At 45.5% G+C, this 132,563-nt stretch overlaps 2 protein-coding genes across 4 annotated transcripts; both read right to left on the bottom strand.

The window, feature by feature from the left end:
* Window positions 1-47,557: 47,557 nt before the first annotated feature.
* On the bottom strand, window positions 47,558-94,131 carry LOC141192468 (uncharacterized). Of its 3 annotated transcripts, none has more exons than XM_073662009.1 (7): window positions 94,058-94,131; window positions 67,363-67,512; window positions 67,054-67,233; window positions 66,851-66,974; window positions 66,670-66,767; window positions 66,382-66,472; window positions 47,558-49,438 (listed from the first exon to the last, which is right to left on the bottom strand). In XM_073662009.1, the coding sequence occupies exons 2-7, from the start codon at window positions 67,438-67,440 to the stop codon at window positions 48,228-48,230; spliced, it is 1,782 nt and encodes a 593-aa protein (XP_073518110.1). In that variant the 5' UTR covers window positions 67,441-67,512; window positions 94,058-94,131; the 3' UTR covers window positions 47,558-48,227. The 3 variants fall into 3 exon arrangements, with proteins under 3 accessions (XP_073518110.1, XP_073518108.1, XP_073518109.1); XM_073662007.1 differs by lacking the exon at window positions 94,058-94,131 and adding an exon at window positions 68,553-68,667; XM_073662008.1 differs by lacking the exon at window positions 94,058-94,131 and adding an exon at window positions 68,553-68,667 and having other exon boundaries at window positions 47,558-49,435.
* Window positions 94,132-117,387: 23,256 nt separating this feature from the next.
* Window positions 117,388-118,444, bottom strand: LOC141192456 (uncharacterized). The gene has a single exon (XM_073661989.1). It carries the CDS (start codon window positions 117,991-117,993, stop codon window positions 117,388-117,390), a length of 606 nt encoding a protein of 201 aa, XP_073518090.1. The 5' UTR covers window positions 117,994-118,444.
* Window positions 118,445-132,563: the final 14,119 nt, after the last annotated feature.

The raw sequence follows: 132,563 nt of genomic DNA, 5'->3' as shown, positions 1-132,563 counted from the left end.
TACATTTCCTGCTGCCATTTTTTCTGAAGACTGTGACCAACTTGTTACTGATCTTCCTAGATTTCTCCACCAAGATGAGGCTGACATACTTGTCCATTCATGTTCAATATCATTTAAATGGCCTTGTTCATGTCTGAATACAATTTCAGCTTCTTTTAGTTGTTTTCTTAACAAACCTTTGTCTTTCTTTATCTCATTTGTCCACATATTCCAAGGGAAATTATATATTTGTGACAAACTGAACTGTATCGGAAGGATTTCAGATTTCTTGTCCCTATTGATGTAATATTAATACTTCCTTCCTTCCTTCTTGGAGATAGTTTTTACACTTCCCTCCATACAATATAAACCTATGGTCAGATTTTCAGCATGTACACAAGATGAGAAGAATGCAGAAACAACTTCTTTTTCGGACATAACTTGGAAACAAATTTTGTTCGAGCTTATTGGAGTCACCAAGTCATGTATCGTGTGCACAGTCTCAACTCTGGCATGACATGAGGTATGATTATGGAAACACGAGTTATAAATGACTTTATCCTGTCCAGGTAGACACATTACCTTACAAACAAAATGTAAGCATGAAGAAATGTCTAATTGTTTAGTGTTGGTACCATCAAATGCAAAATCTGTGTACTGTAATAGATAATATAGTAATTGTGTATTACTAACAGGAATGCCCAGAACAGTTATAGGAACCATGGTTTCTTCTCTTCCTGATATTGGGATTAGCCATGTTCCTATACAAATGTTCTGTTCCCATCCTAACTAGTGTTGATCGAGCACTAAAATGCTCGGGTGCTCGAAGCTCGGGCCGAGCTCGCCGTGATACTCGGGTGCTCGACCCGAGCAACGAGCCCAATGTTAGTCTATGGGAGACCCGAGCATTTTTACGGCGGCTCCCCCGGCAGTCTTTTAAAAGCCTAACAAGTGCCCAAAACGATAGTGACAGTGCTCAAATGACATGGGGACTGCATGGGGATCACCCCAGGAAGCATTTCTGACCCCCAGGTCACTGCTGTCAACAACGTGGTCAGAGGTATTAAGCCACTTTTATGGGCTCAGAATAAAACGTTCAAAAACGAAACTGAAACTTTCTTCCTTGAAATATGTTAAGGAATTTATTTTCCAGGGTAAAGACTTGTGTATAAGGTAAAATAAATAACCAAAAACAAAAATACTCCTCCACACCTTGGGCTATGTTCACAAGTAGCATTTTTTATGCGTTTTTGTACTTTTGTATTGCTTTCAACTGTGACAAATGCATTCACCGGAAAATGTCATTTTAACATTTTACAACCTTATCTGGCCATGTGCTGTGTGACACATGCATAAAGTGCTGAAAAGACATGGGGACAGCATGGGGAAGACCCCTGAAAGCATCTCTGACTCCCAGGTCACTGTCTAAAAGTGTGCCCATCATAAGTGATCCTTACTGCATCAGAAGATGCAGACTTGCAACTATCCCCGTGCAAGTTCTAGTCCCAGGGCAGTGTTCAATTGTACCTCCCCTATTCCTTGCAATACAAGTGCAAGTATGCAACCTGCCACCCACCCACCCCCAGGCTGCAATACTATACTGCTTGCTTGCTTGCACTTGAAATTTGGCCTTTTAGGCATGTGGAGGCGGAATCTGGCCACCACGTCATGGCTGCGTTGGCGGCCTGGAATCCATACTCAGTCCCCAGCCGCCCTGCCGCCGGGTGTCCATGCTCGGTCCCCAGCAGCCCCGCGGCCGGGTGTCCACACACGGTTCCCAGCCGCCTGGGGGCAGCCGGGTGTCCATAAACGGTCCCCGGCCGCCCCTATTTCTCCTTGGAACATCCCCCCCCACACAGTTTTCTTAGCCCGGCCTGCTTTAGGGCAGCATTGGACGAGCCCACCAGAGAACCAGACTCCTCCGGTGGGCCCTGGCTTCTCCATCAGGGGAGTTGAGAGTGCCAAGGTGAGGAGCATGATGATGATGACAGAAGTTAGCATCTGCTTTGTTTTCTTTTAATGCAAGTGTAAGTGTGCAGCCTGCCACCCACCCACCCCCAGACAGCAATGCCATACTGCTAGCTTGCACTTGAAATGGGGCCTTTTCGTTTGGAGGAGGCCGAAGCTGGCCACTACCTCATGGCTGCTTCGGCAGCGAGGTATCCAGACTCAGTACCCAGCCGCCCCTATTTGTCCTGGTGTGCCTTATACATAAGATTAAGCGCGTATACCAAAACATTACCTGTGCCCTCTCCAGTGCATTTAGTGGGAAGGAGAGCCTATTCCGCTGTAGTGTGTGCATGCCAAACCCCTGTTCATGGTACATGTGAAGATGCCTCCCACCCTGCACCTGTCGTTGCAGACTTGCAACTATCCCCGTTCAAGTCCTTGTCCCAGGGCAGTGTTCAAATGTACCTCTCCCATTCCTTGCAATGCAAGCGCAAGTATGCAGCCTGCCACCCACCCACCCCCAGGCTGCAATACCATACTGCTTGCTTGCTTGCACTTTAAATTGGGCCTTTTAGGCATGTGGAGGTGGAATCTGGCCACCACGCCATGGCTGCGTCGGCGGCCTGGTATCCATACTCAGTCCCCAGCCGCCCGGTGGCCGGATGTCCCCGCTTGCTCCCCAGCCTCCAGGGGGCGGCCGGATGGCCATACTCGGTCCCCAGCCACCCCTATTTGTCCCGGTAACCTTTCCCACACTTTTCTTAGCCTGGCCTGCTTTAGGGCAGCATTGGCCGAGCCCACCAGACAACCAGACTCCTCCGGTGGGCCCTGGCTTTTCCATCAGGGGAGTTGAGAGTGCCAAGGTGAGGAGCATGATGAGGATGATAGAAGTTAGCATCTGCTTTGTTTTGTTGGAATGCAAGCGCATGTATGTAGTAGCGGCTAGGCCTGAGGTTGTCAGCGTTTTGGCGTATATCCTACCTCCTCCGAGGATTGCTGGATGTTTTCCTGCTACTATCCAAGTTCTATGACTCCTGTTAAAACAAAGCTTCAGGTGATAAATGATGGATGAGGTAGTGGCAAAGGAGAAAGAGCAGGAGAAACAGGGACCATTCACATCAATATCAGGCCAGTAAACCACATATGTCTTGTAGGATATGTTTCTGTAACAAAAGGAGCGGTTCGGCTACACAGTTATAGGGCATACAGTGAGTGCAATGCCTACCAAAAATTTCGAGGCACTCCAATTCCCCTTGGAAATGACATGGAGGTCAGAGGGCCTTAACTAAACCTTTTTTTCCATTTATAACAACTGGGTCTCCTGTGCACTGTTGGCCTAAGCAGTGAATGGAAGGCTTTCCAAAAATTATGAGGAACTGCAATGCCCCTTACAAGAGCCATGCAGTACAGCATATTACAAACATAAGTCACATTATTGGGGAGTGAGTCTCCCATAGTATTAGTTAGTAAAGCCGAATAAAGACTTGCATCCATCAAGTTCGACCTGTAAGTTCTGTAATTGCTAAAGTTGATCCAGAGGAGGGCAAAAACCCCAAATGATTTGGCCAATCTTCACCTGAGGAAAAATTCCCTCCCGACTCTGAAACCAGCAGTCAGAATAAATCCCTGTATCAACCTACTATTTTATTTTATTTTTAAGTATAAGCTGAAATCTGCTTGGTATCTAGAAAAGCATCCAGTCCCCGCTTGAACTGGTTTAGTGAATCCGACATTACCGTCTCCTCACTCAGTGAATTCCATATTCTCACTGCTCTTACCGTAAAGAACCCCTTCCTATGCTGGTGCTGAAACCTTTTCTCTTCCAGTCTTAGTGAATGCCCTCTTGTTACCGTAATATCCCTCCTTTTGAACAAATCCCGGGCAAGGTCTCTATACTGTCCCCTAACATATTTGTACACATTTATTATGTCCCCCCTCAACCTTCTCTTTTCCAGGCTGAATAGTCCTAGTTTTGCCAACCTCTCTGGGTATTGCAGTCCCTCCATTCCCCTTATTAATTTTGTTGCCCTCCTTTGTACCTTTTCAAGCTCATTTATATCCTTTCTATATATTGGGGCCCATAACTGAGCACAGTATTCCAAGTGTGGTCTGACCAGTGCTTTGTACAGTGGAAGAACAATGTTCTCATCCTTTGCAGCTATACCTCTTCTGATACATCCCATTACCCTGTTTGCCCTTACAGCAGCGGCCTGACTTTGGGCACTCTAATTTAGTTTGCTATCAATCAAGATGCCCAAGTCCTTCTCCATCTCTGAATTCCCCAATGATTTCCCATTCAGTGAGTACTGGTGACTTCCATTTTTCCTTCCCATATGTATGACCTTACATTTCTCCTCGTTAAACCTCATTTGCCATTTAATGCTCTACCTACCCAGCTTATCCAAATCCCTCTGTAGGTCTTCACTATCCTCTTTTGTATTAATTGTTTTACATAACTTTGTCATCTGCAAATATTGATATTTTACTATTTATCCCGTTGACTATGTCGTTAATAAAGATATTAAATAACATTGGGCCTAGTACAGACCCCTGTGGTACCCCACTAGTGACGCTTACCCAATCTGAGTATATTCCATTTATAACCACCCTCTGCCTTCTATCCTTTAGCCAGTTAGCTACCCACTTGCAGACATTTTCCCCCAGCCCCATCATTCTCATTTTGTATACCAACCTATTATGTGGCACGCTATCGAACGCTTTTGAGAAGTCGAGATACACGACATCCACTGGTTCCCCCTGATCTACTCGAGAGCTAACCTCCTCGTAGAAGTCAATCAGGTTAGTTTGGCAGGAGCGATTCCTCATGAATCCATGTTGGTTCGGGGTTAATAGATTATTAGCATCAAGATGCTCCATAATTGCCTCATTAATAAAGCTTTCAAAAATTTTGCCCACAACGGACGTCAGACTCACCGGCCGATAGTTTCCGGCGTCACTTTTCGCTCCCTTTTTGAATATTGGCACTACATTCGCCTGTCGCCAATCAAGTGGTACAGACCCAGTCTCAACAGAGTCCTTAAATATAAGATATAACGGTCTGTCTAACATATTACTTAGTTCCCTTAGTACCCGTGGGTGTATGCCATCAGGTCCTGGTGATTTGTTTATTTTAATGTTACTGAGGCGTTTCTGTACCCCAGCTTGGGTTAGATTTGTCATACTTAGTGGAGGATTAAGCTTGTCACTTCTCATTTCGCCTGTTAGTTCTTTTTCCTTTGTGAAAGTTGCCGAAAAAAATTTTATTTAATAGATTAGCTTTATCCTCATCTTTCTCTATGATTTTGCCTTCATCACTTTTTATCGGTCCAATATTATCCGATTTAATCCTTTTACTATTTATATATGTAAAGAACAGTTTGGGATTTGATCTACTTTCCCTAGCAATACGTCTCTCTGTTTCCTCCTTTGCTATTTTTATTTGTTTTTTGCAGGTTCTCGTTTTTTCCTTGTAACACATTAGTGCCTCCTTACTGTTTTCCTGTTTTAATCTCTTGAATGCCTCTTTTTTGCTATTTAACGCCCCTTTTACGTTCTTGTTCAACCATATTGGTTTCCTCATATTTCTGGCCCTTTTATTCCCATATGGTATATACCTCTCGCACTGAGTATTCAGAATTCTTTTGAAGGTTTCCCATTTACTATTCGTATTCCTATGATTAAGAACTTTGTCCCAGTCAATAAGTTGAAGGTTTTCTTTCAGCTGATCAAACTTCGCCCTCCTAAAGTTTAATGTTTTTGTTGTTCCCTTATTGATAACCCTACTGAAGGGCATTTTGAAATCGATAATATTATGATCGCTATTACCTAGGTGCCCCTCTATCTGTACCTCAGTTATCCTATCAGGCCTATTAGTCAATATTAAGTCCAACACAGCCTTCCCTCTCGTTGGTTCCTGCACTAGTTGGGAGAGATAATTATCCTTGATATTTGTCAAGAACCTTTTTCCTTTCTGCAATCTACAGGTTTCTGTTTCCCAGTCAATATCCGGGTAGTTGAAGTCCCCCATTACAATCACCTCATTATGTTTTGCTACTTTGTCTATTTGTCCTAATAGCAGTTTCTCATTCTCCTCTGTTATATTGGGTGGCTTATAGCAGACCCCCAGTAATATTTTATTATTATTTTTTGCCCCCTCTATCTCTACCCACATGGACTCGACCCCCTCTTCTCCCTCTCCTATATATTCCCTTAGTCTGGGCTTTAGACGTGACTTTACATATAAGCAGACTCCTCCGCCCTTCCCCTGTTTCCGGTCCCTTCTAAATAAACTATAATCTATTAAATTTACCGCCCAGTCGTAGCTATCGTCTAGCCAAGTCTCTGTTATACCTACGATGTCATACCTCTCCTCCGATATAAGCGCCCGCAGCTCATCCGCCTTATTGGTCAGGCTTCTTGCGTTGGTCAGCATGCAAGATAAAACTTTGGGGTTATTTAGCATCCTATTCTTCTCTAACGATCTAACTGTACTATCCCCACCCTCCTCTCCACCCTCATTATATTCACTTCTCCCCTTCCCCCTTGCTTGCCTCACATCCCACCTATTTCCTTGGTTTCCACCCCCCGTCTCTAGTTTAAAAACTCCTCCAACCTATTAGCCATCTTCTTCCCCAGCACCGCTGCACCCTCCCCATTGAGGTGCAGCCCGTCCCTACGGTAGAGCCTGTAGCCGACAGCGAAGTCGGCCCAGTTCTCCATGAACCCAAACCCTTCTGCCTTGCACCAACTCTTTAGCCACTTATTCACCTCCCTAACCTCCCGTTGGCGCTCCTGTGTGGCTCGCGGGATTGGTAGTATTTCTGAGAAAACTACCTTGGAGGTCCTTGCCCTAAGCTTCCTACCTAGATCCCTGAAATCATTTTTAAGGACCCACCATCTACCACTCACTTTGTCATTGGTGCCAATGTGGACCATGACCGCTGGGTCTTCGCCAGCCCCACCCAGTAACCTGTCAACCCGATCCGCGATGTGCCGGACTCGAGCGCCAGGGAGGCAGCACACCGTTCGGCGATCCCGGTCTTTGTGACAGATTGCCCTGTCTGTCCCCCTAATAATAGAGTCACCCACTACCAGGACCTGTCTAGCCTGCCCGACACTTCCCCCCTCCCCCTCATTACTGGAGCATACACTCCCCCGGCGGTCAGAGGATCTGTCGTGCTTCAATAATGCCGGTTCTGAACCAGCCTTCCTATACTTCTTCCCTCTATCCCTTCTAACTGTTATCCAGCTCCCTGCCTGTTCAGCCTGCGCTTCCCCACTAAGCTCCACCCCCAGTGTTGACCCATTGAGTGTCTGCTTGGTGAGCAGCAAACTCCGTTCCATGTTGTCGATGCTCCTCAGTACCGCTATCTGAGCACTTAGATCCAGGATTTGGGCTTCCAAGTGCACGATATGCTCACATCTCTCGCAGCAGTATGGATCCTTGAGCGGTAGCTCATGGAATGCATACATTGCGCAAGATGTACACTGTACGGCTACGGCCAACATGGACGTCATTCTAAATATGGGGATACAGTCAATATATATGTACAAGTACAAAACACAATTATTTATATATAGGTGTATGGACGGGGATCAATTAGGGATGTGCAAGTGTATCGATTAGATATCGTCGCGGGATCAGTTAAGTATGGACGGGGGATCAATTAAGTATCAATTAAGTATGGACGGGGGATCAGCTGAGTGGGTTAGGTGGATTAATTAAGTATGGACGGTGTGTCAATTAACTATGGACTGGGATCAATAAGTATGGACTGGGGAAATAATTAATTGTGGACTAGGGAATCAATCAATTAATTATGGACAGGGGGTTTAATTAAATAGGATGGGGTAAAGCAAATAAATAGGTATGGACGGTGGGTCAATTAACTAAGGACTGGGGATCAATAAGTATCAATAATATCAATAAATATGGACTGGGGAAATTAATTGTGGGCTGGGGAATCAATCAATTAATTATGGACAGGGGTTAATTAAATATGGTGGGGGATAAGGCAAATAGATAGGGACTGGGGATGAGTAAAAGTGGACAAGGGGAATCTATTAAATAGGACAAGGGGGATCAATCAATTATGGGCTGGGGGGGTCAATCATTTAAATGTGGTCAGGGGGATCACTTTAATATGGACGGGGGGTGGTCGGGGATCAATTAAATGAGGACGGGGGGGTCAATTTAATGTGGTCAGAGGGATCAGTTAAATATGGACGGGGGTGTTCAGGGGAATCAATTTAAATATGGACGGGGGGTGATCAATTAAATATGGACTAGGGAATACAATACAATTACAATACAGATACAAATACAATACAGTACAGTACACACTTGGGTTCAGTAGGGCCGCTTATCGCGGCCTCCTGCCCCTCACTCACCTCCTCTAGGGACGCTGCTCGCTATCACAGCGCACTCGTCCCTCCAGTCGCCTCTTACCGGTCCTCCTGATCACCTCCTGGTCACCACCACCTGGCACCCTCCGCCGGCCGGCACTGCACGCTGCCACAGCGCTCTCTTGCGCTCGTCCCTCCGGTCGCCTCCTACCGGTCCTCCCGGTCCGCTCGGTCACCTCCGCCTGGCTCTCCTCCCTTCCCAGGAGCTCTCTCCACACACAGCACAACTCTTTGCTTATGCCTTCCAAGCAAAAGCTTCCAAAAATTAGGACGGAGAAACTTGCAATCCCCTTACAAGAGCCATGCAGTACAGCATATTACAAACATAAGTCCCATTATTGGGGAGTGGGTCTCCCATACTATTTGCTTATGCCTTCCAAGCAAAAGCTTCCAAAAATTAGGACGGAGCAACTTGCAATGCCCCTTACAAGAACCATGCAGTACAGCATATTACAAACATAAGTCCCATTATTGGGGAGTGGGTCTCCCATAGTATTTGCTTATGCCTTCCAAGCAAAAGCTTCCAAAAATTAGGATGGAGCAGCTTGCAATGCCCCTTACTAGAGCCATGCAGTACAGCATATTACAAACATAAGTCCCATTATTGGGGAGTGGATCTCCCATAGTATTTGCTTATGCCTTCCAAGCAAAAGCTTCCACAAATTAGGACGGAGCAACTTGTAATGCCCCTTACAAGAGCCATGCAGTACAGCATATTACAAACATAAGTCCCATTATTGGGGAGTGGGTCTCCCATAGAATTTGTCAGAATGGTACATATGTCAGACATCTAGGTCCACTCCTGAGGTCTTATGTGTGGAGTCTGACCTGAATATCGACGGCCTTGGGGACATCACACACCAGTCGGTGTGCCAGAAGCTGCAAATGCTGCTGCAACACAGCAAGGGCAGCGGAAGCTGTAGCCAACTTGCGAAAATGAGCTGACAGGCGGCGTACTTTCACGAGCAGATCTGGCAACTTGGGGTACGATTTAAGAAACCGCTGAACCACGAGGTTAAGCACATGAGCCAGGCATGGTACGTGTGTGATCTCACCTCGCCTCAGAGCCGCCACCAGGTTACGGCCATTGTCACACACGACCATGCCGGGATGTAGGTTCAGCGGTCTCAGCCACAGATCTGCCTGCTCTTTCACAGCTGTCCACAACTCACAAGCAGTGTGAGGTTTATCACCTAAGCTTATGAGTTTCAGCACAGCCTGTTGCCGCTTGGCGGAGGCAGTACTGCAGTGCTTCCAGCTTGTAACTTATGTGGTGATATCTGAGATGGAGGCTGAACATGAGGAGGAGGAGGAGGATGATGCGCAGGAGCTATACACTGTGGGGGCAACTATGACTGACATAGGGCCCGCAATCCTCGGTGTGGGGAGGACGTGTTCCGTCCCAAGGTCCGACTGGGTCCCGCCTTCCACTATGTTTACCCAGTGTGCCGTCAGAGAGATGTACCATCCCTGGCCACAAGCACTTGTCCACGTGTCCGTTGTCAGGTGGACTCTCCCAGTAACTGCGTTGTTGAGGGCATGCCAGATGCTTTGGGACACGTGCTTGTGTAGTGCGGGGATGGCACACCGGGCAAAATAGTGTCGGCTGGGGACAGAGTACCGAGGGACGGCCACCGCCATAAGATTGCAGAAGGATTCCATCTCCACCAGCCTAAAAGGCAGCATTTCCAACGCAAGGAGTCGTGAAATGTGTGAATTTAGGACTGTGGCCTGTGGGGCGTTAGCTGCGAATTTCCGCTTTCGTTCAAAGGTCTGGGATATGGACAATTGAATGCTGCGGTGGGACGTGGACGTGGACGATGATGCTGTTTCTTGAGAGACTGCCATAACAAGTGAAGACTGAGAGGAGGGGGCATCTTTACATGCAGTGTGGACAGGGGAGTGGCTTGCACACACAACAGGGGGTTCTATTGCACGCACAACAGTGGAAGAAGCAGTGGTGACACCCGCTGACACTGGTCGTGGACCCTGGGTTTCGCCCCACAAAGTCGGGTGCTTTGCTGCCATGTGCCTGATCATGCTGGTGGTGGTCAGGCTGGTAGTTTTGTCACCCCTGCTGATGCTGGCATGGCAGGTGGAACATATGGCCTTTTTGGGGTTATCAGCAGAGTCTTTAAAAAAATTCCAGACTCTGGAAGACCTACCGCTTGTACTGGCAACGTCCCTCGTGTTGGTGTTACGGGGAACGGTTGCCCGCCTTCTGTCTGCGGCCACCACACTGCTTCTTCCTGCCTGTTGGGGTACTCTGCCTCCCTCCCCCTGTGTGCTGCTGGCCTCACTCTGTGTGTCCTCCTGCCACGTTGGGTCAGTTACTAGATCATCCACCACCTCCTCTTCCTCTTCCACTTGCGCACCACGATGCTCCTCCTCACTTCCTGGCAATTGTGTCTCGTCATCGTCCACCTCTTGTGACAAATTGCCAGCGTCGACTTCCTGTGCCGTGGCTGTTCAAATATTTGGGCATCGCTACATGGGATCTCCTCTTCCACCACTTCAAGCGTATCAGGCGAGGGGCACAAATATGGAAATGGACCAGTGAACAGCTCTTCAGAGTGTCCAAGTGTGGGATCAATTGCTGTCTGACGACACTCGGCATGGTGGGAGGAAGGAGCATCAGGGTGAGGAGGAGTATGCGGTCGAGACTCACGGCTACTAACATTTGACCGTGTGGAAGACAGACCGGAGGTGGTGGTTCCCAGGTAACTGGAAGTATTATCAGCTATCCAATTAATAACCTGTTCACACTGATCAGTTCTCAATACTGGTGTTGTTCTGTGCTTCGCTAGTAATTCGGTCAAGAAGTGGGAGCGAGAAGATGTGGCTGTTGGTTGTGGCACATTTTCACCTTGACCGCGGCCCCGTCCTCTGCACGAACCATTACCAGAACGTCCACTTCCACGTCCCTTGCCACGCGCCTTGCCCATTGTAAAGGAAGTAAAATAGCTTACACTTGCACTATCAATGGAAAAAGGGTAATAAAAAGTAGATTAGAACCGTGGAAGAGGAAAACCACAGTTCTATTTCTCTGGCCTACACCCGACTCTTTTAAACAATCTGAACAATCAGGGAGAAACTATTACTGTTTTTCTTTACGTAAAAAATACCAAAACCTGAATAATAGAGATTTTTTACCGTGGGATGGCAAAACCACAGTTATTGTTTACTGGGGTATACCAGACTTTTTTAAATATATAGATTTGCGGCTGAACAGTGAGAGACACACTCAAACTGTGTTTTTTTAGATACCAAAGGCCCAAAACTGGATAGTACAGAGATTTGACCTGTGGAACTGTAAAACCACACTGGGATTTGTCGGGCCTACACTAGACTATTTTCAACAGATATATTTTTGCGTCACAGCAGTCAGGAGACACTACTGTTTTTCTTTACGTAAAAAATACCAAAACCTGAATAATAGAGATTTTTTACCGTAGGATGGCAAAACCACAGTTATTGTTTACTGGGGTATACCAGACTTTTTTAAATATATAGATTTGCGGCTGAACAATGAGCGACACACTCAAACTGTGTTTTTTTAGATACCAAAGGCCCAAAACTGGATAGTACAGAGATTTGACCCGTGGAACTGCAAAACCACACTGGGATTTGTCAGGCCTACACCAAGACTATTTTCAACAGATATATTTTTGTGTCACAACAGTCAGGAGACACTACTGTTTTTCTTTACGTAAAAAATACCAAAATCTGAATAATAGAGATTTTTTACCGTGGGATGGCAAAACCACAGTTATTGTTTACTGGGGTATACCAGACTTTTTTAAATAGAGATATTTGCGGCTGAACAGTGAGCGACACACTCAAACTGTTTTTTTTTTTTACATACAAATGGCTCAAAAGTGGATAATACAGAGATTTGAACCGTGGAAGTGCAAAACAACACTTCTGTTTCTCTAGCCTACGCCTGACTATTTTCAACAGATATATTTGTGTCTGAAAAATCAGAGACACGCTTTTTTTGGGGGGGGGGGGGACGACACCAAAAGGTTAATAAGACGGGTATTTGTACAGTGTGAAGGAGGAAAAAAAAAAGAGGATTTAGATGAAAAAAAAAGGATTTTTCCTGTCTCCTGAGACCTGGAGCTAAGTCCAGCAATTTCAGCAACAGGAGCACACAGGACTGTAATGCAGCGTTTGCTGGTATAACCACTGCGTCTCCTATACAGCCTGCCTGCCTGCCTGCCTGATATACCTGGGATGGATATTAGTCCCGAGAAGGACTGTTTGTTTGATCTGGCAGCCTTTACAGACCCTACACTAACTATTTCGCAGTTTATATCTCTCACTAAATCAGCAGCGCTGTCCCTACACTGTCTAATCCGGAGCAACTGTGTCCAAGATGGCGGCGACTGGTTTTAAATAATCGAGGTGACGCTGTGCGGCCAGCCAATCACTGTAATGCCCACAACCAACATGGCTGCGACATTACAGTGACTGGCTGGCAATCCCTGCATGTTCATTGGCTCTGTAAAGAGCGCCAAACATGCAGGGCGGAGACCCGAGCTCCCGCCCGAGTAACCCGGAAATGCTCGGTGCTCGCCGAACATCCCGAGTAGCGTGATGCTCGGGCGAGTACCGAGCAGTGTCGAGCATGTTCGCTCAACACTAATCTTAACCACTTATTTACCCACAAATCTGTGTGATCTAAAATTATCTTCTGCAGGCAAATTTCTCATTATTCCTAAAGGTGTAATTCCACTCTGCAATGCCTGTGCAATCATTTTCAGATTGGTGGAGTATTCAATCTGAATTATGCTCTGGCCACTTGGGATTCCTGTTCACTTTCTATTAGAGCTAAAGTAGCATCTTGTAGATGTGACACCGAAGATCCCAACACAGCAGCAGTGTTCAAAACCATCTTCTCAAGGAGTTGATGCAAACTTTTCTGAATTTTTACTCCTTTACCTCCAATATACCCAATATTTTCCAAATCTGATTTAAGTGTATGAATGTCCATAGTATTAATTAAACTTCCCACTGTTCCTAATCCCCCCCAAAATACCTTATAATATCCCTCTCTTACTTCTAACATGTGTTGACGTTCTTTTCCCAAACCATTGTTCTATTCCCATCTCCATGTTGATGAGATGTGATTGACATTGGGGAGATCTGGATGAGATTTTCCAACTAGACATGTTAAAAGTCCAGACCATAGTCATCAACACTCCATCCCTTAATAAAGGTTTAGATTGAAATTGATTGATTTGGAAAGGAGTAGATGGTTGAAACCTTGTCTGCGTACATACATAATCTACTGCTGACCAAACATTTACATTGTTTGTAATTATTTTTAGTTAAAATGCAACACTGGTAAAGTCCAGAATCCTTAGGAGATGGATTATCTAGAGAAAAATCAAAATTCTTATCCAACCATCTCACATTCCCGTATTGACTTCTATGTATAACATTTGTTGGACCATTTGAAAAACTTCCCAAAAATAATTTGTTTCTGGTCCATGTTAACAAAGACTCGGGAGGTAACTCTAACCTTGTGTTGCATTTCAATAAAAGAGGAGACATATTTTCTTGACTATGTACTGCTTGTGGTGCGACCCTTACTTCTGGAGTGATAGTATTTGTTACTGTAAAAACTACATATACCTGTACTTGTACTGGTTCTCTGGAAGTTCCATGTTTTTACACAATCTTCATCTCCTTCTGTAATAGAAAGTAATGAAGGATCCAAAATTTTCCCAAAAAGTTGTGTCTTTAACACAATCTCTGTTTCGGATGTTCTAACTGTCCCTTTTGTGATCATATCATTAGTAATATCACCCGACCACACAGCTTTCTCTTCACCTCTTATCTCTATATTCCAGTATAACACATCTGTAGGATTACATTCCCATGTGCCTGTCTTATTATCATGTATATAATCTGCTTGTAACTGTGTAAATTTAGACTTAGGTCCTGTGGCAGAATGTAATATTATGTCAGTGTCGTGTATGAAGTGTAGCTCAATACAGCATTTTACACCATAACCCATGCAAATGTTTCCAGTAATATCTACTGAATCATCCAGTATGATGACAACAAAAGAAAGAATTTTCCTGACAGGCCAATACATAACTGACCCCTCCGACTCACAATACATGAACACCTACAAAGAACCACTAAGAGTCATAGGAGGTCAACAACACATATTTAGACAAAATATGATTTTATTAGTAGACAAACACAAACATTTTAAAATACATCATATAGAACCCTGCCCAGTGGCATGAGCTCAGAACAAGGGAAAAAATTTTCACACAATAATACAGAGGTATCAGTAAGGCTCGCAGAAAGGCTAATTGGAAGACTCACTTGTAATGCATTAATGTAACATGGTAGCAAAAATGGAGGAAAGCAGCCTTCACTTCCCTTGAGAAAGGTGCCTGCTGGCACCGAAACGTGCGTTGGGACAGGAAAAGATCTCTGGCGTGGCCAAGGAACCATACAGGGTGATTACACACAGCCCAGCCTCATCTCATTCCAATGTGGATTGAGTGACAATGAGGAAGAGGAGGAGGAGGAAGAACAGGAGCTAGTTTCATGCGCTATAGATGGTACTACCTGCACAACTGTCATACCGTCTGTTCAGCGTGCATAGCCTGAGGACAGGGAGGAGGAGAAGGAGAGCATGGTCAGTCGTCCTCTTGGTGAGGACACGGAAGTCTTGCCTGTTAGCAGTCTGGCACACATGGCTGAGTTTATGTTACGCTGCCTTTCCCGTGACCCTCATGTTCTCAAAATTTTGGGTGACAGTCATTACTAGTTGGTGACACTTCTAGACCCACACTACAAGGAGAACTTTATATCTGACACATACCAAAGCTCGCACAATCAACAGACAACCCTGGCACACCAGCCTAACTAAGGAACTGCGACGGGCCTCCAGGGTTGCTGAGCGTAGATGGAAAAGGTCCCACTCCAATGAGCACTTCATCGCATTCAAACAGACCCTCACTACCTTCAAGTCCACACTCACTGCAGCAAAACAAACATACTTCTCATCTCTCATTTCCTCCCTGTCTCACAACCCCAAACAACTATTCAACACCTTAAATTCTCTCCTCCGTCCCCCAGTGCCTCCTTCCTCTCCTCTTATTTCAGCCGAAGACTTTGCCTCATTCTTCAAACAGAAGATTGACACCATCAGACAAAGCTTTTGCCTAAAATCCCCACAGCCCCTCCTCACAGCTACTCAACCCTGTTCCTCCAAAACCACCTTCTCCACCATTTCTGAAGATCAACTTTCCTCTTTACTCTCCAAATCACACCTCACCACCTGCAAACTTGACCCAATCCCGTCCCACCTCATCCCAAACCTTACCACTATGTTCATCCCAGCCCTAGCCCACCTCTTCAACCTGTCACTAACAACTGGTGTCTTCCCCTCATGCTTCAAACATGCCTCAATCACACCCATCCTCAAAAAGCCCTCCCTTGACCCATCCTCTCTGATTAGCTATCGCCCCATATCACTTCTCCCCTATGCCTCCAAACTACTGGAACAACATGTCCATTCTGAGCTGTCCTCCCACCTCTCCTCCTGCTCCCTCTTCGACCGCCTACAATCTGGTTTCCGACCGCACCATTCTACTGAAACTGCACTGACCAAAGTTACCAACGACCTACTACCCGCCAAATCTAAGCGACACTATTCTGTCCTCCTCCTCCTAGACCTGTCATCTGCCTTCGACACAGTGGACCATTCCCTCTTACTACTGACTCTCTCATCTCTCGGCATCACAGACTTGGCCCTATCCTGGATCTCCTCATATCTAACAGACAGGACATTCAGTGTCTCTCACTCACAGACCACCTCCTCATCTCATCCCCTAATTGTCGGTGTCCCCCAAGGTTGAGTTCTAGGACCCCTGCTCTTCTCCATCTACACCTTAGGCCTGGGACAGCTCATAGAGTCCCATGGCTTTCATTATCACCTCTATGCTGACGACACACAGATCTACCTCTCTGGACCTGATATCACCTCCTTACTAACCAAATTCCCACAATGTCTGTCTGCTATTTCATCCTTCTTCTCTGCTAGATTTATAAAACTTAACATGGACAAAACAGAATTCATCATCTTTCCGCCATCTCATTCAACCCCCCCAACTGACCTATCCATCATAGTCAATGGCTGCCCACTCTCCCCAGTCCATCAAGCTCGCTGCCTTGGGGTAACCCTGGACTCTGAACTCTCCTTCAAACCACACATCCAAGCCCTTTTCACTTCCTGCCGACTCCAACTCAAAAATATCTCCCAGATCCGCACATTCCTCAACCATGAATCTGCAAAAACTAGTGCACGCCCTCATCTCCCGCCTTGACTACTGCAACCTCCTGCTCTGTTGCCTCCCTTCCAACACTCTTGCACCCCTCCAATCGATCCTAAACTCTGCTGCCCGACTAATCCACCTGTCCCCCCTATATTCCCCTGCCTCTCCTCTCTGTCAATCTCTTCACTGACTCCCCATTGCCCAGAGACTCCAGTTCAAAACCCTAACCATGACAAACAAAGCCATTCACAACCTGTCTCCTCCATATATCTCTGACCTAGTCTCCCGCTACATACCCGCACGCAACCTCCGATCCTCACAAGATCTTCTTCTCTACTCCCCTCTAATCTCCTCCTCCCACAATCGCATACAAGATTTTTCCCATGCTTCCCCTCTTCTCTGGAACTCTCTACCCCAACACATCAGACTCTCGTCAACCGTGGAAACCTTCAAAAAGAGCCTGAAGACCCACCTCTTCCGACAAGCCTACAACCTGCAGTAACCACCGCTGCACGACCAGCTCTACCCTCACCTACTGTATCCTCACCCATCCCTTGTAGATTGTGAGCCCTCGCGGGCAGGGTCCTCGCTCCTCCTGTACCAGTCGCTGTCACATTGTGTTCAAGATTATTGTAATTGTTCTTGTATGTATACCCCTTTTTCACATGTAAAGTGCCATGGAATAAATGGCGCTATAATAATAAATAATAATAATAATAAATAATAATAATATCTCTTATTCCTGAGGCGGACTGGTCTAAAAATGGGGCAGTACACGAAGTCACTTGTTGCGCAACTATTAAAAAAATTCCCATCTGAAAACGCTGGTGGCAGAGGTCACAGTTCGTTGGACAACCAAGGAGTACAGTCGAGAGAGACACAACTCCAATCCAGCAGAGGCAGGGGAACACTGTCAAAGTTCTGGGAGAGTTTTCTCAGCCCCTCCCATCGCACAGGCCCTGAGGCGTGGGGTACTCTCACAAGGAGTGCAAAGTTTGGGAAGATGCTGAGGGAGTACCTTGCCGACCGTACCAACGTCCTCTGTGATTCCTCTGTGCCTTATAATTATTGGGTATCCAAGCTGGACACATGGAATGAATTGGCTCTCTACGCCTTGGAGGTCCTGGCCTGCCCTGCCGCTAGCGTTTTATCAGAGCGGGTTTTTAGGGCCGCTGTTGGAATTATAACAGTAAGCGCATCCGCCTGTCAACTGAAAATGCTGACAGGCTGACTCTTATAAAAATGAACAAGGGCTGGATTGGGCCAGACTTCTCAACACCACCGAATGATAGCAGCGTAACAAACTCAAATCCAGTGTCTTTTTTTGGGAGGTGTATTCCCATGCACCTTTTCACACAAACACATGGGTATACGCTTCCTGATTTTGGCTATTTGCTCTTGTCCTCCTCGTTCTCCTCATCCTCATCCTCCACCACCATATCATCAGGGTGACCATGGTCCGTGATGCAACACCCACATAATTTTTTAAAGTGTTTTTATAATGCCCGTAAAAAAATTTTTTAGACAGTATGTTCATGTATACCCCCCAGGGGTAAATGTTTGTCAGCCCATACACTTAGTGCATGAGCATTACAAGTATAGGAGACCCGCTCCTTTCTAATGGGAACATTTTTTTATGAGGCCCTCCTCCATGTCTTTTCCAAGGTGCATTGGAGTGCCTACCAATTTTTGGCAGCCCTTGCATTCACTGCATAGGCCAACACTATGGGAGACCTATTTCCTAATAATGGGAACATTGTTTTCAGGAGACCCTCCTCCAAGTCTCTTCAAAGGGGTATTGGGGTGCATCCAAATTTTCAAAGGGGTATTGGGGTACGTCCAAATTTTGGCCATCCCTGCCACTCACTGCATACGCAATAACAGTATAGGAGACCCACTCTTTAGTAATGGGAACAACAAAGCACAGCCGGCTGATGGCTCTCTAACAATAGTGAGGGCCGACTGCTGGTCCTTTAAGAATAGTAAAGGCCACCTGATGGCCCTATAAAAATAGGCTTTGTGACTTTCAGAGTCCCTCCTTCATAAATGAAACAGGATGTGTCTGATCATGTCTCACACACCACATGTGGCCAGATAAGGTTGTAAAATGTTAAATTGACATTTCCCGGTGAATGCATTTGTCACGGTTGAAAGCAATGCAAAAGTGCAAAAACGCATAAAAAACGCTACGTGTGAACATAGCCCAAGGTGTGGAGGAGTATTTTTGGTTTTGGTTATTTACTTTGCCTTATATACAAGTCATTACTCTGGAAAGGATGTTCCTTAACATATTTCCCAGGAAAATCCATTTTGGTCTCGTTTTTGTATGTTTTATTGTGAGTCCATAAAAGTGGCGTAATACCTCTGACAACGTTGTTGACAGCAGTGACCTGGGAGTCAGAAATGCTTCCAGGGGTCTTCCCCATGCTTTTCCCATGTCATTTGAGCACTGTTCCCATCGATTTGGGCAATTTTTACGCCCTCCGCAGACAGTCCGGGGGAGCCACCTAAAAAATGCTCAAATTTCCCATAGACTTACATTGGGCTCGTTGCTCGGGTCGAGCACCCGAGCATTCCAATTTGCTTGACCCGAGCATCGAGCACCCGAGCATTTTAGTGCTCACCCATCACTAGCTCTAAGCCATAATCATCAACATTAACAGAAATAACCACTTGAAATAGATCACTCTGTGTGTAATGGCTCTATATAATATTTGAGTTTCACTTTTTGTATTGAAGAACTGAAATAAATTAACTTTTTGATGATATTCTAATTTAGTGAGATGCACCTGTATTTCTTATCTAAAAGAGAAAAAACATACAAATACTTCAGGTGCAACAAACCACTTCACAGAGTTTCATGTAGGAAGCTTGAACACTTTTTCCTTCTATGAATTTGTTAGGGTTAATAGACCTAGACAAGGAGAGAATTGGAGGAAAACACTGCTTAAAAATGAAGAGCTATGGATCGTGAAATTCAACGCAAGATCACCACAAGGATTACATTTTTGCAGAGATCTAATGTATATCTGTTTAATATAATTATTTCTATTGTCTATACAGCCTTTTCATGCATTCTCCAATAAGGTTTATATGTTTAATATTCACATATCTTTGCATATTTTTAATTAAGTGATGTCCTGGGAGGGTGGAGATTAGTGGTTTTATATCTGTATGGCAAACTGTGATAAGGTACAATTAAGACCAGTTGGTCGAAACGCGTCAACGATATTTCACCCTCCTGCCGTGGAGATATTTTAAATGGATTTCAAATGAAAAGGAATGATTTTACTGGAGACTTCAGGACTTTTTTAATGGTATTATAGTATGAGCCCTAGCTGACGGGGTTTCGGAAAATTCGGAATCTCATGCGACGGTGGATATATAATAGTGGTGAGCCAAATCTGTTCTTTCCTTTTGATATATAGGCAGTGATTGGCTACAGCAATGATGCAAACTGTCGATGTGACGTCCACACTGCAACCAAAATACTTAGAGCTGGTGCTTGAATTGAGGAGGGTGAGTATCTGCTTTGTTAGTTATTGTAGGTATTTTAGAGCACTTTGGGTCCACATTCCTAACAGTGGAAAATGTCTTTAATGAATAATTCCAGTATGTACTGTATACTGAATGTAAATGCCCTGTAACCTGCATCTCCCGAGCTATTACACAACTTTCACCACCAACATTCCCTAACAATAGACATAATACCATAAATAAAGGAGCAAATTTTCTAATCTCAGGTAACTCATCGAAATATTACATGGAAGAAGCCAGTGTGTAATGTAGACAATATTAATAAGTAAGAAAATTAATCGCAAACTACATTACAGGTTGTATCCTGTGACGTGATATCTACTGGCTGTATAGGTCTGTGCACCAAATCCCAGATGGCAACTTTTATCTCCTTCTGGTTTACTTTAGAAGATACAAAGTGGTATCATTGGATGCAATGGGAGGCAGCATGTATGTGTAAAGACCACCAAAGACATAGCTAATATACAATAATGCATATAATACATATACTATATTCAAAAATGACACCATGTAAGACCCTCCAGACATCCAGCCCAGCCATGTTCATGCATACTACTTCTCTTATACTGTGTTATAAAAGTAAATTCTATGCCTAGAAATATAAGGTTCTCATTCATTATGCATATATTACATGTTTACATCATAATGGTTCAGTGGTCACAATAGTCATGATGGGCTCCCACCAGAGCTTTGTGACATCATAATGCTTTCTATGACATCACATGGTTCTAAAATAGAGTTCAGCCAACATTTGGGTCACTGTTCAACTAGCGATTGTTGGGAACGGTTGCGCGTCTATTGACACTGCGATATTCTTGAAATGGGGTCCTCTAAAAAAAACAAAGAAGGCCCCAAATCAGAAGGAGAGAGGAAAAGACATAGAGATGGGTCAATGTCAATTGGCCCTGAAAAAAAAAGACCATGTCCCGAGGAAATACATGGGGATATGAAGGAAAATGAGAATGGGTCTAAATCACCAAGACTCTCAAATAAAAGACCATGTTCTGAAGAGCATCATGGAGACCAAAAGATGCACAGAGATGGGTGTAAATCACCAGAGCCCAAACGCAAAAGACCATGTCCTGAAAAGGTACATGGTAAAGACCTCAGTAAAGGAGGTGAAAAGAGAAAGAGGGGAGAAGATGATGGCTCGTGTGGGTCCGTAAAAAGGCCTAAAAATAGCGGTTCAAAGGCCAGGGAGGAAGAGGAACCAAGGCCAGGTAGGACGAAAAGTCTTTCTAAAAAGGCACTTATAAATCATAGATACATTTATTATAGAGCTGTAATTGGAGATGGTAGAAATAGAGAAATCAGCAAACCTTTTTTTTTCAATTCATTCATCTTTAGTTGCAATTCCTATTAATATGAAAGCCACCATCTTCAAAACCTTTCTTAATATCAACGTCTGCAGTTTATTATTACATATGCACACATTCAGGAGTTTCAACTGAAAATTCTGCTGCAAATCCAGATGTGTTCCCAGGAAAAACGCTGCGTAAAATACACATGTTTTTGCCAGGTTTCTCTTGAGCTTTTGTCAAGATTTTTATGTTTTTTTATTGTGGATTTTTCCCCTCTCATTATTGTGATAAGATGAGTCTAAGTCATTAATTGGCATGTTCTTCTTAATAAATTAGGCGCATCTTACTCCATCTCGCCCCTTCAGTAAGACTTTTGTGAACTACGCGTTAATGATTAGGCCCATAGTCGTTTGCAGTTATGACTCATGTAAAATGTTTAAATGTTGGGCAGCAACAGAAACCATTCTGATATATGATATTTTCCATCTACAGCCATCAGAACAGAAGCCTGTACTCCAGACCCCTCAGAACTAGTTATGCTGGCAGCCAGGGAAAGCCAAGTTCTGCCCCAGGAACTCCATAGACCATTTATGAGATTACAGCACAGTTCTCAATGATTCATTCCCTGCAATACTAAAATGACTTTCCACAGCGTCCCTATCTCGTGTTCCTATGAAGAACACCTTCACAGGACTCATGCAACCTGTAATACGAGGAATAGTGGACTTAATACCGGATGTGACTTGAAGCCTTTGAAAAACCATGATGGTCCCTGAGCAGAAAAAAGGGAAGCTTGCTCAAACCTCTATTAGGAGTATTCAAGGCTAAACCTGGATGTGACTTATCTCTATGGGTTAATAACTTTCTGTAAGAAAAAAGTCAATCTTCAGGTTCTCCTCCAAATATGACAGTTGGCACACTTTAGAGATCTTCATAGACAGGACATGGATAAATCCAGGGAGTAATTCCGATTGCCAAATTTGGAGTCAGGAAGGAATTTTTTTCCCCTATATGAGGACAATTACCTCACACATAATTTATAGGGGTTTTTCTTTCGCCTTCCTCTGGATCAATAATGGGTTGAATTTAAAAAACTTTATTCACCCTCAATACCCATTTACCTAAGTGTGCAGAAGAGCTGTGAACTGAAGAGAAAGCTTGGAAAGTTAACCTGAAGACTACTCACCCAACTTATGACAAACTTTACCGGATTTGACTTCACAAATTGTGGTGACCCTTCACCATGCTGCTGGTGAACATCCTGGCATTTTCTGCTATCAACATCAATACCACCGAATGCCCCTATAAAACATCTACAAGTAGCCACAATAAAAATGCTACTATCAAACTACATGTCTTAAAGTTCTTTATTAATGTTTGACATAGAGAAATATTTCTCCCAGATTAAAACAAAACTAGAAGTGACAGCTCTTTCCTATCAAACAGTACATTGGGCTGACACAACCGATCATTTAAGTAAGTTATCCAAACTTTTTTTTCTCTATTGGGCTAAGCACTTATCTGTGGAGAGTTGCGAACCACCCGCCTGTTCTGCCATACAACGCTCTATCCCGGCACGTGGCAGTAATTCTCCTGCTTTTTCTGATTTCACCTTGACACAACAATTCTTTGTCGTCTGCTCTGCTTTTTCCAGGGGGCGTCACTACCGGTGTCATGTTGATTGACAGCTGGATCCCGCCTGCCCAACATTGGGGGAGCTGGTGTCAATCAACATGATATCAGCAGGGGGCTAAATTATATGAATTATGATACAACTTACATATAATATAAGTTATATATTACACTATTTTTGGTATTTGTATCTGATAACAAGACCAAACAATTTACTAATAGTCTTTAAGGTGTAGGCGGCCGACAGGGAAGATATTGGACGGAGTGAACATCTGTCCCTGAAAGTTAAGCTGGGCAAAATATTAAAAGCCGAGTAGTGCTGGTTGGTGCAGCAGCTTAGTTGCTGAGCCGTTTTATTTATGGTAGCTCCAGGCCGGTTTTTATTGGAGTGATGAGTAGGATTTGATAGTAGGACTCATCACTCCCACTTCCGCTCCAGTACAGGTAGTGCTGGAGGCTTATGCAGCTCAGCTGAGAGAGGTTGTCTTATTACAGACACAGAAAAGGAAAAACTTTCATTGGGGTCACAGCCTCCAGACTGACAGGAGGTGTTCCTGAGGAGGAAATGCATGGCGGTTAAATGTGCTAAACCGGAGTTGCTGAAAAGCCAGGTCCGCATACAGTCAGAGGTATGGTAAGTTAGTTAGCGCCTAGCCGGGCAACACTTTGTTGTTTTTTGGTTGCTTTATTGTTTTGCTGCATTTTGGCTGAAAATAAAAGCCCCACGTTTTCTTTATATGGAGTGTTGCTGACTATGTCACTGCCAAGCCGCCCTGCAATGCCCTTAGGTCGTTACAAAGGGTTTAGATTAGATATGAGCTAATCAAATTGCTGCAAATCACATCCATGTCAAATTTTATGGAATTTGCAGGTCCCAGCGATTCAGTTTGTTCAAATCACTTAAAATATTCCCTTCATCATTTTACACAAAGCAGATAATTGCTTCAGTCAGTAAAGGCCCACATTATCTCAGGTGCGGGTACGCAGGCTTCCCCATAATGATTTGCAGCAATCACGTCAAATGGTATAGTGCAGCTAGTCAGGAGGGATTTTCGTATCCTGTAAAAAGACGAGGCTGGAAATGCAGCGGACATTTTATGGTAAGTCAGGATAGAGAGAGGGTGGCTCACAGCTCTGCAAAGGAGATGTCACGGGTGTGTCAGAAGTGACAAACAGTCTCCCTGCAGTTGGTTGTAGGAGATCACTTTGTTTGGCATTACAGACAACTTCTTAGAAGCTGTATCTCTAGGACCCAGCGGCTACCTTCCCCTTCCTAATTAACACCCTGGCCTGGGTGTATAAATACCTGCTGTGTGCCAGAGGGATGTGCCGGCGATATTCTTTACCCCTTGCGAAGGCTTGAGCAAGAGCAGTGCTTCTTCCTCTCTTGTGCTAAAGGATGTGTGTGCATTTGTCTGGAGTCGACTAAAGCTAAGCGATTTTCCCTTGTTTGTCCCCCCTTGTTGTCTTTAGTGTTCAGTGGGGATCGACTAGTGCTCATCCTCTCCCTTCCCTAGCCTAAGCCTAACGCTAGGGAAAGACAGGGTGAGGTACGCGTGCGGCGATTGGTGAAGAACCAATATAGGGACATTAGTGGAGACAGGGTGACACTAGATCAGCCTAGGAGGTCTCCACTCCCCCCTTTCCCTAGAGTCCAGGCTCCCTTTTCCTCTTCCCTTTGTGTTGCACTTAGTCTTTCCCACATCTTGCGTGACATTATCGCCGGCCGAGCACATTTTGAAAAGGAAAAAAAAACAAACTGAGACTTTGTTGTTTTTTTTTCTCTGTGTGTTTTTGGGTGTGGACCTTTTTTTTTTCCTTTCTCCCTTGGTATGGGTTCAGTTGTAGAGCTCGCAGAGTGGCTGCACAGTCTGTCTCTGGAGGTGAATGACCTCCACTGTGAGGTTCAGCAGCAGCATCAGCGACTACAGATCGCCAATGTCGGGGTCTCTGCAGGTAGGCCTGTCTAGCCTGAACCCGAGGTTGCCCTCGCGGAGATGTTTTCAGGAGTTATGGACAAGTTTTTTGGTTTCAAGGAGACCTGCAAACTGTATTTTAAACTTGGTCCTTACTCTTCCATAAATGAGGAGCAACGGGTTGGAATTGTGATCTCTCTACTGCAGGCAGATCCTCAGCCATGGGCGTTTTCTTTACCGCAGGACTCAGTTTGTCTCCAATCAGTGGAGGGGTTTTTCATGGCTCTGGCCCTCAACTATGATGACCCTTACCAAGTCGCCTTGGCTGAGTCTAGGCTACACCACCTTCAGCATGGAAGCGGTCAATGGAGACATACAGACTCAGCCTTTAGAAGTCAATTTTGTGAGGGTCTTACTGAAAGGTTGAAAGATGCCTTGGCAGTATATGAAACCACTCAGTCCTTGGAGCCTGCCATGTCGTTGGCCATACGTCTTGATAAATGCCTTTGGGATAGACGGGTGAGACCACCTTCTCTGGCGCCTTCTTGTCAGGGTTGTGTACCTCTTCCGGGGGAGCGGTCTGGGGGTGAACCAGTACTTGGGGAGGTGAAGGAACCCATGCAATTAGGGGGTGTCTCTGCATCATACATCTCCCCGGAGATTCTCAAGAAAAAAAGCGTATGAATCAGACAGTGTAGGGAGAGCTGATGCTGAGCTAGGGAGAGATTTGCTTGTTTCTAGTTAGTGTAGGTATACCAGACTATATTAGAGAAACATATTCATCTCATCTCAACTAACAGTCCTTCTGAGGATTAATCCAGCTGCAGAGATATCAGTGCTAGGCAGGCAGGCAAGGTGCAGTGCACATAGCAAGAGGGTCCATTTCAGTTCTGTCTGCAGCTTTTACAGATATTTGTAGAAATAGCATCAGGTATCAGGGGCCAGGAATAATTTTCTCTTAATTTTAATCCTGATTATTTGCTTAAAAAGCAATCCAGAGAAAACGTTTTTCTGCGCCATTTGCTTATTGGCACTGCAGAATACAGCCAGGTCCTTTCCATATTACAGAGCTAAGAATCCAGATATTTAAAACTGTGGCTCGTCCGTCACACAGATCACATATAATTGCGCTGAAAATATTGCCATTTCTGGCTTCCATTGAAATTTTGTTGCAGTGTGTCAGCAAACTTATTGACAAGAGGTCGGCGCTGTTAAAAAAGAAGTTACCTACAGGCCAGTTATTTAAAACTGTGGTTTGTCCGTCACACGGATCATATATAATTGCTCTGAAAATATTGCCATTTCTGGCCTCCATTAAATTTTGTTTCAGTCTGTCAGTGAAGTTATTGACACCAGTTTGCTATTAAAAATAGTTACCTACAGGCCAGCTATTTAAAACTGTGATTTGTCCGTCACACGGATCACATATAAGTTCGCTTCGAATTCAGCAATTTGTAGTGAGCATGGAAGATATTGTTCTCCATTCAAAATGGGCAAGGCATGTGGCAAGGGACAGGGAACTGGACGTGATGGTGATGGTGCATTCAGAGGCCGAGGCTGTGGGCAAGCTGAAATTGTGCCACAACAAACACCCACATCTTCTCGCTCGACCTTCCTGTCCCAATTAATAGGGAACCGCAGAACACCACTATTTAACACAGAGCAGTGTGAAAAGGTTATTGGTTGGATAGCAGATAATGCTTCCATCTTCCACACGGTCAAGTCTCAGTAGCCGTGAGTCTGGACCCTGATCCGCCTTCCTCCCACTATGCCGAGTGCCCAGAGACAACTGATCCTACACTTGGACACTCCGAAGAGCTGTTCACTTTTCCATTTATAGATTCGGGCCTCTCGCCCGGTCAACTTGAAGTGGGGCAAGAGGAGATCGCATGTAGCGATGCCCAAATATTTGAGCAGCCACAGTCACACGAAGGCGATGGTGGGAAAGTGTCACAAGAGGTGGACGATGATGAGACACAATTGCCAGAAAGTCAGGAGGAGTATCAGGGTGCAGAAGTGGAAGAGGAGGTGGTGGATGATATAGTAACTGACCCAACCTGGCAGGAGGACATGCAGAGCGAGGACAGCAGCACACGGGGGGGGGGGGGACAGAGCACCCCAACAGGCAGGAAGAAGCAGTGTGGCAGGCAACCGTTCCCAATAACACCAACACGAAGGTATATGCCAGTACAACTGTTAGGTCTTCCCGGGTCTGGTTCTTTTTTAAAGGTTCTGCCGATAACCCCAAAAAGGCCATTTGCACCACCTGCCAGGCCAGCATCAGCAGGGGTGGCAAAACTACCAGCCTGACCATCACCAGCATGATCAGGCACATGGCAGCAAAGCACCCATTTTTGTGGGCCGAATTCCAGGGTCCAGGAACAGTGTCTGCGGGTAACACTACTGCTTCTTCCCCTGTTGTGCGTGCAAGCCAATCCCCTGTCCATAGTGCATGCAAAGATGCCTCCTGCCCTGCACCTGTTGTTGCACACTCTCAACTAGCACCATCAGCAAGCACGTCCTTGTCCCAGCCCAGCGTTCAGTTGTCCATACCCCAGTCCTTGGAACGCAAGCGCAAATATGCAGCCAACGCCCCAGAAGCCACACTAGTAAATTCCCACATTTCGCGACTCCTTGCGCTCGAAATGTTGCCTTTTAGGCTCATGGAGACGAAAGCTTTCTGCAATCTGATGGCGGTGGCCATCCCTCAGTACTCGGTCCCCAGCCGCCATTATTTCTCCCGGTGTGCCGTCCCCGCATTACATGACCACGTGTCCCAGAACATTAGCCATTACCTCAACAATGCAGTTACAGCGAAAGTCCATTTAACCACGGACACGTGGACAAGTGCTTGTGGGCAGGGACGGTACATCTCGCTGACGGCATACTGGGTTAACATAGTGGAAGCTGGGACCCAGTCGGACCTTGGAACGGAACGCATCCTCCTGATGCCGACGACTGAGGGCCCTAGGACAATCAGGGTTGCCCCCACAGTCTACAGCTCGTGCACCTCATCCTCTTCAGCCTCCATCTCCGAAATGACCACATCAGTCACAAGCTGGAAGCACTGCAGCACTGCCTCAGTCAAGCGGCAACAGGCTTTGCTGAAACTAATATGCTTAGGTGCAAACCGCACAATGCTGAAGAGTTGTGGACAGCTCTGAAAGAGCAAGCAGATCTGTGGCTGACACCGCTGAGCCTACAGCCAGGCATGGTCATGTGTGACAATCGCCGGAACTTGGTAGCGGCTCTGAGGCGAGGCGAGCTCACACATGTACCATGCCTAGCCCTTGTGGTTCAGCGGTTTCTCAAAACCTACCCGGAGCTGCAGGATCTGCTTGTCAAAGTACGCCTGTGTGCCCATTTTAGAAAGTCAGCTACAGCTTCCGCCGCCCTTGCCGTGCTTCAGCAGCGTTTGCAGCTGCTGGCTCACTGACTGAGCAGAAGAGGGCAGTTGTTGACTACCAGCATCAGTAAGGCCGTCGAAATTCAGTTCACTCTCCACACATAAGACCTGAGGAGTGGACATGGATGTCAGACACCTGTACCATCCCCAAAAGCTTTGAGGACTCCACCAAGATGGTGAGCGGCAATGACGCCATAATTAGCGTCACCATCCCGCTTATCAGTCATCTGAAATGCTCTCTGCTCACAATCAAAGAGGATGCATTGCAGGCAGAGCATGATAAGATGGAGCAAGGAACCATACAGGGTGATTACACACAGCCAGCCTCATCTCATCCCAATGTGGATTGGGTGACAATGAGGAAGAGGAGGAGGAGGAAGAACAGGAGCTAGTTTCATGCGCTATAGACGGTACTACCTGCACAACTGTCATACCGTCTGTTCAGCGTGGATGGCCTGAGGACAGGGAAGACGGGGAGGAGAGCATAGTCAGTCGTCCTCAGTGGGGACATGGAAGTTTTGCCTGTTAGCAGTCTGGCACGCATGACTGAGTTTATGTTACACTGCCTCGCGTTCTCAAAATTTTGGGTGACAGTCATTACTGGTAGGTGACACTTCGAGACCCAAGCTACAAGGAGAACTTTATATCTCTTATTCCTGAGGCGGACAGGTCTACAAAATTGGGGCAGTACCAGAAGACCCTTGTTGCGGAACTATTAAAAAAATTCCCATCTGAAAACGCTGGTGGCAAAGGTCACAGTTCGTTGGACAACCAAGGAGTACACAACTCCAATCCAGCAGAGGCAGGGGAACACTGTCAAAGTTCTGGGAGAGTTTTCTCAGCCCCTCCCATCACAAAGGCCCTGAGGCGCGGGGTACTCTCACAAGGAGTGCAAAGTTTGGGAAGATGCTGAGGGAGTACCTTGCCGACCGTACCAATGTCCTCCGTGATTCTTCTGTGCCTTATAATTATTGGGTATCCAAGCTGGACACGTGGAATGAACTGGTTCTCTATGCCTTGGAGGTCCTGGCCTGCCACTATTGTTTTATCAGAGCGGGTTTTTAGTGCCGCTGGTGGAATTATAACTGATAAGCACATCCGCCTGTCAACTGAAAACGCTAACAGGCCGACTCTTATAAAAATGAACAAGGGCTGTATTGTGCCAGACTTCTCACCGAATGATAGGAGCGTAACATAAACTCAAATCCAGTGTCTTTTTTTGGGACATGTAATCCCATGCACCTTTTCACACCCACACATGGGTATACTCTTCCTGATTTGGGATATTTGCTCTTGTCCTCCTCCTTCTCCTCATCCTCCACCACCATATCACCAGGGTGACCATGCTCCGTGATGCAACACCCACATAATTTGTTTAAAGGTTGTTTGTCATGCCCTTAAAAAAAATTTTTATACAGTATGTTCGTGTATACCCCCACCAGGGGTAAATGTTTGTCAGCCCATACACTTAGCGCATGGGCGTTACAAGTATAGGAGACCCGCTCCTTTCTAATGGGAACAATTTTTTATGAGGCCCTCCTCCACATCTTTTCCAAGGTGCATTGGAGTGCCTCCAATTTTTGGCAGCCCTTGCATTCACTGCATGGGCCAACACAATGGGAGACCCACTTCCTAATAATGGGAAAAAATTTTCATGAGGCCCTCTACGTCTCTTCCAAGGGGCATTAGAGTGTCTCTAAATTTTTGGCAACCCTTGCATTCACTGCATAGGCAAACACAATGGGAGACCCACTTCCTAATAATGGGAACAATTTTTCATGAGGCCCTCTATGTCTCTTCAAAGGAGCATTGGAGTGCCTCCAAATTTTTGGCAACCCTTGCATTCACTGCATAGTCCAACACTATGGGAGACCCACTTCCTAATAATGGGAACATTTTTTTTCACGAGGTCCTCCTCCACGTCTCTTCCAAGGGGCATTGGAGTGCCTCTAAGTTTTTGGCAACCCTTGCATTCACTGCATAGGCAAACACAATGGGAGACCCACTTCCCAATAATGGGAACATTGTTTTCAGGAGGCCCTCTGACCTCCACGTCTCTTCCAAGGGGCATTGGAGTGCCTCCAAATTTTTGGCAACCCTTGCATTCACTGCATAGACCAACACAATGGGAGACCCACTTCCTAATAATGGGAACATTGTTTCCATGAGGCCCTCTATGTCTCTTCCAAGGGGCATTGGAGTGTCCCCAAATTTTAGGCAACCCTTGCATTCACTGCATAGGCAAACACAATGGGAGACCCACTTCCTAATAATGGGAACATTTTTTTTCAGGAGGCCCTCTACGTCTCTTCCAAAGGGCATTGGAGTGCCTACCAATTTTTTTTTTCAGCTGTTGCATTCACTGCATAGGCCAACACTATGGGAGACCCACTTCCTAATAATAGGAACATTTTTTCATGAGGCCCTTTATGTCTCTTCCAAGGGGCATTGGAGTGCCTCCAAATTTTTGGCAACCCTTGCATTCACTGCATAGGTAAACACAATGGGAGACCCACTTCCTAATAATGGAAACTTTTTTCTGGAGACCCTCTACGTTTCTTCCAAGGGGCATTGGAGTGGGTCCAAATTTTTGGCAGCCCTAGCATTCAAGGCTTAGGCAAACAGTATAGGAGACCCACTTCCTAATAAAGGAAACATTGTTTTCAGAAGGCCCTCCTCTAAATCTCTTCAAAGGGGTATTGGGGTGCGTCCAAATTTTCAAAGGGGTATTGGGGTGCGTCCAAATTTTGGACAGCCCTGCCACTCACTGCATACGCAATAACAGTATAGGAGACCCACTCTTTAGTAATGGGAACATTAAAGCATAGCCGGCTGATGGCTCTCTAAGAATAGTGAGGGCCGACTGCTGGCCCTTTAAGAATAGTAAAGGCCGTCTGATGGCTCTATAAAAATAGGCTTTGTGACTTTCAGAGTCCCTCCTTCATAAATGAAGCAGGATGTGTCTGATGATGTCTGACACACCACATGGCCAGAAAAGGTTGTAAAATGTTAAAATGACATCTCGCAGTGAATGCATTTGTCACAGTTGAAAGCAATGCAAAAGTGCAAAAATGCTTCAAAAACGCTACGTGTGAACATAGCCCAAGGTGTGGAGAAGTATTTTTGCCTTTGGTTATTTATTTTGCCTTATATACAAGTCATTACCCTGGAAAGGATGTTCATTAAGTTATTTCCCAGGAAAATCCATTTTGGTTTAGTTTTTGTATGATTTAATGTGAGTCCGTAAAAGTGGCGTAATACCTCTGACAACGTTGTTCACAGCAGTGACCTGGGAGTCAGAAATGCTTCCATGGGTCTTCCCCATCCTGTTCACATGTCATTTGAGCACTGTTGCCATCGATTCGGGCAATTTTTAGGCCTCTGCAGACCGCCGGGGGGAGCCGCTTAAAAAATGCTCGCGTTTCCTACAGACCTACAGTACAGACCAAAAGTTTGGACACACCTTCTCATTTAAAGATTTTTCTATATTTTCATAACTATGAAAATTGTACATTCACACTGAAGGCATCAAAACTATGAATTAACATGTGGAATTATATACTTAACAAAAAAGTGTGAAATAACTGAAAATGTCTTATATTCTAGGTTCTTCAAAGTAGCCACCTTTTGCTTTGATGACTGCTTTGCACATTCTTGGCATTCTCTTGATGAGCTTCAAGAGGTAGTCACCGGAAATGGTCTTCCAACAATCTTGAAGGCGTTCCCAGAGATGCTTAGCACTTGTTGGCACTTTTGCCTTCACTCTACGGTCCAGCTCACCCCAAACCATCTCGATTGGGTTCAGGTCTGGTGACTGTGGAGGCCAGGTCATCTGACTAGCACCCCATCACTCTCCTTCTTGGTCAAATAGCCCTTACACAGCCTGGAGGTGTGTTTGGGGTCATTGTCCTGTTGAAAAATAAATGATGGTCCAACTAAACGCAAACCGGATGGAATAGCATGCTGCTGCAAGATGCTGTGGTAGCCATGCCGGTTCAGTATGCCTTCAATTTTGAATAAATCCCCAACAGTGTCACCAGCAAAGCACCCCCACACCATCACACCTCCTCCTTCATGCTTCACGGTGGGAACCAGGCATGTAGAGTTCATCCGTTCACCTTTTCTGCGTTGCACAAAGACATGGTGGTTGGAACCAAAGATCTCAAATTTGGACTCATCAGACCAAAGCACAGATTTCCACTGGTCTAATGTCCATTCCTTGTGTTCTTTAGCCCAAACAAGTCTCTTCTTCTTGTTGCCTGTCCTTAGCAGTGGTTTCCTAGCAGCTATTTTACCATGAAGGCTTGCTGCACAAAGTCTCCTCTTAACAGTTGTTGAACAGATATGTCTGCTGCTAGTACTCTGTGTGGCATTGGCCTGGTCTCTAATCTGAGCTGCTGTTAACCTGCGATTTCTAAGGCTGGTGACTCGGATAAACTTATCCTCAGAAGCAGAGTTGACTCTTGGTTTTCCTTTCCCGGGGCGGTCCTCATGTGAGCCAGTTTCTTTGTAGCGCTTGATGGTTTTTGCAACTGCACTTGGGGACACTTTCAAAGTTATCCCAATTTTTCGCACTGACTGACCTTCATTTCTTAAAGTAATGATGGCCACTCGTTTTTCTTTACTTAGCTGCTTTTTCTTGCCATAATACAAATTCTAACAGTCTATTCAGTAGGACTATCAGCTGTGTATCCACCAGACTTCTGCACAACACAACTGATGGTCCCAACCCCATTTATAAGGCAAGAAATCCCACTTATTAAACCTGACAGGGCTCACCTGTGAAGTGAAAACAATTTCCGGTGACTACCTCTTGAAGCTCATCAAGAGAATGCCAAGAGTGTGCAAAGCATTCATCAAAGCAAAAGGTGGCTACTTTGAAGAACCTAGAATATAAGACATATTTTCAGTTGTTTCACATTTTTTTGTTAACTATATAATTCCACATGTGTTAAATCATAGTTGTGATGCCTTCAGTGTGAATGTACAATTTTCATGGTCATGAAAATACAGAAAAATCTTTAAATAAGAAGGTGTGTCCAAAGTTTTGGTCTGTACTGTACGTTGGGCTTGTTGCTCGAGTCGAGCTCCCGAGTATTCCAATTTGCTCGACCTGAGCATCGAGTACCCGGGCATTTTAGTGCTCGTCCATCACTATTCCTAAAGAAAAGGAGACTCGATTAACTCTTGGTAGTCTGTAGTTGGATAATCAAGGGGTGCAATTGTTGGCAACCTGCAGTTCCCGCTTTGTCCTGACAGCAGAGGTGGTGCTAGGGAGCAAAAAACTGTTTGTTGACAGTGGAGCCGGAGTCAGCATGCTTGATGCTGAGTTTGTGAAAACTCACGGTGTTGCTTGCTGTACTTTAGCTAAACCTAATTCCATCTTCGTCATCGACTCAGCGCCACTTGCACAGAAAGCATTTACTCAGATTGTACATAATGTAAAACTGAGGATGGGGTCAGTTTATTGTGAAATAATCCCTTGCTATTTCCTGAACAATCTTCCCACACCTATTGTTTTGGGTATTCCTTGGCTTGTTAAACATAATCCGTTGGTGGATTGGCAAACCAGGGAGAATATTGAATGGGGAGATGACTGCCATGAGAACTGTTTAGATATTTCCCTTGCTACTGTCTCTACGGAAATATTACTTGCTTTTCTGTCTGGTTTTTCCATACTTGCTAATGTCCAGTCAGTCACCTCCTTTATAGGAGCTATAAGGGATAAGAAGGGATTAATAGTTATCAGATACAAAAAACCTTTTTAAAATTCTACCCAGATCTCTACAAATCTACGATGAACTTTAATAAAGATCAAATCCTAGCATATATGGATGAAATAGAACTCACTGAATTCTTGGAAAGGGATCAAAAGTATTTGAATAGCCCACTCCAAATTGAAGAAATACAGCTAGCGGTAGCCTCTATGAATAACAGCAAGTCACCAGGATCAGATGGGTTAGTCATAGAGATTTATAAAAAATTTGGAGACATTTTGCTTCCACATCTATTAAGTACTTTTCAGGAAGCTTTTAAAGATGGAGCATTACCTAATTCTATACAAGAGGCCATTATAGTAGTCATACCCAAACCAGGCAAAAACCCACTTATTCCTGACTCCTATAGACCCCTATCATTGCTCACCACAGATATCAAGATCTAGTCAAACTATTAGCCAATAGACTTAATAAGGTGATCTCCAAGGTGATAAACACTGATCAATCTGGTTTTATGCCTGATAGATGTACAGCCAAAAACAGCTGTAAGCTATACCTTAACCTCCAAATTCCAGTAGACAACGCAGGAGACAGGATAATATGCTCATTGAAGGCCGCAAAGGCATTTGACTCCATTTTGTGTGAATTTTTATGGGGAGTACTTGAAAAATTGGGTATGGGATCCATTTTTACCGCATGGATAAAATTTCTATAGGGAAACCAGTGGCTAGATTAAGGATAAATGGACAACTTACATCAGTCTTCAAACTTGGCAGGGGTACTAGACAGGGTTGCCTCTTCTCCTCTTTGCACTGGCTATTGAACTCTTGCAGCAATTATTAGGAGACATTCGGCAGAGTGGGTTTCCGTAGAGGTGTAATGGAAGAGAAGGTGGCCCTTTATGCTGACGACACTTTTCTGTTTTTGACGCTTTACTAATTATTGAGAGATTTGAGGAATAATTAGAACTAATCAGTCTTACTCCCACTAGATAATAATGATAATACACCTTTCTATGTTAGTTCTGGCCTGCAAGTAGCTTCTGAATTTAAAAATCTAGGTATCAATATAATAGCACAAATGTAAGACTATGACAGATTACATCTCACTCCAATTCTTGTGAAATTTAAGCATAAAAGGGAAACTTGGTCCTAATTACCTGTGCCTCAGCTAATATATGCACTTCATAGCTCCCCTATTTGGATACCCCAAAAATACTTTTTCCAAATTAATCGCATGTTCCGGGAATTAATTGTGGGTAGGCAAACTCCCAGGGCCGGCCCGAGAGATTATGGCGCCCTAGGCGAAACTATTTTGTTGCGCCCCTACTATTCTTGGCAGTAGATGAAAACTTGGGATATAAATTTAGGAGCAAAATAAACCACAACAACAATGATTAATTAACTCTCTCCTAACTCTTTAATCTTCTGAGAAGTTGTATAGAACAAATATATACAAAGTAATCAATAACACAAAACAAAAATGACCATAGGTAATTACAATTTTTGTTTCCTTGCCTTTTTTTTTGAAAAGGATGACACTAAGTCACCGAGATTAATTTGTTTAGCAACTTCAGATTGTATCGAAATTGTTGCCAATCCAACCAACCTCTCTTGCGTCATATTTGCCCTTAAATATGTTTTAATTAGCTTTAGTTTTGAGAAGCTTCTCTCTCCTGAGGCCACGGACACAGGCAGAGTCAAAAGAATTCTTAGAGCCACCACCAGGTTGGGGACACTTTCTTTCAAGTCAGATTTAAGCAAAAGTTCAAGAACGTCTTTTGGTGATGAATCTTCTGGAACACGTCTTGACATTGCCTGCAGTTCACCACATAGCTATATGGCAACGATGTCTTTTACTTCGTTGTGTGTAAGAGACTTTTCCAGAGCTTTACACTTATCCAGAACAAATTTGCTTGGTTTTCCCTCAAGTGAACGGATGTGGTACAAAATTCCAAATTTCAATTCCATTTCTTTCAGCTGAGTGAACCGCTCATCAACTGAATTTATAGCAGTATCTAAGATCGCAAAGTAAAAGTTAATTTTGAAACTCTGTTTCTCATCTCTTATGGGCTCATCTTTCCCTTCATAAGAGAACTGTCTGTTTTTTTTCTTTAAACGTTTTGGCGCAGAACTTGACTTAAAATTAGCTGGTATGCCAAGCTCTTCTGCGATTTCCCTCGCATCAACTAACAGCTTCTCAAACTCTTCATCGCTTCTTAATGATTGCAGATATTTCTTTGTTTTGTCAAGGTGTTAAGAAGCAGCAGCTAAATCGAATTCTTGTGACTGAAGTAACTTACTTGTCAAATTGATTTCGTACAAAATGTTGAACCATACTAGAACAGATGTAACAAAAGAAAAGGTTCCAACTTCTTTAGCAAGACCTTGAGCTTCTAGCCGGGAGACATTTCCAGAGCTTCCTGTGAGACTAATATTTTCTGCTATGTCCATTAGGGCATCATGGACTTCGCTCAATTGGTAACGGAGGGGGGCCAGAGCATCAATTCTACTTTCCCACCTTGTTTCGCTTAGAGGTTTTAGAGTCAGAGATGGCAAATGACGCACGAGTACTTTCCAACGCTGAGTTGACGAAGAGAAAAATAAGTAGAGATTTTGAACTAACAGGAAAAAAGTTGTCGCTCCAAAACAACATTTAGCGGCATCGTTGACGACTAAGTTTAGAGAATGGGAGCTGCAAGGCACAAAGAATGCACGTGGGTTTATGTCCAAAATTCGTCTTTGTAGTCCAATGTTTTTTCCCTTCATGTTGCTCCCATTGTCGTAGCCTTGCCCTCGTAAGTTGTCCACAGAGAGCGACAGTTCTTCAAATTTGTTCAAGACAGCGGCTGTCAAACCACCTCCAGTTGTATCAGAAACAGGAATGAATCCCAAGAAGTGCTCTTTAATTTCAAACTTTTTGTCTTCTGATGTGGAAACAAATCGAACAATGATAGTCATTTGTTCAACATGAGACACGTCAGAAGTACAATCCAGCACTACAGAAAAGTATTTTGCAGTTTTGACATCGTCAAGAATCTTTTCCTGAATACCATTAGCAGTTGAACCATCTCATTCTGTATTGTTTTTCCCAAATAATGTGCATGAATCTCTTTGTCCCGTATTTTCCGAATGTGCTCACACATGACGGGATCGAACATAGCCAAATACTCCACAAATTTCAAAAAGTTCCCATTATTAGATGCAAACAATGCATCATTTGATCCACGGAACGCTAAGTTTTGCGTACCTAGTACCCTCACTAGAGCTATCAACCTTTCTAAAATTTGATGCCAGTATTTTTCTTGCTCTTCAATTTTGCGTAAGTGTTCTTCGTCAATGGTCTTGTTCATCTTAAGTCTATTTTCGAGTTCCTTCCATTTTTGAAAGCTAATCATGTGATCTTTGCTTTTTTCGCGGCTGGCTAAAATAGCAGATATGTTTTTCCAGTCATTTACACCATCAGTACCTAAGGCTGAGCGTTTGATGATTCCTAGTTGAAGTGATGAGTCTGGAAACAACGTGCAGCAAAAACAAAAAACTGAATTTTTCTGAATAGAATACGTTAGCCAATTGCGTTCAAGACTTTCACCATTGACAAGACGACGTTTATAGTGAACACAAGAAAATTTTCTACGATTAGTGTCCAAAGGAAAATCGAAATCTTTAACTTGTGTGGGGCCGAGTTTTACTACATCTAGGCGTAAGTCATCATTGATTACGGTCCACGTAGCGGGATCATCCGAATAGTCTTTGCGTAGTATTTCTATAGATGTACCAGCCTCCATGTCAGTACTGGTACTTTGATCAGATCTACCACCAGATATTGATGGTTGTAGTTCACTATTTTCAGCATGAGAAAAAAATTCTATTTCCACATTCGATATTTCCGAGGCAACAGAAGCCTGTTGTTCCAACGTTTGGAATTCCGCGTCTTCATTTCTATTGCTTAGATATTTTAAAAATGACCCACTGATTTTTGAAAGTGATTTCTCCTCCTCAGCTTTTCTTTTACGGTTCTGAAACTCCGAAAGTTTTTTCTTCTTATCAGCCATGACTCGTTACAACACACAGCATTTACCTAAAAGTTAACGCGCCAATTAAAATTGTTATCTGAACATTATATAATACGATTTTACTTTTAAGACAAAAACCACAAATTTCTTTAACAATTTCCAATGTTTCCAATATTTTTGAAAATCAAAACAATATACCTACCTCGCAGCGCCTAACACTTTAGAACCTAGGCCAAAAATTTACTAAAAACCTCCTATTTTCTATTTGCATTCATGAAACCTCATGGAACAATGAATCTAATGAATATACAAAATAACAGCAATGGCTCACATGATAAAGCATGCAAACAGTAGAGACATACCTCGAAAATATTATAATCGCGCGCGCCGATATGCAAAAAACGTAGATACTATCTCCCTTGCCTTAGCTGGCCTGACTGGCAGTCCAGGCTGTCTACGCCAATGCGTCAAAACAGACTCCTCCCACTAGCCACATCGACTGCTGATGACATCTATCAATATAATCGCCAACTAGTACCTAGTACCTAAAGTCCAAACTACGTATAAATAGGCCATATGGTACACCTACCTTTTAAGTATACGTATTTTTTTCTCTCGGGCGCCCCCTTAGTGTAGTGTGTGCATTTTTGGTTGTTTGCTTTGCCAACATTTGAAAACTTAGGAGCAAAATAAACGCGCGGGATCAAACACCTGTCAGCAGACGATGCAAACTACTCACGTCCGTAGTTTAGCGCCTCCTTTCTGTGCGTAAATTGAAGCTCAACGGTTTTTCTTTTAAATTTATGATAAAAAAATTTATGTACACTTTTCTTTCCATCCCTAAAACTTTTTGCCTTTTGAAAAGATTTTTTATAATTTTTTCTATTTTTTCTCTGGTGCCCCCTTAGGGTCAGCGCCCTAGGCGGCCGCCTAGTTCGCCTATACGTTCGGGCCGGCCCTGCTGTCTATCACATTACTTAATTCTTTTAGTACCCGGGAGTGTATGCCATCTGAGCCTGGTGACTTGTCTATTTTGATATTATTTAGGCGTTTCTGAACTTCCTCCTGGGTTAGGTGGGTGATATTTAGCGGACGGTTTACTTTATCACTCTGCATTTCCTCCGATAAATTGTTTTCTTTTGTGAAAACAGTGGAGAAGAAGCTATTGAGTAAGTTTGCTTTACCCTCATCGCCCTCTATGATTTTACCCAGGTCATTTTTCAATGGGCCAACTCCATCAGTTTTAATCCTTTTACTGTTTATATAGTTAAAGAACAGTTTGGGATTCGTTTTACTTTCCTTGGCAATTAGTCTCTCTGTCTCCTCTTTTGCTATTCTTATTTGTTTCTTACAGATTTTGTTTTTTTCCCTATAAGATATTAGCGCTTCCTCGCTGCCTTCTTGTTTAAATTTACCGAAAGCCCTTTTTTTGTTTTTCATTCCCTCTTGACTTCCTTATTTAGCCACATTGGCTTCCTCCTATTCCTAGCCCTTTTATTCCCATAAGGTATGTACCTTCTACAGTGACTATGTGGGACTGTTTTGAAAATTTCCCATTTTCTATCCATGCTCCTATTACTGAAGATACTATCCCAGTCTATAAGGTGAAGGGCATCTCTTAGCTGATCAAACTTTGCCCTCCTGAAGTTCAGTGTTTTTGTGACTCCCTTGCTGGGCACCCTACTGAAGCACACGTGGAATTGTATAATGTTGTGGTCACTATTTTCCAGGTGCCCCCCGACCTGCACCTCAGATATTCTGTCTGGCCTGTTAGTTAATATTAAGTCAAAAAGGGCCGTCCCTCTAGTTGGTTCCTGCACAAGTTGTTACAAATAATTGTCTTTGATAATTGACAGAAAAGTGTTTCCTTTCTGAGATCTACAGCTTTCGGTTTCCCAGTCTATATCGGGGCAGCTGAAGTCCCACATAATAATCACCTCGTTATTTTTTGCTACTTCGTCTATTTGTCTCATTAATAGACTTTCCGTGGCTTCTGCTATATTTGGTGGTTTATAACAGACTCCAATGATAATTTTATTATTGTTTTTTGCCCCATGTATCTCCACCATCTGGTCATCTGGCGTAGCACCCCATCACTCTCGTTCTTGGTCAAATAGCCCTTACACAGCCTGGAGGTGTGTTTGGGGTCATTGTCCTGTCGAAAAATAAATAATGGTCCAACTAAACGCAAAACGGATGGAATAGCATGCCGCTGCAAGATGCTGTGGTAGCCATGCTGGTTCATTATGCCTTCAATTTTGAATAAATCCCCAACAGTGTCACCAGCAAAGCACCCTCACACCTCCTCCTCCATGCTTCATGGTGGGAACCAGGCATGTAGAGTCCATCCGTTCACCTTTTCTGCGTCACACAAAAACACGGTGGTTAGAACCAAAGATCTCAAATTTGGACTCATCAGACCAAAGCACAGATTTCCACTGGTCTAATGTCCATTCCTTGTGTTATTTAGCCCAAACAGGTCTCTTCTGCTTGTTGCCTGTCCTTAGCAGTGGTTTCCTAGCAGCTATTTTACCATGAAGGCCTGCTGCACAAAGTCTCCTCTTAACAGTTGTTGAAGAGATGTGTCTGCTGCTAGAACTCTGTGTGGCATTGACCTGGTCTCTAATCTGAGCTGCTGTTAACCTGCGATTTCTGACGCTGGTGACTCGGATAAACTTATCCTCAGAAGCAGAGGTGACTCTAGGTTTTCCTTTCCCCTCGGCGGTCCTCATGTGAGCCAGTTTCTTTGTAGCACTTGATGGTTTTTGCAACTGCACTTGGGGACACTTTCAAAGTTTTCCCAATTTTTTGCACTGACTGACCTTCATTTCTTAAAGTAATGATGGCCACTCGTTTTTCTTTACTTAGCTGCTTTTTTCTTGCCATAATACAAATTCTAACAGTCTATTCAGTAGGACTATCAGCTGTGTATCTACCTGACTTCTGCACAACACAACTGATGGTCCCAACCCCATTTATAAGGCAAGAAATCCCACTTATTAAACCTGACAGGGCACACCTGTGAAGTGAAAACCATTTCCGGTGATGCAAAGAGTGTGCAAAGCAGGTGGCTACTTTGAAGAACCTAGAATATAAGACATATTTTCAGTTGTTTCACACTTTTTTGTTAACTATATAATTCCACATGTGTTAATTCATAGTTTTAATGCCTTCAGTGTGAATGTACAATTTTCATTGTCATGAAAATTCTGAAAATTCTTTAAATGAGAAGGTGTGTCCAAACTTTTGGTCTGTACTGTAGAAGCTCAGATATCTTCATGAAGTAAAACAATATGTGAACCTCATTCACAGGGAACTGAGTAGCAATGGGTAGAGTATAAAATCCAAAACTGTAATCCATAATGGGGCTGTATTCACACAAAACAGGCATAGGAAATTTGCTCATTGAGTCCCTTAGGGGTTTATGAATCCAGTCTGGAAATCCACTTACTTTCCTTTTTGAGGAACCTCCTATCACATTGGGTTTAACCACCTCAATGATGCAAAAGGAGATGTCTCCGGTTTCACCTCAATGTACACTGTTCATGTGTCTCACTAATGGGGTGTCTGGACCATGGTGTATATCGCCCAAATGCTCCCCACACTCCTCTAGATTACCTCTTGGTCATGCATACATAATCTAGGGGGCAGGGGCATGTGGCCATATATACAAGTCCCTCTGAAATAATCCCTCTTGCTCTGGAAAAAGGTTTTACCTGTAGAGGAACTCAAGATGTAATTGGATGAGACCATGTAAATATATGTACAACATTCTCCACATCTAAAGAAACAGCAGATTCTTCTATCCAACCAAGTCCCCTTGCACTAAACGGTCCCTAATTGACCGACCCTTTCTGAAAGTTATTGTGGGAGTAGATCACACAGCACCCCCAGGTCCGCGTTGACTACAAGTACACGCTAATGTTTTCTGAGGATATTAAAGATATGGTCACTCTGATTGTCCCAAGTTCCTACTACTCGTGTTATCCCATCTTTTTCTTGGTCTCTTGGTTAGGTATGAAGGAGTGTCTGTACCCTTTTTCTTTTTCCATGAATCTGGTGTTCAGGTCTACTGTCTGTATATTAAAAGACATTGGAGCAGTTTCTTCTCAACCATAAAAATTGGCCAGTGGATATTGGGTTGTTTTTTTTTAGGGGGATGGGGTGGTGGCTATCCCACTTCAATAGTTTATCAGGGCTTGTAGGTTTTTTGTAGATGAGTGTTCCTAGGGTACCATCCCGCTCTTTCTTAATTAGAACATCCAGGAAAGGCAACTGGTAATAATTAAACTCTGATATAAATCTCAGGCCCACTCTATTGATGTTGAGTTCCCTGACAAATTCAAGAAACTTTTCATTCGTCGCCGAGCAGATAATAAGAATGTCGTCAATATATCTATACTATGTCCCAGTATATGGATGCCACCACTTATGATCATCCCTGAATATTGTGGTTTCCTCCCACCAGCCCAGGAATAGTTTAGCATATGAGGGGGCACAGGGGCTCCCCATTGCAGTACCCCTGAACTGGTGGAAGTACTTCCTGTCAAAAAGAAAGAAGTTATGAGGAAGAGTGAGTTTTAGAAGATCCTCCATGAAGTCATTATGTCTGCTACACTATTGATCTCGATTTCAAGAAATGTCTTACTCCTCTGATACCGTCCTCATGAAGTATATTACTGTACAAAGCCTCGATATCTAGTAAGGACTGCTCCCCTACATGCATGTATACATGCTCGAGGGTCTACATGGAGGGGAGCAGGCAAAGGGAAAAACATTTTCCAGAGGGATTATTCCAACTGCAAGACCTCAGGTGGTACTGGGGGAACATTATACCGTGTGGGGACATCATACATACTGTATAAGGGGCATAATGGGGGCATTACACTGTGTGGGGGGCATCATACATCCCACATAAGGGGCATAATGGGGGCATTACACTGTGTGGGGGCATCATACATCCTGCATAAGGGGCATAATGGGGGCATTACACTGTGGGGGAGCATCATACATACTGCATAAGGGACATAATGGGGGCATTACACTGTGGGGGCATCATACATCCTATATAAGGGGCATAATGGGGGCATTACACTGTGGGGGCATCATACATCCCGCATAAGGGGTATAATGGGGGCATTACACTGTGTGGGGGCATCATACATACTACATAATGGGGGCATTACACTGTGTGGGGGCATCATACATCCTGCATAAGGGGTATAATGGGGGCATTACACTGTGGGGCAGTAAAGGGGTCCTGTACTATGAGAACAATACGATTCCTCCTTTCCTCTCTCCATAGTTGGGTCGTATGTATCTATTACAGGAAACAGAACAAAAACCTTATGATTCTTATAAAGGGGCAACACAAGACCCCAAAAGAGCCTCCGTGCTGAATGGGTTAATGCCCCCTGCGCCCAGTAATGGGGGATCTCCACATACCTCCACCTGCAGAGCCGCCACCACATATATGGCTGTTCTGTGCGCACAGGAGCTGTGATGAGGTCACAGGAAGGGAGGAGTCATGGGGTCACATGATCAGGGGCCTCAGTGGATGCAGGACTCTGCTGTGCTGGTTGTCATGGTGCTGGATGAGCTGAAGTTTGTGTGTGGTGTCAGGAGGGGTTTACAATGTGGATGTAGCAGAGCCGTGTGTGTACGAGGTGTACGGAGCGGAGCCGTGTGTGTACGAGGTGAACGGGGCGGAGCCGCGCGTGTACGAGGCGCACGGAGGGGAGCCGCGCGTGTACAAGGCGTACGGAGGGGAGCCGCGCATGTACAAGGCGTACGGAGGGGAGCCGCGCGTGTACGAGGCTTACGGAGCGGAGCCAAGTGTGTACGAGGCGTACGGAGCGGAGCCAAGTGTGTACGAGGCGTACGGAGCGGAGCCAAGTGTGTACGAGGCGTACGGAGCGGAGCCATGCGTGTATGAGGTGTACAGAGCGGAGCCTTGCGTTGTGTACAAGGTGTACGGAGCGGGGCCACGTGTGTAAGAGGTGAGCGGAGCCGCATGTGTACGAGGTGTACGGAGCGGAGCCTTGTGTGTACGAGGTGTACGGAGCTGAGCCGCGTGTGTACGAGGCGTACGGAGCGGAGCCGCGTGTGTACGAGGTGTGCGGAGCGGAGCCGTGTGTACGAGGTGTACGGAGCTGAGCCATGGGTGTACGGAGCGGAGCCGCATGTGTACGGAGCAGAGACTTGTGTGCACGAGGTGTACGGAGCTGAGTCGTGTGTGTACAAGGTGTACGGAGTGGAGCCGCGTGTGTACGGAGCAGAGCCTTGTGTGTACGAGGTGTACGGAGCGGAGCTGTGTCTGTACGGAGCCGTGTGTGTACGGAGTGGAGCCGTGTGTGTACGAGGTGTTTGGAGCGCAGTCGTGTGTGTACGTCGTGTTTGGAGCGGAGCTGTATGTGTACGGAGCTGAGCCGTGTGTGTACGGAGCCGCGTGTGTAGTTAGCAGTGCAGTTCTGGTCCAGGGATGGCTTTTTAAGTAAAGGGGTTAGGATGGCATGTTTAAATGAGGAGGGAAAGATACCAGAAGAAAGAGAGAGGTTAAATATTTTAGTCAGGTGAGTGGTGACCACTGGTGAGAGAGACTGCAGGAGATGTGAAGGAATGGGGTCACTGTTGCAGGTTGTAGGCCGAGAAGAAGCGAGGAGCTGGGAAACAACTTCTTCTGTGACAAGCTCAAAGAATGCAAGTGAGCTTGAAGTGCGGCAGGGAAGGGGATCCAGGCACTGAGAAGATTGGGCTGAGATGTCTTGCTGGATGTGGTTGATTTTTTATAGGAAATAAGTGGCCAGATCGTCCCCACTGAGGTTGGTGGTGGGGGTCTGTGCTTTAGGGCTCTGGAGGGAGTTTAAGGTTTCAAAAAGTCGATTTGGATTGTTGGATAGTGAAGTGATGATGGTAGTGAAGTAGGATTGTTTGGCCAGATGAAGGGCAGAGTTATAAGTTTTGAGCATGAATTTATAGTGAGTGAAGTCCTCTGCTAAAAGTGATTTTCTCCATTGATGCTCAGTACACCTTGAGCAACGCTGAAGAAAATGCGTTTGCATCGTGTGCCAGGGCTGCCGTTGTCTGTGTTGGGTCTTTCTGCGTGTAGAAGGTGCTGCTTCATCTAGGGCGCTCTTCAGTGTATTATTGTAGTGTGACAATGCTAAGTCTGGACAGGAGATTGAGGAGATGAGAGCTAGAGATGTGTGTAAATTGTCCATAAGCTGCTGGGTATTAATGGTACGTGTATGTGTATTCCTATAAGTGTGGGTGTCTCGGGTGAAGAGACGGTTCTTGACAGAGAAGGAAAGAAGGTTGTGGTCCGAGAGCGGGAGAGGGGAGTTAGTAAAGTCATGCAGCTAGCAGAGACGGGAGAAGACCAAGTCCAGAGCATTCCCATCTTCATGCGTAGAAGAGTTAGTAAGCTGTGAGAGGCCGAATGAGTTTAGAGAGAGTAGATGAGAGGCAGATTGGGACAGGAGATCATCGATGGGGATGTTAAAGTCTCCCATGATGAGGGTGGGCATGTCACAGGATAGAAAGTGAGGAAGCCAGGTGGCAAAGTGATCCAGGAACTGGCGGGAGAAGCCTGGAGGGCGATACACAACCGCCACTCCACTTGCAGGGAGAAGGGTTTGAAGAGTCTGACGGTGTGGACTTCAAAGGAAGGAAACATAAGTGAGCAAACCAGGGGGATGACCTGGAAAGCACATTGTGATGAAAGGAGCAAACCAACACCTCCACCCTGTCTGTTCTCAGGTCTGGCGGTATGTGAAAATTTCAGCCCACCAAATGAGAGTGCAGCAGCGGCGGTGGTGCCTTACTGCTGGATCCAGGTTTCTGTAATAGCCAGAAGGTTAAGAGAATTAGAGAGGAAAAAATCGTGAATGTAAGTTAGTTACACACAGAACGTGCGTTCCAGAGAGCACAATGGAAAGCGATAGGTATTAATTGGTATTCCACCTGTCACCAGTTTTGGCCCATAAAAACTACGGCCAGCACCTGTAGGTCCTTATATCCAACATTTTGGAATGCGGTAAACACTGTCTGAAAAAAACACCTTTTATTATAGTCATCTATACCAGGCTCCAAGCAGACGTGTATCACAGCTCTTGATCCGGCGACTCCTCTTTGATTGTCATGTCCGTCCTCCTTCATGTGGATGATAGAGAATCTGTCAGAGTCTGATCCCAGTGTCATCTTAGTGTGATCCGATTGTCTCGCATGGGAGAATCACAGCACAGGTGCGGAGGAGACGGAGAACATAGTGCAGACCGATGTTTCACAAGCACCCACTGATTTATATGTGTGCGAGTGATCCGAATATCTGAGCCACCTGCAGCATGCTGCCAAACCGGCATGAGAAAATAATCACAGACCGGAGCTGCCCCATAGTATGACATGGTTTCGCACTCGGCCGTGTTACACGCTCGTGTGAGCGAGACCTAAGGCTGGATACTATTATTATTTATTATTATAGCATCATTTATTCCATGGCGCTTTACATGTGAAAAGGGGTCTATATAATAAAAATAGGTACAATAATCGTGAACAAAAGGAGTCACCGACTGGTACAAGAGGAGAGAGGAACATGCCTGAGAGGGCTCACTGTCTACAAGGGATGGGATATGCACCATATTTCTAAATGTAGTCAGGTCAAATGGTTGTCAGTGATAAAAAATGCAAATTATGTCTGACATTGCTTTATCCCTTTATGTGTAAGTTTTCAACATTTGCTTGGCCAAATGTTTTGCATATTTTGCCATGGGTAGTCAAATGTTGCCTACATTTTTTTTGTGTATATGTTTTTAGGTTAAAACATGGCAAAGACAAAGCCAAATTTATCACCAGATTTCAGGAAGCTTATTACTCCGAGAGTGAAGTCAAGCAAAAGCCAAAAAGAGTTAGCTATGGAATGTAACTGTTCTCAGAGTCAAGTGTCATGTATATTAAGTAAAGAAAAAGGTTATGGAACAGCTGACAAACCTAGAAGTGGACAACCACAGAAAACTTCCTTCAGAGTTGATCACATTATTAAGTAAAAGTCAGTTTCTGATGTCCATAAAAGTGCTGTACAGATTGCACACCAAATGAACAAAGTATTTTTACACAATGGGCCAACACCATCAAGAGCTCTCCCTACATAAAATCAGCAAAACCAAAACTTCATACAGGGATGAGAGCCAAATTTGGAAATAAAAAAATATTCTTTATTAACATATATCAACAAATTCATAAAAACGATTAAAAGGAAAGTATCACAATTAAGCAAACCATACCAGTAGGTCATATAATATACAGCAATATTTGGTCACCATCTCCCAAACGCATATAAGAGAGCAAATTTTTACACCAGAACAGTAATAAAGATATGGGAAAAATAATTATGGTGCGTCCCAAAAATAATTAAAATCCTCAATTTATTGCAAACTAATTAAAAGATCATACAGGTTGGGAATACATCTCAACGCGTTTCTGGCAAAAAGCCCTTATTCACTGAGATCTCATATAAATAGGACACGTTGAGGCAGCTTTTTTGTTTATTTACCTAATAAAGATATGGTGGAATGAAATCCTACCTGAGAATGCAATAAAGACTGAGCTGGAAAGGGAAACAATGTCCCCAGAACACACATCTACTAGAGATACATGCACATACAAAAAACATGCAAAATCCAGAACTGGAAAAAGGACTTTTGCTGAACACAAAGGGATAAAGGTAATATACCCCTCTTTTTGTAAGTTTCACCACAAAGGTGAAACTATCCTCTGGGTCTATTTGCTTTCCCTCCCAGTACCTTTTCCTTTTACCACTGTTAGGTTTCTGCAAGGTTATACTTGTTCCTTTTATTTTTGATTCTCCTTAGCTAACCTTCTTTGCCCTATATTAATGTGATTTAGTTTCTCACCCAGGGTTTTCGTATCTTACTTCACAATTTCCTTTCCCCTAATTGACAGAGTGTTGGGGCCTCCTCTCTGGTTCCTCAGGAGGTATGAGAAACCCCTCAATGGCTTATTAATGATGTAGGTCCAATGTGAATTTAGTTGTGCAGCTAGGGCCTTTCTAGTCTGCACAAAGACTAGTTGGGTGTTGTTGCAGCGTTCTCCCCTGTGTGGGTTCTCCGGTGGCTACCAAAATGCGTTTTCTGATTAAAACATTTCCCACATTTTGAACATGAAAAGGCTTCTCCCCTGTGTGACTTTTCTGATGTCCATTAAGAGTTGATTTCCGTGTAAAATATTTTCCACATTCTGAACATGAAAAAGACTTCTCTCCTGTGTGAGATCTCTGATGTTCTTTAAGAGTTGATTTCCATGTAAAATATTTCCCACATTCTGAACATGAAAAAGGCTTCTCTCCTGTGTGAGATCTCTGATGTTTATTAAGAGTTGATTTCTGTACAAAACATTTCCCACATTCTGAACATGAAAAAGGTTTCTCTCCTGTGTGAGTTCTCTGATGTGCATTAAGATGTGGTTTCTGTACAAAACATTTCCCACATTCTGAACATGAAAAAGGCTTCTCTCCTGTGTGAGTTCTCTGATGTTTATGAAGAGTTGATTTCTGTACAAAACATTTCCCACATTCTGAACATGAAAAAGGTTTCTCTCCTGTGTGAGTTCTCTGATGTTTATTAAGAGTTGATTTCTGTACAAAACATTTCCCACATTCTGAACAGGAAAAAGGCTTCTCCCCTGTGTGGGTTCTCTGGTGCTTTACAAAGTTTGATTTAAGGTTAAAACATTTTCCACATTCTAAACATGAAAATGGCTTCTCCCATGAGTGGGTTCTTTGGTGTATAACAACATCTGATTTATGGTTAAAATGTTTTCCATATTCTGAACATGAAAATGGCTTCTCCCCTGTGTGATTTCTCTGGTGCCTAACAAGATCTGATTTCTGGTTAAAACATGTCCCACACTTGGAACAAGAAAATCTATTCTCTACCGTGTGAATTCTTTGATGTTTAAGAAAAGACTTTTTGAGGGGAAAACCATTTCCATATTCTGAACTTGAAAATGGCTTCTTTGCATTAGAAGCAGTTCGTTTTTTAATGCTTATTTTGTGACCTTGATTTTCCTTAGTAGTCGGTAATGAATCAGAAGAAAGGACCTGTATCAAAGGCTCAGATGACAAATCTTTGCTGTGAAGGGATGATGGTATATCTGGAGTAATGCCATTCACTTCAATTGTATCCTGTGGGATTTCAAGGTCATCTGATTTAAAAATTGAAGAGGTCAGCTGTCCCTCTGATCTCTTGGTACAGTCTTCTGCTAAACAATAAAACAAATTAATATTTTTGAATAAATATAGTTGAATTTTATATTTTTGAACATTTCTACTTAAAATGTCTGTTAAAATGGCAAGTTATGTAAAAAAAATATTAATTATTCACCAAGACAATGACAGATTACAGTCCAATAGAATACTTCATAGGATGAACTAGTAGAGCGTGGTGTTCAACTGTGTGTTCATTGTGTCTCCCAAATATGGAATAAAAAGGCACCAAATAATGTAATGTGGGCAAAAATGATACCAATAAAAACTTCTACTCATCTCACAAAAAAAACAAGCCCTCAACCAGGTCCATCATCTGTCAGTGGAAAAACATAGGTTTCCACATTATTAGTGGCTCATAGGCTCTTGGGAATCAACATGGCTTCCATAAACCAATCCAGCAATATCAGCTCTCCCAAAGTGAAATTTCCCCCTCGCTTCTGAGCCTTGCAGTGCGCCCAAACCGCATTTAGCATCCATGTAGTTGGCATAACTATTAGACATTCAAAGAGAACTTTTTTATAATAGAGCAGAGCTAAGGTGTCTTTAATTTAGACTTCGGGCATTTGGAAGAGGCAATGGACACCTTTTTTTAAAGACTACCAGGGAGCTACAGACTCAAAAAAGTGAGGCAGGCCGATCCCACCACAATCAAACTATCATGAATGAACCTGTAAAAGAAGACAGAGTAAAAAAAAAAAAATTTACCTCCCCAATGTCATAGAAAATATTAAAAATCTCTTTCCCCAAGCCCCCCCCCCCTCTCTTATCGACCATCTATCAGAGTAAAAGAAGCTTGCCATCTAAGGAGCTGTTGCTATGCAAATAGCAGCAGCCACCAAGTGTCCATTCTAGTTAACATATCAAATGGAGAGACAGGGGTGGTGAATATACACCTGGGTGAGGAGGATGCAGCTCCTAAGTTTCAAAGGCGTCCTACCTCACACCAAGACATCTTCATTTGCATATGTGTCCAATCTGCAGTCTCGCTGGCACCTACACGAAATATGTAATATCGGAAGTTCCATACTTCCGATAACAATGGGACACATTTTTAGCGGCAGGGTCAGCTAAGGAACAATACGTATATTTTTCCGGATCTGTACGTCCTTCCGGTGAGCTATAATTCAAAAGTACAACAATAACAGACCGCAGCTATGCCATTTGTAGTCTCTAAAGAAAGGTAAATTCGTAATAAAAAATATGGTATAACTTGCGAGCTTCTGCAACCAGCAAGGAGTTATCGCAGAAGTTAGAGTTTTTAATAAAAACATGAAGGGTGGAGCCCCGCCCACGCGAGGTCATCACAAGGGGGGGTGTGGGCAGGACCCCCCTTCGGCATAAAAGACCCAGCTGAAGATGGGTCCATACTCATGCAAGGAGGTATACATTATATATATATATATATATATATATATATATATATATATATATATATATATATATATATATATATATATATATATATATATATATATATATATATATATACACATATACATACATACATACATACATATATATATAATCACCCAAAACGTAAAGTGCTCACCAGGGTGTGAGAAAGAAACGGGGGGAAAACGGCGGGTGCTGTCATGGGTTCAGGAAAAACCGGCTACCGGTAAGTAACCATGGTGTTTTCCCCTCACCCATGACAGCACACCTTGAGAGAATTTTGGAGAATATGAGCACCCTATGGAGGGACCACCGCCTGAAGTACCCTTCTCCCAAAGGTGAGGTCAGAGGAGGATAGAACCAACCTATAGTGCTTGTAGAAGGTGGATGGTGCAGACCAAGTAGCAGGTTTACATATCTGGTCAATAGAGACGTTTGCTCTCTCTGTCCAGGAGGTTGCGACAGCTCTGGTGGAATGAGCTTAAACACCGTCCGGTGCCGGAACACCTGTAGATATGTAAGCTAGACAATAGTTCCTTTTGACACCCCATGACCCTTCTAACTCCCCTCAATGGCCAGAAACAAGGAGCGATCCTTCCTCCACTGACTAGTCATGTCTATGTACTGTAGTAAAGCCCTTCTAACATCTAGATTGTGGAATCTAACCTCCCCGGGGTTTTTTGGGTTACTGCAGAATGAGGGAAGCACAATTTCTTGATTACAGTGGAATCTGGAAACTACTTTTGGAAGGTATGCTGGATCTGTACGTAGGACGACCCGGTCATCATTAATTTGAGTGTATGGGGGATGAACAGAAAGGGCCTGCAGGTCACTCACCCTACGGGCCGATGTTAGAGCCACCAGGAGAATGGTTTTGAGGGTGAGGAACTTTGGAGAGATAACCTGCAGGGGTTCAAATGGGTCGCCAGAGAGTGCGTTTAAAACCAAATTCAGGTCCCAGGAAGGGACTCTGAGGCCCGAACTGGCTTAGCTCTGGAACAGAGACCCACATGTTCCCTGTCAGGTTGCAATTATAGAGCGCCCCTAGGGCGGACACCTGACCTTTAAGTGTTCCCATAGCTAACCCCAGGTCACGTCCCTTCTGTAAAAACTCTAGGACATCTTTAATTGGAGGTTTATCCGACAACGGGAGTCTATAAAAACCAGGAATTTTCCCCAGATTCTGCTATAGATCTTAGTTGTTATGGGCTTCCTACTACCCAATAGGGTGGAAACTAGGCCTGGAGAAAACCCCCTATTTCTCAGTAACATCCTCTCAAATTCTAAGACACCAGATGGAAAAACCTTTGGCTTGTGCATGGAACATTAGCCCCTGGATGAGAAGGTCCGGCCTGTCCGGCAGAACCCAGGGATTTGAGACCGACATTTGGCGAAGCAGGCAGAACCAGGGTCTTTTTGGCCAAAAGGGGGCTATCATAATTATCCTTGCCCCCTCCTCCTGAATTTTCCTCACAACTGCAGGGATCATTACCATCGGTGGAAAAGCGTAGGCCTTCGTGAACTTCCAGGGTATGTGGAGAGCGTCTACAGCATAGGGATTCTCTGTCGGATCTAGTGAACAGAATCTCTCCACCTTCCTGTTTGCCCTGGTGGCGAACAAATCTATGTCCGGTGACCCCCATAGCTGGATAACTTGTTGGAAGACTATCGGGTTTAGAGTCCACTCTCCCTGTCTTAAAGTGTGGCGACTGAGGAAATCCGCTTTTGAATTTTCTACCCCCCGGATGTAAAGAGCACTGAGGGATGGGGGATGCTGTTCTGCTAGTTGCAGGATTCTGTTTGCCACTACCATCAGGGAACGTGATCTTGTTCCTCCCTGGTGATTTATATAAGCTACTGTCGTCCGATTGTCAGACCTGATCTGGACATGGCGACCCTGTATGTGGGGAAGGAAGTGTATCAGGGATTTCTCCAATGCCAACAGCTCTTTTAGGTTCGATGATGCCCCTATCTCGTGATGTAGCCAGAGCCGCTGAACCGAGAGATCTGCTAGATGACCCCTCCAGCTGGAGCCACTTGCATCTGTTGTAATTGTATGGTCGACTGGTCTGGACCACTGCAAGCCTGAGATCAGATCCTCCCTGTTTGTCCACCATGAGAGGGAGTCTACACCGCCTGCAAGGAAAGAGACAGACAGTCTTTTTTCGAAATGTCCGTTGAAGGATTTTTGGGCTGACAGGACCTCCCACTGAAGAAGCCTCATATGACCTTGGGCCCATTTGACAGCCGGGAGACAGGACGTCAAGGAGCCCAGTAGGGACATCACTCCTCTCAGGGACATGACAGGAGACTTTATGGCCCTTGAGACCAAGCTGATTATTTTGCAAACCTTGTCTTCCGGGAGGAAGCAGACTTGGAGTTGGGAGTTTAGGTTCAAGCCCAGAAAGATCTGAGTCCTTGAGTGGGATAGTTTTGATTTTTGAATATTTATCAACCATCCTAGCTGGTGTAAGGCTGTCCTGACCTCTAAAGGTTGAGAGGAACAGTGGTCCTCCGATTTCCCTATTACCGAAAAGTCGTCCAAGTAGGGAACAATCATCACGTTTTTTGATTTGGAAAAAGGCTGTCACCTAAGCTATAACCTTTGTACACACTCTCGGTGCTATTGAGAGTCCAAAAGGTAGGGCAGTAAATTGGAAATGTCTCAATTCCCCTTGGATGAATAGGGCTACCCTTAGGTACTTCTGGTAGTCTGGATGGATTGGGACGTGATAAGTAGGCATCTTTTAGGTTGATAACTGCCATGAAACAATTGTGGTGTAGGAGTTTTACTGCTGAGTTCACTGATTCCATCTTGAAAGTCTGGTTCTCTATCAGCTGAATTAGACTTTTGAGGTTGATAATGGTCCTTAAAGGCCCCGTCACACTTAGCGACGCTGCAGCGATCCCGACAACGATACGACCTGTCAGGGATCGTTGCTGCGTCGCTATGTGGTCGCTGGTGAGCTGTCAAACAGGCAGGCTCACCAACGATCAGGGGAGCAGTGACATCGTGGAAAGAATCTTTCCACGATGTCCTGCTCCTGGTTACCAGCCTGCTGAAGCAGGAGCAGGCTGGTAACCATGGTAAACATCGGGTTACTAGAAGCACACGCGCACCTAGTAACCCGCGTTACTATTAAGTGACATTCACAAAGATCACTCACCCCTGAAGTCACAAAAGGGTACCGGATTTGGAGGCTGTGGCGGGACATAAGATGAATCCCTTCTGGATGGCCCTGAAGTGTCCAACACCTTACTTCTGCTGAAGCTACGGTTGCTGGAGCGGCTGTCCGCGTGAGAGGCGTCCGACTGCTTCTTCCGCTGGCGTTGTTGAGATGGAGGGGTCAGCTGCTGCTGTTCCTGGCTGTCCTGGTCTGCCATAGCTGCTATACCACAAGGCAGCATTTGACCAGGACAACCCCTCCAAAATAGAGCACATCCGGAACCTCCGGCCGGCAAACGCTTACAGGGCGCTGCCATGTTGGATCCGGGTGCCGCCCTCCGACGTCATCGGGCACGCCTCTCCAAGCGTGCGCCGCGCCTGACGTCACACCCGGAAGACGCCGCTCCCGGCGTGCGGCCAGCCAGGAGCTTGCGGCAGGGTGAGGACAGCGCAGCGGTCTGCGGGGAGCCGGAGCCCTCCTCACCGCCTGCGCACGCTCGGACACGGCTCCAGGGAACCGCGGATGGTGCTTCTGGAACCTGGAACCCGGTGCACAGGCTGCTGCCCGCTCTTCCACACCAGAACAGGCCCAGGTAAGTATGGACATCTTCAACAGGTTCCCATTAAGGACAGGAAACCAACTGAAGCGAGGGAGAGGTACCGCCCTTTTATTTCAGACGTTTTCCTGTCCTTGGTGGGGTGGATCCCTCTCTCAAGGTGTGCTGTCATGGGTGAGGGGAAAACATAATGGAATTTATTAAGTGGAGTGATTAAATGAAACCAGAGCTCGAGCCATGCCAACACATCTTCTGCAGGCGTGAATAAACGTATATTACAGCCATCAGCCATGCACAGCTTAGAGATATATCATGGCACAGGTGTAATGTTTTCTGTATAGTTTATCGCAATCTTGTTTGAAGAGGCTGCTGAGCGACAGGCCCAAGCTGACAGAGTGGCTGCTGAGCGAAAGTAGCAAGATGAGCAGTGGTACCAGCTGGAGTTAGCCCGAATCCAGCTGCTGAGATCTGCCCCATCGGGCTGTGAGCCAGGCAACACCAACAGCTTTAAACCCCGTCCTGAGAATTTTCCGGTAATGGAAAAGGATGGGGACTTGGAGCTATTTCTGCAGGGATTTGAAAAAGTCTGCAGGCAGTACCAGCTGCCTGAAGCCCAGTGGGCCAGGTATTTAACCCCAGGGCTCAGAGGAAAAGCTCTGGAGGTGTTTTCTTCTCTCCCTTGAGACCAAGATGGAGACTATGAGGCCGTCAAGCAGGCCCTGATAAAAAAAAGTACAAGCCGACTCCAGAGATTTACCAGCAAAAGTTCCGAGCCCTCCAGTGTGGACTACATGGTAGCTACGGTGACGTGGTTGATGGGCTCAGGACCAACTTTGAGCAGTACCTTCGAGGACCTGAAGGATCTGATGGTGAAGGACCAGTTTCTTCATCTTTGCCTTGCGGAAGTGAAACAGTTGTGATGGACCGGGAGCCAAAGGAAGCCGCCACAGCAGCCCAGATCGCAGATGCTTATGAGGCCAACCGCACACTAGAGGTGCGGAAGTCAGCCGCCGCCAGATGGAAAGGGAGTAAGCCGACAACCACAGCCAGTGTTCCAGCCAGCCGGCCCTCAGCGGGTACTGCCCCATCTTCCAGCACCTGGCCTGCATCTGACTCACGCCAGTGCTATACCTGTGACAGGACTGGTCACATCAGCCTCACCTGCTTGTAGAGGCAGAAGAAGAGCCCTACACCCAAGGACCAGGGGCCTACTGCAGCGGTTCTCTTTGTGGGTGGGGAAGCTAGGGGGTCTGTGACAACTTACAATCAGTCACTGTGGGTGATAAAGTCACTATGCGGCTCAAGGACACCGGAGCCGAATGGACCCTCATCCGCTCTGAGTTGGTGTCTCCTGAAGACCTTATCCCTGGGAAAACCCTGACTGTCACCGGGATTGGGTGTGCTCACCGTCCTTTGCCAATGGCCAGGGTTTTCCTAGACTTGGGTGCGGGGAGGAGGTTGCGGGAAAAAGGGGGTGTCTCCGAGAACCTCCCGACAAATGTGCTTATGGGGACTGATCTGGGACGGTTGATTGCCCAATATATTCCTGACAACCCTCCCTGATCTAATATCGTCTGTGAGGAAAATACTGCATTATATGGACGATAGATCCTAGTTACTTACCGGTAACGGGATTTTACAGAGCCCATGACAGCACCACCTGAGAGAGGGTATCCGCCCACCAAGGACAGGAACCTACTGAATAAAAAGGCGGTACCTCTCCTCCGCATCAGTTTTGTTTCAGAACATGAGAGGGCCTCCGAAGACAGGTTAATACATAACCACCACCTCAACATATGTACTAAACACCTTAAAAAAAGTGCACACCACAGTGATAAAGGGGAGGGAATTAATAGGGTGCTGTCATGGGCTCTGTAAAATCCCGTTACCGGTAAGTAACTAGGATCTTTTCCCCTTCTCCCATGACAGCACCACCTGAGAGATTTATAGAGATCAAATACCAGAGGGAGGGATCACCGCTTGCAACACCCTTCTACCAAAGGACAGATCAGTAGAAGAGGAAAGGTCAAGACGGTAATGTTTGTAAAATGTAGCAGGGGATGACCAAGTTGCCGCCTTACATATAATGTCGATGGGCACATCCGCCTTCTCAGCCCAGGAAGCAGCTACCGCTCTGGTGGAATGGGCCTTCAGGTTCTCAGGAACCGGCAGATTGCTTAGAAGAGTAGGCTAAGGTAATAGTATCCCTGACCCATCTAGCTATGGTCCCCCTTGTAACCTTAAGTCCTTTCCTAGCCCCCTGAAAGGATATAAATAAAGCGTCACTCTTTCTCCAGGCTTTTGTCACTTCCAAATACTGGACTAACACCCTCTTAACATCTAAGGTGTGAAGCTTATGTTCCTCAGAATCCCTAGGATTAGGATAGAAGGAAGGGAGAGTGATTACTTGCGTCCTATGGAACTTGGAGGCTACCTTTGGAAGATAGGCCGGGTCTGGTCTTAAGATTACTCTATCCATACATACTTGAGTGAATGGATGGTTAACGGATAGTGCGTGTAAGTCACTGACTCTACGAGCTGATGTCAGGACCACCAATAGCGCAGTCTTTAAAGTTAAGATTTTTTCTGAAACCTTCTCTAAGGGCTCGAAGGGAGGTTTGGTTAATGCTTCCAGAACTAAATTAAGGTCCCAAGGAGGCATTCTTGGAACAGGAATAGGTCTGGATCTATGACAGGCTTTAATAAATCTAATGATCCATCTATTTGCTGCCAAGTCATAATTATACAGTGCCCCCCTTTGCGTCAATAGCGACCTCTCAAAATCCAAGCCGTCAAATGCAGGCCCGCTCTTTGGGGATGACAGACTGGGCCCTGCCTGAGGAGATCCGGGATGTCCGGAAGAACCCATGGATCTGCTTGGGACATTCTCTTCATCCAAGTGAACCATGGTCTCTTGGGCCAGAACGGGGCGATCAATATAACCCTCGCCCGTTCCTCTCGGATCTTCCTCAGGATAGTAGGGATCAGTACTAAAGGGGGAAAGGCATAAGCTAGAGTGAAATACCACTGAATCTGCAGCGCGTCCACCGCAAACGCCCCCTCTTTTGGATTCAGGGAGCAAAAGGTTTCGGTCTTCCGATTGTGTCTGTTTGCAAACAGATCTATCTGGGGCTGTCCCCACCGATCCACAATCTGCTGAAAAACGGCTGGATTCAACTCCCACTCTCCTTGTTTCAAGATGTGACGACTCAAGAAATCGGCCTTTATGTTCTCTTCCCCTTTTATATGCAGTGCCGAGAGCGTAACCAGCCGACTCTCGGCAAACCTGAAGATCTGATCCGCTATTAACATCAGAGGGAGAGATCTGGTACCCCCCTGATGATTGATGTAGGCGACTGTTGATCTGTTGTCTGACATTATCCTGACGTGAGGACCCTGAAGAACTGAATTCTTTTAGCGCGTTTCTGGCTGCCAACAGCTCTTTCATGTTGGAAGAGAGACTTGTCTCGCTGTCCGACCAGAGGCCTTGTACAGAACGATCCCTTAGGTGAGCTCCCCAACCTTCCGCACTTGCGTCTGTTGTAATTGTATCCGACACCTGGAAGGTCCAAGGAACCCCCAAAGATAGGTTGACCGGAGATGTCCACCAGTCCAGGGAGTTGATCACAACATCTGGAAGAGATATTTTCCCATTCAGGCGACCTTTGAGCCGCCTGTCCGCTGCCAGAATCTCCTGTTGAAGACATCTGGAATGGTGCTGGGCCCACTTAACCGCCGGGATGCAAGACGTCATTGTACCCAACAGAGACATTGCACTCCTCAGGGTCATGGTCGGATTGCTGACAACCTGAGATGTTAGGGATCTGATCTTCAGTTTCTTTTCCTCTGGCAGAAGACAGGTTTGGTTTTCTGAGTCCAGAATGAGACCCAGGAAAGACTGAACCCTCTTTGGTTCCAGCCTTGACTTCTCCAGATTTAACAGCCAACCTAGGAGTCTTAGACTGGCCATGACGTCCGCCAGGGCTAGAGCACAGAGTTGACTTGATCTGCCCACTACTAAGAAGTCGTCCAGATAAGGGATGACCAAAATGTCTCTTTCCCTCAAGTGCGCTGTGACCTCCAGAATGATTTTTGTGAAGACTCTTGGCGCCATGGAAATGCCAAAGTGAAGAGCTGCGAACTGAAAATGCCTTACGTGCCTGCCGAATTGTACAGCTACTCTTAGAAACTGTTGATGATCTGGCAAAATCGGGACGTGGTAGTAGGCGTCCTTCAGATCGAGGACGCACATAAAACAGTCCGGAAATAACATCTTTATGGCTGATTTTATTGTTTCCATCTTGAAAGGCCTGTAGATTAAATGGTCGTTCAGTCTCTTTAAGTTCGCAATGGTCCTGAAGGAGCCGTCCGGCTTCTTTATTAGGAAGAGAGTCGAATAGAATCCTCTTCCTTGCTCGGGTGCAGGTGTTTCCACCAGAACTCCTTTCATGAGCAGAGAGAGAACTTCCTGCTGTAAGGCTATCTGTTCCGCTAAACCTCTGGGGCTGATATTTTGACAGTGTTCTTGGGCCTGCTTTTGAACTCTAATGTGAGCCCCCTCCTGATTATCCCTAAGATCCAAGAATTGGATGAAATTTCCTTCCAGGCAGGCAGGAAGTGGGACAATCTTCCTCCCACCCGGGGGAAACTGTCACTTAGGGGCTTTCTTATTCTCGGAGGAGGGACCCCCAAACATGAAGCCTCTGCTATACGGCTTTCGGTCTTTCCAGCTACCTTGGTCTCTGGGAGCTTTACTGCGGCTGTATTTTCTCTTCCGAAAGAAACTGTTAAATCGGGAACTTTATCTAGGATGTCATCTAGACCTTTGCCGAACAAGAAGTCCCCCTCACAAGGGATTGAGCACAGTTTAGACTTTGACTGCACATCTTCTGGCCAGCTCTTGAGCCATAGCGCCCTACGGGCTGCATTAGAGAGGTTTGCAGACCGGGCAGCCAGCCTAACTGAATCTGCCGATGCATCTGCCAGGAATGCAGCCGCTCCCTGCACAAGAGGAAGGTCTGATAGAATTTTCTCCCTGGACACATTCCCCCTGATCTGGTCTTCCAATTGTTGAAGCCAGATCATCATAGATCTAGCAGTGCAGGTCGCTGCTACTGCCGGTTTAAGGGCCCCTGCTGACGACTCCCAGGTTTGCTTAAGGAAGGACTCCGCTTTTTTATCCAGTGGGTCTTTTAAGGCTCCTAAATCCTCAAAGGGCAGAGTGGATTTTTTTTTTTTTGAAGATTTTGAAATGGCCACGTCAATCTTAGGGGTTTTGTCCCATTTAGCCGCATCCTCATCCTCAAAGGGGTACCTCCGCTTGGAGGATGACGGCAGCTGACCCTTCCTCTCCGGTTTCTTCCATTCCCTTTCTATCAGAGATTTAATCCTGTCATTGACCGGGAATGAGCGTCTCCTCCTTTGGTCTAAGCCCCTGAACATAACATCCTGGACTGTTCTGGGCACTTTGGTATCGGTAATACCCATAGTCCCTCTGACGGCTTTAACTAGTCTCTCAGTATTCTCAACCGAAAAACAAGGTCTGCCCCCCCCATCATCATCCGAAGACTCCGATGACGATGAGGAGTGATTAGAGGAGGAAGGCAGTTCTCTCGTAAAACGGGACTCCACTGATTCCTCTGATTCTGAAGAAACTAGTTTTCGCTTCTTCTTTTTGAGTGAGGTTAAGCCTCTTAAGGACTCTCTGACCTCTGTCTGGATTAGATCCTTTAATTCTAAAGAAAACCTGGGGGACTCCTCTGCAATGGTTTTCTGAATACAGTCCGAGCATAGGTTTTTGGCATAGGACGTGGGAAGACCGATTTTGCATAAAGCACACTCCCTGTTTTTACTTTTAGCACTACACTTCTTCGCCTCCTGCCTCAAGAAATAAAAGGAGAAGAAGGAGGAAAAGAGAGAGAGAGAAGAGCACATTATTCAAGGTGAGACTTTCACGAAGATCACTCACCACACTGCCGTTCAGACTAGGGTACCAGAGGCGGTGGTTGCCGTTCACATGAGGGCTCCCATCTGGCGGAGGTGGACTGACGAAGTCTTTTCTGACCAGTCTTGTCGGAACTCGTACGCCCCTCACTGCTGTGACTTTGTCGATGGGAAGATTCCCGTTCCATTTGTTTGAGCTGCTTGCGCTGCTTTGATGGCTGTGGCTGCTGATGTACTTCCTGTGGCGGTGACAGCTGCTGCCCAGGTGACTGCGGTTCCTCATCCATCATGGCGGGGATGCAGACACCGCCATCCTGATTGCTCCCCATCCTTAAAAGCAGTAGGGCTCCACCTCCTTTAGGCTCCTCCCTTTCCGGCAGTGTGCTCATCTCTCTTTTTTTTTTTTTTTTTTTTTTTTAATTTTAGCCAGCTGGCGCGCTACCCGCAGATCCACCTGCCTCTGCGCGTGCGCAGCCCAGCGGCACCCGGCGCGCTTGCAGCGGGATGACAGCTTCCCACCCGCGCATGCGCAGACCCGGTTTCCGGCGCACTCCGTGATAGGGCGCGTCAGCACCCCGCGCGTGCGCAGCCCGGACTTCCGGCGCGCTCCGCCACAGGGTGCGACGCGACCCCCACGTGCGCAGCCCGGAAGACCTGCCGGCCGGCGCGCTCAGTTCATCTTTGCGAGGCGCAGACCCGGCCGCAGGCCCCGGCGCACGCGGGGAGGAATCCAAAAACAGCACCTCCTCCCCACACGCAGACCCGGGCAGCAGCCAGACGGGCTGGGAACAGGGACCATCTGCTGCTTCCACGGCCTCCAGGCCGCACCGTCCATAATCCAGGTACGTGAGGTACCACCTGGTGAGGCTCCCATCAGGGACAGGAACCAAAACTGATGCGGAGGAGAGGTACCGCCTTTTTATTCAGTAGGTTCCTGTCCTTGGTGGGCGGATACCCTCTCTCAGGTGGTGCTGTCATGGGAGAAGGGGAAAAATATGATGCATAATGATAATATGTCTTGTAGTAAAGGAGTGCTCAACCATGTCGCCCTGTGGGGTGATGTTGCTGAGGACCCCCAAAACGAAGCCAGCGTGAGTGCTAAGGGTGACAAAGGGAGCAGGCAAGGAGACTTTGAAGCCAGCGGTCCCGTGCCGCCGACCAGTGTCACGACGGACTGTGACTTGGCAGGTCGTAACTGTCCCATTATTGGCACGGCTCCTGAGGTATTGGGGGTTGATGGGGAGATGGTGCCCCCAGCCTGTCAGGCTGATGGTAAAGGGTTGTTGTCCTCCGGGGAGACGGCCTACATAGCCGCTGTCACTCAAAGTATGAGTGCCCAGAACGCACGCGATGCGCTGCCTTCTGGGCCCTCATCACCTGGTGGGACAACAGAACTGGCTGTGGACCCAGAGCCGGTACTAGACGGTTCCAATGAGGTTGGGGCCTTAACGTCGCTTCTGGTTACCTCCAGCCAGGTGTTCCAGGCAACTCTGTGCACAGATGCCAGTCTAGAGACGTTAAGGGACCTTGCAGAGAAGCCCATCTCCGAATCCAATAAGTAGAGGGTATTCTGGGATCAGGGGAGGTTGTACTGGGAAACGGTCCCATGTAACCCCCAACAGGAGTGGATGAGAGAAAGACAGCTGGTCGTGTCCTATCAATTTAGGGAGTAGTTGTTGTGGGTTCCCCATGAGATTTCACTAGCTGGACACTTGGGGGTCTGCAAAACCAAGGCCTGGCTATCACACCACTTCTATTGCCCCAAATGGGGACAGATGTTGCCAACTACTGCCACTCCTGTATCACGTGTCAAAGGGTGGGGAAGTCGGGGCGAGCACCCAAGGCTCCCCTGATCCCTTTGCCAGTGATAGAGGAGCCATTCCAGAGGATTGCTGTGGACATCATTGGACCACTGGCCATCCCCAGAAGCTCTGGAAAACAGTTCATCCTTACTGTGGTAGATTATGCTACCCGGTAACCAGAGGCAGTAGCTCTGTCCTCCATTCGGGCTGATAAGGTGGCAGATGCACTACTGGCCATTTTTTCGAGAGTAGGATTTCCCAGAGAGATGCTTATAGACCAGGGGACTCAGTTCATGTCTCGTCTAAAGGAATTTGTCTGTAAGAAAATGCAGGTGCAGCACCTGGTATCAAGTTCGTATCACCCACAGACTAATGGTTTGTGTGAACGATTCAACGGTACCCTTAAGCAGATGCTTAAGATGCTGGTTGAGTCCCATGGGCGTGACTGGGAGCGGTACCTCCCACACCTGCTCTTTGCTTACAGAGAGGTACCACAGGCCTCAATGGGGTTCTCCCCCTTCGAGCTCCTGTATGGCAGACGAGTCTGGGGGCCCCTTGGTCTGGTAAGAGAATCCTGGGAAGTGGAACTGAACTCACCCAAAATGTCCGTCATAGAGTAGGTCATGCGGTTCCATGACAAAATGCAGGCAATGACGCAGCTGGTGCATGAGAATATGGTGCAGGCCCAGGCCAGCCAGAAGCTGTGGTACGACCTGAAGTGGTCAGAAGGTGTGGGTCCTAGTCCCAAAACAAGCTTCAGGCGGCCTGGGAAGGCCCATACCCCATATGCCAGCGCCTCAATGATGTAAACTACGTGGTCACCATTGACCATGCCAGGAAGAGGCAGAAGGTCTTCCACGTCAAAATGATGAAAGCTCATCATGAAAGGGAAGCCTGTACCCTTCCTATGTGTATCGTCCCCGAAGAAGGCGAGTCAGAAGTCTCGGTGGACTTACTGGCCACAGCCCGAGACAAAGGGTCTATTGAGGACGGTGAATTCAACCTGCAGCTATCCACAGACCAGAAGTCCCAGCTGCGGGAGGTGTTCCTGACTTACCTGAGCCTCTTCACGGGTGTACAATGGAGGACGCAGCTAGCTGTCCATCAGGAGGACATAGGGAGCCACCCCCCAGTCCATCGATCCGCTTACCGTGTCTCTCTAGAGGTGCAGAAAGACATGAAGGCGGAGATAGGTGAGATGTTGCGACTGGGAGTGATCCAAAAGGTCAAAGATTGTGTGGGCCTCGCCTGTAGTCCTGGTTCCGAAAAAGGACCGGACCACCCGGTTCTCTGTGGACTAAAGGAGGCTAAATGCCATCACAGCTACTGATGCGTACCCAATGCCACGCATCAATGAGCTGCTGGATCGCTTAGCTGGGGCCCGGACAATTATGGACCCGAGTCGAGGATACTGGCAGATTCCTCTGTCACAGGAGGCCCAGGAGAGGTCCGCCTTCATTACACCATTTGGGCTGTATAAATCCCTCGTCATGCCCTCTGGCTTGAAGAATGCACCTGCCACTTTCCAGCGATTAGTCAACTGAGTGGGTGGCGGAACTCTGAAGCCAGAGCCCGGGAAGGTTGATACCATCATCTCCTGGCCTTCCCCCAAAACCAAGAAGCAGGTGATGTCCTTCTTGGATACAGCAGGGTACTATAGGAAGTTTGTTCCCAACTATTGTGCCCTTCTAAGCCTCTGATGGATCTCACGAAAAAGAAGCTACCGCTGACAGTCAGGTGGACAGCTGACTGTGGGCAGTCCTTCGCGGCGCTAAAAGCAGCCTTGGCCAGCTCCCCAGTTCTGCAGGCCCCGGACTTCACCCGGCCATTTGTAGTCCAAACGGATGCCAGTGTGTTTGGCCTGAGTGCTGTGCTCAGCCAGGTAAACGGACAGGGGGAAGAGCATCTGGTGATGTTTTCGGGACGTGGTATACGCCACTGTGGAGAAGGAATGCCTCGCTATAGTGTGGGCCCTGCGGAAGCTTCAGCCCTATCTATACGGTGCGCAACTTCACCATAGTAACTGACCACAACCCCCTCAGCTGGCTGCACCGGTTGTCTGGTAACAACGCTAAACTACTGCGGTGGAGCTTGGCTCTACAGCATTCCGATTTTACCATTCAGCACAAGAAGGGTAGTGAATGTGGTAACGCCGACGGGTTGTACAGTCAAGGAGATACCGAGGAGATAGGCTTAAAGGGGTATTCCCATCTCCAAGATCCTATCCCAATATGTAGTTGGTGTAATAATAATAATATTAGCAAATATCTCCAATTTGAAATGTAGTATAGTATTATTGATTCGCTATCTCTTTCCTCATGTGCAGGCACCACAGGACCTTAGGTATTCACGGTTACGACCACTAGCATCTATCTAACTAACTGTGACTTTATCAGTGGACGTAACCGTGGATAACTAAGGTTCTGCAGTGCCTGCACAGGAGGCAAGAGAGATGGCGAATCAAAAATACTATACTACATTTCTAATTGGAGGTATTTGATAATATTATTATTATTACACCTACTATATAATGGGATAGAATCTTGGAGATGGGAATACTCCTTTAAGGGGCGATCTGTAAATCGGCCCCTATGCTACCTCAAAGAGAGGGAGAGGTCCTAGAAAATATTAAGAAAATGTCGCTCTCCCCAAGCAGCTCTTTACCCCTCCCTTACTGACCATTTGTCAATACAAGAAGCTCTCCATGTAAATCGCAGCACACATGAGAGGTGGCAAACCCAATTAACAGAGACCTGCGATAAATTTACACCTAGGTGAGAAGCACGTACTCCCGGGCTTCAAAAGAATTCTCTCTCACCCCCCAGGGCCTCCCCCTTTTGCTGAACAACAATCTTCAGTCTGTCCGGCACCGACGCGAAATATGAAATATCTAAAGTTCTATTCCTCTGATAATAATGGGACCCATATTTTTAGTTGCAGGGTCAGCTAAGGAATAATATGCATAATTTTCCGTAGCTGTATGCCACTCCGGAGAGCGGTAATGCAAAAGTACAAAATAACAGACCACAGCTATGTCATGTGTGGTCTCTAAAGAAAGGTAAATTCATAATGGAAATATATGGTATCACTTTCGGGCTTCTGCGATCAACCAGCGATAAGTTATCACAGAAGCCAGATATTTTAATAAAAATATGAAGGCTGGAGACCAGCCCACGTGATGTCATTACAGGGGGTATGTGGGCAGGTCTCCCCCTTTGGCATAAAAGACCCCACCGAAAATGGGTCAGTACTCATTGCAGGGGGGGGGGGGGGGTATAGATGCTATAAGTAAGGGGTCCCGTTCGATAATGGTCAAATCAAGTGGAGCACCCCCCCTCTCCAGCTGGACTGAATCGTCTCTGCGATCTGTCGAGTAAGTCTTCTATTAATCCTTTTTATTTTGTGTAACTGTATATTCTGTACTGTATTGTCTCCATTTGTAAAATCTTTGTATATTTTTCATAAACACTGTCTCCCTTTTGGATTATATATAAAATGTAATAATTCTGTTTCTTTTGCTATGTAATCGTTCCCTCCCCCGAAGCCATAGGTTACCAGAAAGCAGGCGTCTGATCAGGTCTGTATTGTATTTTAATAGCTGGTCGGTGGTGGCAGCGAATAATAATAAGTGGGTTACCGTGAAGCTGGCAGTGACCGTACTGGGCCGTATACATATATTCCATGCGTTGGACTCCGGAGGTGTGTACGCCAAACGCTCACTGCGCGCTTGCCGATACCTACTTAGTAATCGGGATCGTGTGTGCGCGAATCCCTGCTCAATCCTGACAAAGTGACGGCTAGCAATGGGATATTGTGTGATCTCCCCGGAGTCGTCCCTGACAAAATGGTTGGCAGCGGTGGGATATTATATGATCTCCCCGGTGTCGTCATTGACGTCCCTGACAAATACACAAAGTCATTTGAACAGTTTTGGGTGGAGGAGAATGTTGTGGTCTAGAGGCAAAAATGGTGATCACACGATTATGATACGGCCGGGCTACACGACCAATAAAGTAGCCACAGCCGGTGACTGAGAAGAATCTGTGACTTCTCTACATTTAGTGGTTACTACTCACCTGGGTAGTTATATGTAGGAATCTCCTCTTTACACTTCTCATCACCCCTCACATATGTCTCTGTGGTATTAATATGGGTCAGATCTTCACCCTGAAACAAATATTGTAAAAGTCACAGACAGATGGAGGGGTCACATTTAAGAAGAGCGCTAATCCTTCCATCTCCACCAGTCTCATTACACTAGTATAAACATATAATAATGGTGGATAAATCAAGACTGAGCACAAGACCTTCACAGCCGTCTACACATCATAGGGGAGATCTCATGATACCTTCTCTCCATCTACCTGATGATCCTGAGGAACATTGGGATCTTCTTGTTTACAGTCCTGTGGAAGAAGAGGACGGGGACATCTCTCTGGTGTTGTCCTGTTACTGGATTGATCTGGAGGAAACACATACAGGGACTGAATTCATTATTTACATATAGACAATTATAGGCCGTGTGTATTCAGTCCTGTCTATTACCTGGTGATGTGAGGGGCTGGGGAACCTCCATCATGACGTCCTTGTACAGATCTTTGTGTCCTTCTAAAAACTCCCACTCCTCCATGGAGAAATAGACAGCGACATCCTGACACCTTAAAGGAACCTGACACAAACAATGATACAGTTATCCCACTGATCCCTTACGTTACTGTATAATGTCCCAGCATTCACAGCAGTGTCACCTCTCCAGTCAGCAGCTCAATCATCTTGTAGGTGAGTTCTAGGATCTTCTGGTCATTGATGTCCTCATGTATCAGGGGGTGAGGTGGAGGCCCCGTGATTGGGCTCAGGGGTCTTCCCCATCCCTCAGACACAGGGTCCTGACAGCGCTCACTAGAGGTCTTCTTCACTACTGTGTAATCCTGGTTATGGAGAGGCACATTAATAAATCTCACTACAGACATTTCCAGAGTCCTCACCTCTCCAGTTCTGTCCATCTGTTATTCCCATAGATAAGAATGATGTAATGTGACGTCATCAGAATCTCTCACCTCTCCAGTAAGCCGGAAGAGGATCTCTAGGGTGAGGTGTAATATCCTCTCCGCCATCTTGTCTCTGTCCATATCCATCTTTGATGGGTAAATCAGGAAAATTTTCTTATATAGAAGATCTTCTCTGAAAGCATCCGATATTGTCGAGACCTGAATGAGAAGAAGAGGAGCCGATGTAACATCATAAAGAGTCCTGTGCAATAATACAATTACTGGAGATAAGGGAAACATATGAGGAGATATATTATTTTACAGTAGTTTTCTTCTTTACATCTACTAATAAAACCTATATATTTTAGGTCACAGACAACAAGCAGTTTCTTCCTCGGAATCTGCAGCTGAATACATTTCTCACATACCCATCATCCATAACGCTAATTCACATCTCATTTATAGTCACTGGAATCAGCATTAGCAATACTGCGGAAATATTCATTACACGTGAAATGAGAAATAATTACTTCATGATGAGGATGACATCTTCATCGTCTACTACGGCTTTAGAAACATATTTGGCCAGAGTCCGTCACTGACTACATCACCACCGGCCGTCTATATGAATGTTTCCCGTCTCCCCCGGACTTTAATCTTCTATCACATTACATCTCATCTCTGATTCACACACAGAAATTTCAGGCTTTTATAAAAGCTTTTTTGTTTGCACAAACACCATGGACAGAAATTACTTGACACCTAAGTCTACATATACAGTGTTTATGGGGTTTATTTCTGGCCTTAGGCTTTCCTATATTACAATAAAAACACCAGAAAAAAGCAGATATTAAAAAGTTTCAAAAGAAAATTGGCGCCAACAAGTCTTGTAATAAGAAAAAAACATGCAAAAAGCATAAGACAGATTGTTATTTTTTAACATGTTAAACATTTGTTTAAAAAAATTAACTCTATAGGACACCAGAACATAGATGTAGCGAAATCTCTGCAATTTCCTGGACGCCAAACCGGAGCCATCAATCCATAAACTCCATAACTTATCATATTTAGAGATAAAAAGAGATGTTAGGTATATGCCTTTTTCCAAGTTTACTAGCCAATCAACTTTGTCTATAAATTCTGACATCACAGGTTCCTGATCTGCTATCCATTTTTAGGCTATTAATTTCCTTGCCATATATAACATACGTGCCACCGCTATTTTACGATGCTCATCGATAGTCAGATCTTCAACATACCTTAGTACACATAGTAATGGTGAAAGTTCTGCATTGTATAAACCCTGCTATTGATTGCTAAAACTTCTGTTCAAAAGGACACTAAGATAGGACAATTCCATATCATATGAAGCATGTCTGCTGAGTAAGTTGCATCTAGGACAAAAAAAAAAACTTGAACAAAATCCTATGTAATATAAAAATTGAGGTGTTCTATATACAGGCGCTTCTCACAAAATTAAAATATCATCAAAAAGTTTATTTCAGTTTGCCAATATAAAAAGTGAAACTCATATACAGTGGGTACGGAAAGTATTCAGAGCCCTTTAAATTTTTCACTCTGTTTCATTGCAGCAATTTGGTAAATTCTAAAAAGTTCATTTTTTTTCTCATTAAAGTACACTCTGCACCCCATCTTGACTGAAAAAAACAGAAATGTAGAAATTTTTGCAAATTTATTAAAAAAGAAAGACTAAAATATCACATGGTCATAAGTATTCAGACCCTTTGCTCAGACACTCATATTTAAGTCACATGCTGTCCATTTCCTTGTGATCCTCCTTGAGATGGTTCTACTCCTTCATTGGAGTCCAGCTGTGTTTAATTAAACTGATAGGACTTGATTTGGAAAGGCACACACCTGTCCATATAATACCTCACAGCTCACAGTGCATGTCAGACCAAATGAGAATCATGAGCTCAAAAGGAACTGCCCAAGGAGCTCAGAGACAGAATTGTGGCAAAGCACAGATCTGGCCAAGGTTACAAAAGAATTTCTGCAGTACTCACGGTTCCTAAGAGCACAGTGGCCTCCATAATCCTTAAATGGAGGACGTTTGGGACCACCAGAAGTCTTCCTTGATCTGGCCGTCCAGCCAAACTGAGCAATCGTGGGAGAAGAGTCTTGGTGAGAGAGGTAAAGAAGAATCCCAAGATCACTGTGGCTGAGCTCCAAAAATGCAGTAGGGAGATGGGAGAAAGTTCCACAAAGTCAACTATTACTGCAGCCCTCCACCAGTCGGGCCTTTATGGCAGAGTGGCCTGACGGAAACCTCTTCTCAGTGCAAGACATATGAAAGCCCGCATAGAGTTTGCTCAAAAAACACATGAAGGACTCCCAGACTATGAGAAATAAGATTCTCTGGTCTGAGGAGACATTGATAGAACTTTTTGGTGATAATTCTAAGCAATATGTGTGGAGAAAACCAGGCACTGCTCATCACCTGCCCAATACAATCCCACCAGTGAAACATGGTGGTGGCAGCATCATGCTATGGGAGTGTTTTTCAGCTGCAGGGACAGGACGACTGGTTGCAATTGAAGGAAACACGAATGCGGCCAAGTACAAAAATATCCTGGATGAAAACCTCTTCCAGAGTGCTCTGGACCTCAGACTTGGCTGAAGGTTCACCTTCCAACAAGACAATGATCCTAAGGACACAGCTAAAATAACAAAGGAGTGGCTTCAGGACAACTCTGTGACCATTCTTGACTGGCCCAGCCAGAGCCCTGACCTAAACCCAATTGAGCATCTCAGGAGAGACCTGAAAATGGCTGTCCACCAACGCTCACCATCCAACCTGACGGAACTGGAGAGGATCTGCAAGGAAGAATGGCAGAGGATCCCCAAATCCAGGTGTGAAAAACTTGTTGCATCATTCCCAAGAAGACTCATGGCTGTACTAGCTCAAATGGGTGCTTCTACTCAATACTAAGCAAAGGGTCTGAATACTTATGACCATGTGATATTTCAGTTTTTCTTTAATAAATTTGCAAAAATTTCTACATTTCTATTTTTTTCAGTCAAAATGGGGTGCAGAGAGTACTTTAATGAGAAAAGGGGTCTGAATACTTTCCGTACCCACTGTATTATGTAGAGTCATTACAAACAGAGTGATCTATTTCAAGTGTTTATTTCTGTTAATGTTGATGATTATGGCTTACAGCCAATGAAAACACAAAAGTCATTATCTCATTAAATTAGAATACTTTATAACACCAGCTTAAAAATGATTTTTAAAATCGAAATGTTGGCCTACAGAAATGTCTGTTCAGTAAATGCACTCAATACTTGGTCAGGGCTCCTTTTGCATCCATTACTGCATCAATGTGGAGTGACATAGAGGCGATCAGCCTGTGGCACTGCTGAGGTGTTATGGAAGCCCAGGTTGCTTTGATAGCAACCTTCAGCTCGTCTGCATTTTTTGGGTCTGGTGTCTCTCATCTTCCTCTTGACAATACCCCATAGATTCTCTATGATGTTAAGGTCAGGCGAGTTTGCTGGCAAATCAAGCAGTGATACTGCTGTTTGATTGCTGTCGCGCCACTCGTACCCGTGACTGTGCATGCCCGTAGTTATGCGTTCCACACTGGAGTGCATTATGTGTCATTGTCCGCGATTGCGCATAACCAGACGTGTGCGTTCCACGCTGGAGAGCATCGAAGTCTCCTATCTGCGACTGCGAATGGCTGCAAGCATGCGCTCCATGCCAAAGCACATAATGGATTTGGATTATACACTTGTTCCCCTGAAATCAACCCTACCCTAATTCAAAATACCAATGATTGTCTGTCCACTGTCTCTAACATCATGTCCTCCCTCTATCTTAAACTGAATATCTCCAAAAGTGAACTTCTTGTGTTTCTCCCTCTACTAACCTAACTCTACCTGTAAGGTGGCTAATGGCCGCATAGTCGATGGGAGGCATGTATCACAGAGATGGCTGGTGTCTGTGATGTAACCCGGAGTATTTTCTCTAGTGCACGCACTAAGAGGACTAATTGGTGCACCTGTGACCTGGTTACGGGTAGCTGTGAAGATTTGGGTGGGTCTAGCTACCAACATGCCTCACCTCTGGGTGTGGTTAACAGCCTATATAATGAAGGCTGTTTGGCACATGGTCTGTGTTTGGAGGGAGAAGATCTCCTGTGTGTTGTCTCCAGACTGAGCGGTGTGCTGGATGCTTACCAGCCTGTGTGACCACAAGTCCGGTTTACCAGAGACTTTGCTAAAAGGACTGTTTTACTTTTGCTTTTGCCTGGACTAAAGGCTGTTTGTTTGCATTTTTCTTTTGACGGTTTATGAAACCAATAGACCGCTATAGACATTTAAAGAAACATGCCTCCTTTTTGCCTCTCATTGCACCTGAGTGAGTACAATCCTTACAATTGATGTTAGGCTATGTGCCCACGATGCAGAATTGAAGCAGAAAATTTCTGCAGCGTTTCTGCATCTCCCTGGCAGAAAAAACGCATGCAGATTGTACATGCGTTTTTCCTGCCAAACACATGCGGTTGTGAAGCATTCTTCACATGCATTTCCGCATGTCGGTTGACAAGCGCTTTACAAGCGTTTTTAGTATCACTTAGAAAGTGCTTGTCAACTTGGTCACACTATATAAATCCATGCAAAAGGATCCCCGAACAGATGGACTGCAGCATAGGATGCCGCTGTTCATATTACGCGTATTCGGCCTGCAGGGTCAACTGTCCACCCAGTGAGGGGCCACATGCGCGTCCCGTGAATGTGAACGGGTGGCAGATAACATTGCTGCCAGACTCCGGGAGTCTGGTGACCCTTGTGAGGGCCACTCTACCCCTCCAACTGATACCGGGAAAAAAATCAGGCGTACGGTGCATTCATGGCAATGCTAAGGACTATCCTATGGCCAGAGAGGACATTGAAACAGCCAACGGTATCGAGTCCCACGAGGTCGGCGTCATTCATGACTTGTTGAACGGTATCATTATAAGCCGAGACTTTTGTTTATTTTGGGATCTGTGGGGGAAAGGTTCAGCGTTAGATGGCGCGGTTGACACTGGTTGTGGTGATACCTCTTCAGGATTACCTGGTTTCTCAAATTGGTTTCCCTTTTGTGTTCTTGTGCGGGATGAGGAGGTAGTGTCCCCTGAGCCTGACATTCCAGAGTTAAAGGGTGACCAGCGAGAATTTTGGGTCTGCCCAACATAGGGACCTACCTCTGAAGGAAGCCTTTAATAATGTCATGGTCATAAATGGGGTTGACAAGGAGCCGGGGGCTGACACAAGGTTTCCCCATTTTATGATGAGTGGGGAGTTGTTGTAATGAAAGTGAGGGAGGAGCGTGTGGAGCAGGTAATAGTGCCGGGCCCCTATAGACGAAAGGTGTTGGACATGGCCCATCACATGGGGGGAGCATCCGGGAGTGAAAAAAAACGCAGGAACAGATGGCGCAAAGGTTCTATTGGCCCGGGTTTCACCGGGAAATATTGAAGTATTGCAGGTCTTGCCCTATGTGCCAGTTAACCGCCCCCACCTCTCACTGTTCGAAGTCCCTCGTGTCATTGCCCATTATTGAAGTGCCGTTTGAGAGAATTGCTATGGACTTGGTTGGTCCCCTAGTTAAATCTGCTTGCAGGCATCAATATATATTTGTTATCCTGGACTATGCCACACGCTATCCTGAGGCGATTCCACTGAGAAATTCCTCCGCAAAGAGTATAGCCCCCGAGTTGGTCCACGTTTTTTCTTGAACAGGCTTACCAAAGGAGATCCTGACTGACCAGGGAACTCCCTTTATGAGTAAGGTGATGAGAGAGCTATGCAAAATCCTGCAAATCTCCCAACTGAGGACTTCAGTATACCATCCTCAGACAGATGGCCTTGCGGGAAAGTTTAACAAGACTCTGAAGAGTATGCTCAGGAAGGCCATAGAAAAGGACGGTAGAGACAGGGACTGTCTCCTACGATATTTATTGTTCTCCATCCGAAAGGTTCCACAGGCTTCTACGGGTTCTCGCCATTCGAACTCCTGTATGGCTGACATCTGCAAGGTCTCCTGGATGTCGCAAAGGAAACCTGGGAAGCCGAGGTCACGCCCCACAGAAGCGCCATCGAGCACCTTGCTCTGATGCAGGAGAGGATTGTGAAGGTGATGCCCATTGTAAAAGAACATCTCCTCCAGGCAAAAGAAGCTCAGGCCAGGGTCTACAACCGGTCAGCCAGGGTGAGGCAATTCAATCCGGGAGACCAAGTCCTTTTGCTAATTTCTACAGTGGAGAATAAGTTCTTGGCCGCCAAATAGCAAGGGCCATATGAGGTGGTGGAAAAAATTGGTGACGTGAACTACAAGGTTCATCAACCAGGGCGACTTAAGCCGTACCAGATATACCACGTCAACTTCATCAAGCCCTGGCAAGACAGAGAGGCTGTGGAAGCTTCATGCTTGCTGGGCAAGCCAGAAGGTGATGTTGGAGGAGTCGCAATAATGGAAACTCTAACGAAGAGCCGTGTCGGGAGTTGCTACAGAAGAGCCAGGATCTGTTTTCGGAATTGCTGGGCTGCACAGGGGTCATAGAACACGAGATTCTGATGGTGCCACATGTATGAGCGAACTTTAAGTCCTATCGGATACCCGAGGCTCGACAAGAGATGATCTCCAAAAAGGTGGCTTGTATGCTGAAGCTCGGGGTCATTGAGGAATCCAAGAGCGGGTGGTCGAGCCCGATTGTCCTGGTCCCAAAGCCCGATGGGGAATGGAGGTTCTGCAACAACTATCGGAAGTTGAATGAGGTCTCCAAGTTCGATGCATATCACATGCCACGCGTCGATGAGCTGATCGAGCGACTTGGGCCAGCAAGGAACATAACCACCTTGGATCTGACGAAGGGTTATTGGCGGATCCCTAATAGCACAGTGAGCCAAAGAGAAGACTGCGGTTTCTACGCCGGACGAATGCTTCCTGTAAGTCCGGATTCTGTTTGGACTGCATGGGACCCCTGCCACCTTACAGAGCGCTACGGATCGAATTCTTGCTCCCCATAAGCAATACGCCGCAGCATACATGAATGATATTGTTATCTTCAGCCCAGACTGGGAGAGTCATCTGGAAAAGATCCAGATGGTGTTTGATGCTCTAAGGAAGGCGGGGTTTTCAATAAACCCAAAGAAATGTTCCATGGGGAAAGAAGAAGCCAAATACCTGGGTTATGTAGTTGGTAGAGGCGAGATAAAACCCCAAATCAGTAAAGTGGAGGCAATCCAAACCTGGCAGAGACCGCTGTCAGAAAAGCAGGTTACAGCCTTCCTGGAGATCGTGGGATACTACAGGAGGTTCATCCCAAACTTTGCCATGATGGCTGCACCCCTGACTGACCTCCTTAAAGGGACGAAATCAGCTATGGCCAAGTGAACTGCAGAGGCGGAGTCGGCCTTTCAAGAAATTAAGGTGGTGCTGTGTAAGCAACCTGTCCTGGTTGCCCCCGACTTTAAGAAAGAGATTATACTCCAAACAGACGCCTAAGATGTTGGTTTGGGAGCAGTCCTTTCATAGGAGACACACGGAGAGGAGCACACAGTTCTCTACCTGAGTAGAAAGCTGTCCTGCGAGAAAAATTATTCGGTCAAAGAGAAGGAGTGCTTGGCTATAACATGGGCGGTGGACACATTACGGTATTACCTCTTAGGTCGAAAATTTGAGATTAGTATCCGACCATGCCCCATTCAGAAGGATGAGGGAAACAAAGGGAAAAAATGCCAGGCCTGGCTTTTAGCCCTACAGGATTTTAACTTCCATGTAGAACATAGAGCAAGGAAGCTACATGGCAATGCCGATGCCCTTTCGAGAATCCCCTGTCTGGTAGTAGAAGGTGCCAAGCCCCACGGCTTTAGGCAGAGGGGGGTATGTATCACAGAGATGGCTGGTCTCTGTGATGTAGCCCGGAGTATTTTCTCTAGTGCACGAACACACTAAGAGGCCCAATTGGTGCACCTGGGACCAGGTTATGGGTAGCTGTGAAGAGTTGGGCTGGTCTATTACCCACATACCGCACCTCTGAGTGTGGTTAACAGCATATATAATGGAGGCTGTTGTTTGATACATGGTCTGTGTTTGGAGGGAGAAGATCTCCTGTGTGTTGTCTCCAGACTGAGCGGTGTGCTGGATGCTTACCAGCCTGTGTGACCACAGATCCAGTTTACCAGAAATTTTGCTAAAAGGACTGTTTTGCTTTCTCTTTTGCCTGGACAGAAGGCTGTTTGTTTGCATTTTTCTTTTGACAGTTTATGAAGCCAATAAACCGCTATGGATATTTAAAGAAACATGCCTCCTTTTTGCCTCTCATCGCACCTGAGTGACTACAATCCCTACATACCTAACATTGAAATTACCTTGGAGGGTTCAACCATAACTCCCAAGCAGCAAGCCCGCTGCCTTGGGGTCATATTCGACACTAAACTTTCCTTTACTCCCTATATCCGATCACTCACCCGCTCTTGTCACCTGCATCTTAAAAACCTCTCCAGAATCCGACCTTTTCTCACCTTTGAAACTGCTAAAACTCTTACTGTTGCTCTTATTCACGCTCGTTTGTACTACTGCAACTCTCTTCTGATCAGTCTCTCTTACCAAACTTTCTCCTCTCCGATCCATCCTGAATGTGGCAGCCAGGGTCGTATTTCTGTCCAGCCGCTTCACCGATGCCTCCATCTTGTGCCAGTCATTATCATTATACAGGTTACCCATTCGCTACAGGGTCCAATATAAACTCATCGCTCTCACCCACAAAGCTCTCCACAGTTCTGCACTGCTTTATATCTTCTCTCTCATCTCTGTCTATCGCCTACACGTGCCCTCTGTTCTACAAATGACCAAAGACTAACATCCCCCATAATCCGAACCTCGCACCTCCGTCTCCAAGACTTCTCTCCTGCTGCACCAGTTCTCTGGAATGCTCTACCCCAGACGATCTGACTGATGCCTAGCCCCCACGTCTTCAAGCGCGCATTAAAAACCTCTCTCTTTAAAACCCTTTATCCCCGAGGGTGGTTTGCACGTGAATGACTGGGCCAAGTTTTATAATTCTGACCACTGTCACTTTATGAGATAATTACTCTGGAACGCTCCAATGGATCCCCCTGATTCTGAGTATGTTTTTTCGTGACATATTGTACTTCATGATTGTGGTAAAATTTCTTCGATATCACTTGCGTTTATTTGTGAAAAAAATGGAAATTTGGTGAAAATTTAGAAAATTTAGCAATTTTCAAAATTTTAATTTTTATGCCCTTAAATCAGAGAGATATGTCACACAAAATAGTTAATAAATAACATTTCCCACATGCCTACTTTACATCAGCACAATTTTGGAACCAATATATATTTTTTTTTTAGGGAGCTATAAGGGTTAAAAGAGGACCAGCGATTTCTAATTTTTCCAACAAAATTTACAATACCATTTTTTTAGGGACCACATCACATTTCAAGTCACTTTGAGGAGTCTTTATGACAGAAAATATCCAAAAGTGACACCATTCTAAAAACTGCACCCCTCAAAACAACATTCAAGAACTTTATTAACCCTTCAGGTGCTTCACAGGAATTTTTGGAATGTGGAAGAAAAAAAAATGTTACTTTAGACCCAATTTTTTTTTATTTTCGCAGGGGTAACAGGAAAAAAATTGACCCCAAAATTTGTTGTGCAATTTCCCCTGAGCACGCAGATACCCCATACGTGGGGAAAAAACACTGTTTGGGCGCACGGCAGGATTCGGAAGGGAAGGAGCGTCATTTGACTTTGAATGTAAAATTTGCTTGAATACTTAGCAGATGTACCCCTGTGGAAAACCCCCACAAGTGACACCATTTTGGAAACTAGACCCCTCAGGGAACTTATCTAGATGTGTGAACCCCCAAGTGCTTTACAGAAGTTTATAACATGGAGCCGTGAAAATAAAAAAATCAAATTTTTTCCACAAAAATTATATTTTAGCCCCAATTTTTTATTTTCACAAGGGTAAGAGGAGAAAATGGACCCCAAAAACTGTTGTGCAATTTCTCTTGAGTACGCTAATACCCTATATGTGGGGAAAATATAGTGTTTGGGCGCACTGCAGAGTTCAGAAGGGAAGGAGCACTGTGCAAGTTTTTGAACGCAAAACTGGCTGGAATTGAGAGCGGATGCCATGTCGTGTTTGGAGAGCCCCTGATGTGCCTAAATAGTGGGAACCCCCCACAAGTGACCCCATTTTGGAAACTACACCCCTCAAGGATTTTATCAAGGGGTATAGTGAACATTTTGAACCCAGAGGTACGACACAGAATGTGATAACATTAGGTCATCATATTGGATAAGTTGTCATTAGTCTTGAGCACAAGTGCTCGCTACTTGAGTTTGCATCGGGTACTCGGGTATGCACCATGTATCGCGCATGCTTGAGTGACATGCTTGAGTCCCCGCTCGCATGTTTCATCGTTATTAGACACCCCAAAAAAAACATGCGGGGATCGCTTGTGCATGGGTTTTTTTGGCCACGAAGCATATGGGGCGGAGACTCAAGCATGTCACTCCAGCACCCGCGATACTCAGTGCATACCCGAGCACCCAATACAAACTCAAGTAGCGAGCACTTGCGCTCAACACTAGTCGCCATATCGTCATCTTTTTTTTTTTTACTTTTGAAAAAAAATCCTAACCCTAGCTCAACCCTAACCCCAACCCCAACCCTAATCCTAACACAACCTTAACCCTAGAGTTTATTTTTTACGCCATTTCTCGTGCGGTATAAGTGATTAGACGACTTTATTCTTCGGGTCGGTGCGATTACAGAGATACCAGAATTATATCGGGTTTTTATGATTAACAACTGTCACTCACTAAAAGACGCATTTTTTTTGTAAAATCTAGTTTTTGCATCGCCATATTTTGAGAGCTATAATTTTTCCATATTTTGGCCGACAGAGTCATGTGAGGGCTTGTTTTTTGCGGAATGAGTTGACGTTTTTATTGGTACCAATTTATGACACATGACATTTTTTGAACGCTTTCTATTCCGATTTTTAAGAGGCAGAATAAACAAAAAACAGCAATTCCGGAATTGTTTGTATGGGTTTTTTTTTTTATGCTGTTCCGCGTGTGGTAAAATTGATAAGGTAGCTTTATTCTTCGGGTCAGTACATTTACAGCAGTACCACATTTATATAGTTTTTCTATGTTTTGGCGCTTTTACACAATAAAAGCTATTTTATATAAAAAAATATTTTTTTGCATCGCTTTATTCTGAGAGCTATAACTTTTTTATTTTTTGGCTGATGGAGCTGTATGGTGGCTTGTTTTTTGCGGGACAAGATGACGTTTTCAGCGGTGCCATTTTTATTTATATTTGTCTTTTTGATAGCGTGTTATTCCATTTTTTGTTTTGCGGTATGATGATAAAGAATTGTGTTTAGCTTAGTTGTTTTTTTTTTTACCGTGTTCTTTAAAGGGGTTAACTAGCGGAACAGTTTTATAGGTCAGGTCGTTTCGGACGCGGCGATACAAAATATGTGTACTTTTATTGTTTTTTTTTTCATAATAATATTTATTGATAGGTACATTATATTTTTATTTCTGGTGGATTTTTTAACACTTTTTGGACTTTTATTCTGTGTCCCAATATGGGACTTTCACTTCTTTTATTCTGATCGCCTGTATAGCACAGGGATGGAGCACCATCCCTGTGCTATACAGGCTGTCAGTCCTGCAGATGTAGAAGATACTTTGGCCATGCACTGCGCATGACCAAAATATCTTCCTGCTGTTTGGTGACCCGGATGTTGTCATGACGACATCGGGTCGTCATGGCAACATCCAGGAAGCTGCGGCAGACAGCGCTGGAGGCCGGGAGAGGAGGTGAGTATTGCGATCACCTCACCTTGCCACCGCAATGCTGCGATCGACTTCGATTGCAGCATTGCGGCAGTTAATGTGCCGGGAGCGGTGCGGGACCGCTCCCTGCACATAGCACCAGGTGTCAGCTGTGATTATCAGGCACGTGTGCAGGTGCGATCGCCATATGACCTAATAATACGTCACTGGTCCAATCGGTCCAGGTCACCATGACGTACTATTAGGTCACACGTCAGAAAGGGGTTAAACAAGCCTACCACTTCAACTTAGTAAACTAACTTTCCCCTGTTCCCTCCTTCTAAATATTATTCAGAATCTGTTCCCTACTATTCATCTGTCTCCACACCCTCCATGCACACGATAACTGCACTCGTTACTTGATTATTGCACTTAAACAAACGGACTGATGACCGGTTCATGCAGCCTTATATGAAAATCCCTATTTATTATAATTGCCTGACCTGAAATAAGCACTTTTCACCTACTGTGTCACCCCATTTCCTTGTAGATTGTAAGCTTGCGAGCAGGGACCTCACTCCTAATGTAACTGTTTAAACTGTCTTACCTTTTATTGAATTTATTGTATGTACACATCTCCGCTTATTTGTAAAGTGCTGCTGAATATGTTGGCGCTATATAAATAATTAATAATAATTATTATTATTATTGTATCCCACCAATGTAGAAAAGTCCCATCTCTGAGATCAGCGTCATGGGAGACTAAAAATAAGTAAATCTACTGAATCACTGACTGGGTGTATCAGGGAAACACAGTAGATATAGTATATCTTGACTTCAGAAAAGCATTTGACAAAAGTATCTCACACCATCCTTATTGAAAAAATGACCAACTATGAAATGGAAAAGGCAACTGTTAGGTGGATTCATAACAGGCTTAGTGATCAGACCCAAAGAGTGGTCATAAATGGTTGCACATCCAGTTAGAAGAATGTCTCAAGTAAGGTACCAAAAGGCAATGTACTGGGCCCTGTGTTGTTCAACAACATCTTTATCAATGATTTACAGTCATGGCCAAAAGTTTTGAGAATGACACCAAAATTATATTTTCACATGATCTGCTGGCCTCTGGTTTTTATTAGTGTTTGTCTGATGTTTATATCACATACAGAAATATAATTGCAATCATATTATGAGTACCAATAGGTTATATTGACAGTTAGAATGAGTTAATGCAGCAAGTCAATATTTGCAGTGTTGCCCCTTCTTCTTCAAGACCTCTGTAATTCTCCCTGGCATGCTCTCAATCAACTTTTGGACCAAATCCTGACTGATAGCAGTCCATTCTTGCATAATCAATGCTTGCATTTTGCCAGAATTTGTTGGTTTTTGTTTGTCCACCCATCTCTTGATGATTGACCACAAGTTCTCAATGGGATTAAGATCTGGGGAGTTTCCAGGCCATGGACCCAAAATCTCTATGTTTTGTTCCATGAGCCATTTAGTTATCACCTTTGCTTTATGGCAAGGTGCTCCTTCATGCTGGAAAAGGCATTGTTGGGCGCCAAACTGCTCTTGGACGGTTGGGAGAAGTTGCTCTTGGGAGGACATTCTGGTACCATTCTTTATTCATGGCTGTGTTTTTAGGCAAGACTGTGAGTGAGTCGATTCCCTTGGCTGAGAAGCAACCCCACACATTAATGGTTTCAGGATGCTTTACAGTTGGCATGAGACAAGACTGGTGGTAGCGCTCACCTCTTCTTCTCCGAATAAGCTGTTTTCCAGATGTCCCAAACAATCGAAAAGGGGATTCATCAGAGAAAATGACTTTGCCCCAGTCCTCAGCAGTCCACTCCCTGTACTTTTTGCAGAATATCAGTCGGTCCCTGATGTTTTTTCTGGAGAGAAGTGGCTTCTTTGCTGCCCTCCTTGAAACCAGCCCTTGCTCAAAAAGTCTCCGCCTCACAGTGCGTGCAGAAGCACTCACACCAGCCTGCTGCCATTCCTGAGCAAGCTCGGCACTGCTGTTAGTCCGATCCCGCAGCTGAAACAGTTTTAAGATACGGTCCTGCCGCTTGCTGGTCTTTCTTGGGCGCCCTGGAGCCTTTTTGACAACAATGGAAGCTCTCTCCTTGAAGTTCTTGATGATGCGATAGATTGATGACTGAGGTGCAATCTTTGTAGCTGCGATACTCTTCCCTGTTAGGCCATTTTTGTGCAGTGCAATGATGGCTGCACATGTTTCTTTAGAGATAACCATGGTTAACTGAAGAGAAACAATGATACCAAGAACCAGCCTCCTTTTAAAGTGTCCAGTGATGTCATTCTTACTTAATCATGACTGACTGATCGCCAGCCCTGTCCTCATCAACACCCACACCTGTGTTAATGGATCAATCACTAAAACGATGTTAGCTGCTCCTTTTAAGGCAGGACTGCAATGATGTTGAAATGTGTTTTGGGGGTTAAAGTTCATTTTCTGGGCAAATATTGACTTTGCAAGTACAGTAATTGCTGTTAAGCTGATCACTCTTTGACAATCAGGAGTATATGCAAATTGCCATTACAAAAAATTAAGCAGTAAACTTTGGAAAAATTACTATTTGTCTCATTCTCAATACTTTTGGCCATGACTGTAGATGAAGGAATTGAGGGTAAACTGATTGAATTCGCTGATGACACAAATCTAGGAGAGATAGCTAATACGAGAGAGAGAGAGAGAGAGAGAGAGAGAGAGAGAGAGAGAGAGAGAGAGAGAGAGAGAGAGAGAGAGAGAGAGAGAGAGAGAGAGAGAGAGAGAGAGAGAGAGAGAGAGAGAGAGAGAGAGAAAGAAAGAGAATTAAAAAATTGCAACTGTGGGCAGCAACTAAAAGAATGGTTTTTAACTAGGAGAAATGCAAAGTAGTACATCTGGGCAAGAAAAATGAAAAAAAAAAAAAAAAAAGCAAATACACAATGGGAAGAATAGGGCTAAGCACGTGTGAAAAAGACTTAGGTATACTAGTAGCTCACAGACTGACCATGAGCTAATGCAGCAGCCAAAAAAGGTAAACACAATTCTGGGTTGCATTAACCCCTTTACAGCCTGTGCCGTATTGGTACGTACAAGGCTGTAACCCCCGGTTCAATGAGGGCTCCGGCGCTGAGCCCTCACTGAACCGAGCACATGTCAGCTGATTATTACAGCGGACATGTGCCCGCAACAGCCGCGGGTGGAATCGCGATCCACCCGCGGCTGTTAACCAGTTAAATGCCGCTGTCAATCTCTGACAGCGGCATTTAACAGCGTCGCGCCAGAAGCGCGTCACTTACCCTGCCCATCAGTGACCCTGTCACGTGATCGCGGGTTACCGATGTGTGGGCATAACAACCCTGGATCTGCAGCAGACCTCAGTGGTTGTCATGTGCTGCTCGCTATGAGCACCACCCAGTGCTTCACAGGAGCATTTCTGCTACATAGAGGTGATCTGCTGATCACCTCTATGTAGCAGAGGCGATCAGACAAGTGCTGCTTCTAGTCTCCTATGGAGATTATAGAAGCAAGCAAAAAGTGAAAAAAAATGTTTTTAAAAATAATTTTAAAAAATTAAAAAAATATAAAAAAGTTTAAATCACCCCCCTTTCGCCCCATTCAAAATAAAATAATAATTTAAAAAAAAACACATACACATATTTGGTATCGCCGCGTTCAGAATCACCCGGTCTACCAATATAAAAAAATAATTAATCCGATCGGTAAACGGCATAACAAGAAAAAAAATTTAAAACACCAGAATTACGTTTTTTGGTTGCCGCAACATTGCAATAAAATGCAATAACGGGCGATCAAAACATCGGATTTACCCCAAAATGGTATCAATAAAAACTTCAGCTCGGCGCCCAAAAATAAGCCCTCACCCGGCCCCAGATCCCAAAAAATGGAGACACTACAGGTCTTGGAAAATGGCGCCATTTTCTTTTTTTTTTAGCAAACTTTGGAATTTTTTTTTCACCACTTAAATAAAAAAGAACCTATACATGTTTGGTATCTACGAACTTGTAATGACCTGGAGAATAATAATGGCAGGTCAGTTTTAGCATTCAGTGAACGTGGTAAAAAAATTTAAAAAAAAACATCTGTGGTATTGCACTTTTTTTGCAATTTCCCCGCACTTGGAATTTTTTTCCCGTTTTCCCGTACATGATATGGTAAAACTAGTAATGGCGTTAAAAAGTATAACTTGTCCCGAAAAAAATAAGCCCTCACACGGCCATATTGACCAAAAAATAAAAACGCTATGGCTCTGGGAACAAGGGGAGCAAAAAACGGAAAATCCCAGGGTTGCCAAGGGGTTAACAGAAGCATATATTCTAGATCACGTGAAGTAATAATCCCCCTCTACTCCTCTTTGGTCAGACCTCATCTGGAATACTGTGTCCAGTTCTGGGCACCAAATCTTAAAAACAACATGAAGAAACTGGAGCAAGTTCAGAGAAGAGATAGCAGAATGGTCTAAAAACAATCTTCTAACGGTTAAAGGTTCTGGGAATGTTTAGCTTGCAAAAGAGAAGTTTGAGAGGAGACTTAATATCTGTCAGCTTTATTCACATTTGCACATGGAAACACGAGAAGCAATGGAAGGAAACTGAATGGGAGAAGATACAGATTAGATATTAGAAAAAACTTTTTGACAGTGAGGGTGATCAATGAGTGGAACAGGCTGCCACGAGAGGTGGTGAGTTCCCCTTCAATGGAAGTCTTCAAACAGAGGCTGGACAGACATCTGTCTGAGATGATTTAGTGAATCCTGCATTGAGTAGGGGGTTGGACCAGATGACCTTGGAGGTCCCTTTTAAGTCTAACATTCTATGATTCTATGAAATTTGACCCATAATGCATAATTAGAGACACACAACGATCACCACACTTGTTAATTACTAAATAGTATATGTGGGAAATAACTTGATCAGAAATAATTCTGATATAGAAGCTCCGATATCTCGATGAAGTACAACAATATGTGAACCCCATTCACAGGGAACTGAGTAACAATGGGTAGAGTATAAAATCCTAAAATGTAATCCAGAATGGGGCTGTATCCATACAAAAGGCATAGGAAATTTGTCATTGAGTCCCTTATGGGCTCGTGAATCAAGTCTAACAATCCATTCATTTTCCTTTTTGAGGATACTTCTATTGTGATCCCCTCCTCTCACATTGGGTTTAACCATCTCAATGATACAAGAGGAGATGTCTCCAGTTTCTCCTCAATGTACACTGTTCGTGTGTCTTGCTAATGGGGTGTCCCAACTATGGCGTATATCACCTAAACTGTCCCCCATCCTCCTCCTAAACTCCCTCTTGGTTTTGCCTACATTACAAGTCCTGAGGTTTTACAGTTGGAATAATCCCTCAGGATAAAAGTTTTTACCCATTGAGGAACTCGATTCACATGCTCTCATTCAAGTAAATGTAAAACGTTCTCCACATCTAAAGAAACCACAGATTCTTCTGTCTAGCCAAGTCCCCTTGGGTGCAGGTTTTTTATAGAAACTATTCACTAAACAGTCCCTAATTTAACGACTCTTTCTGAAAGTTAATGTGGGAGTAGATCCCACATCACTCTGAAAGGTCCAAATCGACCACAAGTATATACCAGTGTTTTCTGAGGATATTAACCCCTTAATAACATCTGACGTACTAATACGCGTCTGTGCCCTGGGACTTAAGAGCCAGACCCGTATTAGTACGTCATCGCGATCGCGCGCGCACACAGGCTGTGCGGGCGCGATCGCCGCCGGGTGTCAGCTCATTGTCACAGCTGACACCCGGTACTATGTGCAGGGAGCGGTCACGCACCGCTCCCAGCACATTAACCCCCGCGATGTTGCGATCGAAGTCGATCGAAGTCGATCGCGGCATTGCGGGGGCAAGGGGAGGTGATCGGCGATACTCACCTCCTCTTCCGGCTTCCAGCGCAGTCTGCAAAGGCTTCCCGGGTGTTGCCATGACGACCCGATGTCGTCATGACAACATCCGGGTCACCAGAGAGCAGGAAGATTGCTTGGACATGCGCAGTGCATCTCCAAGCAATCTTCACACTGTGCACTTCTGACAGCCTTCATGGCATAGGGATGGTGCTCCATTCCTGTGCCATGCAGGCGATCAGAAAAAAAAAAGTGAAAGTCCCAGAGTGGGACAAAGTAATAAAGTGTATAAACTGTGTGAAAGTGGAAAAAAAAAAAAAAAAAAAAAATGTGCAAAAATATTATAAAAAAATAAAAAAAAATAATACACCAAAAATAAAAATATAATGTACCCATCAATAAATATTATTATAAAAAAAATAAAAAAAAACAATAAAAGTACACATATTTGGTATCGCCGCGTCCGGAACAACCTGACCTATAAAACTGTCCCACTAGTTAACCCCTTCAGTGAACACGGTAAAAAAAAAAAAAAAAAAAAAAAAACAAGCAAAAAACAATGCTTTATCACCATACCGCCAAACAAAAAGTGGAATAACACGCGATCAAAAAGACGCATATAAATAAAAATGATACCGCTGAAAACGTCATCTCGTCCCGCAAAAAACAAGCCGCCATATAGCTCCATCAGCCGAAAAATAAAAAAGTTATAGCTCTCAGAATAAAGCGATACTAAAAAATATTTTTTTCTATAAAATAGCTTTTATTGTGTATAAGCGCCAAAACATAGAAAAATGATACAAATGTGGTACCGCTGTAAACGTACTGACCCGAAGAGTAAAGCTGCCTCATCAATTTTACCACACGCGGAACAGAATAAAAAAAAAAAAAAAAAAACAATTCCTGAATTGTTGGTTTTTGTTTATTCTGCCTCCCAAAAATCGGAATAGAAAGCGATCAAAAAATGTCACGTGCCTGAAAATGGCACCAATAACAACGTCAAGTCATCCCGCAAAAAACGAGCCGTCACATGACTGTCTGCCAAAATCTGGAAAAATTATAGCTCTCAAAATATGGCGATGCAAAAACTAGATTTTACAAAAAATGCGTCTTTTAGTGTGTGACAGCTGTCAGTCATAAAAACCCCATATGATTCTGGCATTGCTGTAATCACACCGACCCGAAGAATAAAGTCGTCTAATCACTTATACCGCACAAGGAACGGCGTCAAAAATAAACTCTTGAGTTAGGATTGGGCTAGGGTTAGGGCTGGGTTTGGGGCTAGGGTTGTGCTGGGGCTAGGGTTGTGCTAGGGTTAGGGCTGGGGTTGGGATTTTTTTCAAAAGTAAGAAAAAAAGATGACGATATGGCGACTAGTGTTGAGAGCAAGTGCTCGCTACTTGAGTTTGCATCGGGTGCTCTGGTATGCATTTAGTATCGTGGGTATTTGAGTGACATGCTCGAGTCTCTGCCCCATATGCTTCGCGGCCAAAAAACTTTACGGGGATTGCCTGCCATGCACGAGCGATCCCCGCATGTTTTTTTTTGGGTGTATAATAACCGTGAAACATGCGGAGCAGGGACTCGAGCATGTCACTCGAGCACACGCTGTACATGGTGCATACCTGAGTACCCGATGCAAACTCAAGTAGCGAGCACTTGCGCTCAAGAATAATGACAACTTATTCAATATGATGACCTAATGTAAACAAATAATGTGCCGTACCTCTGGGTTCAAAATGTTCACTATACACCTTAATAAAATCTTTGAGGGGTATAGTTTCCAAAATGGGGACACTTGTGGGGGAGCTCCACTGTTTAGGCACATCACGGGATCTCCAAACGCGACATGGTGTCCGCTAACAAATTGAATGGAAAATCGGCTCAAATTGTTAGCGGACACCACATTGCGTTTGGAGAGCCCCTCTGTGCCCAAACTTTGGAGCTCCCCCACAAGTGACCCCATTTTGGAAACTAGACCCCCCAAGGCACCTTTCTAGATGCATAGTGAGCACTTGGAACCCCCAGGTGCTTCACAAATTGATTCGTAAAAATGAAAAAGTGAAAATAAAACACTTTTTCATTTTTATGAATCAATTTGTGAAGCACCTGGGGTTCCAAGTGCTCACTATGAATCTAGATAGGTGCCTTGGGGGTCTAGTTTCCAAAATGGGGTCACTTGTGGGGGAGCTCCAATGTTTGGGCACACAGGGACTCTCCAAATGCAACATGATATCCGCTAACAAATTGTCGGCTCAAATTGTTAGCGGATATCATGTTGCATTTGGAGAGTCCCTGTGTGCCCAAACATTGGAGCTCCTCCACAAGTGACCCCATTTTGGAAACTAGACCCCCAAGGCACCTATCTAGATGCATAGTGAGCACTTGGAACCCCTAGGTGCTTCACAAATTAATTCGTAAAAATGAAAAAGTGTTTTTTTTTTCACTTTTTCATTATTACGAATCAATTTGTGAAGCACCTGGGGGTTCCAAGTGCTCACTATGCATCTAGAAAGGTGCCTTGGGGGGTCTAGTTTCCAAAATGGGGTCACTTGTGGGGGAGCTCCAAAGTTTGGGCACAGAGGGGCTCTCCAAACGCAATGTGGCGTCCGCTAACAATTTGAGCCGATTTTCCATTCAATTTGTTAGCGGATACCATGTTGCATTTAGAGAGTCCCTGTGTGCCCAAACATTGGAGCTCCCCCACAAGTGACCCCATTTTGGAAACTAGACCCCCCAAGGCACCTATCTAGATGCATAGTGAGCAGTTGGAACCCCCAGGTGCTTCACAAATTGATTCATAAAAATGAAAAAGTGTTTTTTTTTTCACTTTTTCATTGTTACGAATCAATTTGTGAAGCACCTGGGGGTTCCAAGTGCTCACTATGCATCTAGATAGGTGCCTTGGGGGGTCTAGTTTCCAAAATGGGGTCACTTGTGGGGGAGCTCCAATGTTTGGGCACACAGGGGCTCTCCAAATGCAACATGGTGTCGCTAACAATTTGAGCCAATTTTGCGTTAAATTTGTTAGCGGGCACCATGTTGCATTTAGAGAGCCGCTGTGTGCCCAAATATTGGAGCTCCCCCACAAGTGACCCATTTTGGAAACTAGACCACCCAAGGCACCTATCTAGATGCATAGTGAGCACTTGGAACCCTCAGGTGCTTCACAAATTGATTCATACAAATGAAAAAGTGTTTTTTTTTTCACTTTTTCATTGTTACGAATCAATTTGTGAAGCACCTGGGGGTTCCAAGTGCTCACTATGCATCTAGATAGGTGCCTTGGGGGGTCTAGTTTCCAAAATGGGGTCACTTGTGGGGGAGCTCCAATGTTTGGGCACACAGGGACTCTCTAAATGCAACATGGTGTCCTCTAACAAATTTAAGAGAAAATCGGCTCAAATTGTTAGCGGGCACCATGTTGCATTTAGAGAGCCGCTGTGTGCCCAAATATTGGAGCTCCCCCACAAGTGACCCCATTTTGGAAACTAGACCACCCAAGGCACCTATCTAGATGCATTGTGAGCACTTGGAACCCTCAGGTGCTTCACAAATTGATTCATAAAAATGAAAAAGTGTTTTGTTTTTTTTCACTTTTTCATTGTTACGAATCAATTTGTGAAGCACCTGGGGGTTCCAAGTGCTCACTATGCATCTAGAAAGGTGCCTTGGGGGGTCTAGTTTCCAAAATGGGGTCACTTGTGGGGGAGCTCCAAAGTTTGGGCACACATGGGCTCTCCAAACACAACATGGCGTCCGCTAATTATTCAAGCAAATTTTACAATCAAAAAGTCAAATGGCGCTCCTTCCCTTCCGAGCCCTGCCGTGCGCCCAAACAGTATTTTTTCCCCAAATATTGGGTATCTGCGTGCCCAGGGGAAATTGCACAACAAATTTTGGGGTCCATTTTTTCTTGTTACCCCTGTGAAAATAAAAAAAATTGGGTCTAAAGTAACATTTTTGTGAAAAAAGTTAAATGTTCATTTTTTTCTTCCACATTCAAAAAATTCCTGTGAAGCACCTGAAGGGTTAATAAAGTTCTTGAATGTGGTTTTGAGCACCTTGAGGGGTGCAGTTTTTAGAATGGTGTCACTTTTGGGTATTTTCTGTCATAAAGACCTCTCAAAGTGACTTCAAATGTGATGTGGTCCCTAAAAAAATGGTTTTGTAAATTTTGTTGGAAAAATGAGAAATCGCTGGTCAACTTTTAACCCTTATAGCTCCCTAACAAAAAAAAATTTTGGTTCCAAAATTGTGCTGATGTAAAGTAGACATGTGGGAAATGTTATTTATTAACTCTTTTGTGTGACATATCGCTCTGATTTCAGGGCTTAAAAATTAAAATTTTGAAAATTGCAAAATTTTCAAAATTTTCACCAAATTTCCGTTTTTTTCACAAATAAACGCAAGTGATATCGAAGAAATTTTTCCACAATCATGAAGTACAATATGTCACGAAAAAACAATCTCAGAATCAGGGGGATCCGTTGAAGCGTTCCAGAGTAATTACCTCATAAAGTGACAGTGGTCAGAATTGTAAAAATTGGCCCGGTCATTAACGTGCAAACCACCCGCGGGGCTTAAGGGGTTAAAGATATGGTAACTCTGATTGTCGTAAGTTCCTGTTACTTGTGTTATCCCATCATTTTCTTGGTCTCTTGGAATGGAAGATTGTCTGTCTCTCCCATTTTTCTGCAAATGATCGTGCAGAATCCAAAATGTACTGTGGGTACTCTTTTTTCCTGAATCTGCTGGTCATGTCTATTGCCTGTATATTAAAATCTGTGACATTAGAACAGTTCCTTCTCAACCATAAAATTTGGCCCTTGGGTATTCGTTTGTTTAGGGGGATGGGATGGTGGCTATCCCACTTCAATAGTTTATTAGTGCTTGTAGGTTTATGGTAGATGAGTGTCCCTAGGGTCCAATCCCATTCTTTATTGATAAGTACATCCAGGAAAGGCAACTGGTTATAATTAAACTCTGATGTAAATCTAAGGCCCCACTCTATTGATGTTGAGTTCCCTGACAAATTCAAGAAATTGTTCACTCGTCCCCGACCAGATGATAAAAATGTTGTCAATATATCTATACCATACCCCAATATATGGATGCCACCACTTATGATCATCCCTGAATATTGTGGTTTCCTCCCACTATCCCAGGAATAGGTTAGCATACAAGGGGGCAAAGGGGCTCCCCATCGCAGTACCCCTGAGCTGGTGGAAGTACTTCCTGTCAAAAAGAAAGAAGTTATGAGTAAGGCTAAGTGCCCACGTTGCAGAAATGCTCCGGATTTTCCTGAGCGTTTCTGCATCTCCCGGGCAGAAAAAACGCATGTGGATTTTACATGCATCTTTTCTGCCAGGTAGAAGCGTTTGAGAAGGGTTTTGAACACACGTTTTCGCATGCGGGTTGTCAAGCGCTTTTCCAAGCGATTTTAGCATCACTACAAAAAGTGCTTGACAACTTGGTCACACTATATAAATCCATGTAACCGGCATGGATTTATGTTGTGTGACCAAGTTACGATGCTGAAAATGCAGCATCAATAGTAAAAAAAAAATGAATAAAAATGTTGAAAAAAAAACATTATCCTCACCTTCCGATGGCCCCCGATCTCCTCTACGGTGCGTCCGGTGTCTTTGGCTGCTCGCGGTGGTGTAAAAGAACCTTCCATGACTTCATTTAGTCATGTGACAGGTCACACGACCACCGACGTCAGCGGTCATGTGACCTGTCACATGACTAAATGACGTCATGGAAGGTCCTTTTACACCACAGCAAGAAGCCGAAGAGCCAGCAGCGCCGCAGGGAGCAGACAGGGGGCCATCAGAAGGTGAGTATAATATTTTTATTTTAAATTCTTTTTTAACTACAGGTACTATGGTACCCGGGTCTGGAGGAGAGTCTCCTCTTCTCCAAACCCGGGTACCATCCGTGCATTGAATCGCATAATATACACATGTGCACATGTAGTCATGCGGATGTTATGCGGTCCAATGCAAGTCAATGGCGCCGATTATGCACAATTAATGGTTGTGCTGTGGAATTTTCCGCAATGATAATCCGCAGAGGAAATTTCCGCAGCATGTGCACAGCACATGCGGATTATCATTGGGAAACATGGCAGACAATTTAACAAGCATTTTTTTCCACTGAGGAAACGCATTAAATCCGCATTGTGGGCACATAGCCTGAGAGTGAATTTTAGAAAATCCAACATGAAGTCATTATGTCTGCTACACTCTATTGATCTCGATTTCAAGAAATGTCTTACTCCTCTGATACCATCCTCATGCGGTATATTACTGTACAAAGCCTCGATATCTAGTAAGGCCTGCTCCCCTACATGCATGTATACATGCTCGAGGGTCTACATGTAGGGGAGCAGGCAGAGGGAAAACCATGTTCCAGACGGATTATTCCAACTGCAGGACCTCAGGTGGTACTGGGGGAACATTATACTGTGTAGGGGCATCATACATACTGCATAAGGGGCATAATGGGGGCATCATACATACTGCATAAGGGGCATAATGGGGGCATTACACTGTGTGGGGGGGGTCATACATACTGCATAAGGGGCATAATGGGGGCATTACACTGTGTGGGGGCATCATACATACTGCATAAGGGGCATAATGGGGGCATTACAGTGTGTGGGGGCATCATACATACTGTATAATGGCCATAATGGGGGCATTACACTGTGTGAGGGGCATCATACATCCTGCATAAGGGGCATAATGGAGGCATTACACTGTAGAGGGCATCATACATCCTGCATAAGGGGCATTACACTGTGTTGGGGGTATCATACATACCGCATAAGGGGCATAATAGGGGGATTGCACTGTGTGGGGGCATCATACATACCGTATGAGGGGCATAATGGGGGCATTACACTGTGTGGGGGCATCATATATACCGCATAAGGGGCATAATGGGGGCATTACACTGTGTGGGGGGTATCATACATACCGCATAAGGGGCATAATAGAGGGATTACACTGTGTGGGGGCATCATACATACCGTATGAGGGGCATAATGGGGGCATTACACTGTGTGGGGGCATCATACATACCGCATAAGGGGAATAATGGGGGCATTACACTGTGTGGGGGCACATACATCCTGCATAAGGGGCATAATGGGGGCATTACACTGTGTGGGGGGCATCATACATACTGCATAAGGGGCATAATGGGGGCATTACACTGTGTGGGGGCATCATACATACTGCATAAGGGGCATAATGGGGGCATTACACTGTGTGGGGCAACATACATCCTGCATAAGGGGCATAATGGGGGCATTACACTGTGTGGGGACATCATACATCCTGCATAAGGGGCATAATGGGGGCATTACACTGTGGGGGGCATCATACATACTGTATAAGAGGCATAATGGGGGCATTACACTGTGCGGGGGCATCATACATACTGCATAAGGGGCATAATGGGGGCATAACACTGTGGGGGGCATCATACATCCTGCATAAGGGGCATTACACTGTGGGGCATCATACATCCTGCATAAGGGGCATAATGGGGGCATTACACTGTGTGGGGGCATCATACATACTGTATAAGGGGCATAACGGGGCATTACACTGTGTGGGGGCATCGTACATACTGCATGAGGGGCATAATGGGGGCATTACACTGTGTGGAGGCATCATACATACTGTATAAGGGGCATAATGGGGGCATTACACTGTGTGGGGGCATCATACATCCTGCATAAGGGGCATAATGGGGGCATTACACTGTGTGGGGGCATCATACATACCGTATGAGGGGCATAATGGGGGCATTACACTGTGTGGGGGCATCATACATACCGCATAAGGGGAATAATGGGGGCATTACACTGTGTGGGGGCACATACATCCTGCATAAGGGGCATAATGGGGGCATTACACTGTGTGGGGGGCATCATACATACTGCATAAGGGGCATAATGGGGGCATCATACATACTGCATAAGGGGCATAATGGGGGCATCATACATACTGCATAAGGGGCATAATGGGGGCATTACACTGTGTGGGGCAACATACATCCTGCATAAGGGGCATAATGGGGGCATTACACTGTGTGGTGACATCATACATCCTGCATAAGGGGCATAATGGGGGCATTACACTGTGGGGGGCATCATACATACTGTATAAGAGGCATAATGGGGGCATTACACTGTGCGGGGGCATCATACATATTGCATAAGGGGCATAATGGGGGCATAACACTGTGGGGGGCATCATACATCCTGCATAAGGGGCATTACACTGTGGGGCATCATACATCCTGTATAAGGGGCATAATGGGGGCATTACACTGTGTGGGGGCATCATACATACTGTATAAGGGGCATAATGGGGGCATTACACTGTGTGGGGGCATCATACATCCTGCATAAGGGGCATAATGGGGGCATTACACTGTGTGGGGGCATCATACATACTGTATAAGGGGCATAACGGGGCATTACACTGTGGGGGCATCATACATACTGCATGAGGGGCATAATGGGGGCATTACACTGTGTGGGGGCATCATACATACTGCATAAGGGGTATAATGGGGGCATTACACTGTGTGGAGGCATCATACATACTGTATAAGGGGCATAATGGGGGCATACACTGTGTGGAGGCATCATACATACTGTATAAGGGGCATAATGGGGGCATACACTGTGTGGGGGCATCATACATCCTGCATAAGGGGCATAATGGGGGCATTACACTGTGTGGGGGCATCATACATCCTGCATAAGGGGTATAATGGGGGCATTACACTGTGGGGCCAGTAAAGGGGTCCTGTACTATGAGAACAATACGTTTCCTCCCTTCCTGTCTCCATAGTTGGGTCGTATGTATCTATTACAGGAAACAGAACAAAAACCTTATGATTCTTATAAAGGGGCAACACAAGACCCCAAAAGAGCCTCCGTGCTGAAGGGGTTAATGCCCCCTGCGCCCAGTAATGGGGTCTCCACATACCTCCACCTGCAGAGCCACCACCACATATATGGCTGCTCTGTGCGCACAGGAGCTGTGATGAGGTCACAGGAGGGGAGGAGTCAGGGGTCACATGATCAGGGGCCTCAGTGGATGCAGGACTCTGCTGTGCTGGTTGTCATGGTGCTGGATGAGCTGAAGTTTATGTGTGGGGTCAGGAGGCGTTTACAGTGTGGATGTAGCAGAGCCGCGTGTGTACGAGGCGTACGGAGCGGAGCCGCGTGTGTACGAGGTGTACGGAGCAGAGCCGCGTGTGTACGAGGTGTACGGAGCAGAGCCGCGTGTGTACGAGGCGTACGGAGCAGAGCCGCGTGTGTACGAGGTGTACGGAGCAGAGCCGCGTGTGTACGAGGTGTACGGAGCGGAGCCGTGTGTGTACGAGGTGTACGGAGCAGAGCCGCGCGTGTACGAGGTGTACGGAGCGGAGCCGTGTGTGTACGAGGTGTACGGAGCAGAGCCGCGTGTGTACGAGGTGTACGGAGCGGAGCCGCGTGTGTACGAGGTGTACGGAGCGGAGCCGCGTGTGTACGAGGTGTACGGAGCAGAGCCGTGTGTGTACGAGGTGTACGGAGCAGAGCCGTGTGTACGAGGTGTACGGAGCAGAGCCGCGTGTGTACGAGGTGTACGGAGCGGAGCCGCGTGTGTACGAGGTGTACGGAGCAGAGTCGCGTGTGTACGAGGTGTACGGAGCAGAGCCGCGTGTGTACGAGGTGTACGGAGCGGAGCCGCGTGTGTACGAGGTGTACGGAGCGGTGCCGCGTGTGTACGAGGTGTACGGAGCAGAGCCGCGTGTGTACGAGGTGTACGGAGCAGAGCCGCGTGTGTACGAGGTGTACGGAGCGGTGCCGCGTGTGTACGAGGTGTACGGAGCAGAGCCGCGTGTGTACGAGGTGTACGGAGCAGAGCCGCGTGTGTACGAGGTGTACGGAGCAGAGCCACGTGTGTACGAGGTGTACGGAGCGGAGCCGTGTGTGTACGAGGTGTACGGAGCGGAGCCTCATGTGTACGAGGTGTACGGAGCAGAGTCGCGTGTGTACGAGGTGTACGGAGCAGAGCCGCGTGTGTACGAGGTGTACGGAGCGGAGCCGCGTGTGTACGAGGTGTACGGAGCGGAGCCGCGTGTGTACGAGGTGTACGGAGCAGAGCCGCGTGTGTACGAGGTGTACGGAGCAGAGCCACGTGTGTACGAGGTGTACGGAGCGGAGCCGTGTGTGTACGAGGTGTACGGAGCGGAGCCTCATGTGTACGAGGTGTACGGAGCAGAGCCGTGTGTGTACGAGGTGTACGGAGCGGAGCCTCGTGTGTACGTGGTGTACGGAGCGGAGCCGCGTGTGTACGAGGTGTACGGAGCGGAGCCGCGTGTGTACGAGGTGTACGGAGCGGAGCCTCGTGTGTACGAGGTGTACGGAGCGGAGTCGCGTGTGTACGAGGTGTACGGAGCGGAGCCGCGTGTGTACGAGGTGTACGGAGCGGAGCCGCGTGTGTACGAGGTGTACGGAGCGGAGCCGCGTGTGTACGAGGTGTACGGAGCGGAGCCGCGTGTGTACGAGGTGTACGGAGCGGAGCCGCGTGTGTACGAGGTGTACGGAGCGGAGCCGCGCGTGTACGAGGTGTACGGAGAGGAGCCGCGCGTGTACGTGGTGTACGGAGCGGAGCCGCGCATGTACGAGGCGTACGGAGCGGAGCCATGTGTGTACGAGGTGTACGGAGAGGAGCCGCGCGTGTACGTGGTGTACGGAGCGGAGCCGCGCGTGTATGAGGTGTACGGAGCGGAGCCATGTGTGTACGAGGTGTACGGAGCCGTGTGTGTACACTGTATACAGCTGTATACTCCCAGGTTCGGTCGCAGACACCGCGGCTCTTTATCTGACACTGGACCCTCAGTAAAACTGCGCTCGGACGTCTCCTGTTTCTCGCACAGATATTGATAACATAAGATGGAGTCAGACGAACCCTCCTACAAAACCTGATAACAAAGTCATTACTACAGGACTGGATGAGAAAGGGATTTATTCTATAAGAAACGCTGGGGCCACAAATGAGAGAATCCGGGCCCCGTGGCTGGATACTCCGGACCCCCGGCGTGTTAGGAGCAGACAGGGTCTTTGTCCCTGGAGCTTCTCTGCTCGGTATAATGAGACTCTGATCTTGTTCTTATAAAGAGGGTTGGAGTAAAATAGAAGCTGCCTGAATATGAGGACCTTGTCTGATCTCTATGTCCTTGTGTACAGAGCTATGGAGATAGCGCTATTCTCTGTATAATAGATGTGATGTCGCTGGAGCCCTAATATTCCTGTACAGGGGTCTCTGTAGAGATAATCTTACCCCAGCATTATGGATTGGGAGATGGAGGAAAAGGGATTGGGGACATTTTACTGTAATTTCATTTTAAATAAAACTGTAATAAAAAATAACTGATTATAAAAAGTGTTTCGTTTTCCCACCATTTTGTCTGTAGGAAGTAAAGAGCCGAGGCTGAAGATGCTTTATCTTCAGAAGTCTACAAAAGGCCACAGACCCACTATCAGTATTTGGTCAGTATTTTCTCAGGGGTGGGAGCCAAAACCAGGAGTGGGTGATAAATGCAGAATTGGTGACTTGTTTCTATTATACCTTTTCTCTGATTGTTCCTCACCTGGTTTTGGCTTCCACTCCTGAGAAAAATCGCAATCCACCCTCAGCTGCTAACACGTTAAATGCTTCTGTCAATCTCTTTAACATGGCCACGGCGGAAGGACGTCATAAGTCCCACTCATCACCACCCATATCACATGACTGCGGATCGCCGATGGGTTGGCATGATAACCCGGGGTTTCCAGGAGACCCCTGCGGTTGTCATTGCCAGATTGCTATGAGCCCAGCGGTCGGCTCTCATAGCCAGTGAGCATTTCTGCTACACACAGGTGATCTGATGATCGCAGCTTTTAGTTTCCCATGGAGATTATTGAAGCAAGTGAAAAGTAAAAAAAAAAATGTTTATAAAAATATTAAAAAATATAAACGTTTAAATCCCCCCCTTTTGCCCCATTCAAAATAAAACAATAACAAAAAAATCACATACACATATTTGGTATCAACATTGTAATAAAATGCAATAATGGGCGATCAAAACAACATATCTACCCCCAAAATGGTATCAGTAAAAACATCAGCTCGACATGCAAAAAATAAGCCTTCACCCGGCCCCAGAGAGCGAAAAATGAAGACGCTCCGGGTCTTGGAAAATGTGAACTTTTTTTCCCATTTTCCAGTACACAGTATGGTAAAACCAATGGTGTCGTTCAATAGTAAAACTCGTCCCGCAAAAAAACAAGCCCTCACATGGCCATATTGACGGAAAAATAAAAAAACTTTACGGCTCTGGGAAAAAGGGGAGCGAGAAACGAAAATGCAAAAATGGAGAAACCCAAGGTGATAATGGGGTTAATATCAAATATTTATAAAAAAAAATAGAAACATGTTAGAAAATATTTGTTTTTATTTCTTTCATATCGGCATCGAAGAAAACCAGCGTATGGATCTTTTCCAGTCTGGGTGCCGGGTTATCTGTCCCATTCCATCCGGTGTTGTTCATATGGTGTGAAATCCCTTCCCAGATCCCCTGAATTCCTACATGGGATGTAAGTTCCCTCAGGACCGACCCGCTGAATTCATGGCTTATCAATCAACATTTACATTTTGTTCATATATATCAGGAACTTTGGAAAACCGTCTAAATGGTTAACATTTCTGATGAATTGTATCATTTATTTCAGTTAAATGTACAATAAAGGTTTTTGGCAATGTTCACACTCTGCATCTGAGGCTGAATGGTCCACAATGTACATTATATAATCATTGTCATAGAGCATTTTATAGAGAAATTCATAAACATTTTGAAATAAATAGTGTGGAGACACGAGGGTGCATTGGGTGCATTGCTGGAAAAGGGGGGGGGGGGAAGCTCTTTAAATCTCTTAGTTTGCGAGTGTGAACGAGCTGAGTGTGACCGGAGCGTAAGTGCGAATGAAAGTAAGTGTGTGACTTGCTTTTCAGTGACTTTGGATTCAGGGAGTTTGGAAGGGAGGACTTTGGACTTAATTGCTGTCTGTATTTTATTCATTCTTTACTTTTCTTTTTACTTAACATTCTGTCTATTGCAATCCCCATTAGGAAATGAGCTCCATTATTGACAATGCTATCCAGTGTACATCTTGCCACATGTATGCAATCCTTGAACAGCCGGTCGGGGTTGCATACTGCTGTGCGAGATGTGTGCACGTTGTGCGTTTGGAAGCCCAGGTACTGGATCTAAATGAGCATCTGGCAACACTGAGATCCATTGACAATATGGAAAGAAGTCTGCTGCTCACTGAGCAGCAGCTCACTGGGGTAGATGTGGGGGAGGGTGGTAGTCGGGAGCTGCAGGACAGTGAGGCCGTTAATTGGGTGACAGTTAGAAGGGGGGGTAGAGGGAAGAGTGCCAGGGAGGCTAGTCCTGATCTGTCACACCCCAATAAGTTTGCAAAGTTGGCAGATGAGGGGAGTGACGGTACAGGGGTAGCACTGCTGCAGCAAGGCATGTCCCCTGAAAGCCGGAGGAGTGTCAGCTCCAGTAAAGAGGGAAATAGGAGAGCATGGCAGGCCAGGCAGGTGCTGGTAGTGGGGGACTCAATTATTAGGGGAACAGATAGGGCAATCTGTCACAGAGACAGGGATCGTCGAACAGTGTGCTGCCTACCTGCCTAGTCCGGCACATCGCTGATCGGGTTGACAGATTACTGGGAGGGGCTGGTGAGGACCCAGCGGTCATGGTGCACATTGGCACAAATGACAAAGTTAGAGGTAGGTGGAAGGTCCTTAAAGATGATTTCAGGGAATTAGGCTGCAAGCTGAAAGCAAGGACCTCCAAGGTGGTATTCTCTGAAATACTACCGGTACCACGTGCCACGCCAGAGAGGCAACGGGAGATTAGGGAGATAAATAAGTGGCTCATGTACTGGTGTAGGAAGGAGGGATTTGGGTTCCTGGAGAACTGGGCCGACTTCTCAGTTGGCTACAGACTCTACGCTAGGGACCGGCTGCACCTCAATGGGGAGGGTGCAGCTGTGCTGGGGGAGATATTGGCTAGAAGGTTGGAGGAGTGTTTAAACTAGGGATTGGGGGGAGGGTATTAATTTTATAGGTGGGGAAGATAGTGCAGATCGTGACCTGGGCACAAATAAAGAAATTGGGGGTGGGGTTAGAACAGTCTATAAAGTAAGAAGGAATAGAGGTACAGAGAGATACATAAAATGCATGTACACTAATGCCAGAAGCCTCACCAACAAAATGGAGGAATTAGAATTAATTTTGTTGGAAAATAATTATGACATGGTAGGGATATCTGAGACGTGGCTGGACGAGAGCCATGACTGGGCAGTTAATTTACAGGGCTATAGTCTGTTCAGAAATGACCGTACAAACAAGCGAGGGGGGGGGGGGGTGTTTATATGTAAAATCATCCTTAAAACCCATCTTGCGGGAGGATATACGTGAATCTAATGAAAATGTAGAGTCCCTGTGGGTGGAGATAAGGGGAGGGGGAAAAAATAATAAATTACTGATAGGGGTTTGTTATAAGTCTCCAAAAATAATGGAAGTAGCGGAGAATATCCTCATAAAAGCAAATAGATGAAGCAGCGACTCAAGGAGAAGTCATTATTATGGGAGACTTCAACTACCCTGAAATACATTGGGGGGAAGAAACATGTAGTTCAAGCAAAGGTAATAGGTTTTTGACAACTATGAGAGACAATTACCTTTCACAACTGGTTCAGGACCCAACAAGAAGGGGTGCACTGATAGACCTAATATTAACCAATAGGCCAGACCGCATATCAAATATACGAGTTGGGGGTCACTTAGGTAATAGTGATCACAAAATAATACGTTTTCATGTAACCTTTAATAAGATGTGTAGTAGAGGGGTTACAAGGACACTAAACTTCAGGAAGGCAAATTTCCAACGGTTGAGAGATGATCTTAGTGCAATAAACTGGGACGATATCCTGAGACATAAAGCTACACAAAGCAAATGGGAGACATTTATTAACATCCTGAATAGGACCTGTGCACAATATATACCCTATGGGAATAAACATGCTAGAAATAGGAGGAAACCACTATGGCTAAATAGAGCTGTAAGGGTTGCAATATGTGACAAAAAGAAAGCATTTAGAGAACTAAAGCAAGTAGATAGTGATGAGGCATTAAATAAATATAGAAAATTAAATAAATTCTGTAAAAACCAAATCAAGGCAGCAAAGATTGAGGCAGAGAGAATCATTGCCAGAGAAAGTAAAAATAACCCCAAAATATTCTTTAACTACATAAATAGTAAAAAACTAAAAAATGATAGTGTTGGCCCCCTTAAAAATAGTCTGGGTGAAATGGTGGATGAGGATGAGGAAAAAGCCAATATGCTAAATGATTTTTTTTCAACCGTATTTACACAAGAAAATCGCATGACAGAAAACATGATTAGTGATAACAAAAATTCTCCATTAAATGTCACTTGCTTAACCCAGCAGGAAGTACGGCGGCGTCTAAAAATCACTAAAGTTGACAAATCCCCGGGCCCGGATGGGATACACCCGCGAGTACTGCAGGAATTAAGTAACGTCATAGATAGACCATTATTTTTAAACTTTAAAGATTCCATAATAACAGGGTCTGTACCACAGGACTGGCGTATAGCAAATGTGGTGCCAATATTCAAAAAGGGGGCAAAAACTGAACTTGGAAATTATAGGCCGGTAAGCTTAACCTCTACTGTGGGTAAAATCCTGGAGGGTTTCCTAAGAGATGCTATACTAGAGTATCTGAAGAAGAATAACCTCATGACACAATATCAACATGGGTTTACGAGGGACCGTTCCTGTCAAACTAATCTGATCAGTTTTTATGAGGAGGCAAGTTCTGGACTGGACCAAGGAAATGCAGTGGATGTTGTGTATATGGACTTTTCAAAAGCTTTTGATATGGTTCCAAACAAAAGGTTGATACATAAAATGAGAACAATGGGGATAGGGGAAAATATATGTATGTGTGTTAAGAATTGGCTCAGTGATAAGAAACAAAGGGTGGTTATTAATGGAAAACACTCAGACTGGGTCTCAGTTAACAGTGGGGTACCACAGGGGTCAGTATTGGGCCCCCTTCTTTTTAACATATTTATTAATGACCTTGTAGGGGGCATACAGAGTATTATTTCAATATTTGCAGATGACACTAAACTCTGCAGGGTAATCAATACAGAGGAGGACAATTTTATATTACAGGAGGATCTATGTAAACTAGAAGCTTGGGCTGATAAATGGCAAATGAGCTTTAATGGGGATAAATGTAATGTAATGCACTTGGGCAGAGGAAATAAAATGTATAATTATATGCTTAATTGTAAAACACTGGGCAAAACTGTAACTGAAAAAGACCTTGGGTGTATTGGTGGACGACAAGCTCACGTTTAGTGGCCAGTGTCAGGCTGCTGCTACAAAGGCAAATAAAATAATGGGATGCATTAAAAGAGGCATAGATGCTCATGAGGAGAACATAATTTTACCTCTATACAAGTCATTAGTGCGACCACACTTAGAATACTGTGTACAGTTCTGGTCTCCGGTGTATAAGAAAGACATAGCTGAACTAGAGCGGGTGCAGAGAAGAGCGACCAAGGTTATTAGAGGACTGGGGGGTCTGCAATACCAAGACAGGTTATTACTAGTGTTGAGCGAGCACTAAAATGCTCGGGTGCTCGAAGCTCGGGCCGAGCTCGCCGTGATACTCGGGTGCTCGACCCGAGCAACGAGCCCAATGTTAGTCTATGGGAGACTCGAGCATTTTTGCGGTGGCACCCCCGGCAGTCTTTTAAAAGCCTAACAAGTGCCCAAAACGATAGTGACAGTGCTCAAATGACATGGGGACAGCATGGGGATCGCCCCAGGAAGCATTTCTGACCCCCAGGTCACTGCTGTCAACAACGTGGTCAGAGGTATTAAGCCACTTTTACAGGCTCACAATAAAACGAAAGTGAAACTTTTTTCCTGTGAAATATGTTAAGGAACATCCTTTCCAGGGAAAAGACTTGTGTATAAGTTAAAATAAATGAGCAAAAACAAAAATACTCCTCCACACCTTCGGCTATGTTCACAAGTAGCATTTTTTATGCGTCTTTGCACTTTTGTATTGCTTTCAACTATGACAAATGCATTCAACGGGAAATGTCATTTTAACATTTTACAACCTTATCTGGCCATGTGCTGTGTGACACATGCATAAAGTGCTGAAAAGACATGGGAACAGCATGGGGAAGACCCCTGGAAGCATCTCTGACTCCCAGGTCACTGTCTAAAAGTGTGCCCATCATAAGTGATCCTTGCAGCATCAGAAGATGCAGACTTGCAACTATCCCCATGCAAGTTCTAGTCCCAGGGCAGTGTTCAATTGTACCTCCCCCATTCCTTGCAATACAAGCGCAAGTATGCAGCCTGCCACCCACCCACCCCCAGGCTGCAATACCATACTGCTTGCTTTCTTGAACTTGAAATTGGGCCTTTTAGGCATGTGGAGGCGGAATCTGGCCACCACGTCATGGCTGTGTTGGCGGCCTGGAATCCATACTCAGTCCCTAGCCGCCCGGCGGCCGGGTTTCCATACTCAGTCCCCAGCCGCCCCGCGGCTGAGTGTCCACACGGTCCCCAGCCGCCTGGGGTCAGTCGGGTGTCCATAAACAGTCCCCAGCCGCCCCCATTTCTCCTTGGAACATCCCCCCACACACTTTTCTTAGCCCGGCCTGCTTTAGGCAGCATTGGACGAGCCCACCAGAGAACCAGACTCCTCCGGTGGGCCCTGACTTCTCCATCGGTGGAGTTGAGAGTGCCAAGGTGAGGAGCATGATGATGATGACAGAAGTTAACATAGCAGATGCTTTCTTTTAATGCAAGTGTAAGTGTGCAGCCTGCCACCCACCCACCCCCAGACTGCAATTCATACTGCTAGCTTGCACTTGAAATGGGGCCTTTTAGTTTAGAGGAGGCCGAAGCTGGCCACTACCTCATGGCTGCTTCGGCAGCGAGGTATCCATACTCAGTCCCCAGCCGCCCCTATTTGTCCTGGTGTGCCTTATACATAAGATTAAGCGCGTATACCAAAACATTACCTGTGCCCTCCCCAGTGCATTTAGTGGGAAGGAGAGCCTATTCCGCTGTAGTGTGTGCATGCCAAACCCCTGTTCATGGTACATGCGAAGATGCCTCCCACCTTGCACCTGTCGTTGCAGACTTGCAACTATCCCCATTCAAGTCCTTGTCCCAGGGCAGTGTTCAATTGTACCTCTCCCATTCCTTGCAATGCAAGCGCAAGTATGCAGCCTGCCACCCACCCACCCCCAGGCTGCAATACCATACTGCTTGCTTGCTTGCACTTTAAATTGGGCCTTTTAGGCATGTGGAGGCGGAATCTGGCCACCACGCCATGGCTGTGTCGGTGGCCTGGTATCCATACTCAGTCCCCAGCCGCCTGGTGGCCGGGTGTCCCCGCTTGCTCCCCAGCCTCCAGGGGGTGGCCGGATGTCCATACTCGGTCCCCAGCCACCCCTATTTGTACCGGTAACCTTTCCCATACTTTTCTTAGCCTGGCCTGCTTTAGGGCAGCATTGGCCGAGCCCACCGGACTATCTGACTCCTCCGGTGGGCCCTGGCTTCTCCATCAGGGGAGTTGAGAGTGCCAAGGTGAGGAGCATGATGAGGATGATAGAAGTTAGCATCTGCTTTGTTTTGTTGTAATGCAAGCGCATGTATGTAGTAGCGGCTAGGCCTGAGGAGGTCAGCGTTTTGGCGCATATCCTACCTCCTCCGAGGATTGCTGGATGTTTTCCTGCTACTATCCAAGTTCTATGACTCCCGTTAAAACAAAGCTTCAGGTGATAAATGATGGATGAGGTAGTGGCAAAGGAGAAAGAGCAGGAGGAACAGGGACCATTCACATCAATATCAGGCCAGTCAACCAGATATGTCTTGTAGGATATGTTTCTGTAACAAAAGGAGCGGTTCGGCTACACAGTTATAGGGCATACAGTGAGTGCAATGCTTACCAAAAATTTCGAGGCACTCCAATGCCCCTTGGAAATGACATGGAGGTCAGAGGGCGTTAACTAAACCTTTTTTTCCATTTATAGCAACTGGGTCTCCTGTGCACTGTTGGCCTAAGCAGTGAATGGAATGCTTTCCAAAAATTATGAGGTACTGCAATGCCCCTTACAAGAGCCATGTGTGGCACCCCAGGGGTCTGGTCACCACAGTAATAGAGATTACGTCGGAGAGCAAGTGGGAGGTTTCCTGGTCAGGATCCCTTAAACATGCAACATCCTCCTGCCCCAGTCCTGGGAGGGGAGAATTCTGCCCTTATAAACTGGATATGGGGTGGGGTTGAGTGAGTCAGAGAACAGTCAGAGTCAGAGTGAGAGCAAGGGAAAGTAACAGCAAGGAGCTCTGTAGGAGCTAGGAGCCAAAGACGAGGGGCTGGAAGCTGAGCAGAGCTCGCCCTGGCAGAAGACAATAGGAACAGGACACAGGAGTCCGAAGCTGTGAGGACTTATATATCGAGCAGCAGAAACCAGCCGGCAGGGGATTTCAGGTCCTCTGGCCATAGAAGCCCGGAGGCTCAGTCACAAGCAAGGGACCAGCACCGCCGTCGTGGAGCGGAGGCTAACAGAAGGCCCCAAGTCACCAGCCATACGGGTGAGCACTACACTGTACACTCAGGGACATGGGCTACTTCTACCCTCTTACAGCAAGGTAGCCAGGAAGAGTGCAGACAGATGGGGAGGCCTACAACTCCACCTGGCCAGGGGAACTCCTGCTTGCTCACAGACTGACCAGGCCTCTTATGCTAGCCAGTACTCCCAGGAGGGTCTACCTTATAATCATCAGTAAAGAACCTGAACTGCACTGCAAAGACTCTGAGTCATTCCTGCTGCGCTCGTGCACCATCACCCCCATCATCCACACTCACTGCCCTGAGGCTATACTCCTCCCGAGGGGAGTTATCCCATTTTATGCTGCGCACACAACACCAGCCTCAGCAGTCTGCCTCGCAGCGGTGGTACTCCCTGACCGCAATCCACGGGTGGCGCAGTCGGACAATTAACCTCAAAACCTAAGAAAGATTGCCACTGGTTTGACCAGCCTGAGCCACGGGACCGGGTCACCGCCACGGAGACTACAGACCCCAGAGACCCGGCACCGGGTATCCCACACACGTGTACACACGGCCCAGGGGGCGCGTCACATGCAGTACAGCATATTACAAACATAAGTCCCATTATTGGGGAGTGGGTGTCCCATAGTATTTGCTTATGCCTTGCAAGCAAAAGCTGCCAAAAATTAGGACGGAGCAACTTGCAATGCCCCTTACAAGAGCCATGCAGTACAGCATATTACAAACATAAGTCCCATTATTGGGGAGTGGGTCTCCCATAGTATTTGCTTATGCTTTCCCAGCAAAAGCTGCCAAAAATTAGGACGGAGCAACTTGCAATGCCCCTTACAAGAGCCATGCAGTACAGCATATTACAAACATAAGTCCCATTATTGGGGAGTGGGTCTCCCATAGTATTTGCTTATGCTTTCCCAGCAAAAGCTGCCAAAAATTAGGACGGAGCAACTTGCAATGCCCCTTACAAGAGCCATGCAGTACAGCATATTACAAACATAAGTCCCATTATTGGGGAGTGGGTCTCCCATAGTATTTGCTTATGCTTTCCCAGCAAAAGCTGCCAAAAATTAGGACGGAGGAACTTGCAATGCTGGCACCCTGGTGGTATAGTGGTGGTGGAGGCTGAGGATAAGGAGAAGAAGATTAAACAGCCGAAACGGGGAAGCGTATACCCATGTGTGGGTGTGAAGCGGTGCATGTGAATACACCTCCCGAAATAAAACAGTGGATTTGACTTTATGTTACTCTGCTGTCATTTGGTGGTGATGAGAAGTCTGGCCCAATCCAGCCCTTGTTCATTTTGATAAGGGTCAGCTTGTCAGCATTGTCAGTTGACAGGCGAGTGCGCTTATCAGTTATAATTCCCCCAGCGGCACTAAAAACACACTCCGATAACACGCTAGCGGCAGGGCAGGCCAGGACGTCCAAGGCATACAGAGCGAGTTCATTCCAAGTGTCCAGCTTGGATACCCAATAATTAAAAGGCACAGAGGAATCACGGAGGACGCTGGTACGATCGGCAAGGTACTCCCTCACCATCTTTTGAAACTTTCCACTCCTTGTGAGAGTACCCCGCGCCTCAGGGCCTGTAAGCTGGGCGGGTGTCAGAAAACTGTCCCAGAACGTTGACAGTGTTCCCCTGCCTCTGCTGGATTGGAGTTGCATCTCTCTCGCCTGTACACCTTGGTTGGGCAATGAACTGTGACCTCTGCCGCTAGCGTGTTCAGATGGGAATTTTTTTAAGAGTTCTGCAGCAAGGGCCTTCTGGTATTGCCCCATTTTTGTAGACCTCTCCACCTCAGGAATAAGAGAGTGAAAGTTCTCCTTGTAGCGGGGGTCTACAAGTGTCACCAACCAGTAATGACTGTCACCCAACATTTTGACAACGCGAGGGTCATGGTTAAGGCAGCGTAACATAAAGTCAGCCATGCGTGCCAGACTGGTAACGGGCAAGATTTCCGTGTCCTCACCAAGATGACGACTGACCATGCTCTCCTCCTCCTCCACCTCTTCCTCCTCCCCCGTGTCCTCAGGCCACCCACGCTGAACCGACGGTATGACACTTGTACAGGTACTACCGTCTACAACGTATGATAGCAGCTCCTGTTCTTCCTCCTCCTCCTCCTCCTCCTCCTCTCCCTCATTGTCCCCCAATGCACGTTGGGATGAGATGAGGCTGGGCTGTGTGTAATCGCCCGCTACGGCTTCTTGATCCATCTCATCATACTCTGGCTGCAATGACTCCTCTTTAATTCTCTGCAGAGAGCGTTGCAAAAGACAGACAAGTGGGATGCTGACACTAATGATGGCGTCATCACCACTCACCATCTTGGTGGCCTCCTCAAAGTTTGTCAGGATGGTACATAGGTCAGACATCCAGGTCCACTCCTGAGGTCTTATGTGTGGAGTCTGACCTGAATATCGACGGCCTTGTTGCAGCTGGTACTCCACAACTGCTCTCTTCTGCTCACAAATCCTTTGCAACATGTGGAGGGTAGAGTTCCAACGTGTGGGGACATCACACACCAGTCGGTGTGCCGGAAGCTGCAAACGCTGCTGCAACACAGCAAGGGCGGCGGAAGCTGTAGCCGACTTGCGAAAATGAGCTGACAGGCGGCGTACTTTCACGAGCAGATCTGGCAACTCGGGGTACGATTTAAGAAACCGCTGAACCACGAGGTTAAGCACATGAGCCAGGCATGGTACGTGTGTGATCTCACCTCGCCTCAGAGCCGCCACCAGGTTACGGCCATTGTCACACACGACCATGCCGGGATGTAGGTTCAGCGGTCTCAGCCACAGATCTGCCTGTTGCCGCTTGGCGGAGGCTGTACTGCAATGCTTCCAGCTTGTAACTGATGTGGTGATATCTGAGATGGAGGCTGAACATGAGGAGGAGGAGGATGCGCAGGAGCTGTACACTGTGGGGGCAACTCTGACTGACATAGGGCCCGCAATCCTCGGTGTGGGGAGGATGTGTTCCGTCCCAAGGTCCGACTGGGTCCCGGCTTCCACTATGTTTACCCAGTGTGCCGTCAGAGAGATGTACCATCCCTGGCCACAAGCACTTGTCCACGTGTCTGTTGTCAGGTGGACTCTCCCAGTAACTGCGTTGTTGAGGGCACGGCAGATGCTTTGGGACACGTGCTTGTGTAGTGCGGGGATGGCACACCGGGCAAAATAGTGTCGGCTGGGGACCGAGTACCGAGGGACGGCCACCGCCATAAGATTGCGGAAGGATTCCGTCTCCACCAGCCTAAAAGGCAGCATTTCCAATGCAAGCAGTCGTGAAATGTGCGAATTTAGGACTGTGGCCTGTGGGGCGTTAGCTGCGAATTTCCGCTTTCGTTCAAAGGTCTGGGATATGGACAATTGAACGCTGCGGTGGGACGTGGACGTGGACGTTGATGCTGTTTCTTGAGAAACTGCCATAACAAGTGAAGACTGAGAGGAGGGGGCATCTTTACATGCAGTATGGACAGGGGATTGCCTTGCACACACAACAGGGGGTTCTATTGCACGCACAACAGTGGAAGAAGCAGTGGTGACACCCGCTGACACTGGTCGTGGACCCTGGGTTTCGCCCCACAAAGTCGGGTGCTTTGCTGCCATGTGCCTGATCATGCTGGTGGTGGTCAGGCTGGTAGTTTTGTCACCCCTGCTGATGCTGGCATGGCAGGTGGAACATATGGCCTTTTTGGGGTTATCAGCAGAGTCTTTAAAAAAATTCCAGACTCTGGAAGACCTACCGCTTGTACTGGCAACGTCCCTCATGTTGGTGTTACGGGGAACGGTTGCCTGCCTTCTGTCTGCGGCCACCACACTGCTTCTTCCTGCCTGTTGAGGTACTCTGCCTCCCTCCCCCTGTGTGCTGCTGGCCTCACTCTGCATGTCCTCCTTCCACGTTGGGTCAGTTACTAGATCATCCACCACCTCCTCCTCTTCCACTTGCGCACCACGATCTTCCTCCTCACTTCCTGGCAATTGTGTCTCGTCATCGTCCACCTCTTGTGACAGATTGCCAACGTCGACTTCCTGTGGCCGTGGCTGTTCAAATATTTGGGCATCGCAACATGGGATCTCCTCTTCCACCACTTCAAGCGTATCAGGCGAGGGGCCAAAATATGGAAATGGACCAGTGAAGAGCTCTTCAGAGTGTCCAAGTGTGGGATCACTTGCTGTCTGACGACACTCGGCATGGTGGGAGGAAGGAGCATCAGGGTGAGGAGGAGTATGCGGTCGAGACTCACGGCTACTAAGAGTTGACCGTGTGGAAGACAGACCGGAGGTGGTGGTGCCCAGGTAACTGGAAGTATTGTCTGCTATCCAATTAATAACCTGTTCACACTGATCAGTTCTCAATACTGGTGTTGTTCTGTGCTTCCCTAGTAATTCGGTCAAGAAGTGGGAGCGAGAAGATGTGGCTGTTGGTTGTGGCACATTTTCACATTGGCCACGGCCCCGTCCTCTGCACGAACCATCACCAGAACGTCCACTTCCACGTCCCTTGCCACGCGCCTTGCCCATTGTAAATGAAATAAAATAGCTTACACTTGCACTATCAATGGAAAAAGGGTAATAAAGAGTAGATTAGAACCGTGGAAGAGGAAAACCACAGTTATTGTTTACTGGGGTATACCACACTTTTTTAAATAGAGATATTTGCGGCTGAACAGTGAGCGACACACTCAAATTGCTTTTTTTTTTAGATACCAAAGGCCCAAAACTGGATAGTACAGCGATTTGACCCATGGAACTGCGAAACCACACTGGGATGTCGGGCCTACACAAGACTATTTTCAACAGATATATTTTTGTGTCACAACAGTCAGGAGACACTACTGTTTTTCTTTACGGAAAAAACTACCAAAACCTGAATAATAGAGATTTTTTTACCGTGGAACAGCAAAACCACAGTTATAATTTACTGGTGTATACCAGGCTTTTTAAAATATATATATATTTGCGGCTGAACAGTGAGCGACACACTCAAACTGTTTTTTTTAGATACAAATGGCCCAAAAGTGGATAATACAGAGGTTTGTACCGTGGAACTGCAAAACCACACTTGTATTTCTCAGGCCTACACCAGACTATTTTCAACAGATATATTTGTGTCTGAAAAATCAGGGAGACACTATTATTATTTTTATACAGCAAAAAATGCCAAAAACAGAATAATAGAGATGTTTTACCGTGGAACATCAAAACCACAGTAATAATTTACTGGTGTATACCAGGCTTTTTAAAATATATATATATTTGCGGCTGAACAGTGAGCGACACACTGAAACTGTTTTTTTTAGATACAAATGGCCCAAAAGTGGATAATACAGAGGTTTGTACCGTGGAACTGCAAAACCACACTTGTATTTCTCGGGCCTACACCAGACTATTTTCAACAGATATATTTGTGTCTGAAAAATTAGGGAGACACTATTTTTTTTTTTGCAGCAAAAAATGCAAAAAGCAGGATAATAGAGATTTTTTACCGTGGAACAGCAAAAGCACACTTCTGTCTCTCTGGCCTACACCAGACTATTTTCAACAGATATATTTGTGTCTGAAAAATCAGGGAGACACTATTATTATTTTTATAAAGCAAAAAATGCCCAAAACAGGATAATAGAGATGTTTTACCGTGGAACATCAAAACCACAGTAATAATTTACTGGTGTATACCAGGCTTTTTAAAATATATATATATTTGCGGCTGAACAGTGAGCGACACACTCAAACTGTTTTTTTTAGATACAAATGGCCCAAAAGTGGATAATACAGAGGTTTGTACCGTGGAACTGCAAAACCACACTTGTATTTCTCGGGCCTACACCAGACTTTTTTCAACAGATATATTTGTGTCTGAAAAATCAGGGAGACACTATTTTTTTTACAGCAAAAAATGCAAAAAGCAGGATAATAGAGATTTTTTACCGTGGAACAGCAAAAGCACACTTCTGTCTCTCTGGCCTACACCAGACTATTTTCAACAGATATATTTGTGTCTGAAAAATCAGGGAGACACTATTATTATTTTTATACAGCAAAAAATGCCAAAAACAGGATAATAGAGATGTTTTACCGTGGAACATCAAAACCACAGTAATAATTTACTGGTGTATACCAGGCTTTTTAAAATATATATATATTTGCGGCTGAACAGTGAGCGACACACTCAAACTGTTTTTTTTAGATACAAATGGCCCAAAAGTGGATAATACAGAGGTTTGTACCGTGGAACTGCAAAACCACACTTGTATTTCTCGGGCCTACACCAGACTATTTTCAACAGATATATTTGTGTCTGAAAAATTAGGGAGACACTATTTTTTTTTTTTGCAGCAAAAAATGCAAAAAGCAGGATAATAGAGATTTTTTACCGTGGAACAGCAAAAGCACACTTCTGTCTCTCTGGCCTACACCAGACTATTTTCAACAGATATATTTGTGTCTGAAAAATCAGGGAGACACTATTATTATTTTTATACAGCAAAAAATGCCCAAAACAGGATAATAGAGATGTTTTACCGTGGAACATCAAAACCACAGTAATAATTTACTGGTGTATACCAGGCTTTTTAAAATATATATATATTTGCGGCTGAACAGTGAGCGACACACTCAAACTGTTTTTTTTAGATACAAATGGCCCAAAAGTGGATAATACAGAGGTTTGTACCGTGGAACTGGAAAACCACACTTGTATTTCTCGGGCCTACACCAGACTAGTTTCAACAGATATATTTGTGTCTGAAAAATCAGGGAGACACTATTTTTTTTTTTTTACAGCAAAAAATGCAAAAAGCAGGATAATAGAGATTTTTTACCGTGGAACAGCAAAAGCACACTTCTGTCTCTCTGGCCTACACCAGACTATTTTCAACAGATATATTTGTGTCTGAAAAATCAGGGAGACACTATTATTATTTTTATACAGCAAAAAATGCCAAAAACAGGATAATAGAGATGTTTTACCGTGGAACATCAAAACCACAGTAATAATTTACTGGCGTATACCAGGCTTTTTAAAATATATATATATTTGCGGCTGAACAGTGAGCGACACACTGAAACTGTTTTTTTTAGATACAAATGGCCCAAAAGTGGATAATACAGAGGTTTGTACCGTGGAACTGCAAAACCACACTTGTATTTCTCGGGCTTACACCAGACTATTTTCAACAGATATATTTGTGTCTGAAAAATCAGGGAGACACTATTTTTTTTTTTTACAGCAAAAAATGCAAAAAGCAGGATAATAGAGATTTTTTACCGTGGAACAGCAAAAGCACACTTCTGTCTCTCTGGCCTACACCAGACTATTTTTAACAGATATATTCGTGTCTGAAAAATCAGGGAGACACTATTATTATTTTTATACAGCAAAAAATGCCAAAAACAGGATAATAGAGATGTTTTACCGTGGAACATCAAAACCACAGTAATAATTTACTGGTGTATACCAGGCTTTTTAAAATATATATATATATTTGCGGCTGAACAGTGAGCGACACACTCAAACTGTTTTTTTTAGATACAAATGGCCCAAAAGTGGATAATACAGAGGTTTGTACCGTGGAACTGCAAAACCACACTTGTATTTCTCGGGCCTACACCAGACTATTTTCAACAGATATATTTGTGTCTGAAAAATCAGGGAGACACTATTTTTTTTTTTTTTCCAGCAAAAAATGCAAAAAGCAGGATAATAGAGATTTTTTACCGTGGAACAGCAAAAGCGCACTTCTGTCTCTCTGGCCTACACCAGACTATTTTCAACAGATATATTTGTGTCTGAAAAATCAGGGAGACACTATTACTATTTTTATACAGCAAAAAATGCCAAAAACAGGATAATAGAGATGTTTTACCGTGGAACATCAAAACCACAGTAATAATTTACTGGTGTATACCAGGCTTTTTAAAATATATATATATTTGAGGCTGAACAGTGAGCGACACACTGAAACTGTTTTTTTTAGATACAAATGGCCCAAAAGTGGATAATACAGAGGTTTGTACCGTGGAACTGCAAAACCACACTTGTATTTCTCGGGCTTACACCAGACTATTTTCAACAGATATATTTGTGTCTGAAAAATCTGGGAGACACTATTTTTTTTTTTTTACAGCAAAAAATGCAAAAAGCAGGATAATAGAGATTTTTTACTGTGGAACAGCAAAAGCACACTTCTGTCTCTCTGGCCTACACCAGACTATTTTCAACAGATATATTCGTGTCTGAAAAATCAGGGAGACACTATTATTATTTTTATACAGCAAAAAATGCCAAAAACAGGATAATAGAGATGTTTTACCGTGGAACATCAAAACCACAGTAATAATTTACTGGTGTATACCAGGCTTTTTAAAATATATATATATTTGCGGCTGAACAGTGAGCGACACACTGAAACTGTTTTTTTTAGATACAAATGGCCCAAAAGTGGATAATACAGAGGTTTGTACCGTGGAACTGCAAAACCACACTTGTATTTCTCGGGCCTACACCAGACTATTTTCAACAGATATATTTGTGTGTGAAAAATCAGGGAGACACTATTTTTTTTTTTTTTCCAGCAAAAAATGCAAAAAGCAGGATAATAGAGATTTTTTACCGTGGAACAGCAAAAGCACACTTCTGTCTCTCTGGCCTACACCAGACTATTTTCAACAGATATATTTGTGTCTGAAAAATCAGGGAGACACTATTACTATTTTTATACAGCAAAAAATGCCAAAAACAGGATAATAGAGATGTTTTACCGTGGAACATCAAAACCACAGTAATAATTTACTGGTGTATATCAGGCTTTTTAAAATATATATATATATTTGCGGCTGAACAGTGAGCGACACACTCAAACTGTTTTTTTTAGATACAAATGGCCCAAAAGTGGATAATACAGAGGTTTGTACCGTTGAACTGCAAAACCACACTTGTATTTCTCGGGCCTACACCAGACTATTTTCAACAGATATATTTGTGTCTGAAAAATCAGGGAGACACTATTTTTTTTTTTTTTTTACAGCAAAAAATGCAAAAAGCAGGATAATAGAGATTTTTTACCGTGGAACAGCAAAAGCACACTTCTGTCTCTCTGGCCTACACCAGACTATTTTCAACAGATATATTTGTGTCTGAAAAATCAGGGAGACACTATTATTATTTTTATACAGCAAAAAATGCCAAAAACAGGATAATAGAGATGTTTTACCGTGGAACATCAAAACCACAGTAATAATTTACTGGTGTATACCAGGCTTTTTAAAATATATATATATTTGCGGCTGAACAGTGAGCGACACACTCAAACTGTTTTTTTTAGATACAAATGGCCCATAGAACTGCAAAACCACACTTCTATTTCTCTGGCCTCCACCAGACTATTTTCAACAGATATATTTGTGTCTGAAAAATCAGAGGCACACTTTTTTTTTTGGGGGGGGGGAGGGGCACCAAAAGGTTAATAAGATGGGTATTTGTACATTGTGAAGGAGGGAAAAAAAAGAGGATTTAGATTAAAAAAAAAAGGATTTTTCCTGGCCCCCGGGACCTGGAGCTAAGTCCAGCAATTTCAGCAACAGGAGCAGCACACAGGACTGTAATGCAGCGTTTGCTGGTATAACCACTGCGTCTCCTATACAGCCTGCCTGCCGGCCTGCCTGATATACCTGGGATGGATATTAGTCCTGAGAAGGACTGTTTGTTTGATCTGGCAGCTTTTACAGACCCTACACTAACTATTTTGCAGGATATATCTCTCCCTAAATCAGCAGCGCTGTCCCTACACTGTCTGATCCGGAGCGACTGTGTCCAAGATGGCGGCGCCCGGTTTTAAATACTCGAGGTAACGCTGCGCGGCCAGCCAATCACTGTAATGCCCACAAACAGCATGGCTGCGGCATTACAGTGACTGGCTGGCAATCCCTGCATGTTCATTGGCTCTGTAAAGAGCGCCAAACATGCAGGGCGGAGACCCGAGCTCCCGCCCGACTAACCCGGAAATGCTCGGTGCTCGCCGAACATCCCGAGTAGCGTGATGCTCGGGCGAGTACCGAGCAGTGTCGAGCATGTTCGCTCAACACTAGTCTTAAATTTAGCTTAGAGATATATCATGGCACAGGTGTAATGTTTTCTGTATAGTTTATCACGATCCTGTTTGAAGTTAGTTGGTTTTGAGAGAAATTGAACAGTCAGAATAAAGGGAAACTCTGCTGTTATTGTACAGAAATTCACACTTGGCCCTCACTGCACATTTAATGTGGTCGATCATAAAAGTGAAGTTTGGCAAGAAAGACAGGACCTGGTCTTGTAGGGACCATATGAGGACATTCAGCAGCACAGAAAGTACTTTCAATGCCCAAAGTCATTTGAACAGTTTTGTTTTTGGAAGAGGAGAATGTTTTGATCTAGAGGCAAAATGATGATCACACGATTGTGATACAGCCGGACTAAACCATTGATAAAGCAACCACAGCCGGTGACAGAGAAGAATCTGTGACTTCTCTTCATTTAGTGGTCACTACTCACCTGGGTAGTCATATGTAGGAATCTCCTCTTTACACCGCTCATCACCCCTCACATATGTCTCTGTAGTATTAATATGGGTCAGATCTTCACCCTGAAACAAATATTGTAAAAGTCACAGACAGATGGAGAAGTCCCATCTATGATCAGCTCTAATCCTGCCATCTCCACCGTTCTCAATACACAAGTATAAAACATATAATACAGGTGGATAAAACAAGACTGAGCACAAGACCTTCACAGCCGTCTACACATCATAGGGGAGATCTCATGATACCTTCTCTCCATCTACCTGATGATCCTGAGGAACATTGGGGTCTTCTTGTTTACAGTCCTGAGGAAGAAGAGGACGGGGACATCTCTCTGGTGTTGTCCTCTTACTGGATAGATCTGGAGGAAACACAAACAGGGACTGAATTCATTCTTTACATACAGATAGTTATAGACAGTGTGTATTTAGTCCTGTCTATTACCTGGTGATGTGAGGGACTGGGGAACTTCCATCATGACGTCCTTGTACAGATCTTTGTATACAATTGCCAATAGCCAAGATTCTATATCATACTAGAAAGACTATAAGTAGGCATTGGTTGGCGAACAATGCTCCTTTAATAGAAGAAGTAGTGGGAGCTTTAAACAGTACTATTCTAATAGAAAAATGGGTCTATATGAAAAGGGACCACAGCTAAATTTGGGAAACAGTGGGGGAGAATGGGTTAAATGCTCAAGTGTGGCGTTGGATGAGTTGGTCAGAGACATAATATTTGATATGCTAGTTCTTTAATAGCAACATAATAGGATGGATAGAATGTTGTGCAATTCATGATACATTTGGTATTTGTACGTCAAGGAGGGATGATAGTCTTATGCAAAATCAGATGGGTAAGGGATGAAAAGGGGGGGTTCTGGTGGGGACGGTTGGGGTGTTTTTTTAAATCCTGTAAATGTGATGTTTTATTATATGTTATATTTTCTGTATGAAACAGTCTGTAAGATTTGTATCAAACCTCCGATGCTGGCGCCATTCCAGCGGTGTCGGCACGTGCGTTCCTGGGGCTCATGTGAGATTGTTACGTCGTGTGAGCCCAGTAACTGCTGGAATCACTGTATCCACCTTCAGAAAAATCGAACATCATGAGGAAATCTGAGAGCAGCTGCAGCCCTGGCTTCCAGTTGATGTTCAATATGTCCAAAGGTTGGGACAGTGAAGTCAGCATTGACTGGGCGCAGGGCTCATGTGATGTAACAACCCCGGGAATATGAGTCCCGGCACCGCTGGAACGGCGCTGGCATGGGAGCTGAGTATGAGTGTTTTTATTTTAACTAGGCCAAACATGAGGAATGACACAGGTTTTCCTAGTAGTGAACAACCCCTTTAAGATTGTACAATTTTCAGTTAAAACATTTCCAACATTCTGGACATGGAAAAGACTTCTCCCCTGTGTGACTTCTCTAAAGTTTATTAAGAGTTTATTTTCAAGGAAAAGATTTCCCACATTAAGAATATAAAAAAGGCTTCTAACCTGTGTGACTGCTCTGGTGACTAAGAAGAGATGATTTCTTCACAAAACATTTCCCACTTTCTGAACATGAAAAAGGCTTCTCCCCTGTGTGAGTTCTCTGGTGTATAACAACAGCTGATTTCTGGTTAAAACATTTCCCACATTCTGAACATGGAAAAGGCTTCTCCCCTGTGTTACTTCTCTAAAGTTTATTAAGAGTTTATTTTCAAGGAAAACATTTCCCACATTAAGAATATAAAAAAGGCTTCTACCCTGTGTGACTGCTCTGGTGACTAAGAAGAGATGATTTCTTCACAAAACATTTCCCACTTTCTGAACATGAAAAAGGCTTCTCCCCTGTGTGAGTTCTCTGGTGCATAACAACAGCTGATTTCTGGTTAAAACATTTCCCACGTTCTGAACATGGAAAAGGCTTCTCCCCTGTGTTACTTCTCTAAAGTTTATTAAGAGTTTATTTTGAAGGAAAACATTTCCCACATTAAGAATATAAAAAAGTCTTTTACCCTGTGTGACTGCTCTGGCGACTAAGAAGAGATGATTTCTTCACAAAACTTTTCCCACTTTCTGAACATGAAAAAAGGCTTCTCCCCTGTGTGAGTTCTCTGATGTCTGATAAAACTAGTCATATGTGGAAAACATTTTCCACATTCTGAACATGAAAAAGGCTTCTCCCCTGTGTGAATTCTCTGATGTCTGATAAAACTAGTCATGTGTGTAAAACATTTTCCACATTCTGGGCATGAGAAAGGCTTCTCCCCTGTTTGTGTTCTCTGATGTCTGATAAAACTAGCCATGTGTGGAAAATATTTTCCACATTCTGAACATGAAAAAGGCTTCTCCATTGTGTGAGTTCTCTGGTGTATAACAACAGCTGATTTCTGGTTAAAACATTTCCCACATTCTGAACATGAAAAAGGCTTCTCCCCTGTGTGAATTCTCTGATGTCTGATAAAACTAGTCATGTGTGTAAAACATTTTCCACATTCTGAACATGAAAAAGGCTTCTCCCTTGTGTGAGTTCTCTGGTGTATAACAACAGCTGATTTCTGGTTAAAACATTTCCCACATTCTGAACATGAAAAAAGCTTCTCCCCTGTGTGAATTCTCTGATGTCTGATAAAACTAGTCATGTGTGTAAAACATTTTCCACATTCTGAACATGAGAATGGCTTCTCCCCTGTGTGAGTTCTCTGGTGAATAACAAGATTTTATTTCCTGCTAAAATATTTCCCACACTTGGAACAAGAAAATCTGTTGTCTGCCGTATGAATATTTTGATATATAGGAAAAGACTTTTCGTGGGGAAAACTATTACCACATTCTTAACGTGAAAATGGCGTCTTTGCTTTAGGAGCAGTTCGTTTTTTAGTGCTTATTTTGTGACTATGATTTTCCTTAGTAATCGGTAATGAATCAGAAGACAGGACGTGTTTCAAAGGATCAGATGACAGATCTTTGCTGTGAAGGGATGATGGTATATCTGGAGTAATGACATTCACTTCAATTGTATCCTGTGGGATCTCAAGATCGTCTGATTTAAAAATTGAAGATGTCAGCTGTCCCTCTGATCTCCTGGTACAGTCATCTGCTATGATAAAAATCAATTATTATTTTTCAATAAAATATCCTTGAATTTTATATTTTTTAATATTTCTACTTAAACTCTCTGTAAAAATATGAATTATTCAGCAAGACAATGACAGCTCACAGTCTAATAGAAAACCTCATAGGATGAACCTGTTATGTTGGGGAAAATAATACCAATAAAAACTTCTACTCATTCCGCAAAGATCAAGCCCCCACTCAGGCCCATCATCTGTCAGTGGAAAAATGGAGGTTTCCACATTATTAGTGTCTCAAAGGCTCTTGAAGAGCAACATGGCTTCCATAAACCAATCCAGCAATATCCGCTCTCCCAAAGTCAAATCTCCCCCTCACTTCTGAGCCTTGCAGTGTGTCCAAACCACATTTAGCATCCATGTATTTGACATTACTATAGTGAGAGGAACCCACTTGACTTACGGTGTGAGTGTCTCCTGGAGGACAATCTGGGCACTATGTGTTGGGTAACAAAATGGCAAATGCACAATTTTCACTCTCCAACATCTACTGAGTGCTAATTTCCGAAAAGTACCTGTAGAGTCAAAATATTCCCTACTTCTTAAGATTAATTCATTCAGGGTTATAATTTCCAAAATGGAGTCACTTTATGGGGATTTCTACAGCTCTAGTTTTCTGCCTTTTGTCATATTAAGGGCTTCTGCAAATGGTGTGTCCCATCTCCTCTGGGATCTGCTCCCCCGATGTCTCCTTCTGTCACCAGGAGCCGCCTTATTCATTCTTCAGGCAGCGCTGGTGATGGAGGAGACGTCAGAACCAGAAGCTCTGGGCGGCGCAGGCTCTGTCCAGCCACTAATATTAGGGTGCCTGGGACCTGTAGTACCATCCAGTCTGGCAGTATGGGTGTGTGTGCTGTCCAGCTGGAGTAATCTGCTCCCTGCTTCAGCCAACTGGAAATCACCGCACCCTACTAAAGCTGGAAGCATATTGCCGGAAGCTGCCAGATACAGCTTTGTTCTCCTCTGGTTCAGTCCTCTGTGCTCAGCTCCCGGCTTGTGTATTTGTTTCCTGTTGTGACCCCGGCCCGTTTACTGACTACTTTTGTGTCTTCTGATTTAGCATTTTCTCTGCTCTCCTGGTTCTGGCCCGGCTACCTGACTATTCTTCTTCACATCTCACACCACAGAACATCAGGTAACACCGTGGCCCAAGCCTAGGGGTCTCTGTGTAAGTCCAGATACAGAGAAAATGGAGTAGATAGTGCTAAGCCGGTTCATGGTGACCATCTTTTGAGCAGCCAGGTGATCATGAACCGTGTCCCCAATACATTGTGTCTGCAAACTATTCCAGCAAGATCTGCATTCAAATAGCTAAAGGTCGCTCTTTCCCTTCTTAACCTGCCATGTGCCCAGATAGTAGGATACAACCGTATATAGGGAATTGTTGGATTCAAGAAAAGGTGGAAAATAATTTGTAAGGTCCATTTGTTTCCTATTAACTTTGGAATTCTTCACAAAGGATATCACCATATAATGTGACACACGTCAGATTTAAAAAATGGGCCCTGATATGAACACAAAACTGGCTGTGGGAAGTGGATTAATCAGAGTATTTTGGGAACTAACCACTGTAGTCAAAAGCTGTGAGTATAGACCATAACACATCTACTGAAATGATCAAACTCAACAGTCTTCATCAGTAATAAATGAGTAACTAGTGGTGAAACCTCTCTGGGGTAATTGGAGTATGGAGCTCGGTGGCTCTTGGGAATCTAAACTATCGTAAGGGCCAATATTTTCTGTCAGATGAGTTTCAAGAAGAAATATTAGACGTTCAAAGATAACTTTTTATAATAGTGCAGAGCTGAGGTGTCTTAAATTTAGCTTAGAGATATATCATGGCACAGGTGTAATGTTTTCTGTATAGTTTATCACAATCCTGTTTTTTGAAGTTAGTTGGTTTTAAGAGAAATTGAACAGTCAGAATAAAGGGAAACTCTGCTGTTATTGTACAGAAATTCACACTTGGCCCTCACTGCACATTTAATGTGGTCGATCATAAAAGTGAAGTTTGGCCAGAAAGACAGGACCTGGTCTTGTAGGGACCATATGAGGACATTCAGCAGCACAGAAAGTACTTTCAATGCCCAAAGTCATTTGAACAGTTTTGTTTTTGGAAGAGGAGAATGTTTTGATCTAGAGGCAAAATGATGATCACACGATTGTGATACAGCCGGACTAAACCATTGATAAAGCAACCACAGCCGGTGACAGAGAAGAATCTGTGACTTCTCTTCATTTAGTGGTCACTACTCACCTGGGTAGTCATATGTAGGAATCTCCTCTTTACACCGCTCATCACCCCTCACATATGTCTCTGTAGTATTAATATGGGTCAGATCTTCACCCTGAAACAAATATTGTAAAAGTCACAGACAGATGGAGAAGTCCCATCTATGATCAGCTCTAATCCTGCCATCTCCACCATTCTCATTACACAAGTATAAAACATATAATACTGGTGGATAAAACAAGACTGAGCACAAGACCTTCACAGCCGTCTACACATCATAGGGGAGATCTCATGATACCTTCTCTCCATCTACCTGATGATCCTGAGGAACATTGGGGTCTTCTTGTTTACAGTCCTGTGGAAGAAGAGGACGGGGACATCTCTCTGGTGTTGTCCTCTTACTGGATAGATCTGGAGGAAACACAAACAGGGACTGAATTCATTCTTTACATACAGATAGTTATAGGCAGTGTGTATTTAGTCCTGTCTATTACCTGGAGATGTGAGGGGCTGGAGAACCTCCATCATGACGTCCTTGTACAGATCTTTGTGTCCTTCTAAATACTCCCACTCCTCCATGGAGAAATAGACAGCGACATCCTGACACCTTATAGGAACCTGACACATACAATGATACCGTTATCCTCCTGATCCCTTTATAGTGTTACTGTGTAATGTCCCAGCATTCCCAGCAGTGTCACCTCTCCAGTCAGCAGCTCAATCATCTTGTAGGTGAGTTCTAGGATCTTCTGGTCATTGATGTCCTCATGTATCAGGGGGTGAGGTGGAGGCCCTGTGATTGGGCTCAGGGGTCTTCCCCATCCCTCGGACACAGGGTCCTGACAGCGCTCCCTAGAGGTCTTCTTCACTACTGTGTAATCTTGGTTATGGAGAGACACATTAATAAATCTCCCTCCAGACATTTCCAGAGTCCTCACCTCTCCAGTTCTGTCCATCTGTTATTCCCATAGATAAGAATGATGTAATGTGACGTCATCAGAATCTCTCACCTCTCCAGTAAGCCGGAAGAGGATCTCTAGGGTGAGGTGTAATATCCTCTCCACCATCTTGTCTCTTTCCATATCCATCTTTGATGGGTCCATAAGGAAAATTCTCTTATATAGAAGATCTTCACTGAGAGGATCTGATATTTTAGAGACCTCAATGAGAAGATGAGCCGATGTAACATCATAAAAATCCTGTGTAATAATACAATTTCTGGAGATAATAAGGGAAACAGATGAGATTTATTATTTTACAGTATTTAGTTTTCTTCTTTACATCTACTAATAAAATATATATAGTTTTGGCCGCAGACAACAAGCAGTTTCTTCCTTGGAATCTGCAGCTGAATACTTTCTCACAAGATGGTTATCTGATGGTTATTATGAGATGGTTGTTTGTTCTCGGCCCGACCCTTTCACAACTCCTGTCTCCTGGTTTAATCGTAAGAGAAACACATAACGAGAACCTGGCTTACACCTCTGGGTTTTCTCAAATGCGGCATTGATAAATGTCCACCATGTAAATATGCCGAACACAAGAAATAGATTTAATCACATTAAATAAAACATTTCATTACACGTGAATTTGTAATATATTGTATTCAGTGTCTGGGATGTAATGTCAGATATGTCGGCTGCTCCTCCCGTAAATAAGGCAGAGAATTAATGAGCACATAGGAGACCCCACTAATCCCGCGGCCATTAACCCCTCCAACGTTTCCACACATTTCCTAAGAGAACACAATGGGGACTGAAAGAACTTTCAGTTTTGTGGCAGTGAAAGGGTAAATCGTTCAGGTGGAGGGGAGATGGCAGAGGAGCATTGCTGAACCGTGAAGCTTCCTGGACACTGAGGGTAAATCCATCGTACCGGAGGGTATAAAGAGAAGGAGGATCTGATCTTACATTACCAGACAAGTGAAGGGGCCATATTGTGATGACTGTAAGATGATTGTGTTTCTTGTCTTTCTTTGTATCACATCTATTACATCTATTAATGCCGCCATTCATCCTGTGCACAGGAGCGGCTGCTCCGGAGACATTTATATCCTGCTCGGGTTTCATTCTTATCTTCGGTTCTGGGTATGAAGTATCACTCCGAAACGCGTCACCTCCACCTTATCTCTCTGGATTCTTTCCTCCAATGTTCTGATGACGTCCCATCATTATTGTGACATAAGGTTATAAAATGAAGGAATAAAAGTTTTATGTTATTTGAGGTCCTGGATCGTCCTCTATGTGTGGACGGTTATCACTACTATCTACATTACTGTGCTGGGGCTAGGAGAGGAATAATGGCGTTGTGTGAGGACTTCTCTGGGCTTCTGTCCTTCATCCTGCAGTCGTCTGAATGGATCTAATGTGGACGGGAACCAGCTAAGCCGCATTCTGTCCACAGCTGTTACCTCACTGTTCACATCACACAGAGACCCCAAAAGAGTCTCAGTGCTGAAGGGGTTAATGCCCCCTGCACCCTGTAATGGGAGATCTCCACATACCTCCACCTGCGGAGCCGCCACCACATATATGGCTGCTCTGTGCGCACAGGAGCTGTGATGAGGTCACAGGAGGGGAGGAGTCAGAGGTCACATGATCAGGGGCCTCAGTGAATGCACAGTGTGAACAGTGCGGCTCCTGTACAGTGATATCCGGAGTGAAGACGCTACATGGAGACGTCTCCGCAGTCAGTGACATTTCCGGCATTATTTGCCCCTCACTATGGGCACAATTACCCCGCGCCGCCTTTTCTACAGTTTTATGTGAGGATGTAACGTGGGATTTTCCTGCTTGGAGACAAATAGACGACACATGAGGTGATTATTACCAGTTACCGGACGTCTACTATATGATGGCATATGATTGTGCTATCCACTTCCTACCAGGAGCAAAATGCAGAAATCTCATGTTTAACCCCTTCCAGGGAGGGAGGCCTTGATATATTCAGAGTCCGGCTTAGGGTTCGTTAACATCACCGGATTATAAATTGCTCCGATGTTCATCTCGAATAATTGGACGAGTGTCATGCGAGTGTGAGATCTCATTCTCGCCTGCATCCATATACAATGCGTTATTAACATCATCTTTTACTGACTATAATCCTCTATGTAACTTAAAGCTGGTTTACAAAATGAAGAAAACAATCTTATATACAGATATCGATAGAAAGAAGTTATAGAGATATGATAGAGAATAGATAGATGTCCTGCAGATATATAATTTCACAACCTCCTATATGTTATAAATCTGCGCCCTTTAGAGTCTTTTATGTGGAACTAAAGGGTGTTGAGCCTTGTTTAACCTAATAAATAATTGCAAAAAAACGACATGGGGTCCCCCTATTTTTTTTTGTAACCAGCAAAGGTAAAGCAGACAGCTGAGAGCTGATGTTATCAAGTTGGGAAGGTCCCTTGTTATGGGGCCCTCCCCAGCCTAAAAATATCAGCTCGTAGCCACCTCAGAAGTGGCGCATCACATGAGATGCACCAATTATGGCTTTTTGCCTTTGCTCTTCCCAATTGCCCAGATGCATTGACAATTGGTGTAAAGTGACGCGCCCCTGGGCCTGTGTCGCGCTGCGTTGCGCACGTGGGAGCTTACCCGGAGCCGGATCTCTTTAGGGTTGTAGTCTCGTGGCGGTGATCCGGTCCGTGCCCAGGGAGTCAGACTAAGTGGCAGTCTATGGCAGTAGATGTTAACTTGATCGACTACGCCACCCGTTGAGTGCGGCTTTGAAGCCGCCGCTGCAGAACAGTCCACTGACGCCAGGTGTATGAGGATGTGCAGCGTGGTGGTATAACCCCCAACGGGAGGGGTATGGCCTCAGGGCAGCAGGGATAGATGATGGGGGTGATGGTGGTACACGAGCGCAACAAAGACAACTCGGAGTCTTGGTGGTGCAGTTCAGGGTCTTTACTCACGGTTACTCGGTTACTGCTCCAGGCCACCGCTGCAGAGGTGGCCGCCTGTGTCGCGCTGTGCTCACCAGGTGAGGGGCTCGGTTAACTCCCAGGTCTTTCTGGAGTGCTTTGCAGGACCCCCTTTTATGTCCCCTGTCTCTGGTCTTCAACCCCACTAGTGACCACGCTTATGTCCAGCTGCCTCGGACCTTCTTGGTGGGCAAACGTTGACCTGCGTTTCCCAGGTCCTATGTGGTGCCTTTCTAGCGGGTGTGGTGAGGGGCTGCTCCACATGTAATGTCGCAGCCTCCGGTTCTTAGTTGAGGGTAGTTTCTCTCCTCCACTAATTTGGGATCCGGTTCCCATCTTCTTGACCTGACCCCCCTACTCAGGTAGCGGCGGGCGTGTGGTGGCTACCAGCCAGTCCACACCCCTGGGGTCCCCTCTGTCCTTCCTGGAGCCCAGTCTGCTCCTCTTCCTCCTTCTTCCCTCCTCCAGGCTCAGGCCTCCTGACAGGGCCTGCCTGTGGAGCAGGGCCCATAAAGCAGCTCTGCTCCCTGTCTTCTCCTCTCTCAACTCCCTCCCTTTCCAAGATGGTGCCTCCCTTTATACTCCTGTACAGAGTGCACCCAGGATCTACTTTCCCCACGCACACACTACCGGGTTCCCTTCTCTAGGTGTTCCCTCCCCCCACTCCAGCCAGGGACATGCTCACTCGTGCCTGCATAACTAATGGGAGCACCGTCGAGCTGTCCCCCGGAAATGTGGTGTAGTGCATGTGGGTGTTAGGGTCCTGAGCCACACTCCATCCTTACCTGGAAGTGAGATATCGCACATCTGGGTGAGATGCAATACCTGTAGCAACCGAACCCTCGGGGTGCTACATAAAGTATCTTGGGGTTAATGTCAGCTGTGGTTTGTCAAAAATCACAGCTGGCATCAAACCCTGGTGATAGTAATGGAGAGGTGTCTATCAGACAAACCCATTACTGACCTAGTAATCAAAAATAAAAACACCCACGAAAAAATACTTAATTTGAATAAACACTCCCCAACACTTTTTTTTCATTAAATCAACCCCACCCCCCAAAAAAAAGCATTCAGGTCCAGCGTAGTCCACCGAATCCGACGATGATGGGCATTCTCACCATATATGTAACACAGACCCGTCTGCACCACACCGCCAGCACAAGTCCGAAGATGCTACTTAGCATAATGTGACAATGGTGCCATCTAGATAGAATCTTATCGTTTTTCTCCTAGGCACGGCAAGTATTAGATAATTTGTGGGAGAGTATGAATGTTTTTTCCTATCCATCTCTGAAATTTGACTACCCAATTCCTTCTCCCAACCCCAGTAAAGGGTAGAGGGTCATTGCTGGTGTCCATTTGTGTTGCTTTGTGTATGTGACGCGCCCCCTGGGCCAGTGCTGTTTGGGGATTACCCGGAGCCGGATCAGATGGGGGTTGTAGTCTCCGAGTGGCGGCGACCCGGTCCGTGCCCAGGGTGTCAAACTCAGTGTGTGGCAGTCTTTACAGATGTTGTTAAAGGTCCTTAGTGTCGACTACGCCACCCGTTGATTTGCGGTCAAAAGGCCGCCGCTGCAGAAGGGTCCGCTGAGGCTGGTGGTGTGTGTGCAGCTGTGATAGTATAACCCCCAATGGGAGGGGTATAGCCTCAGGGGGTCAGGGGTAGAGGATGGTGGTTGTGAAGGTGCAGGATGAATCAGCAAGAAGACTCAGAGTCGGGCTGTGCAGTTCAGGGGTTTTTACTTACGGGTGTTCTTATGGTCACTTCTGGCCTGAAGCGACCACCCGAGCCGTGCTGCGTCCACCAGGTCCTGGACTCGGCCAACCCCCAAGTAATTCTGGAGCGTGGTCCTGAGCTCCTGTCTGACTTTGCCTCTCTTCTGGCCGTTCTCACCAGGGATCCACCTATGTCCGGCTCCCTCGGGTCTCTTGGTGGGTACACCCCTTCTGGGTTCCCTGACCCTATACCTGGTATGCCTTCCTAGTGGATTTAGTGAGGGTCGTGGCAGATCCTGCCCACGACCTCCGGTCTCTGGCTAAGGTGTGCTTTGTCCTCTGCCAGCTTGGGATCCGGTACCCTGGGTGCCAACCCTTCACCCTGCTGCTTGTATTCTGGGGTCTTGGGGTTCCTTCTTCTTCTCTCTCTGGGTCCTTCTGACTCCTCTCTGTCTCTCTCAGTCTTGGCCTTGGAGCTGGGCCCAGCCGGAACCACAACTCCCTGTCAGCCCTTCTGGCTGAGCTTCTCTGCTCTGCTCCTCTGACTCAACTCTGACAGACTGACCCACTCTACAAAAGACCCTGTCCTAAGATGGTGCCCACCTTATATACTCCCTCTATGTGTGAGCTCAGGTGACCAGCACCCAATGAGCTCCTAGCCTTACCCAGACTGCTCCCCCCTATCTGCCCCTACACTACTGGGATGTTCCACCCCCCTCCCACTCCAGCCAGGGACAGACACTGTCGTACCTGCACATAAACTGGTGGGAGTACCGTCGATCTGTCCCCCGGAAATGGGATGTATGTAGTGCATGCAGCCTACTAGCTCAGTTCCACACTCCATCCTTACCCGGGAGTGGAATACCACACCTCTGGCTTGAGGTGTAATACCCCTGTAGCAGCCGAGTCCTCAGGGTGCTACATTCCCCCCTGGTAAATCACAGCACGTCCTCGGGCTGTAAAAGAATAAAAACATCCACAAACATACATTTTTTTTTCATAAAACATAAACATATAAAACATCATATATTATCAGCATAAACTTTTCATATAAAGCTTTTCATAAATAACACTCTTGTTCCTCCGGCCACGGTGCAACTTGTGACCGGGTAAAGTGCGACAGTCTCTTGTAGTAAAGACAACAGTTTCCTATAAAACCGGTAGGGGGCGCCTTAGAAAGCGCAACTATATACAAGGGAAGGTATGGCCGCTCTCAGTCCTCGGCCAGGTATCAGGAAGGAATGACCGCTCTCAGTCCTCGGTCAGTGGGAATAGGGACACACGGGTTTCAGTTCAATTTGCTGGTCCCAACGGGGACTATATTTTAACTAGCAGCAGTAACAGTTCTTATACCCTGACGGGTAACTATGTACAGTCTCTTTACCGTACTTTAATGACGGCGTACTCCTGCTCCTCCTTCAGACCCGTCCGGATCCTCTTGCTCCTCTTCACACCGTAGCTCCTCCTCCGTCAGCCGGTGTACATGGAGGGCGTAGGGTCCTTTGGCACACTTGTGCCGGGTGAACGTGACCTCGTCCCCTACATATAGGTCACGACCTCTGTGTCCCTCCGGCAGATGGGACTCCACGTCTCTGCGGGTGACAAAGACGTCGCCGGGGGTGTGATGATCCCTGATGAAACCCCAACTGTGCTGCAGCTGGAATTTAATTACAGTCCCGGTGGCACGGGGACCGTGGGCTGCACGGGGGTTCCTCCTGGTCCGGCTCTTCTGCTCTGCACTCTGTTCCTGCAGCCGCTGCTCTCGGACCCGCCTCTCTCTTCGCTCCCGGTCAAAGACCTCTAACTGCTGCCGGCAGCACTCCGCACGCTCAGCTGCGGCTGCCCGAGTCTCTTGGGTGAATCCCATGAGGTCTCCTCCGGTGGGGTCCCACGCAAACTGCGCTTCCTCCAATGAGAGTGGGGGTGATCTTAACGGGCTTCAGAATCGGAATCAGGGGCTCATCTAGGGGTCTTTCTTTCCGGAGTCGGGGATGGTGGAACTCCGGTGGCCACACAAAGGGCTGCCCATCCGGGCACGTGTGCTGGGCAAACAAGTCTTCACCCAGGTGCGGCACTCTAGATGTTGAGGGCGCGGTGGTGGAAGCGGCGCCCGGGTTCGCCAGGCCTTGCGACCAGGCCTGGGGTACCCTGAACGTAAAGGGCACCGTGAAGACGGCGGCGCCCGGGGTTACTTGGCCCAGCGACCAGGCCGGTGGCTCAGTGGAGGTAGAGGGCGCTGTGGGAACTGCGGCGCCCGGGGGTACTAGACCTTGCGACCAGACCGGTGGTGTTTCCTGCTTTGCCGCGCTCAGGGTTGAGGCGCGTGACGTCACAGGGGTCGCGGCCGCGGCTTCTGCTTGAGGCCTTGTCTGGAGCGGTGACGATGCAGCGACGGGCACGGCAGGGGGAATTTCGGGCTCTGCGACGGGGAGCTGGGGCAGGCTCACGGTTTCTCGGCTCGGGGTAGTGACGTCCCATTTACCTGCCTCCGTCTGTTCAGCTCCCTCCTCGGCGCCGTCTCCGGCCTTCACTCCTCCTGCACCATCCTCAGAGGCGGTCTGTCTCCTCGTCTCGGGTGGCGTGCTTCGCTGGTGGGTTCTTGCCTGCAGGGCCATCTCTCGGCTCCACTCCGTCAGCGTCTCTCGCTGCACCTGGGCCATCCTCCGTGCGAGGCGCTCCAGCTCGGTCTGCGCACACTCCCGGTCTCGGGGGAGCTGTGCCAGGATCTCCACTAAGCCTAGTGGGGTTGTTGCTTGCAGCAGGCTCCTGACCACTGGGTCGGTGCTGCCTGACTCTCCTTCCATCTCCGGGTACAACTTCTCCGGAGTCCTCTCCAGACTTCTTGTCTCCGGGTGCGCTCTCTCCAGACTCCTCCAGGCTGCACCCATCTTCGTTCTTTTGTTCTGTCTCCTCCCACATTGAAGGTGGTCCCGGGGCAACTTTGTGATTGTCAGTTCCAGGGGCAGTTCTCTCACGCTGATGGACATCTCTAGCATCACAGTCTCTGTTGGTGGGGGCGGTTTCCGCTTTTGGCGCCATTCCTTGACCTGGCCCACGATGGGAGGTGACCTCTTGCCACCCTCTGGCACGCCCATAATGGCGTCCGCTCTTCCAAGGCGGGAAATCTTCTGGAAATGGCGGGAATCGCCTCCCAGTGGCGGGAAACTCCGTGGATGGCGGGAAAAAGCTGCAGATGGCGGGCAACCGGCGGGAAACGATCCGTGATGGCGTCCCATGGCGGGGACCCTCTGGAACCGGCGGGAGACTTCTTCTTAAGGTAAATTTGAACTTCTCTTCAGGCACGCAGTACCCGGTGGTTGTGGGCACGAAATCCTGCCGACTACGCCAAAGTTGACGCGCCCCCTGGGCCAGTGCTGTTTGGGGATTACCCGGAGCCGGATCAGATGGGGGTTGTAGTCTCCGAGTGGCGGCGACCCGGTCCGTGCCCAGGGTGTCAAACTCAGTGTGTGGCAGTCTTTACAGATGTTGTTAAAGGTCCTTAGTGTCGACTACGCCACCCGTTGATTTGCGGTCAAAAGGCCGCCGCTGCAGAAGGGTCCGCTGAGGCTGGTGGTGTGTGTGCAGCTGTGATAGTATAACCCCCAACGGGAGGGGTATAGCCTCAGGGGGTCAGGGGTAGAGGATGGTGGTTGTGAAGGTGCAGGATGAATCAGCAAGAAGACTCAGAGTCGGGCTGTGCAGTTCAGGGGTTTTTACTTACGGGTGTTCTTATGGTCACTTCTGGCCTGAAGCGACCACCCGAGCCGTGCTGCGTCCACCAGGTCCTGGACTCGGCCAACCCCCAAGTAATTCTGGAGCGTGGTCCTGAGCTCCTGTCTGACTTTCCCTCTCTTCTGGCCGTTCTCACCAGGGATCCACCTATGTCCGGCTCCCTCAGGTCTCTTGGTGGGTACACCCCTTCTGGGTTCCCTGACCCTATACCTGGTATGCCTTCCTAGTGGATTTAGTGAGGGTCGTGGCAGATCCTGCCCACGACCTCCGGTCTCTGGCTAAGGTGTGCTTTGTCCTCTGCCAGCTTGGGATCCGGTACCCTGGGTGCCAACCCTTCACCCTGCTGCTTGTATTCTGGGGTCTTGGGGTTCCTTTTTCTTCTCTCTCTGGGTCCTTCTGACTCCTCTCTGTCTCTCTCAGTCTTGGCCTTGGAGCTGGGCCCAGCCGGAACCACAACTCCCTGTCAGCCCTTCTGGCTGAGCTTCTCTGCTCTGCTCCTCTGACTCAACTCTGACAGACTGACCCACTCTACAAAAGACCCTGTCCTAAGATGGTGCCCACCTTATATACTCCCTCTATGTGTGAGCTCAGGTGACCAGCACCCAATGAGCTCCTAGCCTTACCCAGACTGCTCCCCCCTATCTGCCCCTACACTACTGGGATGTTCCACCCCCCTCCCACTCCAGCCAGGGACAGACACTGTCGTACCTGCACATAAACTGGTGGGAGTACCGTCGATCTGTCCCCCGGAAATGGGATGTATGTAGTGCATGCAGCCTACTAGCTCAGTTCCACACTCCATCCTTACCCGGGAGTGGAATACCACACCTCTGGCTTGAGGTGTAATACCCCTGTAGCAGCCGAGTCCTCAGGGTGCTACATATGCAAGATAGAAGTTTAGTACAAAGACCTACTTGAGTGATTATGGGTTCAAACGGAGTGAGTTCATCCTTTATACTAGTAACATGTGAGAATTTATAAATGAGCTGGAAATAAGCCAGGCAGGATAGACTCCTAATTAGAAAGGAGCCACGAAGTTCTATAAAGGAAGGAAAAGAGCCTGATCCCATGAGAACGTGTCTCAATCTAACCCCATCAGATCAGTCCCAGATTAGAAATGAGTCCGTACCTGAAGCAGAGGGAAAATCTGGGTTGCCAAACAAGGGCGTTAATGGACCCAACCTACGTGGTATAAATGAAGAGATTAAGACTTGATCCCATGTTTTCAAAATGTGTTGAATGGGTATTGGTAATTGTTTAGTTTGTACATGTATTTAGTCAATCCAAGGTAGAGATGTGAGTATCCACGGATAGAGGTCCTCTTCCAGTTTCACCCATTGCTTATGTTCCACAGATGTGAACCAGTCCAGTGCTCTCATAAGAATCAAAGATTGATGGTAATTTTTTTAGATCAGGCATACTAGTACCCCCCTTTATTTTTGGAACAGCACAATATTTTAAAACGTATTCTAGACCTCGACGTTCCCCATACTACCTAATAGCGTTGTCGAGATGTGAGAAAAAGGTCTGAGGAACGCAGACAGGAACGGTCTGGAATATATAAAGAAGTTTTGGCAAAATGTCCATTTTATCACATAAATACAACCAAACCAGGACAAGGGTTTGAATTTATAATTCATTACATTTTGAAGAGTTTGTTCAAGGACAGTGATATAATTTAAACTATACAGATCATCCATGTTCCCTGCAATTTGTATACCGAGGTTTTTAGATGTGTCTTTCTGCCACTTAAAGGGAAAGTTAAAAATTAGCTGTTGTCTTATGTTATTGCTTCTGATTTAGAGTAGTTGACTTTAAAATCGCTTACTTGGCCAAATTCTTCGAATTCCTTTAGTATAGAAGGAAATGAGATAATTGGGTTTGAAAATAGAGCAACAAGTCATCTGCGTATAGAGCTAGTTTACAGTGATGTGAGCCTATAGTAACTCCACTAATATCTGGATTTTTTTGTAATGCTACCGTGAAATGTTCCATCACCAATGTGTATAGCAGAGGTGATAAGGGACAATCTTGCTTTGTCCCATTTTTAATAGAAAATGTGTGATATAGAAGGCGTTTACCCTATCGCTTTAGGGTCAGTGTAGAAGGATAGAATTTTAGATAACAAGAGTCCAACCCAATTTTTCGTAAGGTGCTCTTCAAGAAAGTCCAGTTCATTCTGTCAAACACTTTTTCAGCGTCCACAGAAACAAGGCACATTGGGATCCCCTGTTTTTTTTGCACGTGAAACTAACAACGTTTTATTGGTATTATCACGCACTTCTCTACCCTTAACAAAGCCAACCTGATCATTGCTAACAATTGAGGGTAGGTAGTGGGAGAGCCATGGTGCAATTATATTAGAGAATATTTTGATGTATATATTAATGAAATTGGATGAACATTAGGGCAGGCATTTAGTTCTTTTCCAGGCTTTGATACAACTGTTATGTGAGCCTCAAGTGATTG

The sequence above is a fragment of the Phyllobates terribilis genome, unplaced genomic scaffold, assembly GCF_046119375.1.
Source record: "Phyllobates terribilis strain yellow unplaced genomic scaffold, ASM4611937v1 Scaffold_61__1_contigs__length_8056638, whole genome shotgun sequence".
NCBI classification, from domain to species: Eukaryota; Metazoa; Chordata; class Amphibia; order Anura; family Dendrobatidae; genus Phyllobates; species Phyllobates terribilis.
This window is presented reverse-complemented; position numbering and strand designations above follow the sequence as displayed.

Excerpts from the sequence above, each read along its gene's own strand:
- LOC141192468 (XM_073662007.1), bottom strand. Across the intron at positions 67,234-67,362 it reads TCTTCCGGCTTACTGGAGAG|GATTACACAGTAGTGAAGAA; the intron begins GTGAGAGATTCT and ends CTCCATAACCAG. Across the intron at positions 49,439-66,381 it reads TCCTACATATAACTACCCAG|CAGAAGACTGTACCAAGAGA; the intron begins GTGAGTAGTAAC and ends TTTATTGTTTAG.
- LOC141192456 (XM_073661989.1), bottom strand. The coding sequence starts at position 117,993 with ATGACTAGTTTTATCAGACATCAGAGAATTCACACAGGGGAGAAGCTT.